Raw genomic sequence first — 144,179 nt, 5'->3', positions numbered from 1 at the left:
AGTGAACACACACAGAATGGCAATGACATAATGAAGTGCTGGGTAAGACCACTGATGTTTCTTCTCCCCCAGCAGCCTGCATAGAACCTTCTGAACCTATGATGCTAGCCAACAGGGAGGAAGTTCCTAGGTCAATGTGACATTGATTTCTCTATTGATTTCAGCAACCAGGTATTACCATCTAGATATGGTGAATAATCAAGAACAATGGCAATACTCTGTGATGTTTTAGAGACCTTAGGGGCCTCCCTGATCATTAACTGGTCAGGATCTATCCCATGCCGTACACTGTAATTTTCATTTAATAAACCCATGTCTTCTGAAAATGTCTATGTCCATCCATGCAGAGTAACTCTATTTGAAATTATTTTTAAATTATATTTTGTAGTTCACTTACTAAATAGTGGATTTTCATGAGTTTTTTAAAATGCATCCTTAGTTTAGTTTAGCCTGTTTAATACCCCTCTTCTCTCTGCTTCAACAGCCACCTCTACTTAGTCCTTTAACTCCATGTATTCCCCATTCAAAGAACTAAAAAAAAATAAAATAAAAACCCAATTAAAAATAGACTATGGTACTGGACAGAAAATACAAATGACTAGGAAACGCTTTGAAGTGTGCTTTTGGGAAAAGCAGATTAAAACTGCTTTAAGGTTCAATCTTACCACAGTCAAAACGGGAACATCAGGAATAAAAATGACAATGAATTCTGGCATGCATGTGACTTATGGGAACTCTTATGGACTGTTTGTGTGCATGCAAACTATTACAGCCTATTTGGAAATGCACCTAGAGGCTTTGTAAAAATACAGGAATTGATCTACTATAAAACCCAGCTATAGCATTCCTACACATATACCCACTGGACTTTATATCTCACTATAGAGACACTTAACATTCATGTTAATTGCTGTGATTTTCACAAGGTATGGAAAATGAATCCAACGTAGATGTATATCAACAAAACAATAAATGAGAGAACTGTGGTACATATATTAAATGGGACATTACTCAGCTATAAAGAAAAATTATATTTGTAAGAAAATTCATGGAGATGGAAAAGAAATAAAAAAAATGCATTCTGAGAGAGGTGACTGCGGCCCAGAATGACAAAAGCATTGTGTTCCTCCATATGCAGCGCCCAGCTTCAAATCTTTTGTTCTGTGTGTTTGGAGCACAAGTGAAAGTCAGAAACCTAGAATGTTGACATTGGTGCCAGGGGTACATGAAGGAAAAGGCTAGAGGACTACAGGATAAATAAGAGAGGTAGCATTCTATAGGTAGAAACAGGAAGAGGCATAAGCATATCACATGAATTAGGGAATAGGAGAAAGAACCACCACAAAGAAATGATGAGTTAAAAAGCAATATGGAATGCTGCCATCTCACAAGCCAATTAAAAACCCTGTGTTTTCAATAGTAGAATACAGATTTTACCTGTCATACCCCAAAATTCAGTCTCAATAGTTTAGTTGATCCCCTAAGTCCTATAAATTTTCAGTAGTATTGTAGAGTCACTTAAAATACTTCTTCAAATATTCCCCTGCCGGTTATTTTTTCCACAGAGCAATGTATAAATAGTAATACATGTGCATTGTAACTCCCGATGGTAACAAACCAGATCACCTTAAAAGATATTATACCCCGGCGCCATTACTGTAAACATGCTATTAGCATCCCATACAGAAAGTAAAATACAGTGACTCATTTCTTAGTCATGTACCTGACGTGAAGAATGGGCAATCAGAATAGTATGGGTCAACAAAAGTGAAAAAGTAGACAAAGACCAAGTAGTGACAATGCTGTAAATGTAAAGTAAATCATATAAGTGAAGTTACATAGAAAAGCCACTGGCCCTGCCACAGATGCTATCATCATGAAAGAGAGTTTGAACAAACAGCAAGATAGACTTGGTAAGGACACTGACCTTGTGGGGAAGAAGGGAATGATGTCTGGGAGAAGTGAAGATAAATTCTTCACACTGAAAGACTTATCAAGAAATCCTAAAGCTTTGAATACATGAAGTGTGAAATGCTGAAAGCTGTTCCAAACTTAAAGACTGGGACAATTTGCTCATCTATAGAACAGATGTTTACCCCATATTGCAATTTACAACGTTAGAAAAACTGAAGGTCATGGAACAATTAAATATTATCCCATTGTCTATTAAAGATTGCATGGTAATTTTACGGGCCTGTGAAAAAGGAGATCCTGCTTGTGACTGACCACAAAGCAAACAAAAAATAGAGAAAATGTCCAGGAATACATGTATTCATTTTTAACTAGTCAGATGATGGATTTCAAAACAAATCTATCATTAGTTTCACCAAATATCAGAATTGTGACTTCTTAATTTAAATGCATGTGTCCATTGAAAACAAGTAGCATGTTTCTTTGCTTTGTTGTTCAGGAATAGCCTAGCAATTCTCCATAATAGACTATGGCTCCTGCACTTGATTGTCTCCCAGTACTTGAAAGCAGGACTGAAGATCCCACACATTTCAGACACAGAACTTGAAGAAGCATCTCTTCCATGAGGACTGGCGTCCACATCAGCATTAGGTGCAGCACAAGCTGCCAAGGGAGAAAAGCAATTAGTAATTCTACTGGATATAAATAGATATAAATTATATGAACCAAAACAACAAAAGCTTGATATCACCCAGAATACAGTAGTGACAGTTTTACACGGAGATAGTTAACAGCTGTGTAACTGGAGTTAAATCTACTTAATAGGAGGGAATGTATGCTTGGTATTTTAAACCTGGTAAACCTTACCTGTAACTGCACAAGTTATAAACCATACAGTAAAGCACACTAATTGTTATTTTCCTTAATCAGTATAGTTTCTAATTGTATTCAAAATACTTACCCTTATACTCATAGACATTAAAGTATAAGAAAGACATAAAATAAGAAGCTTATATAAAACAGTAAATCAAGTAAAGCAACATTCTTTTTTGCTTGTTTGTTTGTTTTTCATGACAGAGTTTCTCTGTGGCTTTGGAGGCTGTCCTGTAACGAGCTCTTGTATACCAGGCTGCCTCAAACTCAGAGATCTGCCTGCCTCTGCCTCCCGAATGCTGGGATTAAAGGTGTGCGCAACCACCACCCGGCTAAAGCAACATTCTTAAAAGAAAAAAAAATAACAAAAGTTCCTCAAAGAAATGAATGAGTGGAATAGCTATGATCCATTAAATAAATTCAGGCTGTGACTAAAATCTTCCCAATCAAAGACATTTGCAGACCCTGATTGATTCACAAGGAACCTATGCTGAACATTCAAGGGAAGAATAATATTATTTCCTCACAAGTTCTCACAGAAAACGGGAAAGAATAAAAACATTTACCAACACATTTTGCAATGCCAGAATTGCCATAAGATTAAAATAAAGTCATGTCAAGAAAAGAAAGCCACAAAGGTCTACTCCTCAAGATGTTGAGGAAAATATCATCCACAAAGATATTAGAAAACTGAATATAGCAAGATATGAACACACAATGCATTTTGGCCAAGGGAGTTTACTCCAGTGATGGACGTATGGTTCAACACTTGAAAATCAATCTAATTCAACATATTAAAAAGAAAAAATGATACAATCATCTCAATAAGTGGAAGGTAAATTTCTAGTGAAATTTGACATCTGTTAATGAGAAAACTCTCAGCAATTAAGAAAGCAAAAATCTCGTTCAGTGTGATAAAGTTCATCTACAAGGTAATCCACAGTAAACAGTACACTGACCATGATGCTGACTTTTTTCCTCATTACGAAAGAGGTAAAGGTATCCATTGTCACCCGTATTATTCATTCTCATACTATTTGTGCTATTATAAGAAGAAGAGTCTCTGAGTGGGAAATTTGTATAGACTGATAAAATAAAACACTCTCCATGCACATGCAACAGCTGCCCAAGTAGGAAATCCTTATAAGTATTCAAACCAATCTTCAATGAGAGAAACAAATTATAAAATCCATAGGATAGAAGGTCAATAAGAAAAAAAATTAATTCTATTTTCCTACACCAAGAATGAATAATTGAAACTAACTTAAAAGTGCCTTTTTATAATAATAGTACTGAAGCCTAAAACAGTAGGTCAGAAATCTAAGGAAAATATATATATATAAGACCATTATGTTGGAAGGCACAGATAGGAGGAGACTCAGGTAAGCCTAAACATGGTTTCAAGATGCTGTGCTCATTGAGCAGATGATTCACAATTGTTAAAAGGTCAATTCTATGAAACAGATCTGTAGAGTTAAGTAATTACAATCAAAACCCCAGCAAGAGCTTTCACTGAGATGTACAAACACATTTTAAAATATATATACAATAACAAAGTGGCTGGAAAATGCAGGGTTTTTCTTCTTCTCCTCCTTTTCCTCCTTCTTTTTTGTTATTATTACTATTCTTATTATTTACATTCTTCTGTGTTCTAAAGAGGAAAAAGTACACATATAAATACACTACTTGATTACCAGACTTACAACACAAATTTGATAATTGAGAGTGTTATTCTGAGAGCACATGAGTAATTCAACAAAGTAAAGACATGAGAATTAGACCTAAACAAATTCAGTGAACTTCTTTTTGACAATGATTCAAAATGACATCAGTGGACAAAAGTCTTCTTCACAAGTAATGGTGTTATGATATGAAAACAAAAAATAGTAAACTTCACTGGGTGAAGTGTTTGTAAGACTGGCCTTTGGTTCCCAGAATCCTTGTGAAAACAAGGAGTCATGTGTAGTCACTATATGCTTGCAATTCCAGCATTGTAGAAATAGACCAAGATAGGGGCCTGGGGTTGAATTGCCAGTTACCTTAGTTTTCTAGGTCAATAAAAGACCCTCTCTCAAAAAAGATACAAGGTGCCTGTTAAATAATATCCAAGATAACCCTCCTGAGCTCGGCAAAAAAAAGCCCACACTGAGGCATACTCACATGTACACACACACATATGTACACATGCACATATGCACACACACACACTATACAGACAACAAATATGTGGGGAGAGTAGAAAGAAAAAACAGAAAATGACTTAAAACAAAAGTCTCTGTTAAAAAAGAAAACATCAGAGAAAACCTTTGTAACATTGAATTGTGGCATAGAATCTTAAATGTAATACTAAAAGAATGATTCGTGAAAGAAAAATATGACAAGATGGACTGCACCAAAACTGTGCATGCTGGTTTTTCAAAATAGGAAAAGATGAACTACAGACTAAAATAAGATATCCATTTATAAAATGCATGTTTGATAACAGACTTTTGTTCAGAATATATAAAGAATTGTCAAAATCCAATAAAAGAACACCATATTTTTTAAAACTGAATCAAAGATATTAATCAGGCATGTCAAATATGATAAGCGAATGACATACTGCTGTGAACAGCTAACAGGAGCATTGGAAAGGAGGGGGGCCTGATTGCACCTCACAATTTCAGAGGTATTTTAGTTAATCATGTTGGGGAAGCCAGAGTGGAACAGCTTCTTACACGGTAGAGAACAGGTGAGACATGTGTTTCTTCAACTTGTAACCCATTCTTATCAGTCAATCTCCATCTAAGAAAATCCCACAGCCTTCAACTAGGCACCATAAGCTGGGATTCAAGTTAAGAGATAACCGTCAGTACATCCAAGGAGGAAGGGAGCAGTAGCATCTCTTCACTGTTAGCTGATGAAGACCACCATGCCTGTTTTTAAGAAGAGGAGGGAGGTGACAATAGAACCAGGAAACCATCTAGGTGTGTATTAGTAGACTGAGAGGAGGAGGGGGCCTTACACAGATAAAATTATTTCACACCAGGTGCCTGGGTTTCCTAGCAAAGAACATCAGTGGATTAGAAATGAAGGGGGAGGAAAGGAAAAAACTAGAGTGAACAGTGGATTATTTCTATGACCTTGATGACAGCGATGACATTGCAGGTGTTTGTTTGTATATGCCAGCATTCGTCAATAGGTCCATATAAACATGTGCAGTCTTTGCATATAACTTATATCACAGTATGTCTTTTTTTAACTTCATGCCCATTTACTCCTCCTCTTACAGGTTACATAATCTTCCCAAGTAATGGCATCAGCAGGGCACCAAGTGTTCTGACATGAACTCATAGGGGGATAGTTTGTATTCAAAGGACCAAAGTGCCATAACAACTACACTGTTCTTACATAGCAATCTTTGAAGTACCTTCCAGCAAGAACTGAGAAGGCATGAAGGTGAGCATGAAGGGAGATTTAGACTCTCTCCCTCCGTCCATCCGTCCCTCCCTCCCTGCCTGTCTCCCTCTCTCCCTTTCTCCTTCTCTCTCTGTCTCTGTCTCTGTCTCTGTCTCTGTCTCTCTCTCTCACACACACACACATACACACACACTATATTTTCATCCCATGAAGCATATGCATTCCAGTATTATTTAGGTAAGGAAAAATAATGGATTTCAGACAAATTGGAGGAGAAAAATCAACAATTTGAGAGAAGTGTAATAACCACACTATTCATTTGCAAACCTTGAAAATATACCCACCAGCAAAACAAATTTTAGAAAATATATGACAGCCCATCTTGTGTAATGTTGATTTTCATCATATTTCTTTAAATACCAAGACAAAAAAAACTATTATTAAACCGTCAAACTGGCAAATCTATTGAGATCGTCCTTGTGTTTCTATCGAGTACCCACCATGAGCAACACAAAAGTCATAAAGTCAAATTCCTGCTCTTAAACAGCTCATGTCTTCAATAGAAATAGTAGTTAGCAAGTCTTGAACAACATTCGTTGTTAAAAAATGAAATTAAATGGACTTAAAAATAGCAGTGACTATACTAGAAAAACAATGGCTAGTATGTGAATCCTCAATTATGAGGGTCATACAATGAGATGACATAAGAGGTTAGGATCATCTATGTGCTGGTCTAGGCTTGGAAGGTTTCTTATTGAGTGTAGGATACAGTCTCACTGCAATAAAGAGAGTGGCCCGCATGAGTTCACAATCTACATGAAAGTTAGTTCTCCTTAACTCAAAGAGAAATTTCATCATTCCATTTGAGAAATAGAGCTTTGGGTGAGAATAGCCAAAGTTAGCTGTTTTTCCAAAACAATCTTTATAAAGGCCCAGGGGAAAAATTCTATAGAATTTTCTAGTCATACATTATTTTATTAAACTACAAAAACTGAATAGTATCCCATTCAGGAATTTTACCTCCCTGGAAGTTCCTTCCTGGGTAGAAGTGAAAGCCTACCACTACCTCTGATCTTACATTTGAAAAGTTCACAAAGAACCTAGACAATGGTGACTAGCATCATGGAATGAACCACAGCTATTGTACTAAAGGCCACATTTCACTGAGCCTTTTCCTGGGTAAACAATCTTTGGACCATTATCCAGAGTAGGCAGCTGAAAGCCATGGTCATTGTACATTCTTTCATATAAAACCTTTTTGGTTTCTAACTGTAACTGAGCTATATCTATATTTGATATAGGTTAACTTTGTATCAGTCTTTTAATTCATCCAAAACTAATGGAATATACCTTTTGGATTGGGATTGTCTGTTTGCAACAATCCTACCTTTGTAGAGACACCGAAAGGTATATCTTCTGATACAGGGTGTTACTGGTATATTTAGAGCAAGAGCCTGAGCTCCAACACCTCACCAAAGCTAAGATTCCTTTTTGAGTCAAATACAGACAAAAGGAATCATGAAAATCAGAGAAGGGATCTTGTTCAATCTGACCAGATTGTGAAATAGATAATGTGGTGACATATTGTTTATGATCTAATAAAGCTTGCCTGAAGATCAGAATGCAAAGCTAGGCACAGCCATAGAGGTCAGGAAGTGGGGGTACACACCTTTTATTCCAGAAGCCACATTAGTTAGCCATAGAGGCTGGACTGTGGTGATGTTCATTTTTGTGTGTGTGTGTGATGTTCACTTTTAATCCCAGAACTGGAAAGGTATATAAGACAGCAGCTCAGACTAATGACTGAGAGGCCAACATGGTACTGATCCAGACCCCCTGAATGTGCGTGCCAGTGAGGAAGCCTCGGGATTCTTTGGGGCCTCGAGTACTAAATCAGACTTATTCCTGGTATCTAAATGGACTTTGGGAGCCCACTCCACATGGAGGGATGCTCTCTCAGTCTGGACACATGGAGGAGGGCCTAGTTCCTGTCCCGGTTGATATGACAGACTTTGCAGATGCTCCATAAAAGGCCTCACCCTCCCTGGAGAGTGGAGTAGGGAATGGGTGGGGGCTTGGGGGGCTAGTGGGGAGAGGGGCAGGAGGGGAGGAAGAGGGATCTGGAGTTGGCATGTGAAGCAACCTTGTTTCTAATTTAAATTAAAGGAAAGAGTAAAAAAAAAAAAAGACAGGAGCTCACAGTCTCATGAAGCATTTACTCTGCGGTCACACTGAGGATGGGATTGCCCTATCCTTGGCTAGAAGTAAGAACTCTCTAGTGGTTGACTGCCATGCTTTTCTAATCTTCAACTCAAACTCCAATATCTGTCTCTGAGTTTTTATTGTTTGTGCTATAAGATAAAAGAGTCTAATGACCTCCAATCCATCTTTGGAGCACAACACGACATGAGGTTTATACTTAGATAAAGGTCACAGGGTATATATAATTAATCAAGCCTGGTCAAGTTTGACCCTGCCCATCACTGTCTCTATAGAATTTACTGAATGAAAAGTAGCCCAATAAATTGTTAAACTTTTAATAGCTGAAGTTCAATCTCATTCTCATAGCTAATTGTATCATCTTTGAAGATGACCTCTCCTGGGAGGTTTTGATTTTCATGGGATTCAAGGTGACTCAAGAAGAAAAGCAAAGGACAGTACCTTTATGCCTTTAGTCAAAGTACAGCCACAGAATGAAGGCAGAGATTCCAGGCTTCCATCTTTTAATGTCTTTGTGGGTCCAAGGGAGGAGCCTTAGCAAATGCAGTTTGTCAGTGTCTATTTCATTGCTGGAAGTCCCAGCTTCTCGCAGAAGGTAGTCGAGGTCTGGGTTGCAGAGCCAACAAATTAGACTACACTGTCCAAGGTCAGGTAAAAGCAAATTGAAGGACAGAGCTCACCAATTTGTGACAAGGATGTCAAATCCCATCAGTGATGGCAGTGGCAATGAAAGATTCAGGTGGAGGAATAATATTGCCTCCTGGGCTCCAAGGGCAGCATAGAAGATGTGTGGAGATAGGTTAATTTGCATATCAAAGCTGTGTTTTCAACTGCTCTCTTAAATCTAAATTTTAAGGACTGGCCAGCTCACTCTGTAAAGTTTTGTTTGGTTATGACATTAGTGCATCATAACATACAGAAAAAAAAATCAAACTGTGTACATCATTACCCACGAGTCTTGTCCAGCCTGTGCCATACCAACCCACTTGTATGGTCCTTCTTTCCACCCCAACAAAGAATGTTACAAAGGAGGGAGAGCCCTTCTAATGACCATAGTTGTTTCCCTGAGTGAGTTTCTCCTCTTTTATTTTCTGACCCAGTTCTTAGAGTGTTGACTACTTCTCATAGTGACTAATAACTCAATTACTTTAGGTTCTTTTTTATTTCCAGGCAATTTTAGCAGTTTTGCAACCCATTTCTTATACTCGCTGAGTGTGAAGTCCATGAGGGTAGTTTCGGCCATTTGCCTTGCTGGAGCACAGCTTGGACTTTTCCCATCCTCCTGTCATCTTCCCAGGGGCTCCTTGTACAGACTCCAATGTGCCATGCTTTGTTCTACTTCCTAGGCTTTCTTTGGAAATACAGTAGAAGGTTTCTTAACCCAGCAGTTCTTACTTTTTCTGGTTTTTTGTTTTGTTTTGTTTTGTTGTTCGAACGTCAGCAACATGTGGATGACACAAAGGTCTGCTGCCAGCTCATGTGGCACCCAGTGTACCTTGGGTCGCAGCCACATTAGCCACTGAGTGCCTACATGGTTGAACAGAATGAAACACATCTGGGGCAACAATTTCTTCGGGTGGTTCAACATACATTGGTGCTGATTTCAAGAGGAAAGTCTTTTATGGCCTTGTGGTTTTACTTTGTGACTATACTTTTGAGTCAGTGATGGTAGAACTGGCCATTTCCAGAAATGTCCTCAAGGACTCTTTCCTATTGTCTTTACGCAAAGTACTTAACTTCCTTTTAATGTGCCTAATCTCTTCAGCTGGAACATTTCCCTGGGTCCCCAATAAGAACCAAGCATTGCTTTACAGGAAAACCCAACTTTTTCATACTTTAGCATTCTTCTTGGCACTTCGCAGGCTCACTATAATCCTGGCTAAGAGCAGCTAGCAGTGGCCATACCACAATCTGAATTCTGGGTTCACTTGACATTTCTTCTCCTAATAAATTTGTTTGCTCACAATTACAAAAAGATGCCCTTTTCCTAGGTGAAACCTCATGAGCACAGTTTTTGCTTTCAATATTCAATTCAGTGTTGTGAGTTCTCACGAAATCACCCATCAATACATCATTCTAGATCTTTTTAGTACACGTCTCTAATTCCCAAATTCTTTTGCAAACTAGTTCAGAGATTTCTGAACCTCATTGTTGATAGTGAGAGGGAGAAAAAACAAAACAAAACAAAACAAAACAAAACAACTACTTTATCGCTACCAAGTTTTGCTTCTTTGATCCCATACACACACTACATTAGGGACTAAATTTAAAAAGTTGTATTGTTCATGGCTTCAGATGTTCTAGCTCATCACAGTGGGGAATATAGGACAGAGTGGTTTTTATAGCAGTAGCCTGGAAGCAGAGTGCAGCAGTAAATAGGAAGTATGAGGCAACAATATCTTCTAAAGACACACCCCTAATGTCCTATCCCTCCAACTAAGTTATAATGCCACCGTTCTGAGGTTACTTCTAGATAATCTCTTTAAATTCTGAATCTGTCAATGGCTTACTATTGGTTCACAGTCTCATGATCTAACAAATGTCTCTGAAAACATTCTCACAGACACACCCAGAGGTGTGATTTGGTTAAGTTGAGGGAATAGTTCTCTATTCAGGAGAAATTTGCACTCTTGCTGCCCATAAGCCATTAAGGTATTAAGTTGTTTTTGCAAAGCAATGTGAATATGAAAGTACGGTCACTGCTATAGAACACTGGTATCCCAGGGCTATTGAACAAATTCTCTCTCTTTTTTTTTTTTTTTGGTTTTTCGAGACAGGGTTTCTCTGTGGCTTTGGAGGCTGCCCTGGAACTCACTTTGTAGACCAGGCTGGCCTCGAACTCACAGAGATCCACCTGCCTCTGCCTCCCGAGTGCTGGGATTAAAGGCATGTGCCACCATCGCCTGGCGGAACAAATTCTTTATTCCTAAAAACATGCTTACACACATAGCCTTGCTTTCTATGCAGCTCTAGTATCTCCAAAAAGATAGTGGAAGCTTAAGATTTGTGTTTCCTCTAGCCTCTGTGGAGAGAAATTGGGTCCTGTATTCACCTGCTATCTATTTCTACCCAAGAGAAATGCTGGTCTGTCAGTATCTATAATGTTTGGGTGTCAACTTCACTCTCTTATTTTAAAATTTAGGATTGTATTTGTGCCAGTCAGTCTTTGCTCTTCTGATTACAGAAAGTCCTCCAAGACTAGTGTTAATGATTCTGAGATTTGGACAAGTTCCTTTAGCACCCTGGGATGGCATTCTTTTGCACTGGAAGTTTATATTTCTTTAAACAGATAAAAGCTCCCTTCTGATCCCCTCATATATCTTAAGTAGTCAAATGCAGTTTTACAATTTTTTGTCCTGTTTTTAGCAGTGGAAAGCCCACTTCAGCTAAAAAAAAAAAACAACTCCAGAGGAAAATAAGTTAGGGATCTATTTCTCTGTCTCTGACTACCTATCACAATTTTAACCCCAGTCAGGAAATGAACCTAAAGCCTCTCTTTCAAATCTTTAAAGGCCTTTGGTGGAGCTTAATATATTTCTGTTTTTCAGCTCATCCTAACCTTAAAATTCACGACACAAGAATGAGGGACCTGTGTTTCTCATTCATTCATGTTTACTGCCTTATTCACCGCTTTGCTGAAAAGAAAATTGTTCCTTTTAATAATCTATAACTATTAAAAGACTGCAGGCTGCACAATGAAAATTATTCAGAAAGAGTCATATCATATAGAAATAACATTGAAAATAAAATAAATATTTCATGTAAAATGATTTCATAAAAGTTAAGTAAGCTGTTAATTTGAGGGAGATGGTAGTAGGGAATAGAGACATTCACTGGACACCACATCAACAAAAGAGGAACGAATCTGTCTCTCACCACACTTTCTCTCTCCTCCCTCCTCCCACTGTGCACATCCATTCTCTAGGCTTAGCTGCTGGGGTGGGAAGCCTTTGGTGAGTTTCCTAGACTGGGACTATCCTGGCAAATACTTATTCAAGCGATTCCTCCAAGCAGATGCAGTGGACTGTGAAAACTCATTTATCTTTTCAAAGAGAGAGGATACATAACCCTACATTTCAACAAAATTTCAAACATCTACTATGTACAGGCTAGGAAAATTACAGAGGCGATTTTCTTACATTTCCTAATTAACTTCCTTGAGCTACAGGAACTGATTATGCTGGCCTCAAAACTCTCTATTTCTTATCCTTTCCTGGTTTCCCCAGTCAGGCGAAAATAAAATCTGCTCTTTCTATCATGTTCCTTTCCTACTTCTCTCCAGCATCCCTCTTAAAAGATCCCCATTTCAGCTTTTCTTTTCTTTCATTGCTATTTCTTAATTCCAGGAATTTGGACATCCTAGCCGTTATCAATCACCAAATGACTTTCAACTGCTTGACTTTCCACACAATTCTGTGTTCATCCTTAAAGATAAACCCATCTCTTATCCTCTGGAAAGGGTTTTCATTTTTCTCCTTTTATTGTTTCATCTTTTTCCAAAAGTTAATTTTCCCTCCCCCTATCACATCAGTCTCTCAGTATTTACTTTTGTGCTTACAAGGATGCATCCACCCCCCGGTGATCAAAGAAAGTCTTTTTGCTTGTTTCCAACGGATGTGCTTCCAAAGGAGTTCAATGCTGCCGTCCATTAAGATCTGTTCACACGCACAAAATGACCTCTTAAATGCTGCTTACCCTCTTGAATTGTATTATGGTTTCTCACGACAGGAAAATCCGCAATGGATCTGTGCTGCAGTGTATTTATCAGTGATTTTTGCATTTGCCTCTCCTACCAAAATGTTGTTGCTGGAGGGCAGGGCACTGGGCTGCTCTGAGCCGCATCTCTACTGTCTCCTGCTTCAGCACTTTCTTATCTGCTATTTTGCTGCTCTACTAGCCCAGGCCAGCTGTTCTTCTGGCTCTGGTCCCATCCCGTGCTGAAACACATCTGAATGCCTTTCACTTTTGCATCACAGATCATGCTCCTCAAGACTCTGAGCTCCAGAGGGCAAAGAGTGTGTGTTTTTATCGTTTCAGCCTGGCATAGACCAGTACTGATGAGTGCTTACCAGCAGTTGTGCTTAGTGGAGTTTCCCTCCATTGGTCTGATCCTTGATGAGCTGAGATAGAGTCGGGCCTTTACTACTAACCCTTTCTTCTACTTCTACACACAACACACGTCAGCAATCCAGCTAATTTTAGCAAGACCAAGCTCCTGCTAGGTTGTGGCTCATTCTGTCCATCTGAATATGCTATCCCATGCCACTTGCATGGTTTCATCAGGGGATGGCCTTTGATTTAAATTTCAATCTTCTGGGTTCTCAGGAGTGAGGAACAATTTTCTTAGAAGTCTTTCCTTTCATTGTCTCCAGCTCCAAACTAGGCCCTACAGCCTTCTTCCATTTAGCATCATTCAGAAACCCCTTTAGGGTCACTTAGATTCCATCTCGTGGACTCTTTGTACAAACCTTCCCACATCTCAAAGATGTTTCATTCTCCAACAACCATGACAGCTAGGTGGGAACCATTCCTGAATGCTCAAGGAAGTTCTGAGAAAGGCTTTTGCTTTAAACTGAAGCTTTAATCATCTAAACCATTGTTCTAGGATCATGCATCCAATTTTAGGATAGGTAACTCTTTCAATACTTCATCTAAAAAAGAGATCATGGGATATCACAGCTCCTGATACCCAAGACCAGTTATCACATGTGCAAGCAGGTGTCTCCTGCCTCTCTTCTCTCCTGCTAAGGATGGAGGATTCCAAGACTCAGACCCAAGCCTTCAGTTTTGCTTCCTAAAACACCAGTAGTTTTCAAGTATCCATTCACAATAAGATTTTGCTCTAGCCAAATCTAATGTTGATTCTCAACATATAATTGAAAGGCTTATATGTCCAATATCAGTGTATTTTGCACTATGTGTACAGTAATCACACACGTGGTTGGATAATAAACTGGTAAGAACAAGACAAACTCAAATAAGATAACATGTTACTCAAATTAATTTTTGAGGGATTACATTAAGCATAACAGTGAGCTTACTTCTGCATTTTGTTTCAGTTGCATAGTCTTGATTCATAGTCATAAGTTGTGGCAAACAAAAAGTTTGGGATTTATCTTGTTTTATTGAGACAGGCTTTCATGTGGGCCAGGATGACCTTAAATTTCTGTCTGTTTTATCTCCCAAGTTCTAGAATTATACTGTGTGTAGCTATAACATATATATATATAAGTTTAAATTATTATTCCCAAGTATTAAGATTATTTGGACAATTTGATCACAAATGACTCCCTTATGATATCACCCAAAGCTATCAAGTTGCATCAGAAATACAGAAGTTTAATTATGTTTGCATGTTCTCATTTCAATCATTAGACCAAAAAAAGGCCACATTTTAGAAAAATAACAGAGAGACTTATGACTCATATACAAAAGGATCCAATATGTATCTAGAGATAGGAAAATATTTGTATCACTACAAAGTAAATTGTATTGACAAAATAAAACTCACACATGCTCTACTAAGTTGAAATTCCACATATAATATGTTTGACAGTTTTAACATATCTAACCTACCTTTAATATTTTAATAAAATGGTTAGAATAATAGAGTTGATATTTCTCTTACACATATGGCTTTTTTATATAAATCCTATATGTGCAGATGGTGTAAATAATCAAATACCATCCTGCAACTGTATTTCTCTCATTTTTACCATCTCTATGTAGAGAACAAACATATTTCCATGTCCAGTTCACATCTCTTTTGTCTTCCAGTCCTGCTGAGATCCACCACACTTTGGCTGCTTAAAAACCTTGCATAATATGGGTAAAAATCTGCTCATCTTTTCACTGAAACATAGTGTCCAATATTCTGACTAAACTTGGCACCGCTTCTGCCTTATCTCCCCAAACAGTTATTCATTGAAATAAAAAATTTGGCGATTAATTAATTTGTGCTATATGTTTTATAAGTAATTTAAGTTTGTAAATTTATCTTTGAAACAATTTATGGAACCTTGTAGGCAGAAACTGGAGCCCATTTATCTCCCATCCCCTAGCCACGGCAGCAATGCTAAGCTCAGAGGAGACTTCCCATGTATGCTTTGAATTAAAATCAGGTAAAACAAAATTTTACTTTTGATCCATGAGCCTTCTTCCCAGTATGCATGGATTATGTTCCTGATATAAAAGACACAGTGGCCACAATAGCAATTTCTCACTGAAATCTCTTCTCAGAATGTTTTCATGGTTTTGTTCTGTTTTCCTATAAAAGGTACCTGAGAGGAGGAAAATGGGAAGCCTCCTGGTGTGCAGAGGCTGAAACATGCAACAGCGGTCATTTTAGACCCCTTTTTACTTTTTGTGATAGAGAATACCCTTTACCCCAAGATACCCATGGAAGAGACACAATAGACAAAGATCCCTAGGGGCTCAGAAAGAGTAATATACCCAAATATCTATGCCTCTCACCGAGTCCCTGTCAGCTGCCTGTGGGGACTTAGTAGTAGCAGACAAGGCTCCTTTCATGTCAAAGGCAAAAGGAACACACATCCAGATTTGCATCTTTCCAAATAAGCTGGGATGAATGCCTTGGCTCTGGGTGATTTGACAACTTTATGCCTGTAGGCAAATCATTTAGCCAAAGCAAGTTGTTGTTTCCTGTCTGTGTTTTGAAGTCAAATGCAATAAATGGTGGCAAGTTTGACCAAATGAGAGATAGTTTGACCCATAGAAGCTGAGTACGTTATCATTAAAGTGAATCTCTCAAGGCTACACCGAAAGTAAAAGCTAATCCAAGTTTTCTGTTATTGAACTCTTATTGTATACCAGACTATGGTCATTGATTCCTATTTAATCCTTCAAACACCATGCCATTGAGGTTAGTCAGTGCTTCTTTTTCCAATGAGAATGAACACTGCCGTTAAATGGCAGTATCTGATTGTGGTTTCATTTTTGCAAATTTCATAGGCTCTTTCTCTCTTTGTGCCACGGCAGGATAGCCTAGGAAAGAATGAAAATTAATCTTTTGTGTGTGTGTGCAAACTTTTCTAAATTCTCAGCTGGGGCCCTTGTAATGAAAGATGAATTAACAGGAGCTAACAGAGCATTTATCAACATATATAGTCATGCACTCATAGGAGAAAACAAAAGAAAATGGGACATCTGGAAGAAGTTTGTACTTATCACAGAGGCATAAGCATCTTCCTCTAGGCACAAGGAAGTGGCAGGACAAAGGAGAAGGACCATGAGTCTCCCAGATTCTTAAATCATAGGAAATAGATGGGAAACTCCTGGTAGCTGAGGGATCATAGAAAGCTTTTTATGCAAATTACTTTGATGCTATCCCCAGGCTCATGATAGAGAAGGTAGTGGCGACTTTATAAATTTATGTTCTGCTTTTAGAAAAACAGGAGGGAGGCAAAAATTTTTGCTTTTATTTGCTTCATTGAGTTGACTTTGAGTCAAGCAACCCTTATGCAAGAAGCTCTTTCATGAAGAAGTTACCCTAACAAGATTGATAAAATTGTTCACCCAAAGTCTGAGTAGTCAGTGCTGAAGTGCTTATATTTGCTAGTCAATCAGACAAGAGAGGAAGTGGTTTGTCAACTAGGTTGGGTTTCTTTTTGAAATGACAACTAAGAAAGACCTCAATCATCCAGTTTTGAGATAGATAGCTGGCAACACAGTGATTTTGCTAAAAGAACTTGGTCTAATTTTAAAATAATTTTGAGCATGATTTTAATTTTCTAAGTAGAAGAAATTGGTAGGAACTTTCACAAGAAGACATTCACATGGTCCAAACACAGAGCCCAACCACCACTGTACACCTCCATATTGCCTATTGTTTTATGAACTGCTTGATTTTCCATAAAAATAGCAAGTTGGTATTTTAAAGTACAGACTCTTGATCTTCACTTGTTTTATTTTATATGCATTTTCATAGATGTGTTTAACTTGATTGGTGCTAAGGGTAATTAATCCCAGAACACACACTTCATTAAATAGGGGAAATAATAAAATCCAATGACTTACTGGGAAATTTAGATAGTCAATAGCTACACTGATTGGAAAGACCTGGCTTATTGAGAACCTTATGTCCTGGTATCAGACACACATGAGAAAGCAACAGCAGACAAAAGAGAGGGAACAGAACTGTCCATTGTGTACATGAGCATTTCATGTGGTTTTATAATATTAAACAAAAAAGTCATGGGTACACAATTCAATTTCAAATGAAGCTGAAATTAGACAATCCTGTAGGATTGGCAGCCAGCTTAAATACTAAAGCCAAATATTACTTTGGGTCTTGATATGAATCCAGGAATTTCAGGAAATACAAATCATTTTTAGGTAAGTGAAATTTCTTCACAGTGATCCTGCTCTTCTTAGTAAGCTGAGAATAATATAATGCTAGATTTAGAAATTAACTTACAAGTATAAATTACAAGCAAGCACACTCCAGCATATTTACCATACACAGAGAATTGAGTGTAGGAACCACAATATTAGATGGACAGTGTGAACAGATACTGGAATACTTGGTACCAAATTTTCCCTCAGGCTTTTATCCCTACTTGTCTTCCATGACAGTCTCAAAGGTCACAGATTCTGAAGAGCATTGCTCAAGGATGGGGGAAAGTTAAGAGACACTAGACAATTTTGTTTGTGGCAAGGAAATAGCTTTTACTATATTAAACAGCTGATAATTTTCTAATAGTCTACATTAGCAAAAGTCTTACCTTGCTAACTGATTAGAAAAATGTACTGGAGTCTTCAGATACCCTGAACTTCGTGTAAGAGTTGGGTAAACATTGATTCCCTACTACCACTGGAAAAAAACATAGAAGAAATGAGAGAGATGAGAAACATATTAGGAATTTCAGACAGTGTAGTGGTTCTTGGACATGGAAATAACAAAGTTGGATTGTCTGCTTTAATGAACAATTAACAGAACATTGAGAAGTCATTATACTGAATGTTAGTTTAACAGGATCTGGAGTTACCTGGGAGACAAATCTCTGGGCACGTCTATGAGGTTGTACCTAGATTCAGTTAACTGAGACAGGAAGAGCCATCCTAAATGTGAGTGGTACCATTGCCTTGACCGGATACGAGGACTACATAGGAAGGAGACTGAATAGAAGGACAACTGAGGATAAGCATCCATCACTCTTTGATTCCTGACTGTTTTTAATGTCACCAACATTCTCAAATTCCAGCCACAATGTCTTCCTGTTAATCATTAGCCACAATGAAACCTTTCTTCCTTAAATTATTTTTGTCAGATATTTTGTCTCAAACTTTGGAAAGTTACTGATGCCTAGAAATGGTCAGATTAAGTCATGAATTTGTTACTCTGGAAACAAAACATGGTCTATCTCTGCACCTCAAGCCCCTTGCTAATAAGACACTTATCTCAAAACATTCTTCATCCATGGCTTAAAATCACCCAAGTACTTGAAAGACTGCCTACATACTGGCCTTGGTTTATCTCATAGCATTTTGTGACTAGCCCTCAGACAAGCAATTTATCATCCCAATCACACCAGTGAGTCACAGAAATCATGCATTGCTACAAGCCCTGCCTATCCATATGTCAAGAAAAAAACACAGTGCTTCAACCCGGTATGAAATAATCCCAGTAAAACTGGCTGACCTGTCAGAGGGTTTTTAGACAACTCTGAAATACACAGTGCTGGATACAGTGGGTGACCCATCAGAGACAGTGAAGATTGGTGTAAAAGCAAGCCTCTAGCTATTGATTTGCCATATTAGAGTCACTTTGAAAAGAACCAAATTTCACTTTTGCCCTTTAATTTCTCCATCTTAATCACATTCTGTCAAGAGTGAAAGCATGCATATTATGCATAAAAAGGTCAAGAGTTCCCTTGCGTGTTGCCTGACCCAACACTGAGATGTGTTGCAGGCATTGACTATATACATGCAAAAATTGCAGTCATAGGCTTCAGTGAACTGGATCAGCAAAAAAAAAATATATATGCATATATATATACATATATATATAGTTGAATGAGACATGGGTCTCTAAGCAAGTTCAAAACCCAAGTCATCAACAGAGATATATCCACTTTAATTAGTCCCTGTTTTCCTCTGGTTAAAAATAGAGTAAAATATTTGCTAATACAAAGGGATCATTTCCTGGTTCATATTTTTTTCTTTTAGTGTAAGTCATACATTTTATTTTCTTCTAAAATCAGAATTTGGCCTAGTAACAAATGTCAGTTACGTCTTGATATAACTTGTTTAGGGAGTTTTTGCTTTTTATTGTTTTCAGTCTTTATTGACTTTTGTCTTTAGCTAACACTAAGGATTAGCACACAAGTGCTGTAACAAGAGAGCCAGTTTCTTAGCATTTCTTGATTCTTATAGTCCCACTCTCTCTATGTAATAGAGACTCTTTGTGTGTGGAGGGCTTACAGTACTCACCCCCTTCTCGAGTATCCAACATTATTAAATGCTTGACATGACGGTGACTTTGAATGTGCTCTAAAATACCTCCTTGTTGCTATTTTGTGAATCTCCTATGATGACCTTTTTTTTTACTTTTCTTCTTTTGATTTCTGTCTGTAGACACACAAACAAACACATGAGATCAGGGAGATGGAGAAGCAAAGGAGAGGCAAAGAGTGTGGTTGTTATACAACAGTCATATTTCCTGAAAATTTATTATACAGATACTATAAGGTACACTGGTTGGTCTTCCCAAATCTAGGTGCCTTTATTCCTTCATGTAGTGACCACCAAGCTCCAGGTACACCTGAACAGAGGGTGTTGTGCTCAGTGTATAAGCTCACCAAGGAGAAGAAGGATTCTGTGTGATTAGCCCAGGATATGTTTTTTAATTTTTCTAGTTGATTCTAAAGTGAACATGGGAACAAAGATTAGAGAAGATATTAGATATGAATCAAATCCTGAGCATTTGATTTCTAATTGCTTCAAAAGTTATTGTTTAGCTTCCTGTATTATCACCATGAAAAGCAATCTGACTTCTCAAAAGCCTGACTTACAGCAGTGTGCCTGCCAATATTATTTACTGCAGTGGATAAGGGACAGGTTCCTGTACAGTTGCTACAGGTTATAAGTGAAAGTTTAGTTTTTATGTGTGACATGGCCATTTTATTTCATCTTTAATTGAGTATTCACTATGTGCCAGACATTGTTTTTAGTGCAGGTTATTCCAGACGTGTGCAAATTAGACACAGATCAATGGACTTTATGCTCCAAATGACAAAGACAAGTCACCAGAAAAGGTTCCTCTGGGTGGCCGACATACAATGTACATTCTCTGCTCTGATGTGTCCCCATGACTTATTACTACCACTAATAGCCTCATGAAAATGCCTAGTTCCCTGCCTTATTATGTCAGAGAAGTTGTATGAAACTGTGTAAGGACCACAGAAACAGGGTCTACATTTCCATTCTAGGTGTATTGTGTGGCATTGGGTAAATCGTACCACTTGAGCTTCAGTTTTGCCATCCATGAGATAGAAATAAAAACACTGTCCACCTGCTGCACTGTAATTATCTTTGTAAAATATAAAATTCTACAGTCTAACATGCTATTGATGGTGATAAATCTCAGCTGACTTATCAGCCATATTGTGATCCTTCCTGGGTTGCAGTAACATGGCACAAAGCCTCTGTGGCCTAAGGATTCGTCCTTTATCCCTTTTGTTGATTAAACTGTAAACAGATGCCAATTACCTATAGAGGGACTGGCCACTTGAGTATGATTCTTGCTTTGAGGGTAACATCTGGTACAGCTTTACTCTTTGGAACACACTCTTACTTTGAGCATAATTCTGAGCCACTCAGATCTACAAAAATCATTAGTCCTTCCGAGAAGCTAACCTTCTTGGAAACTACTCTTTATCAAATGTTTTTCTCCTCCCAGAGCCCACACGCTCACAGAGGAGAGTAGCATACACATTCAGTTGTTATTGAGTGAAATGAACTTCACAGAATTTTCAGAAATACCTTTTAGCTGAGGAATTAGGGCTATTGAAAACAGTCTGGAATCACCATCTCAGATAATATCACAACCTTTGAATTGTATTTTTTTAAATTGTATTGGTTCCTGGAACTCTCTTGGTAAGTCAAAAGATTTTGTCTTCATGTATGCTCTGTCATTAAATGTCAATTATGAAATCATAACTCAAGGCAGTGCATCTCAATCCACATTATGCAAAATCATCATTTAAAGAGGATGTTAAAAAATGCAGATGTCAGGAATGAGAATGAAGAACCTGCCTTCTTGAAAATCTTCCAGAGCCTCTGCTGTTGATCTGGGGAACATGTTTGTCATCAGTACTGTGTTATAGGCCAGTGTACAGAGCACATGTATCCTCACACAAAAAGCACAAATATCATGCCTCATACAAAGCAGTATAGAAGATGCACCAGGACTCCAGAGCATTAAATTTTTAGCATATGCCATAGATTTGTGGACACATGAAGAATGTCTATTTGAAATTGGCACTGTCTTACAATGTCTGTTCCTGGGAACCACATGCCACCTTCCCAAATGGTCTAATTAGTTCCACTTTGCAAAGATGTTGCAGAGAAATAAGAGTCCATCTTTTTCTTTATTATCAGCCTAGCAAAGTCCCAACGAGGAAGGGAAAAGAAAGCAAAGCATGGGCACAGAGCATTGCCACTGGCAGATTAATAATATTTCACCCATCTGTCCCAATCCTGGTCCTGGACACAGTAAGGATTTTGAAAGCTGGTTGGTTCAGGGGAAAAGAGCCTCCTGGTCTGTATCCTAAATAAAGCGACTATCTTCAGTGGAATGTAGTACCTGCCCTCTGTGCTTGACACAGGTTTTCCTGCATTACTACTGCTAAGGAAATGTGAAACCACTAACTATTGTGTGCAGCCTGGCTACCACAATGGTGCTGTTTTCAAGGGTTCCAAACAGCAGGTAATAATCCTGGGGTGATCCCATCAGGAGCAGCTGTTCTATTTCCTCTGAGGACTCAGGATTATTCCTTCATTGCTCTTAATTAATCAACAGTGCTAACTCAATCAATGAAATTAACAGCATTCAAATTACAGAGATACCATTGAGATGAAAATAATACATTTGCAACTCTCCTTCCTTGTATGCTGGGCTAATGGAGCACTGAAAAAAACAATTTGTTTTTGTTTGTTTGTTTGTTTGTTTGTTTGTTTCTTCCCTAACTGCTGAGGTGGTTAGTGTCTCCACTCTGCAGGTGGCATTCTAGGGATTCTGAAGTCTGAGTCAGCATTTGTTGCCTCTGACTCTTGCTACCCATATAATGGTGATATGATTTTCTCTGTTCTGTACTTCTACCTCCTTATGGATTTTTCTTACAGAATATATTTTCTTTTATATTATATTTCAAGAGGTGGGAATCCTGCTTTTGTGACAAAAAGAATAGACTTGGAAAAGTGGATTTTAATTTCAGTTCTTTAAGTGTCAGTGAGAGTGCCTTTAAGTTAAAATCTTGACTTACAAGGTGTTTCTTTTTTAAATAAATTTTTATTTAATTTAAATTACAAACGAGTTTGCTTCACATGTCAAACCCAGCTCCATCTCCTTCCCCTCTTCTTCGATCAGATCACCCTTCAAACCTCCACCAACCCCTCCTCCAATCCCCAATCCACTCTCCAAGGAGGGTGAGGACCTTCATGGGGAAACTCAAAAGTGGGGCAGGACCTAGGATGTCCCCCATGTGTCCTGGCAGAAACCACATCCCTCCACACAGAATGAATGAGCTATCAAAATCCATCTGGATGACAAGGCTAAATGCTGATATATTGCCTGAGGCCCCAAAGGATGCCAAGGCCTCCTCACTGGTACCCATATTCAGGGGGTCTTGATCAGTCCCTTGCTGGCCTCTCAGCTATCAGTCTGGGGTCTATGAGCTCCCCCTTACTCAGGTCAGCTGTGGGTTCCCCCCTCCCACCAAGTCATAACCCCTTTGCTCATCACTCCTCCCTCTCTGCAACTGGATTCCAGAAGTTCAGTTCAGTGTTTAACTGTGGGTGTCTGTCTGCCTTTGCTTCCTTCAGCCACTGGATGAAGGCTCTAGGGTGGCATACAAGGAAGTCCTCAAAAATGCTATCATGGAAGGGCATTTAGCTGACCTTTCCACTATTGGTTAGATTGCCAGCTGGTATCATCCTTGTAGGCCTCTGGACATCTCATTAGTACCAGATATCTCTTCAAACCTATAGTTTCCATTCCTTCTATTATGGTATCACTCATCCTTCTCTCTATTCTTCCTTCTACTCAACTATCCTGCTCCCCCATGTCTTCATCTCCCCTCTTCTTCACCCCATCTCTTTATCTCAGCTTCTATACCCAGCCCCCGTGCTCCCAATACTCTCAGAAGATTCTGTCCTTTTCCTCTTCTCTGGGTTACCATGCATATCTCTCTTAGGGTACACCATGTTTCCCAGACTTTCTGGAGATTGTAGCCTGGGCACTCCCCTGTTTCAGGCCTAAAATCCATATATGAGTGAAAACATACCATGCTTGTCTTTTTGTGACTGGGTTACCTCAATCGGGATGCTTTCTTCTAGTGCCATCCATTTGCTTGCAAATTTCAAGATTTCATTGTTTTTTTCTGCTGAATAGTACTCAATTGTGTAAATGTACCACATTTTCTCTGTTCACTTTTCAGTTGAGGCACATCTAGGTTGCTTCCGGGTTCTGGTTATTAAAAATAATGCTGTTATGAACATAGCTGAACAGATGTCCTAGTTGTATGAATGTGCATCTTTTGGGTATATGCCTAAGAGTAGAATTGGTGGATCTTGTGGTAGACTGATTCTCATTTTTCTGAGGAATCTCCATACTTATTTCCACAGTGGCATTAAAATTTGCACTCCCACCAGCAGTGGAAGAGTGTTCCCCTCTCTCTACAACCTCTCCAGCATATATTGTCAATGGTGTTTTTGATTTTAGCCTTTCTGACAGGAGTAAGATGGTATCTCAGAGTTGTTTTGATTTGCATTTCCCTGATGGCTAAGGATGTTGAGCACTTTCTCAAGTGTCTCTCAGCCTTTTTAAACTCCTTTATTGAGAATTCTCTATTTAGTTCTATGCCCCATTTTTTAATTGGATCCTTTGGTGTTTTGTAGACTTGCTTCTTGAGTTCGTTGTAAATTTTGGAGTTCAGCTCTCTGTCATATGTGGGGTTAGTGAATATATTTCCCATTCTGTGGGCTGCCTTTTTCTCTTGTTGACTGTGTCCTTTGCCTTACAGAAGCTTCTCAGTTTCACGAAGTCCCATTTATTAATTATGGATCTCAGTGTCTATGGTACTGGTGTTATGTTCAGGAAGCAGTCTCCTGTACCAATTCATTCAAGGGTACCTCCCACTTTCTCCTCTAAGAATTTCAGTGTGCCTGGATTTATGTTGAGGTCTTTGATCCATTTGGACTTAAGTTTTGTGCATGGTGATAGACATGGGTCTATCTGTAGTCTTCTACATGCCAGAATCCAGTTTTGCCAGTACCATTTGTTGAAGATGCTGTCTTTTATACAGTGTATAATTTTAGCTTCTTTATTCAAAGATCAAGGGTTCGTAGGTGTGTGCGTTAGTATCAAGATTTTCAATTTAATTCCATTTGGCTACCTGTCTATTTTTGTGCCAATACTAAGGTGTTTTCAGGACTATAGTTCTGTAATAGAGCTTGAAGTCAAGGATGGTGATGCCTCTGGAAGTTCCTTTATTGTATAGGGTTGTTTTGGCTATTCTGGGTCTTTTGTCTTCTATGTAACCTGAGTATTGTTCTTTCAAGTGCCTGTATTTTGTTGGGGATTGCATTGAATCTGTCGATTGCTTTTGGCAAGATTGCCATTTTTGCTATGTGAATCCTACCAATCCAAGAGCATGGGAGATCTTTCATTTTTCTGCTATCTTCTTTATGTTCTTTCTTTAAAGACTCAAAGTTCTTGTTATACAGGTCTTTCACTTGTTTGGTTAGTGTTATCCCCAAATATTTTATGTTGTTTGTGGCTATTGTAAAGGGTGATGTTTCTCTGATTTCTTTCTCAATCCATTATAGTCTGTATATAATAGGGCTACTTATTTTTTATTTTGAGTTAACCTTGTATCCTTCCACTTTGCTGAAGGTGTTTATCAGCTGTAGGAGTCCCCTTGTAGAGATTTTTGGGTCACTTATGTAAACTATCATATCATCTGCAAATAGTGAAAATTTGACCTCATTCTTTCCAATTTGTATCTCCTTGATCTCCTTTTCTTGTCTTATTTCTCTAGCTAGAACTTCTAGTGCAATATTGAATAGATATAAGGAGAGAGGGCAGCCTTTTCTTGTTCCTGATTTTAGAGGAATTGCATTGAGTTTCTCTGTGTTTAGTTGGATGTTAGCTGTTGGTTTAGTGTATATTGCTTTTATTATGTTCAGGTATGTTCCTGTTATCCCTGATCTCTCCAGGACCTTTATCACGAAGGGGTGTTGGATTTTGTCAAAGGCTTTTTCACCATCAAGTGAGATGATCATGTGGTTTTACTTTTGCAATTTGTTTAGATTGTGAATTACATTGATAGATTTTTGTATGTTGAACCATCTTTGTATCCCTGGTATGAAGCCTACTTGATCATGGTAGATGATTTTTCTGATGTGTTCTTGAATCCGGTTTGCTATTTTTTGTTGGGAGACTTTTGATGACTGCTTCTATTTCATTAGGTGTTATAGATCTGTTTATATTGCTTATCTGCTCTAGATTTAATTTTCCTTTAGTTTTTCGAATTTTGTGGAGTACAGGTTTGCAAACTATGATCTGAAGATTCTCTGGATTTCCTCAGTGTCCATTGTTATGTCCTCCTTTTCATTCCTGATTTTGTTGATTTGCATGTTCTCTCTCTGCCTTTTAGTTAGTTTGGACAGAGGTTTGTCTATCTTGATAATTTTCTTGACGAAACAACTCTTTGTTACATTGATTCTTTGTATTGTTTTCCTTGTTTTGGCTTTACTGATTTCAGGCCTCAATTTGATTATTTCCTGGCATCTACTCCTACTGGGTGCGTTTGTTTCTTTTTGGTCTAGAGATTTCAGTTGTACTATTAATTCCCTAGTGTGACTATTCTCCAGTTTTTTCATATGTGCACTTAGTAATATGAACTTTCCTCTTAGTACTGCCTTCAAAGTGTCCCATACATTTGGGTATGTTCAATTTCCATGAGTTTGTAGTGTTTCTGCACTTTGTGGTGTTGTTGAATTCTAACTTTAAAGCATGGTGGCCCGATAAGAAACAGGGGTTTGATGGGGGAAGTCCTGTGTATATGTCAATAAAGCACTGTTGGCCTATAGAGAAGTAAGATAGGTGGGACTATGAGTCCAGGAGGACTCTGGGAAGGAGAAACACGAGAGTCAAGATGTAACGCCATGGGGTAGGAAGCCCAGAACTATTCTCTGATAAGAGAAATACTTAGATTAACAATTATGGGGTAATTACTTAAGTCAGAGCTAGCCAGTAAGAAGCAACCAAGGCCAACAGCTTCATAATTAATATAGCCTCCTGTGTGTTTATTTGGGAGTGATGTGGCTCTGGAACCAGGCTGGCGGGAAGGCTTCTCTCAAGGAAAAGGCTTCCCTTTACAGGGGTTATTCCAATTTTTTTTTACCTGTTGAGGTTTGCTATGTTGCCAAGTATGTGGTCTATTTTTGAGAAGGTCCCATGTGGTGCTGAGAAGAAGGTATATTCTCTTGTGTTTGGGTGGAATGCTCTATAAATGTCTGTTAAACCCAATTGGGTTATAACTTCTGTTACTTCCTTTGTTTCTTTGTTGAGTTTCTGTCTGGTGATCCTGTCTAGTGTTGAGAATTGGGTGTTGAAATCTCCCACTATAACTCTGTGAGGTTTTATGTGTGATTTTAGTTTTAGTAATGTTTCTTTTACAAACGTGGACACCCTTTTACTTGGGGCATAGATATTCAGAAATAAGACTTCATCCTGATGGATTTTTCCTGTGATGAATGTGAAATGACCTTCTTCATCTCTTTTGATTGATTTTAGTTTGAAGTCTAATTTGTCTGATACTGGGATAGCTACATTAGATTGTTTTTGGATCCATTTAATTGGAAAATCTTATCCCAACCCTTTACTCTGTCTTTGAAGTTGAGGTGTGTTTCTTGTATGCAACAGGATGGATTCTATCTTCATATCCATTCTGTTGGCCTGTTTCTTTTTATAGTCAAATTAAGACCATTAATAATGAGATAAATTAAGGACCATTGAGTGTTAGTTCTTGTTTGTTTTTTATTTGTTGTTGGTCTTGTAATAGTGGATTTACTCCCCCTTTTCTTTTGTCTTTTGATAAAGTTGGATTATCTATTGCGTATGTTTTTGTGAGTGTAGTTACCATCCTTAGATTGATGTTTTCCTTCCATTACTTCTGTAGGGCTGGATTTGTTGATATGTATTGTTTAAATCTGGTTTTGTAGTGGAATATCTTGTTTTCTCCATCTATAGTGATTGAAATGTTTTCTGGGTATAGTAGTCTGGGGTGGCATTCATGGTCTCTTAGTGTTGGGAAAATCTATCAAAGACCTTCTGGCTTTCAGAGTTTCCATGGAGAAGTTAGGTGTGATTCTGATAGGTTTGCCTTTGTATGTTACTTGGCCTTTTTCCTTTGCTGCTCTTAATATTCTTTCTTTATTTTGTTTGGGTTTTTACTATTATGTGGAGAGGGGACTTCCTTTTGAGGTCCACTTTATTTGATGTTCTGTAGGCTTCTTGTACTTTCATTAGCATGTCTTTGTTTAGGGAAATTTTTCTTCTATGATTTTGTTTAATATGTTTTCTGCCCCTTTGAGGTGGTTTCCTTCACCTTCTTCTATACCTATTATTCTTAGATTTGGCCTTTTCACGGTGTCCCATATTTCCTGGATATTTTGTGTTAGGAATTTGTTGGACTTGAGAGATTTTCTTTGGTTGATGAATCTATTTCTCCTAGTGAATCTTCAGTGCCTGAGATTCTGTCTTCTAACTCCTGTATTCTGTTGGTTATTTTTGCATCTGTAGTTCCAAATCATTTACTCACCTTTTCTAGTTCCAACATTCCTTCAGACTGTGTTTTTTATTGTTTCTATTTCAGCTTTCAAACCTTGTACTGTTTGAATTGTTTCTTGTACCTTTTGGATTTTCTTTTCTTCCATTTCTTTAAAAAATTCTCATTTCTTACTTTAGGGTTTCTATCATTTTCATCAAGTTGGTTTTTAGGTCATCCTCTTCTGCTTCATCTCTGTTGTGATGTTCAGATCTTGCTGGCATATGGTCCCTATGGTGCCATATTTTTTTTTCTGTCGTTGAATTTGTTCTTGTATTGTCATCTTCCCATTCCTTTTTCAGTGAGTACAGATAGGGTCTCTTCCTTACCTGGTGAGTATGAGTTCAAGGTTCTCTTCCAGTAGGTGCAAGCAGGTCCAGATCACTGATGGTTTTCTTGGTAAGTGCAGATGGGTCTCTGACATTATCTCTGCCAGTGTAGTAGCTCTGCACTCTGCACTCTACACTCTGCCTTTTGCCCTGAATGGGGGTGGGCTTAGTCAGGCTCTCTCAGCATGCTCCTGGTATCTTCTTGGTCCTTTGGGGCAAGTCTAGCTTACTGCAGTTCCCAGTCCAGGAGCTCTCAGGGAGCATAATGTGGGTCTTTTTTTTCCTTTTTACAAACAAAATAGTTCTAAGATGCTTGTTAGTTATTTTATTAAACTGGTAGAAAAGGATGTAGCATTGATTATGTGTTTATTTTTTTTCTGATATGTGTTTCAAGTGATATTGGTCATTCCCTCTGTGGGGATGATAAATTCTCTTCTCTATGACAGGATTCATCACATGAACTCACAAACTATGTTGTATTCAATTCATTCATCCATTCATGCATACATTTGTTTCCTTGGTATTTGCAGTATACTTGACACAGAAACATATGGACAGGAGCAAATAAGAGCTCAATATATACCTGTGAAATGAGAGTAAATCATGATGTAAAATGTCCTTCCCCACAGAGAGCTGTGTGTAAGCCATATCCCATTTCTACCCTCCCAACTTCTAGTGATGTCACATCATCACTTTCTGGCTTAGATGACAATAAAAGATCAACTGTAAGGTAGGCATTGTTAGCATTTAAGGTCTGGCATAATTTTGGTGAGTTTGTAAAACATGTGTGGTTCTGGGCAATCATGGGACAACCTGACGATCCTCTTCCATGTTGTAGTCTTTTCCCATTTCTGGTGATCCTATTAATCCCATTAGAATGTGATTTGAGAATGACAATCATGAAGTAACAAAAAATAACAGAGGGAAATAATAAGTGCAGTTGGTTGCATTAGACACATGAATTCAAAGGCCACAAAGTTGAAAACGTGCTGAATTCTTTTTAGAGACATAGCAGAAGTATTGGAATGGTGTGAGGTAGCTGTAGATCTTATACAGGAAGTTGAAAATAGACAATGCATGTTCTCGAGGCTCATTACCTGTGTTAGAATACCTGTAGGAAAGACAGTCTTTGTGAGGCCTCTATTATGATATATGAGAAATGACTGAATACTAACCATTAAGAATAGAATGATTTAGAAAGGACACAGTGACTAAAATCAAATACATGATGAGCTGTCAGAGATTTGAAGTGAAATAGAAAGAATGACCAAAGACAATGGGCTTATTTTAACTCAGTACAAACAAAACCGTTTTCATTAGTTACAACAGCTTTCTAAGCTACTAAATTAACCTGTGAGATATCCAAGATAAGATCATGTATCATTTGGGGGACCAATTAAGATTCATGTATATGTGAGAAGATTATAGTTTTTGATTTGAAAAAAAATCTCTAAATCTGGCTCTTCATTAAATTAGTGCAATGATATTTTTTGTTTATGAATTCTGTTCCATCTCTATTTGTTTAGCAGCCTTGTAACACCCTGTTTTGCTCTCTTCTGTTCGCACAGGCCTCTCCTTCTCTTTGTTTTTTTTTTTTGTTTGTTTGTTGGGTTTTTGGTTTTTGGTTTGTTTGTTTGTTTGTTTGTTTGTTTTTTCGAGACAGGGTTTCTCTGTATTGTTTTGGAGCCTGTCCTGGAACTCACTCCATAGACCAGGCTCGCCTCGAACTCATGGAGATCCACCTGCCTCTGCCTCCCGAGTACTGACATTAAAGGCTTGCGCCACCAACGCCTGGCAGGCCTCTCCTACTTATTACTATGTAAATTCTATTCAATTAAACTTATAAATTTAGTTCAATGAGCATTGGCTGAGCTCCTACTGTCCTTAAGTATTGTGAGAAGTATAATAGAAAACACAAATAGGATGGAGAGATGGCTCAGTCCATATGGTGCTTGTAATACAGCTGAATTTCATCCATAGAATCCATGTTAAAAGCTCCGGGCATGTAATTCCATTGCTGGCAGGGACAGAAGGATCACTGGGAAAAACAGCCAACTTAGTGTTAATAGTGAGCTTCAAGCCAGTGAGATTCTGTCTCAAAGTAAAGTGGCCAGACTTCCCCTGAAACAGGAATGACACCCAAGATTGTCTTCCACATTCTACAGTATCCAGAAGCATACTTCTTTACCATGTGAGTGTGTGTCACATGAAAATGCTCACATATATGCATATAGAACACATTAAAAATTAGGAAACACAAAGGTGACTAGCATAGACAATTGAATTTTAGGGAATTTTTAAAAAAAACTTTCTTATAAAATTTATTTAAATTAGAAACAATCTTATTTAACATATCTATTTCAGTTCCCTCTCCCTCCTAACCTCCCCTGCCCCCCACCTGCACCCCTCAATCCCATCCACTCCCTAGGGAGGGTCAGCCCTTCCATGAGGGATCAACAAAGTCTATCAAGTCATTTGGGGCAGGGCCTAGGCCCTTCCCCATATACTTAGGCTAAGAGAGTATCCCTCCATGGTGAATGGGCTCCCGAAGTCTGTAGGAATCTAGAAAAAAAGGAGAAAACATACCCTAAACAGCTGTTCCATAAGATAAACAATAGCCACCACGTGTGATAAAGTGCATGGAGATCTCATCTGTGAAGGTCATCTCATGTGGCAAACACATGGAACACATTTGGGAAGTGCCTTAAGACAATGAAAAATAGATATCAACATTCAAAGACTGAGGAAATGGGAACCCCTGGCACAATTAGCAACCTGAGAAAGACAATGAAGTAGAAAAAAACATCATTGCCTTTGGAACCAGTACTATCCCACTTCAGGGAGCTTGCCAAGATGAGGAAAGCTGGTCTGGAATAGGCAGAGCACTTTGAATGTACAGTGAAAGAATCATTTATTTCTTGTAATTCAAGATGGGATGGCAGAACATATGAGATGTACCAGCTAATCTGCGTAGTAAGAGCTTTTTTAGGGGACAGTGAATGAGCCAGTTTTACTCAGGAAGGACTAACTGGGACAAAGTCAAATGTGGAACAAGATACTCTAATTGTCCCAGAAAAGCTCGATTTCAATGACAAAAGGGTCTGCCACAGAGCTAAGGAGGAACACAATCTAGCTTTCAGATTTTTAAGATGTGAATTTGTACTCACTGGAGAGAAATTCAGAAAATATTAAGTACAAGGAACAAAACTAAATCACCAATCATTTGAATGTATAGATAATCTGAATCTTATTTTTAATTTATACCTTTCCTTATAAATTTTCATATTACCATCCACTGATATTACCAACCTTGCGAATTGGTTGTCTCTGCCTAAGAGAGTTCAATTATTTTTCCATGTCTGACACATACTTTTACATACTACATTACTGGCTGGAAAATACCTTATATAGGCATGTGTTTTAACTCACTGAGCCAGCCCCAGATTTGGGTTCTAATTGTCCTCTGTCATCACAGCTCTTCCACAAACATCAGTGCACATTCATTTTTGAATCTCTCCCTGATTGCTTCCTCACACACATTTATAAAAGTGAAATGGGTCAGGCATTGCTGCTGAACTCTCCTCAGCATGCATTCCTTGCTTGTCTTTCAGTATTCAAACTGCATCTTTTGCTGAGTCTGTGGATACCTTGCACATAGGCAACTTTCCATCTGCGGGTCTCCACCCTGGGATGGAGGTTGACAAGTGCTAATCATTGGCCAACTCTCGGGTTTTGAATTTTCTAATAAGTACTAATAATACAGTTGAAAAGAAGCAGCCATTCAAGCTCTAAGAAGCTTTTGCTGAGACCAACTAAGAAAGAAGTCCGATGGTTTCTAGCCCAAGGCACATGGGGATTGGGGGACATTCAACTCACTTGAGAAGTTGGTTTCCAATCCCATAAAGATTAAACAATCATAACTAAAGCAATGATTTAGAAAGTTTGTACATACTTAAGGCTTTCAGCATACATTGCTAGAGCTGAATCCAAGAACTCTGGGTAGATGAATACTCCCACCTGTGATGTGTAAATTAGAGTCCTGTTTCATTTATCCTAGGTAACACTTAGTATTATATTCTTTTTAAACCTTTGCCAATTTGGTGCATGATAAATGATATATCATTTTTTAAATTTGTGCCTCCAGGCTCATTCTTCTGGATTTTGTTTCTCTTCTCTTCCAATTCCCTGGCATAACTTTTTAACTGGCTGGCAATTCTAAGACATGTTCTGTGTTAGAAACACAGTCCTGGGGATAAACCAGTTGGGTGGCTGCTCTTCTACAACAGGTCTGATTTCCATCCCAGGCAATGCATCTTATGTTTCAGTAAAAATGCACCTAGGGCTCTTTTATTGCCCTTTGTTGATGAATTATTTCCCCCTTGTGTACTTGGTGTACCTGGTTTGCTCTAGTCCAGGATGGCTGATTGTAATTTGAAAGTCCTTGAACTATATAGCAGCTGCAAGAGGAATGTGAAGGTACACACGTCAAGCAAACTGGGCGAATCACAAGTATATAGAATTACAACTTTAGGGCCATATTCATTTCTCTGCTGTCTTCTTGTCTCTCACTTCTCACTTTCCCTCCTTCATCTTCCTGACCAGCCCAAAGCATGCATTTCTTTATATCTTCTCTCAAGGAAGAAGTAAATTATTCTCTAACTGGCTTACATATTCCTTGAGTTGCCACTCAAAACCTTTTTCTTAGTGTCCATGGAAAGAAATATTTCACAATCATCTACTACTAAATTCCTCTGTAGTCAGCTTCCTTTGTTTCTGAAGAATTAGCAAGTTTTTAAAAACCTGCTTAGAAGACAATAACAAAAGGCCAACAACTTAAATAACAAATGGTAGCTAAGCATAATAAATTTTTAAAATCTTCATGATATATATCAATCATCTCATCTATTTGCCCCACATTTTTTGCTCCACCCATCTAGTCTTTCCTTAATGTCTGTTCTCCTAATTTCTGCTTTTTCCTAGAGCATCATATTGGAGGGAATATTGTTAGAGATAACTATCTCTGTTTTATCTTTAGATGATTTTCCTAAATGAATATATTTTGTCACTTATCACCTGCCTTAGGAAAACATCAACATCCAAAAAGCACAACTGGGTTTTGAGGACCTCATTTCCACCCAACATCTTTTTTTTAAATCCATTTATTAGATTAAGGAGTAGCAAAGAGTGGAATGCTGTTTTCTCTATGCTCATTTTCATAAAGAAACAGGCCAATTAGGATTCACATCCAAATGTCTCACCATTGCAAGTTAACTGTGAGCCCATCCTGGTAATGACTTTCTGCTCTCCACCTCTGATCTGCATTTTCTACCATTTTCACTGCTTTAGCAAACTCTTCTTACAAGAATATGCTCAGCACTTATTATGAGTAAGGTTTGCTTTTATGCACTAACTGGTTTAATTTTCAAGATAAACGGATGTGTAATTAGGCCCACCCAGAAGGTGAGAATACTTTGTCTTCCTGCACCATCTAGTAAGTGTTAGAAAGAGCATCAGTAGTTTTTGTCCCGTCAGGGATATTTGTCTGCCTCTTCTTACATTGCTTCAGGTTTTAATTCGTACTCCCATTACTCTTTATTCCCATATTGTTCTCTGTCATTCTGACATTTCTGCCCAAAGGTCTTTCTGCCATCTGCATATCAACTTGAATTGGGATAAACTCTTGATGTTCCAAGGTCTATGAGCTTAACAATGAAGCTGTTAACAGCACAGATTGTTTCTTCTGGCTTAAGGCTGGGAAGAATGAATGGAATCCTAAATGGTATCAATTATGAAGAAAACCAAGCTGCAACCATTAGGTTCTTGCAGTCTGTTGCTCAATGACAATAGCTAACTATGATTCAGTGTTGATAATTTACAAACATGGTGCTGAACTTTTAGGAATTTTGTCTTTTCTGTCTACTCTTTCCTGGAGGAAAGGTGTTAGCAGGTTTTCCTCAAACTTAAAGGCATACTTCCTGTCTCAGAGTTCAAAGTCATGGGATTATAAGTATATGCCACAAGACACACTTTAAAAGTGAGGAGTGTGTGTGTGTGTGTGCACATGCACGCTTATGTGCAAGTGCATGTGCGTGCATGTCTCTCTCTCTCTCTCTCTCTCTCTCTCTCTCTCTCTCTCTCTCTCTCTCTCTCTCTCTAGGCAAGTGCTCCCATTGGGCAGTGACCTGAATCCCAGTGCTGAGCTTTTGTAACATATCATTTAGTACTCACATAAACTCAAGGGGATTGCACTATTAGTATCCCCATTTTACAATCAAGAAAATGAGAATAGCAGTCTGGCTGTATATAGCCTATCTCATGCAGCTAATAACTTGCACATTCAATGGTTGAATCCCTAACAGCTCACATTCAGAGATTCCCTTCTTAACTACCACTCAGTGCTTTGTCTTTTTAATAATATGCTACTATCATAAAATAGCAGAGACCCAATGGGAAAAAGTAATTACTCAACAACCTATCCTTAAACCAATCAAATTTTAGCAGCTATATCAGCAAATACATGACCATGCACACATCCAATTTTATGTATTTATAATAAGAACATTATGAGTAGAATTAGATTTTTCTACATTTCCCCATTAACATTCCATTAGCATTCTATTTCTCTGGTCATAAATTAGAAAACCTGAATAAAATAGATGATTATTCTAGGGATATATCAATTGACAAAACTGACCTAATAGAAGCAAAAAAAATTCTAGTTGTTATAAAAAGAAAAATAAAAGACAATACAATAAGGAAAGTATTCAGCTGACTTTACCCAACCTGTAAATAATAGAAAACTCCAAAGTCATTCAACCCAGATGCAGATAAAAATATGGGCAAGTTTCAAATCTATTTCTATTAGGTTAATTCCAATAGGCACAAGGAAGATGCATGGAAGGAAACATTGTCCAAACCCATATCAATTAGAATAATTATGGCAACAGCCCAGAAAAGTTACCAGAAGAATTTATTCTATGACCATAGAAGATTGAAATAAATAAAACCAGTATGGTTAATATCATAAAATATTAGCTGCATGATATAATATGTTAAGAAAATAAAAGAATAAAGCATTTAAAACACTGCATTTGAAATAAAATTACCACTCTTTTAAATAAAATGTTAGGTAAAATTCAAGGGCACGTATGCCCGACAATCTTCTGTAAGTGAAATAAGAAAAATGCTCATATGCACTGCTCTCCCCATGTGTCAGGAATTGTGTAAGTCTTTTTAATTAGTGAATCCATTGACTTCTTATGATGCACTGTCATCTAAATACGATCTCACCTGCATTTGCAATGGAGATACAGGAAGGCTCTATAATCCTGCTTTGGGTCATATACTCTCTAACTGATATTCAAACTCCATCTTCACACTTTAGTATCTGAATACTTACTAACCTTTCACTACTGATCAATGTAAAGGAGGAACAGGGAAAATAAATGTATGATTAACTGATGCTCAGCTTGAGGCTCAGGAAGGTGTAATGCAGTGTTAAGAGAAATTTGATGGATTTTACGGGATGGATAACCCCTGTGCCTTTTATTTGTATCACATACATTTTATTAACTAGATTTTCACATTTTCTGTGAAACTGATTTTATGGGTCGCAGTTTTTGGAAACTTCAGTTTTTTTGTGGGATGTGTTTAGGGATCATTTTAATGGAATTGATCTCAAAGTTATTACTCCAGGGTGGACAGGGAGAGAAGAAATGCACCAATGGTAAAAAGCTATAGGGGACTTCAGAAGAGCATGCTGGAAACCAAGGGAAGAGCAGGAAGTATGTGAGAACCACTTGGTCCTATAAAGCCTAGGACCAACCCCCAAAACAAGGCAGATCTGTGTCCTTGGTTGTTTTAAAGTCCCAAAGTATCCCTCAGTGCTAGCCCCATTAAATTGAAATAAAGCTGATTTTTTTCACTTAATATTTCATATAGTATATAGTAGGAATATATTATATTATATCATACTACTATTACAATGCTGGGATTGAACTCAGAGCCTTGTACATATAAGGCAAGCACTCTACCAGTGAGCTATGTCCCCTGCCCACGTTTTTTCAATACTCCAAACATAGTATTCTACGTTTATGTAAAGTACTCCTCCACCTTGTTTTATCTTTCTCAAATTTCTCTTTTAACTGTGCCTCCCATCTATCTGAGGCCTTTCTCCCCCTCAGCAGCTTCTACTTTCTTCAATAATTCCAGAAACTTCTTTTCATCAAGTTTTTCATCATTACACATAGTGAATCTTTAGCACGGAGAGGGTGGGAAATGTCACTACGTAAAGGTTGGCTGTGATCTCCAAACAAAACAAAAGATCCCCAGGCCATCCTGTTCCATTCTACATAAAATTGGTAGAACAGCTTTGATTCTTCCTAACCACAATATGTGTTTCTTTCTTGTCACATATTTTATATCTAATTAAAATTCATTTATGTGTGCTCAGTTGACAGAAAACTGAATCATATGTGCCCAGGCCTTGCATTCCAACTTCCACTTTTCTTAAAAAGCCCCATGTTCTGAAAGATGGAATTATCTCAAAGAAAAGCATTAATTATGTCAAGGCTCTCATGAGATGTAGCGCTGATTGCTACCCAAACATAAAGTCTTAAAGAAATGAATCACTTTTGTCTCCACCCAACTAATCATAGCACAAGTTTCACTTCCTTTTTTCTTGGGAAAATTGACCTAGTTTCAAAGGAAAGTTCCAAATATATTTTAAGCAATAACTACATTATTGCAATAAGTGTAGAGCCTTGGGCAAAGTCCTGACACACACAACACAAATTTGCAAGTAGAGGTTCCTTTGTATTTCTTAATAGTGCAATCAGTTCTTCTAAACCGTGGTCACGTCTCATATGTTGCACAGTCCCCATGGGCAGTGAAATTAGAGGTAAACTACACAGTCATTTGCTGCTAAGAATTTACAAAGAAACAGAATATAGGACATAAGTGCATGCATAATTATTCCCAGCAACAGAAAAAAATCATGGAAAAATTCACAACCAATTAGCTGTCTGCATACATGCTAATTGCTATCTCCTAGAGGTGTGCCATCAAGAATGGCATGCTTGTCTATGTGAATGGGAAACTTGTGAATGAGTGAGAGTGTGGGTTCCTAGGTAGAAGAAATTCTTATCTCACAGGTTCAAATTCTCCAGACTCATGAATATGACACATTAATATTCATTAAGTGGAACACATTATCATTTTAGGAGATTACTATTTTCATTCCATCACATTTTCCAATTAGGAGTTCCACTTTTGCAAATAATCAGCTTTCTGTTGCCAAGGGCTGTTCAGCTGCTTTCGGGCAAGGGGGTCTGGAGCCAAGTTAAGCATCCATTTAAGAAACAGGAGAACACTCAAGTACAATTCTATTTTTTAATGGCAGGTTAATCTTGCTGCCATGAACCTGATCAAAGAGGAGCCAAACACAAAAGTGAAAAGGCAAGACTCCTTTTGAGAAGAGGAGCTCGGACAGGGAACTGGAGATTTTCACCCGTTTCCTGGTGGCCTGCAGTTATGAAGAAATAAATGCACCATGTGAAAGAGTAGAACTCTCACAGAGATAGGAGAAGAGTAAGGGAGATCTCAGAAGGCAATGTTAGAACTGACAACCATCCCTAGATGCTGATAGCAGAACAGAGAGAAACACTTAACAAATGCGTACATTTCTCCCAGACTAAAATTTAAGCTCTAACACTTTAATGTTTAGATAAGCTTTACAACCTTGTTAGTGAAAAGCAGGTGTTAGTTGAAACAAACAAATAGGAATCAAAGGCTGGTTTGCTTTTAAAAAGGTCAAATGCATTTGGGATGATCTAATTTGAAATATGATTACTACTGATTTGTCTCCAATTAAAGCAGAATTTCTAAATAGAGCAACTCAATTTTATTTAAAATATATGTAAAGAATTTATGTAAGAATACATTATAGTTCCTTTTATGATAAAAACTATTGTTTCACTCTATATATTGCATTTATGGAGAAAATATAAAGAAATATATTCTTCTCATGCACACACACACACACACAGACTCTATTCTCTCAACTGTTTTCAGCACCAAACTCAGAGTTCTAACTCAACATATGAAATATGTAATAAAGTAAAGACATCCAAAGTATAAAGGAAAATTCAATATTCCCTTGAAACAGTAAACCCAATTAAATACATTCTTCATTCTTGTAAAAGTTTCCTTGGCCATGGGTTTTAACACAGCAATAGAAAAGTAACTAATATATACAGACAGCATTGAATTCCAAGTGTATATGTGTATGTTATTAAGAAATTCAAAGTTTTCTGTGGATATTTCTAAATGGGAAACTTCTTGTCTAACAGATATGGCTCTCTATGTTCAATCCTCAGTTCAGAAAAATAAATAGATACAAAGACATTTATACGTCCAGATTCTTCCTTCTTCTCCCCCGCCTCTCCTCCTCCTCTCTCTGTCTCTCTGTACCTCTTTCTACTTCTCCTCTTTTCATATGCATACATGCATTTATGTAGATATAGAATAATATGAAACACATGAGAATATATAAAAACTAATGCAGATATTTAATAAATTTGAAATATGCAGTATACTAAACTCAAATCATTTCAATAAAATTGTATTTCTTATTTATATAGAAAAGCAATTTATTCCATTATAAGCACTTACACAGTTTGTCATGCAGAACAACAAGCCCGATGATGACACAGGTCAACCGAAATGGAGATGAAATCAAACCATGGTGGTCAAGTACTAACCCCTAAATAAGCCTCTCTTATCAAGGGTTAATTGAACTTTAAAAACAAATATGAACTAGCAATTCACTATTTCTCAACTATACAGTGGTGTGAGTGTCAGTTAAAAACATACATCTTCATAGTTTGGTGGTCTTGAGTTTAAACACAGACACACACACACACACACACACACACACACACACACACACACACACCAAAAACCATTTCACAGAAAGGAAGAAAATAATGTGGAGACAACACAAGAAATGCATTAGTGAGGAAAACCATAAGGGGAGGGAGGAATCTGGAGTCTTAACTAAAGAAACCAAGAGAGTCTGCTTTTACACAGCAAAATGCATATCCTGGAAAGTCAGGTATGAGGGCCTTAATGTAGGTATCTATGACCTGATCTCCCCTTATTCCTGAATAAAAATGACATCTTAAAAATATTTATAGTCACAGCTCAGACACCCACCTCGCTTATCTACTCTGGCCTTTTACTTGAGAATCTGAAAAACATGGGACAAAGGATAAGAAGAAAATTAATTCCACATACTATTCCCCATTTCTGAAGCAACCATAGACATGGGTTTGTTACTAGAACATTCCTGAAGAAAAATTTAGATATAAGGCTGAAGCTTTGTTGAATTAAGTCCCCTGGGTAAGAGTGAGAAAATACCCATGGTTTTGATTAATAGTATTGTTGGTGGCACCTATTGTAGACTGACACCTGAAATCAGAGTCTGTCATCATTATGTAACACAAAGAATTCAACTTTAGTTTCAGATTTTTCAGATCCCACAAGGCAACACCCTGCCAGCTTAAGCTATGGCAAGAATGAACTCACTATAAGGACTGAAAGACAGGAAGTTCAGCAGTGTGAGGATTCATCAAGTGGCTTGGCTTGTAAGTACTGTTTGAATGAGTATTCCAAATCATAAGTTTCTGATCATCAGCAACTGACCCAAACAGAGACTTGTGAGGCAGATGCTGGGAAACAACCTCTACTACTGCTGTATGCCTGGTCTCTGTATCCACCACTTTTCCTTCTTTTGGAACTGCACTGATGGCCCATAGGCAGATGGTATGATCATCTGGAGCACTAAGTAAGTGCCCTCTCAGGTTGGGATTCCAAGAAAGACCATAAACTTCCTTCTGAGTGTTAATGCTGTTGCAAATCTGGGTTGTACTCTCTAGAGGGGTCTGGGCTAGAAGGATGCTTTGTGTAGTCAAAAACAAACACATCGCTGGATGGAGTCTTTGTTGCAATGATACAAGGTTTCTGGGGTATGCACTGAGCCCTGTGTTCTTGTCCTTCGTGGATCATGATTTCTATTTCAATTTTCCTATGGACAGAGTCCACACCTCCAAATGCAATTTTCACTGTCAGTGTGATGTATCAAACTGAGCATCATCATTATGGAGTTGATCGCTAGCTGTCACTGGGTATTTTCATTATTCAGATGTGTATGTTTCCAGGACAAGCAAATGAATGCTGAAGGCGTTGGAGATTCAGAAGTCATGTGTTGTAGGAGGGGCTACATGTGTTGTAGGAAGGTTATGGGTCTCAATAAAATTTATCTATGCAAACATTTTTCTACATGGTCTTAAAAAATCATAAAATCTAATTAAGAGGATAATTCTATCTATAATAAGGTAAAATGATTTAATTTTAAGAGCAAATACAATAAGTATGCTGATATCAAAGTAAGTTTGTGAAATATATTAAAAATTGTTAAATAAGTACAATGGTATTCTTCCATGGCCCAAAATACTTTACATTGTTGAAATTGTAATGTTTTTTTAATTCCTCTATGCATTGTGCATATTTTCCACTTGGTTCCTATACAAGCTGATCTCCAAAAATTTACTTAAAACTCAAAGCCTCAAGTTAGTGAAAAAAGACTTTACTAAAGGGAAAAAGAAAGAACTCACACTTTCTAACTTCAAAACTTAACTATAAGCAATAGTTGAATGTGTTTATTCTATTGCCAGGAATTAGGCTCTATCTACATCTCTATCAACAGTTGCATGAAAAAAGACAATATAGTGTATGTCTTTTCATGCAGCAGCAGAATTTTCTTTTGCCCTGAATCACAATGAAATCACGTAATCTGAAAGAGAATTAATTTAACCAGAAACTGAGTGAAATAATGCAGACTCAGAAAGGCAACCATCATAATTAGCATAATTCTACCATATAAGGAATTTGAATGTAAAAATGAGAGATGATATATAGATAGATGATAGATAGAGATAGATAGATAGATACACAGATAGATAGATGACAGATGACATGACCGTAAAAGGGGGCTATGCAGAGATCTAAAGAGAGAGGAGTTGGAAAACAAGAAAGAGATAAACAATGAAAAAGAATCCCATGTTTCTCTCATATTTAGAAGTCTGACTGCACAAACACACATTTACATGTACTGGTGACAAACAGGCAGAGCAGTGAATGTTTTCAGGGAGGACAGTGATCAACAGGAGATAAGAAAGAAGAGCAGGAGGGAGCAGTGGGCAAGATACAGTGATGTACATACACAAAAATCTTATACAATGAAACCCATTTGTTCACATTAAGTAAAATACTTTGAGAGATAAAATAAATGTTTTAAACATTTGTAGCATAAGAAAAGACATGAACCAATGGAATATAGTATATTGAGAGTTCAAAGGAAAATCCAGATAGTATCTGGAAATTGAATTTCATTAATGACATAATAATGATTTCATAGGCAATTTAGACTGCATTTTGTAAATGTTGTGGGACCAATATGCCAGGCACACGACAAAGAAAGGCTTTGTACTCCTGCCTCACATTGTACACTAAAACTAACTCAAAGAAGACCCAAGATAAGGTCTTAGAGGGAAATGATTAAGGTTTATTTTGAAGCAAAGAAAATCTTAAGACAGGGTTGGTCTTTACAACAGATTCTATGCCACTACACAGGCACAAACACGAGAAATCAGTAAATTTTACTTTCTCAAATTAAAAATGCTTTTACTTAAAATTTTTCAAAAAATGAAAATCAGTCTACTACAGGAGGAGAGTATTCACAAATAATATAACATAAAAAATAAGGGATCAGTGCAAAGACTATATGAAAAAGCTTATAAATTCAATTTTAGAAAAGACAAACAACCTAATTAAAAATGTTCAAAGGTCTCCAGTAGGAATTTTTTCAAAAAAGGTGAAAAAACAAACCAAAAAAACAACTTTTAAAAATATTCAATATCACTGGTCATTAGGAAAATGAAAATGAAAATCACAAGGAGAAATCATTCCATTTCCCCTCCACTAGGATAGTTAAAATAATAAATAAGTTTGGGTACTGTGTGTAGAAATTTAAAATCTTGTAGTTTCTGTTGAAAATACAACATGATAAAGACATTTTCAAGTAAAAGTACCTGAAAGTACCTCAGAAAGTTAGGTCTAAATCTTTACTCATCCAAGAAATTCCACTTCAAGATAGATTTGTAAGAAATCAACTCATACTGTTTATGACATGGAGTAAAAGGAACACTCATCCATTGCTGGTGTGTGTGTAAACTCATACAGCCACTGCAGATATCACTGTGGTGATTCTTCAGGAAATTTGGAATTGATCTACCTCAAGGTCCAGCTATTCTACTTTTTGGCATACATTCAAAGGTGGCTTCATCCTATCACAAGACACTTTCTCAATCATATTTATTGCTACTTTATTCATAGTATATAGAAATTAGAAACAACCTAGATGTTCCTCAACAGAAGAATAGATAAAGAAAAGGTGGTACATTTACACAATGCTAAAAAATGACATCATGAAAGTTGCAGACAAGTGGATGGAACTGGAAAAAAAAGTCATTCTGAGTGAGATATTCAAGACCCAGGAAGATAAAACAGTATTCTTATATATGTGGATAACAACTGTTTGTTCAATGATAATGATCCTTCTGTATACTGGGAAGATGTGTTGCTCTCATTGTTAATAAAAACCTGATTGACAGCTAGGCAGGATTTTCAGGGGAGAGAGAATTCTGGGAAACAGGAGGGCAGAGTCAGAGGAGCCCTGAGTCAGAAGCACAAGAAACAACATAGGAAGTTCATAGATGAGGTAAACAAGCCTTGGGTAGCACATAGATTAATACAAATGGGGTAAGTTAAGTTGTAACCGCTGGCTGAAGACAAGTCTAAGTTATCAGCTGGGCATTTACAATTAATAGTAAGTCTTTGTGTGATTATTTATGGAGCAGCTAGCAGAACAGAGCTGATCAGTGGAATAGATAGAAAACCCTACCTACAAATGGCACTCACCATCTGGCAGTGTAGACCCACATAAAACCTGGGAAAGCTTTTAAAAAGTTCCAAACGCACAAAAACTGAATCAGGTGTAGCTTCCTATACTCACAGTCTCATGCCTGCCACAGTGCAAAGACAAGTCTTCCAGCAATATTCCTGTAGTACAGAGCCCGTTACCAACCTCCATGCACTACTGTGATGCATTAAGCTGAACAGCGCTGGTGGCTGACAAAAAAGTTTTGTCTCATATGATCAGAATACAATATAGATGCTCAGTAAAGACAGTTCCCGATTGAAAAACCTTCAGGCAGGTACAATGTGTTCAAAAATATACATAGGCTGAAGAGAGAAAAGAGAAAGGACATAGACAGTCATTTATTAAACCATAGGTTAAAAAAATAAAGTCCTTAAAAGGTTAATAAAGTAATAAAAAACATAATAAGCCAAAGAAATATGGGAATTCCACAGAGTCTGAATTCTATAAGTTATCACATCTTCTTTGAATTTTTAGATTGTTGACAAATTAGTGATAACTGCTAAAACACATTGGGTTATAAAGTCTGCTAAATTAAAACAACCTACATATTTTAAAAAATGTCTTTACTTCAAATTGGAAGTCAAAAGGTATGTTGCTTTAGGGAAAATGGTATGCTTTTGTTACCACATAAAACAAAAGGCTATGGATTTATTCTAGAATAAAGATGATCAGGTTTGATCAAAGAACACCCCAGCACCAAAAGTCATGACGATAGACATAAGTAAAAAACTTGGAAGAACTACAAGACGTGTGATGTATATTTTACCTGCTCAAACACAAGACAAACTTTGCTGAGTTGTGTACAATGCACAGTCTATGCTTATATTAGCCCAGATATATATGTTACCTTTGAAAGTTTGTGTATTTTCAGAGCAAGTGGACAAGACATCCTATAAAAATGGATGGTCCAGGTGACCCAGCATCCATAACAGCTTCAAGGCTGCTGGCTGAGATAATCCAGTTTCAAAAATACTTCAGCCAAGACTTAACAATTACTGTAGTTTTCCCAAGGTTTCCTCCCCCCAAAATATCAGCACCCCCAAACAACAGGGAGCAGTCTAACAAAAATAGTGACCACATTCACAAAAGATGGATTATGGATGTTTGTAATCATATAACAGAGTTAATTATAAATTTTTATTGGTCATAGTCAGGAAAAAACCTAGGCAAAGGAGTTAAATACAAAAAAGTCCTCTTTTTTAAAGGTAAAAGGGAGATACGATATAAGAATGATGAGATAAAAGGGTAGATTATTGGATTTACTCCAATTCAAACAACTATTAATCTCAAAATATTTTACATTGGTATGGATTTTTGTTTATTGATACAAGTTAAATATTATTATTATTATTAATCTGTATGTATATTTCTACTCTAGTTTGGGATATTGTGTTTAAGCAGTTCATTTAAAATGTAATGTATAATTAAAAATACAGGTTAGTAGTTAATCATCTATAATAATAAAACTTTTGGTCAAATTAGGTATGTTTTCAAGGTTAGACAGATATATTGTCTTCAAACACTTTTAAAGACATACAGAATATGGAATTAAATATATTTAATAATGCAAGGCTTTTCATGACAATGAGACATATCTACTCCTGACAGCACCAATCTACTTCAGAATAGAATGATGGGCATCAAAGAACCTACATATGGAGTTTTTCTTTCTTTATGGCAAAAGCTAGCCATTTGGTCAAAGAAACTGTCATTACCTCAACTGCTGACAGTATATTGTCCAAACTGGACCACTAGAACACAAAAATTAATGACTGCAAAATAGGACTACGACAATCCTTCAATATTCTCTGCTTCTCAAAATTGTCTGTCAGATAGACTAGGCCTATAGATTAAAGTTGAATGTCCCAATGTTAAGAAGAACTTTGAGTGACCATCCAGACAGCAAGATATCTCTGTTGTCAGGTAGCATATACACTTCTGAGAATTTTAATGAAGTTGAAGACTAAATAGTCAAACTTTTAGTTTTCGTTAATTTTATTAAAAGAATAAAAGGTAAATTAGGTATTAAACGTTAGACTCACAAAGACAAGATAGATAATAGAGTATTTTCTATAATTTTGCCAAATATAAATACAAATGGACTGCCTATTATAACTGTAATTCTTGCTTGATAACTGTTTTTATTATATATAGTTTTACTATGTTAAAATTAAAACTTTCATTTTAATTAGATAAAAGGGGGAATGCTATGGAATAATCTTTTTGTACATTGTGAAGAATGTGCTGATGTCTTAATAAAATGTTGATTCACTAAGAGCTCAGTCGAATTTTGGGGTCAGACAGAATGTTATAAAGAAGGAGAACCAAGATGTAAGAATTTCTAGGCAGACACAGAAGCAACATGGGCACTTCATAGGTGAGGTAAATGAGTCTTAGGTCAGCGCATAGATTAATAGAAATGGATTAATTTAAATTGTAAAAACTGGCTGGAGAAAAGCATAAGCTACCTTCTGAGCATTTATGATTGATTATTAAGTGATTATTAACTCTTTGTGTCTTTATTTGGGGAGTTGCTGGTTGGACAGAGCTGATTAGTGGTCTAGACAGAAACGTCTTCCTATGGATAACCAAGCTATAATCGATATAACCATAGATTGTAGATATATTGTAAGATTGAAGTAAATAGATTTATCTCATTAGGAAAGATAAATATAATAGAGAGATATGGATGTACAGGGACTGTAATGGCAGTATCAAGTGGAGGGGGGAAGGAAGAGGCGGTTGTAGGCTGTATTATGGAGAAAGACAGCTAAAATCAAAGAACATATGAGGGCAGGCATGGAAAAATGATGTAATAGAAGCTTCACAAACTATGCAAATAGATGGAGGTGATCTAAATAAAATCATCAAATAATGGGGAGACAGACTCTCAGATGACCATCTCGTGTCACCAAACAAAGCTTCCAGTACCAGGTTTGGGTTACAACTAATTGAGTTGTTGGCCAAAGGGTTCCCATAGGAATCCACAAACAACCAGGATGTTGAACTTCACAAATTGACAGCAAGTCCCCATTTCTGAAGACAACACTTACAGAACTCACTGAAGATGGAGATGTTGACCTTGTGCTTACATAGGGCCTTCACCCCTATGTCCCAGCATTTTGGGCACAGGAAAGTGCTCTACAAGTTATCAGAACAGAAACAGAAACACCAAGCCCACAACAAAGCCTTTATCTACAATGGTATACTATCTCCCAGATATGCTAGGGCCATATTAGCACAAAGTTTGTAAGAGTTAAGAACAAATAACTTATTTGACTTAAAGGTTACTGCCCAAGATAGAACCTATACCCAAAACTATTTGCATGGCCAAGAACCTGAGACCAAGTAGCTTAGGGTAAAACTAAATAACACGAGTCTAAAAAAAGGGAAAAAACGTTAGGATAAAATGTCTCCTGATGATATTATGCTGTACTTGTTTATCAGTACCTTATTCCAGCCATCATCAGAGAAACTTCCTCCTGCAGCAGATGGAGACAAAATATAGAGACTCACAACCAGATATTACACAGACAATGAGAGACCTTGAACCACTCAACCCCAAATGGGATGTCTCCATCAAATCATTCTCCTCAGAGCTCAGGCAACCCTGTGGAAGAGGAATCAGAAAGAGTGCAAGAGCCAGAGTCGATAGAGGACAGCAAGAGAACAAGGCCCTCTAAATCCACATGAGTAAAACCCATATGAATTCACAGAAACTGACTCAACATACACATACCTGCACGAGTCTGCACCAGGTCCTCCGTGCTTATGTTAGGGCTTCCAGTTTGATGGTTTTATGGGATTCATCAATGTGAAAATCAGTGGCTTTATGGTTCTTGGGCATTTTATTGGAATCTTTTCCTTCTGTTGGTTTGTCTTATCCAACTTTGATGTGATAGTTTACTGAATTGTCATTTATACCTTCTGAGAGAGGGAAAACCTGTTTTCTCCAATGGAGTGATACTGAATACATTTACCACTACAAGGCAGGCTTCATCTCATGTTCATTAGTAGCTGACCAACATACAATTGACTGCCCAAAAAATGTGAATATCAAAACATGTATGTGAACATTTCATTCAGTATTGCTCATAACAGCAAAGAGACAGAAGTAAATCACATGACTCTCAATTCATGAATACCTTAAAAATTTCTTAACTGATGGAATAATGGTATATTCATATTAAGAATATATTCATAGTATTTGATACCAATAAAGCATAAAATTGTGACACCTTTTTAAATGTTATGACTATATAAACCATGGTTTTATCCTTATACTCACCATTAAGTGTATTCCCCACCTCACCAAGGAAATTTCTCTTTGCAACAGACAGGGACCATTAGAGAAAAACACATCCAATCAAAATGTACACTGGTGGAGCCCACTTCCAATGAACACAACTGTAAAACAACTCCTGCACCTAATGCTCATGTATCATTGCAGAAGAGGGAGCAGAAAAAGTGTAAGAAGCAGAGGATTAGGGAGTTTGCTGTGCAGTTGTGTCCCCTTCGAATGTCAGAAACTACACTCTGTTAAGCCTCACCAACATCACTACCCAAACATGAGCTGAAAATAAACAGCTTGCCTGAGGATTCAGAAAGCAAAGTCAGCCACAAGCTATAGACACCAGGAGGTGGTGGTACTCAACTTTAATCCCACCACTTGGGAGTCAGAGGTAGACAGATTTCTGTTAGTTCAAGGCCACACTGAGCTACATGAAATATATCAAGTCCTAAAGAGAAACAGCTCACACAAAGATGATCTCAGCACTTGGGATACACAAATTTAATTCCAGGACTTAAAAGAAGTATTTGAGACAGGAGCAGGATCTCAGAGCTAGCATTCATTCTCCAGTCACAGTGAGGATAGGAAGACACTGAAGTCTCTAGCCACACTGAGGAGAGCATAGCAGTTTGACTGACTGAATCTGAGGAGCAGTGAAGTGGGAAGCAATTTGAGGATCACCCCCTTTGGTCTGAGCTGAGGTAGAGGTAAGACCTAGGGGCTGGTTGCTTTGTTTTTTTCTGATTTTCAGCTTGAGCCTTGAAGCCTAGTATCAGTCTCTGGGTAATTTATTTTCATGCTACACACAACAGCACTAGACATGCTGAAGTAGACAAGGAAAGCCCACAAGGTCTCAACACTGCATAGAAAATTATGAACAACCAAGAAATCCTGAGAATGGGAGAAACCACCTTCTCTAGGGAAGAGCATAACAACTGGTTATCCAATACCAAATGGTAATCCCTGAAGACATATACAATCAGCACCATACAGACTAAGCAGGTTATATTTAGGAATGTATGTAAGTATGTATGTATGTTTGTATTTGTTTATAACAACAATTAATAAAAAAAAAAGAGACCGGGGAGAAGTATATGGAAGGGATTGAAGGAAGGAAAAGGAAGGGGGAAAATGAAAACAAGAAAAATAAAATAAATAATTTAAATAATCTAAGTGACATTAGTCTGTCCAATAGAACACCACATTTTCAATTCCATTTGTGCAAAATGCTTAGAATACATAAATTCATAGATACAAGTTCTTCTTGCTTGCTGAAGGCTAGAAAATTTGGTATAGAATAGGCAATGGATAGAAATGACTTCTAATGAGTGTGCAGTTTCCTTTAAGAAATAAAATTGCTCTAAAGTCACATACAGTGAGTTTTGTAGCTGTCTGAGTTCATTATGTAGTAAAATGATTTAAATTTATAACGCATTAATTGCATCTCAAATATAAGGGGTGTGTGTGTGTCTTACCTCTTCTACACAAATTTTCTCTTCTTTCAGCTATGTTTCAATTTCTATGCAAGATGTGCAATTATCATTTTCTTAGGAGACTCTGTTATTATTTTACCCAAACTCAGAAAGCACCAGACTTCTCACCAAAATATTTAAAGCATAGAAGGTGTGATGCTGTTGATTTCCAAGCCCAACACTGTGAATAAACTTCTCCCTAATGAGTAAAACATCTCCCTTTGTCACTCAGACCTCCACACAAACAGTAAACCAGAGGAGGACACAATTCTAAACTAGGAGCAGGTTTTTTAGAAATGAGGACAAGTGAATAAAACACAGAAGAAAAATTACAACTATTTACACAGATTCCATCAAAGTTCCATTGACACGTAAGGGGAATTATGTTGTTGTTGCTTTGTTTTTTCGAGACAGGCTTTGTTTGTGTAGCGCTGGCTGTCCTGGAACTCACTTTGTAGACCAGGCTGCCCTTGAGCTCACAAAGGTCCACCTGCTTCTGCTTATTGTGCACCACTGCTAGCCAGCAACAAGAAGAGTTTGCCCCCTCCATTGTGGGAAGCTGATAAATGAAAGCACAGAAAATAAGACCTGGAAGTGCTTAGAGACAACACATTCCAGATGATTAATTTTTAAATGTGAGGATATCAAAAGCCAGGAAGGGGAAATATTCAGTTCAAGGTCATCAAGAGATTCAAGGCCACATATTCACACTTCTCTTCCTGAAACATATTGTACAATTAGAGATAGGAGAAATTCAAAGTTATGTTGATGAAAAAGAATAGTTCTGCCATGAGTTCACTACACACAGATTTAGCATCCACGTGAGTGCTGGTGATTAGACCCAGGTCCTCTTGAAAAATAGCCAATGCCATCTCTCCAACCCCATACAGAATTTCTCAATGAATACTCATGCAAAGGAATAAGGCAGGAAAAGATTCCTTGCCTTAGTATACTTGACCTAGAACACAGCTGCAACCTAGGAAGCTCTGAATCTGTCTTAAGTTACACAAGAAACCTAAAGAGGCAAGTCTGATCCTCATTCCAAATGTAATCTTTAAAATGGTTGTCCTTGCATGCATTAAAATGCTTTGGGGCTAGGAAGATGGTTCAATAGGTAAAGACGGTTTGTTGCACAAGGCTAATGAGTTCAGTTTGGCATTGAAACCCACCACTAAAGGAGAGAACTGATTCACCAAAGGTATTTTTGACCTCTATGTGTGCTCTGTGGCATATGTATATCTGCACACACAGACACAGACAAACACACACACACACACAGATAGAGAGAGAATATGAAACAGTAATAAATTTTATTAAATTAATAAAACTTTTTTACTTGAAACTTTAGGATATTACTTCTATCCCAGCTTTTCTTTGCAGACCTTCATAAACCTAGTGTGCTTCTTCTTTCATAGAAAACACTTTTAATATTGAGACAAAATTTACATTTTTTATACTTGTCTTTTCAATGAATAGGTCATTTACAGGTCTGTCTGTCAATATATCCTCAAGTACAGAGGCTTTTGGGAGCATCCATGCTCTCAGACACTTCATTTCACTTCATTTGCTCTTACCCTTCAACATTGGGACCTACAGTGCTTCACAGAGATCATTATCTCAAATCTTCTGCCTTCTAGATTAAACTCAGGTAAATTCAAAATCAGTCATGATGCCGATACATTATGTAGTGTTGACGTTCCAAAACATATGTGGGATAGTAACAACTACAATTCAAAGTTCTATAGACTTATAATTCAAAGTCACATTACTTACCAACTGCTTATGTCATTTTGTGCTTGAAGAAGCAATGATTAACTGAAAATATCCAGGAAGAGCATCCTGGGGTCATTCTCTAATTCCCACTTTTGTATCAGCTCACTAAGACAGAGTGTCACAAGTTTGTCACATTGATTAATTGATGTTTGAGAAACATTGACCCTATAAGTTAGAGTAAGTTACCTTGAGGAGAACATGGCAGTGACTCACAGGATACAAGTGGATTAGACATGGGAATCACCATGCCAGAAATGATAGATATTGGGGAAATAGGGAACCAAAAGAGGTCATATAGGTCTAGTGAGTCACAGAGCTCATGAGGGCAGGAACTTATGATATTCTCCACAGTATCCCGAGGACTGTTTTTTATTCAAAGGAAATAAGTCACACCCACCTTAAATTGGGTCTAAAAATTGAATGATTGCCTTCCTCTCCCATGTGATAAATGCATTCATTTTCTACATATTACTCAATTGTCCAAGGATGCATATATTATAGAGTGTAGAGTGATACACAAAACTAGATCTATCCAACCCCAAAGGTGTTATTTATTTTCCTGAATGCACAAATGATCCAATGTTAGCCATTATCACTTTGGTTTTAAAATCAACCAAGATCCTTTCTCCTGTCAGAGTGAAGAGACAACAAAGGTCCCACAGTTAAGGATGGAGATAACCCAATCACAGAATGCAGTCTACTTTATCACCTTCTGTACTGCACAGAGCAGATTACCTATCCACCTTCAGTTGTTGCAATCCCTTGCAACTACTTTAATTTCAAATATTGATTAAGAAAAGATGAATTTTGGAAAAGATTGTACTTGTCTGCAAGTGAATATGAAAAGAAATTAAATATCCTAGACAATTTAATTTCTAATTGATGTGGCATATATAAGTCACTTATTTTATATACATACAATTTGTTTCTAACTGTGTTAGAGTTTGTGTGTGTGTGCGCGTGCGCGTGCGCGTGCTCGCGCTCGCGCACGCACATATGAAAAGAAACAAAGGAGAAAGAAAGGATTAAAAGACTTTGAAAACAGCCAAAATATCTCTCCTGGAGGTTCTTCAAAGATTCCAAACTCGGAGTCCATGATCACTTTGTAATATGACTATAATTGATACATGTAGAGTACTTCAGGGATTTTGAGTTTTCAATGTATTTTCACATTATATGATCTTAAGGGAAATAGTGTAACAGAAGTTGAGAATTATGATCCTTGCTTTTAAATGTGAATCAGTCTTAGAAAAATCAACTCTCTGCCTCTTCTCTCCCTCTCCCTCACTCTCCCTCCCCCCTCCCTCCTCTGTGGTTGCATGTGTGTGTGTCTCTTTGTATGCCTGTCTCTTGCTCTCTCCTCCCTCTCATACATACTTATACATACATGTTTATGTGTGCATTTACACACACACACACACACACACACACACACCATAAATACAGAAGGGGGAGGGTGATGTAAGCAGACTCTGACTCCAGAATTGTTGTTTCACTACTATATTAGGAAAAGTTTTCTGTGGTAAAGGATCAGTCATTCCTTCAGCCCTGAATAAATATATATATGAAGGTTAGTTATTTCAAGGTTACAGCAGAGAGACCCAGTTGCTGTTCCATATTGCTGTACTCAGTAAGGAATTAATTGAAGATGGAGGATAGAGGTTTTATGTCCCGTTAGGTCCCAAGGCTGCTTCAGCCCCAAGTAAGCACACAAAGATATTAATTATTAAACTGTTGGCCAATGACTAGGGCTTCTTACTAGCTAGGTCTCTCTTAATTATGAAAGCCATTTCTATTAATCTATGTATTGCCACGAGGCTGTGTCTTCCCTGGTAATGCCCAGCATGTTACTCCTTCAGCAGCATGGTGTCTCTATTCTTGCAGATTCTCTCTGCCTTCTTCCTTCCTCTCATAGACCTGCCTATCTTCCTGCCTGGCCATTCTGGCTATTGGCTGGTGTTTTATTCATCAACCAATAAGAGAAACATATATACAGAAGGACATCAACCATCATCTCCTCTTTTTTCTGTATAAATAAAAAGTTTAAATTTAACATACTTAAATTGTATATAACAAAACAGTTATGAAGAAAGAACTATAGTTAACTTAACACTAATTAATACATGTTTTGATGGAAAGGAAAGAAAACTAAAAGCTAAATAAGACAACCAGAGCAGAAGGCTGGGGAAAGGTGCCACTTGGCCTTTTTTGAAATAGAACCTTATGTATTAGTGGGCTACCAGTCATTTAATACCAGTAGAAGAAGGAGTGTATAAGAAATGCTTTTGAAGTGCTACTTGTGTAGGATAGTAAAATACCACACACCATGTAAGGATTCTTAAGATCTTTTCATCCTGGTCTGTGCTATACACTCTAAGTGGACCATCATTTGTGATTCTGACCATTTTTCTATAGCAAAACAACAGAAAGATCTGTTCCCCATCCTGCACTTCATTTCTCAAATACAGAAGAGCACAGTAAAGATAAGAAACATCCCTGGAAATCAAGACAATGTCTAGACAGAGCTTTTCAGAGAAAAATAAATTGCTCATAAAAGAAGTGCTTGTTGTAAGAACAGTAGGCATGGGATTCTGGAACACACAGAGTTTGCATTACCACTGTGGCTTCATGCATCATCTGTCACGTTCCAAGGGAAGACATGCATTGAGGAGGTGACAGATTATAGGCCTGGTGAAAGCCCTCCAGCAGACCAGCATCATTACCTCCAGCCTGTCTCAGCTATCAGTCAGCAATTGGAAGCAGGCCCTTCAGAGCCTTTGTGACAGCTCATTCAGGGCCACTTCCCTTGCCCATTCCAAAGCCTCCGAAGTCTTCATATTCTCAACAGGGGAGTAGCCCTATTGAAATATCACAAATATGAAGATATTAAGGAATATTCAGGAAGGAAAAGGAAAATACCCCATTTACATATGCATTAACTATATACTTATCAAAAAGCTACTGAAATACAAAGCACTTACCAAAGTTTCATATAGATGTTTTCCATGAGCTTTCTGTATGTTACCATATATTCCTTTAATACTGCACCATCCTTCTCAGTCAGTATGCCTCAAGGTACTTTATTCTAGGAAGAGAGATGGTGAGCATCTTTTGCTTGCCTGTTGTGGTTGATCAATGAATCATGCCTACCTGGAGTACCAGTTGGAAGAGGATCAGGATGTGTTCTGCTCATTGCAAGCTAGGGGCTTGCTTGATTAGTACCATGTGCATTTTTCTCAGGAGAGAGGCTTCAGAGCTAGTAGTGTAAAATGAATTAAAAATTAAAGTAAAAAAGTGCATAAAAAGGGAAGAGCTAGTGCTTTGATTTAGAAAAGCAAAACTGCTAGAGGAAAACAGTGACATTGCAGATATCCAGGCAGTTAAACTCTCAGAAACATAGATATCTATTTAAAGGTATGACCACAGCGAGGTATGATTAAACGGGGTCATGAATATAAGTGAAGTGACAAAACCTGGCAGAAGGCAAGAGTTTCAATGAAAGGCAGCTATTCTTACTTTTCACCGTAGTTTAAGGTAAAATAATGGTTCCTTTTTCTGTGCTTTCACAAAAACAGCAGCAACAACAAAACCGAGTCTGATTCTCCAGTAAGTTGATTGCACTGCAACACAGTTTTATCCTTGTGCCTTTTGTCTTTGTGTATTGGGATCTTTGTGAAAACTGGAACTGTGACATTATTGTGTTTGATCCTCTAGGTGGACAGCAGGACCTAAGCAAATAGTAGGCATCAATAGAGGAGAGGAGACAAGAAAAAGGAGAGTAGGGGTGGCTTGGTGGAAAGAAGGATAAAAGATACAGTGAAAATATCGGTATAAGTATGTGGTCTCCACTTTCTAGAGCATTGAATTGAAAACACAGCTCAGATAGCCAAAGCATTCTTTCCTAAGTTCATTTTCCTTTCGCCTATTGTATATTTGTTGCAAAATAGAAGGTCAACCCACAGAGGAAAGCTGAAGCAGAGGCACATGCTTGAAGTACCCTGTACCTATATGCCATTATTGTCACATTGAACTATAAGTTACTCCTTACTTGTGACCCAGTGACCCTTACTTTCTGTACCAAGCCCAACTTCCAATCTATCATAATCTTTTCTAAGGAAAATCTGCTTGCCCCACCTTGAAATCTGTTATTTTTCATTTGCAATTCACTGTCATCACAATCACAGCGAAAAACTAATGGCCTAGGCCACCTGAATTGCCTTTGATATTTGAAGTCCAGCACGTTCTGCCATAAGGCATTGAGTTTCAAGCCTCAAAGTTTTGTATCTTTCGTATGTTTAATACTGAAAACAATATTTTTTCTCCTTATAATTTTCATTTGTGTGTCTACTATGAGCTTTTCATTATTTCCAGCCATCCTTGCTCTCATCTGCACAATAATCCATTTCATCATTAGGTCACTGGCTCCTCTTTTGCCTTCTCCTTTTTTATCACACTCGTGGGTTGCTTAAATGTCCACCCAGATGGCCGATCTAATTCCCTGATGTCTCTGTTCTTTGAGATCCTCATCTTTTGCAGTTATTTTTCTAGTTCCTACGCCAATTTCCAGCGATCTTCTTCACAATTTAGGCACTGTTCTTCCCTCTCTATTTTGTGATAATTACATTCAGATGCCCATATCAGCACGCTCTCTTTTCCATTTGCTAATTCTCTACCTCTAAATCATCCCGCTCATTTGACTGATAGCTTCTGCCTTTGTTTACATAGACAAAAAATAATCCATGAAGAAGGAGGAGGAGAATGAGGAAGAGAAAGAAGAAAAAGAGGAGGAAGGAGATGTAGAAGAAGAGGAGAGGAAGAAGAAAAAGGAGGAAGAAGGGGAGGAGGTAGAAGAGGAAGAAATAAATCTAGCTGTATTCTGGAACCCATGGATTGCATTTCTCAATCATTACTGGACTTTTTACATAAAGTATGAAACATGCCTAAATAATATTCTCTTCCATCCAATCAAAAACCCCAATGAACTTGTTTTTTTAAATCTCCAATTCTCGTGTTACTACTTTATTCTCCTCCTGTTTTTTATTTACAGTTTATTAGAAGAATTATATGAAACTTGTTTGAATTTCTAGCATTTCCTACTCTCTGAATAATAAATTACACTTTGTTTTTATCTTTTTATTTAAATTAGAAACAAGCTTGCTTCACTTGTCAATCCCAGATCTCTCTCCCTCCCCTCTCCTGGCCTGCCTCCCCAATCCCCCTAGCCCCCCACCCAATTCCAATTCCGCTCCCCAGGGAAGGTGAGGCCATCCATGGAGGATCTCCAGAGTCTTCTCATTGCATTCAGGGCAGGGCCTAGGCCCTCTGCCATGTGTCCAGGCTGAGAGAGCATCCCTCAATGTGGTATGGGCACCCAAAGTCCATTTGTATGTCAAGGATAAATACTGATCAGTGTAATTTGTTTTTTGTCCTGACATCTCTATTTATGCTACTATCACAAAGATCACTTGTGACCAATTTGTTGGTCTAGTCTAATGCCAGAAGTCATACACATGGCTATTTTCCAATAGTGATGTACATGTCCACAGATACTTCACACAGAAAGGTTCCTTATCTCTTCTCTGTAATTGAACTATATTTTATTGTATTTTTGTCTACTGTACTTAACATTCAAGTGCACCCAGAGCCCTCATCTCCTTGCAACTAGAGGTGTAAGAATAATGCTCACATGGCAGCCACATAGAGTATAAGTCCTTCCTTATTTTGGCTTTAAAAATATCTATAGATATTAAACTATGTGATTATTAAAAAATATCTGTGTGTATTGAAATGTAAATTAATTATAATTGGAAGAAGTTCTTGCAGAGTTTGTAGATAAGAGCATGCTAGAATGTATGTATCAGATACAAAGCTAAGGTGAGGCAATTTGATATGCAAGGAAGAAGAGTTTCCATTTGCTTATACAACACAAAGTCAACAAATGGAGAAAGTAGGAAGCTATCAAGGAAGAAAACAGACATCAAATATTTATGAGTACATAGCATCATAAAAGTTTTAAACTGTATTTTATTAAAATGCTACCACATGAAAGCCACAGTTTTAATTACATAGAAGGCATATTTGTTATTCATAGTTTTAATACTACTAAACAATTAAATATGATATAAATATACATAACCATAGGGCTGATTGAGTCATAAATGAAATGGCCTGTGACAGTGAAGATGGTAGGTATGCCGTCATAATGTTGTATGATAAAATCTGAGGACTTTAGAGGCAGGAAGTCTTCATGTTTAAGCTTGGTCTGGGGTGTATAATGGATTTCAAAGTCAAATAGGATTACATAATGAGACCCAAGGAAGTAAGGGATGGAAGGAAGGAAGGCAGGAAGGAAGGGAGGAAGGAAGGAGGGAAGGGCAATGTAGGTACCTCATGCTAGTAATCCCAACAAGGAATCAGGGATATTGTAAGTATTGGGGCATCCTGAGCTATGTATTGATATCCTGTCTCTAAACAAATAGAAAAAATAAATACTACCATATTATGGAAAAATATCAATCTATGTTACTAAGTCATAATGGAAAGTTCAGAGTGGCTTAAATAATACATTTCAATTAAATCAAGTATAAGCCTACACCTGCTACTTATTCTCTGAGAAAATGGCACAGATGGCAGGTTCTGGATTGCTATATTGGAGACATGGTTTTCGGGTTGCAGGAGTTGAAGGGAGACTCACTTGTTGCTATGTATTTGACACTTTTGTATTGGAGAATGTGTCCACATGTTAGTAAATCATAGCAAAAAAAAGTAGAGGAATAAAATACACAACAATCCAGAGTTTCTTTCTGAACTACAGACACAGAGTGAGACTACCAGTTCATGCCACATGGGAGAGTTCAGTAACTTGATTGAGACCAAAGTCAAAGTCAGCATCTCCTTTCCCCCTATCGGGTTATGTCTTAATTAGTGCCTGTTTAGAGACCTCTCTTGTTTTCCATGTGCTCCCTGGTAGCCCAGATCCTGTAGTTCTTGTCTAGTACTTTTACAGACTTCCCACTTGGCATAGGCATGCCTGCTTCTTAACCATTGCGTCTTTCCTACCTGAAAAAGATGAGTTTCAAGGAGTATTTGTAATTTAATAAAGACAGTCTTTCCCAACAATTACCTCCTAGGGTGCCTACCTTATTATTAATGGAACTAAAATACCACTTAGAGGTACACTTCAGCAGCTCTGCTTCCTGTCGTGGAAAGTAACACAGTATTTCCTCTCATTGATTCTCAAATTGCTTCTTTTGATATCATGATCTGCTTCTTAGTTCTAGTCTTCTGAGATTTTTATGAACAAGCTATAATTACTGTTTCTATAATGTCAATTATTTTTTATGAATTTAAAAGTGAAAAATTAATACTGAAAAATGATATAATTTAGGACATAGGGAATCCATGTATATTTAATATGGCTAAGAAAGAATTGCCTCCATATTTTAAATAATAAAATAATTAGTTAAATTATTGTATGCATACATACATACACACACATACATGTACCTGTGAAAGTAGGTCATCTGATGACAAATAATTTGACCTTTGGGGAGGAAACTACAGCAAGGCAGCTGACGTTACACATGAGCATAAAGCTGGTCTTGCAGAGGACCCTGTCACACCTAAAATGAGGCTAAAACACAAGCACACACACAGACACACACACAAACACACAGGCACACACATGAAAAATGGCTTAGGTCGTAAGAAGTAACACACTTTAACATCTTTCAGCAATATTTTTGTTAAAAGATTGACCTGAAAATAATTAGGGAGTTTCATTCTTTAAAGCTAGTTTATATTTTCTTCATAAGATATAACCATTTAGCGGATACATACATTTAAAAATCATCCTTGAGTTGGAAACTCACATTCTTCATGAAGTGAGATACCGCATCAGAAAGCTGGTAAATCCAGAACTGAGTTTACATAAAAGAAAATGCCACTGCCTTAAAGAAAACAAATGCCAGGAGATGAAATCAGCAGAGGAGCACGATGCGCACTATAAAAAGGGGGAAGGGGCCATAAAGGGGCTGTTAAGCAGGATCTCTTGGGAGCATCTAATTATCTGAGCATTTAAAATTATTTTACAAAGGAGAAAAATTGAAAGATAAATATACAACACTAAAGAAAGATATATATATTTAAGATCCCAAAATTCTACATAAGAAAGATACAGATATTTTGAAAGCAAAACTGAAACTTTCTAGGAACCAAAGGGGAGTAAGAAGGATGAAACAGCAAGTAGGGGAGGTAGAGGGGAGCTGGGGTGCATTTTTAGTATGCATTATATACTTGCCATGAAAATGGCCTTGTGAAGGACAGTTGTATGTGCAATAATTATACACAGTTAAGACAATTTTGAAAGAAATGTTTTAATGTTTAAAAATGAAAAAAAGAAGTAAGCAGATCCTCTTTGAGTTCAAGGCAAGTCTAGTTACATAGTGAATTCCAGGTCAGGTATGGTTATATAGTGATGCCCTATCTTGAAACAAAATTTTAAAAAATAAATAAAATTTCAGTGCACAGTTTGAATAGTAACTATGCTTAGCTTAGTGAAGAAATTAGGGACTGTTAGATTGATCCGAGAAGGTGATCCAACACTTAAAGCATTCTTCTGCAAACTTACTGAAAATCAAGTTTATTTCTGGTTCTAGCTTCCTCAGTTTATAAAACTGCAATATTCCTTTGTCTCTATTTTTATAACATTTAAATCAGAAATTATTAACTTATTTTTTAATCCCTCTAGGCCATTATAACTCAAAGTGATGACGGCTATGAGAATAATATTCAAAGTACAAATATATATATATATTTATCATTAAAATAATTTTAATGTAAATTAGAAACAGTGTTAATCACCATTATCTTCATTCTCCCCTCCTCCCCTGCCCACCACTGACCCCTTATTTCATTCCCATTCTGCTCCCCAGAAAGGGAGAGGCCTTCCATGGAGGATCTTCAAAGTCTGTCACGTCATTTGGAGCAGGGCCTAGGACCTCCCCCATGTGTCTAGGCTAAAAGAGTATCCCTCTATGTGGAATGGGCTCCCAAAGTCCATTTGTACACTAGCGATAAATACAGATCCACTGCCAGAGACCCAATAGAATGCCGAGGCTCCTTAACTGACACCCAAGATCAGAGGATCACATTGGTCCTATACTGGTTTTCCAGCTATCTGTCTGGGTTCCATGAACTCCCCCTTGTTCAAGTCAGCTGTTACTGTGGGTTTCTATAGCCTGGTTAAGACTGCTTTGCTCATACTCCTCCCTCCCTGCATCTGGATTCCAGGAATTCGGCTCAATGTTTAGTGTGGGTATCTGCTTCTGCTTCTGCTTCCATCAGCTACTGGCTGAAGGCTCTAGGATGACATATAAGGTAGTCATCAATCTCATTATAGGGGAAGGGCATTTAAGGTAGCCTCTTCCCTATTGCTTAGATTCTTAGTTGGAGTTATCCTTGTAGATCTCTGGACATATCTCTTGTGCCATATTTCTCTTTAGACCTACAATGGTTCCCTCTATAATGGTACCTCTTTTCATGCTGTCCTACATTTTCCCCCAGACTTATCTTCCTGTTTCCTCACTTCCTCCTCTCCCCTCCACTACCTCCCTTCTCTTTCTCTTAATTCCCTCTCTGCTCCAACCAAGCTCCCAATTAGCTCTGGAGATCTTGTCCCTTTCTCCTTTTCTGGGGAACCCTGTATGTCTCTCTTAGATTCCTCCTTGCTTCCTAGATTCTCTGGTGGTGTGGTGTGTAGGCTGGTAATCATTTGCTCTATGTCTAGTATCCATATATAAATGCATATATACCATGATTGTACTTTTGTGTAGGGTTCTCTCATTCAGGATGGTTTCTTCTAGTTCCATCCATTTGTCTGCAAATTTCAAGTTTCCATTACTTTTTCTGTTGAGTAGTACTCCATTGTGTAAATGTACCACATTGTCTTTATCCATTCTTCAGTTGAAGGGCAACTATGTTGCTTCCAGGTTCTGGCTATTACAAGGCTGATATGATCATAGTTGAAGAGATGTCCTTGTTGTATAAGTGTGCATCCTTTGAGTATATGCCTAAGAGATGAATTGTTGGTTCTTGTGGTAGACTGATCTCCATTTTCAGGAGAAACCACCTTACTGATTTCCAAAGTGGCTGTACCAGTTTGCACTCCCATCACTAATAGAGGAGTGTTCCCCTTTCTCCACATCTTCTCCAGAATAAACTGTCATTGGTGATTTGATTTTAGCCATTCTGACAAGAGTAAGATGGTATCTCAGAGTTGTTTTGATTTGTATTTCCCTGATGGTTAAGGATGTTGAGCACTTTCTTATGTGTCTGTCAGTTATTTTAGATTACTCTATTGAGAATTCTCTATTTAGTTCTATAAACCACTCTTTAATTGGGTTGGTGTTTTGGTGACTAGCTTCTTGTGTTCTTTGTGTATTTTGGAAATCAGCCTGTTGTCAGAATTTTTCCAATTAAAATAAAAAAAAGGAGAAAATAAAGTTTTCACTTGTTTGGTTAGTGTTACCCCCAAGATATTGTATGTTGTTTGTGGCTGTTGTAAAAGGTGATGTTTCTCTGATTTCTTTCTCAGCCCATTTGTAGTCTGTAGATAGTAGGGCTAGTGATTTTTTTTAATTTTATTTTCCAGTTTAAATTTAGATAAGAAACAAGGTTGCTTCACAAGTCAGTTCCAGGTCCCTCTCCCATTCCCTCCCTTCCTCCCGTGCCCTCCCCCCCCCCGTTATCCCCTTATTTCTCCAGGGAGGGTGAGGCCCTCCATGGGGGTGTGCATAGTGTGTCATTTCATATAGGGCAGGGCCTAGACCCTTCCCCAAGAGTTCAGGGTGAGAGTGCACCTTACATTGTTCTATGGGAGTCCAAAGTCCGTGTGTATACTTGGGATGGGTACTGATCTGCTGCCCAAGGCTCAGTAGATTTCCTAGGCCTCTTCACTGACACCCAGATTCAGGGGGTCTTGATCAGTCCCATGCTGGCTTCCCAGGCTAATGCCTGGGATTCAAGAGTTAACCTTTGTCTGGTCAGCTGTTTCTGGGGGTTAAACCAGCCCAGTCTTAATCCCTTTGATCATCAGTCCTCCCTCTCTGTTACTGGCTTTCTTGAGTTCAGCTCAGTACTTAACCAAGGGAGTCTGCCTCTTCTTCGATCAGCCACTAAATAAAGTTTCTGTTTCCCAGACTCTCTGGCCATAGGATTGTAGGCTGGCACTCCCCAGATCTATGTCTAAAATCCATATATGAGAGAGTACATGCCATGTTTCTCTTTTTGTGACTGGGTTACCTCACTCAGGATGGTTTCTTCTAGTGTCATCCATTTGCCTGCAAATCTCATGATTCTATTATTTTTTTCTGCTGAATAGTACTCCATTGTGTAGATGTACCACATTTTCTCTATCCACTCTTTGGGTGAGGGACATCTAGGTTGCTTCCACGTTCTGGCTATTACAAATAAAGCTGCTATGAACATAGTGGAACAGACATCTTTGTTGTATGAATGGGCATCTTTTGGATATATACCTAAGAGTGGAGTTGCTGGGTCTTGTGGTAGGTTTATTCCCATTTTTCTGAGGAATCTCCACACTGATTTCCAAAGTGGCTGAACCAGTTGGCACTCCCACCAGCAATGGAGGAGTGTCCCCCTTTCACCACATCCTCTCCAGCATAAATTGTCATTGGTGTTTTTGATTTTAGCCATTCTGACAGGGGTGAGATGGTATCTGAGAGTTGTTTTGATTTGCATTTCCCGGATGGCTAAGGATGTTGAGCACTTTCTCAAGTGCCTCTCAGCCATTTTAGACTCCTCTATTGAAAACTCTCTATTTAGTTCTGCAGCCCACTTTTTAATAGGGTCCTTTGGTGTTTTGGAGACTTGCTTCTTGAGTTCTTTGTAAATTTTGGAGATCAACCCTCTGTCAGATGTGGGATTAGTGAATATTTTTTCCCATTCTGTGGGCTGCCTTTTTGTCTTGCTGACTGTGTCCTTTGCCTTACAGAAGCTTCTCAGTTTCAGTAGGTCCCATTTATTAATTGTTGATCTTACTGCCTGTGCTACTGGTGTTATGTTCAGGAAGCTGTCTCCTGTACCAATTCGTTCAAGGGTACCACCCACTTTCTCTTCTAAGAGGTTCAGTGTGGCTGGATTTATGTTGAGGTCTTTGATCCATTTGGACTTAAGTTTTGTGCATGGCGATAGACATGGATCGATCTGCATTCTTCTACATGCCAGTCTCCAATTATGCCAGCACCATTTGTTGAAGATGCTTTCTTTATTCCGTTGTATATTTTTAGCTTCTTTGTCAAAGATCAGATGTTCGTATGTGTGTGGGTTAATACCCGGATTTTCAATTCGATTCCATTGGTCTACCTGTCTATTTTTGTGCCAATACCAAGCTGTTTTCAGGAAAAACAAAAGACCCAGGATAGCCAAAACAACCCTGTTCAACAAGGCAACGTCCGGAGGCATCACCATCCCTGACCTCAAGCTCTATTATAGGGCTAGTGATTTTTATTTTGAGTTAATCTTGTACCCTGCAACTTTGCTGATGGTGATTATCAGATGTAGGAGTTCCCTGCTAGAGTTTTTTGGGTCACTTATGTAAACTACCATATCATCTGCAAATAGTGAAAGTTTGATCTCTTCCTTTACAATTTGTAACCCTTGATCTCCTTTTCTTGTCTTATTGCTAGAACTTCAAGTACAATATTGAAGAAATATGTAAAGAGTCAATAGCCCTGTCTTATTCCTAATTTTAGAGGAATTGCATTGAGTTTCTCTCCATTTGGTTTGATGTTAACTGTTGGTTTACTGTATATTGATTTTATTATGTTCAGGTATGTTTCTGTTATCCCTGATCTCCAGGACATTTACCATGAAAGGGTGTTGGATTTTGTCAAAAGATTTTTAGCATCAAGTGTGATGACCATGTGGTTTTTCTTTTCAGTTTGTTTATGTGGTGGGTTACATTGCTAGATTTTTGTATGTTGTACTATCCCTGCATCCAAGGGATGAAGCCCACTTGATCATGGTAGACTATTTATCTAATGTGTTCTTGGAGTCGAATTGCCAGTATTTTTTTCTTTTGTTTTTTTAATTTTTATTTTTAAATTTAAATTAGAAACAAGGTTGCTTCACATATCAATCCCAGGTCCCTCTCCCTTTCCCTGCCTTTCTCCCACACCCTCCCACCAACCTGCCCAATAACCCCTCATTTCCCCAGAGAGGGTGAGGCCTTCCATGGGGGTATCCATAGTCTGTCATTTCATTCAGGGAAGGGCCTAGACCGTCCCCCAAGAGTCGAAGGTGAGAGTGCATCTCTCATTGTGGGATGGTCACCCAACGTCCATTTGTATGCCAGGGATAAATCCCATAGATTGTCTAGGCCTCCTCACTGACACTCACGTAACAGGGTCTTGATCAGTCCCATGCTGGATTCCAGCCATCAGTCTGGGATTCAGGAATGGTCAGGTCAGTTGTTTCTGCAGGCTAAACCAGCAGAGTCTTAATCCCTTTGCTCATCAGTCCTCCCTCTCTGCCACTGGGTTCTTTGAGTTAAGCTCAGTGTTTAGCTGTGGGAGTCTGCTGCTGCTTCCATCAGCTATTGGATAAAGGTTTTGTTCTCCAAACTCTCTGGCCGTGACATTGTAGGTGGGCACTCCACAGATCTTTGTCTAAAATACATACATGAGAGAATACATACCATGTTGGTCTTTTTGTGAGTGGGTTACCTCACTCAGTATGGTTTCTCCTAGTGCCATCCATTTGCCTGCAAATTTCAGGATTCCATTGTTTTTTTCTGCTGAATAGTACTCCATTGTGCAAATATACTACATTTTCTCTATGCACTCTTTGGTTGAGGGGCATCTGGGTTGCCACCAAGTTCTGGCTATTACAAATAATGTTACTATGAACATAGTGGAACAGATGCCCTTGATGTATGAATGCATTTTTGGATATATGCCTAAAAGTAAAATTGCTGGGTCTTGTGGTAGATTGATTCACATTTTTCTGAGGAATCTCCATACTGATTTCCAAAGTGGCTGTATGAGTTGGCACACCCATCAGCAGTGGATAAGTGTTCCCCTTTCTCCACAACCTCTCCAGCATAAAGTGTCCTGTTTTTTTTTTATTTTAGCCATTCTGACAACAGTAAGATGGTATCTCAGAATTGTTTTGATTTGCATTTCCCTGAAGGCTAGGGATGTTGACTACTTTCTCAAGTGCCTCTCAGCCATTTTAGACTCCTCTATTGAGAATTCTATATGTAGTTCTGTAGCCCACTTTTTAATTGGATCCTTTGGTGTTTTGGAGACTTGCTTCTTGAATTCTTTGTGAATTTTGGAGATTGGCCCTTTGTCAGATATGGGGCTAGAGAATATCTTTTCCCTTTCTGTGGGATGCCTTTTTCTCTTGTTGACTGTGTCCTTTGCCTTACAGAAGCTTCTCAGTTTCAGTAGGTCCCATGTATTATATTCACATTCTTATACATGCCAGCATCCTGTTATGCCAGCACCATTTGTTGAAGATTCTTTCTTTTTTCCATTGTATATTTTTAGCTTCTTTGTCGAAAATAAGTTGTTCACACATGTATGGGTTAATATCAGAGTGTTCAATTTGATTCCATTGGTCTACCTGTCAATTGTTTTGCCAACACCAAGCAGTTTTCAGGACTACAGCTCTATAATAGTGCTTGCAGTCAGTGATGGTGATGCCTCCATATGTTGCTTTGTTGAATAAGGTTATTTTGACTATCCTGGGTCTTTTGTTTTTCCATACAAAATTGATTATTTTTCTTTCAATGTCTGTGATGTATTCTGCTGGTATTTTAATGGGGATTGCATTGAATCTTTAGATTGCTTTTGGCAGGATTGCCATTTTTACTACGTTGATCCAACCTATCCAAGAGCATGAGAGATCTTTCCATTTTCTGATGTCTTCTTTTATTACGTTCTTTAAAGACTCAAAGTTCTTGTGATACAGGTCTTTCACTTGTTTGGTTAGTGTTACCCCAAGGTATTTTATGTTGTTTGTGGCAATTGTAAAGTGTGATGTTTCTCCAATTTCTTTCTCAGTCCCTTTATCATCTGTATATAGTAGGGCTACTGATTTTTTTGAGTTGATATTGTATCTTGCCACTTTGCTGAAAGTATTTATCAGAGGTAGGAGTTCACTGGTAGAGCTTTTTGGATCACTTATGTAAACTATCATATCATCTGCAAATAGTGAAAATTTGACTTCTTCCTTTCCAATTTATGTCCCCTTGATCTCCATTTGTCAAGTACAATATTGAAGAGGTTTAGAGAGAGTGAAAATCCTTGTCTCATTCATGATTTTAAAGGAATCATGGGTGAGTTTGCTTTTTTGTGCTCTAGAGTTTTCAGCTGTGTTGCTAATTCTCTAGTGTAACTATTCTCCAGTTTTTTCATGTGGGCACTTAGTGCTATGAACTTCCCTCGTAGCAATGCTTTCAAAGTGTCCCATATGTTTAGGTATATTGTGTCTTTATTCTCACTGAATTCTAGGAAGTCTTTAATTTCTTTTTTTTTATTCCTTCTTTGATGCAGGAATAGTGCAATTGTGCATTATTCAATTTTCGTTAGTTTGTAGACTATTGGTAAAGTGGGATTATCTAATGGCTATGTTTTTCTGGTTGTAATTAACTTCCTTGGGTTGGAGTTTTCCTTCCAGAACTTTCTGTAGGGCTGGGTTAGATATATTGCTTTAATCTAGGTTTGTCATGGAATATCTTGTTTTCTCCATCTATAGTGATTGAAAGGTTTACTGGTTATAGTAGTCTGGGCTGGCATCCATGGTCTCTTAGTGTTATTAAAATATCGATCAAGGACCTTCTGGCTTTCAGAGTTCCATGATTTTGTTGAATATATTTTCTGCACCTTTGTGGTTGTTTTCTTCACCTTCTTCTATACCTATTATTCTTAGGTTTGGTAATTTCATGGTGTCCCATATTTCCTGGATGTTTTGTGTTTGGGATTTGTTGGACTTAAGATTTTCTTTGGTTGATGAATCAGTTCGTCGTAGTGTATCTTCAACATCTGAGATTTTCTCTTCCATCTCTTGGATTCTGTTTTTTGTGCTTGAATCTGTAGTACCTGACCATTTACCCAGGTTTCTATTTTCAGCCTTCCTTTAGATTGTGTGTTTTTTTAATTGTCTCTATTTCAGTTTTCAACTGTTGCACTGTTTGAATTGTTTCTATTTTTGTTTTGTCTTTTCATCTATTTGTTGCTTTTTTTGAATTTTTTGGTTTGTTTTTTCTTCCATTTCTTGCATTTTTTGGTTTTTTTTTCTTCCATTTATTTGAGGGATTTTCCTATATCCTCTTTGAGGGCCTCTATCATTTTCATGAAGTTATTTTTAAGGTCATTCTCTTCTGCTTCATTTGCATTGGAATGTTGGAGTCTTGTTGGTGTGGAGTCTCTGGAATCTGGTGGTGTCATATTTGTTTTTTTTTTTGTTTTGTTTTGTTGCTGAGTGTGTTTTTGCATTGTCTCTTTCCCTTCCCTTTTTCTAGTGGGTGCAAAAAGAGCCTCTTAGTGGCCTGGTGGTCAGGGGCCAGAGTACCCTTTAGGTAGGTACAAGCAAGTCCAATACTCTGGTAGTTCTCCTCTTCCTGGTCCTAGTCCTGGTTCCCTGGTAGAGAAAAAGAACAGGGATTTGGGGTTCATAGGCTCCCACCTGGAGGGGAGACTCGGTGGCAGTCTCTAGGAACTAGAGCACAGGCCCAGAAACAGACCCCGAATTGCCTGGTCCAGTGGGTAGAGAAGAAAACCAGGAAACAGGGGTGCCTAGGCTAGTGCTAGGAGGGAAGTCTCTGTGGCAGTCCCCAGGCATTTGAAGGCAGGCCCAGATACAGGGCCTGGTTTACCTGGTCCCTTGTTCTCATTGGTGGAAGAGAAGACCAGGGTCTGGGGCGCATAGGCTCCTGCCGGGAGGGAGTCTCTGTAGCTGTCTCCTGAATTGCCAGTATTTTATTGAGTATTTTTGCATTAATGTTCATGGGGGATATTTGCCTGCCATTTGCTTTCTTAGTTGTGTTTTTGTGTGGATACCAAGGTAATTGTAGGATTCTAAGACGAGGTTGGTAATGAACCTTCTGTTTCTATTGTGTGGAACAATGTGAGGAGTATTAGTATTAGCTGTTATTTGAATTTCTGGTAGAATTCTGCACTGAAACCATCTTGGCCTTGGTTTTTTTGTTTTGTTTTGCTTTGTTTTGTTTTTGGGCTCAGAGACTTTTGAGGACTGCATCTATTTCATTTGGTGTTATAGGCCCGTTTAAATTGCTCATCTATTAATTTTGGCAGTAATGCCTATCCAGTTAATTGCCCATTTCCTTTAAATTTTCAAATTTTGTGGAGTACAGGTTTTCAAAATATGACCTGATATTTCTCTGGATTTCCTCAGTGTCTGTTGTTGTGTCCCCCTTTCATTCCTGATTTCATTGAATTGCATTTTCTCTTGCTTGCCTTTTGTTTATTTGGATAAAGTTTTTTTTTATATTGTTGAATGTTTCCAACAACCAACTCATTGTTATATTTATTCTTTGTATTATTTTCCTAGTTGCTACTTTATTGATTTCAACCCTCAACTTGATTATTTCCTGGTGTCTACTCCTCCAGCATGAGTTTGATTCTTTTTGTTCTAGAGCTTTCAGTTATGCTGTTAGTTCTCTAGTGTGACTATTCTCCAGTTTCTTCATGGGGGCACTTAGTGCTATGAACTTTCCTTTTAGTACTATTTCAAAGTGTCACATAAGTTTGGGCATTTTGTCTCTTCATTCTCAGTGATGTTTTTAACTTCTTTCTTTATTTCTTCCTTGACCCAGCAATGGTGCAATTGCTCATTGTTCAATTTCCATGTGTTTGTAGGTTTTCTTTGATTTGTGTTGTTGTTGAATACTTACTTTATGCAAGGTCATCTGACAAGATGCAGGGGGCTATGATGGGGAAATTCCTTCTGTGTATATATAGTCTTATTGCAATATAGCAATGTTGGCCAATGGGGAAGCAGATAGGTGGGACTAGGATTCTGGGAAATATAATCAAGAGTGGAGAGTTGTCATATGATCCCGAGAAGAGGGGATGCATAAGGCTCCATCCTCAGTAAGATAAGACCTTATAAAAATATGTATTAGTAATTACGGTTAATACTTAAGTCAAAGTTAGCCACTAAGAAATCATAGTAAATGGCCAATAGCTTCATAATTAATATAGTGTCTGGTGTGTTATTTAGGGACAGAGACAGTAGCAGGATCCAGGCAGTTGGCAGAAAAGAATACATATTACAGGGTTATTCCAATTTTTTTGTATTTGTTGAATTTTGCTATGTTGCTGATTATGTGGTTAATTTTAGAGAAGGTTCATGTGGTGCTTAGAAGAAGGTATATTCTTTTGTTTTTTGATAGAATGCTCTATAGATGTCTGTTAAAACCAATTGAGTCATAACATGTTAGTTTTTTTATTTCTTTGTTAAGTTTCTGTCTGGTGGTTCAGTCTAGTGTTGAAAGTTGGGTGTTGAAGTTTCCAACTATAAGTGTGTGAGGTTTTATGTGTGATTTGAGTTTTAGTAATGTTTCTTTTACAAAAGTGTGTGCCTTTGTATTTGGGGCATAGATGTTCAGAATTGAGACTTCATCCTGATGGATTTTTCCTGGCATGAATATGAAATTAGTTTCCTCATCTCTTTTGACTGATTTTAGTTTAAAGTCTAATTTGTTAGATATTAGAATAGTTATACCAGCTTGTTTCTTGGGTCCATATGATTAGAAAATCTTTTCCCATCCCTTTACTCTGAGGTAATGTCTGTCTTTGAAGTTTAGGTGTGTTTCTTGTATGCAGCAGAAGGATGGATTCTGTCTTCATATCCATTCAGTTAGCCTGTGCCTTTTTATAGGCAAGTTAAGTGCATTGATATTGAGGAAATTAAGGACGATTTGATTGTTAATTTTTGTTTGCTTTGGATTTGTTGGTTTTGGTGGTATTTGTGGATTCCCTGTTTTTTCTTTTGGCTTTTGGTAAAGTGGGATTATCTATTGCCTGTCTTTTTGTGAGTGTACTTAACTTCCTTATTGGAGCTTTCTTTCCAGTACTTTCCGTAGGAATGTATTAGTGGATGTACATTGTTTAAATCTGGTTTTGTCACTTGTTTAATACTTAAATAAATGTTTATAATTTACATTTACTATTTAGGAAGCATACCAGGTACCTTAGATTTTGCTTTTAGAAGGAATATTCATATAATTCTAGCAAATGTTTTTGAAAATCTTAGTTCATATTCACAGAACATCCTAAACTGATCATCAACTCACTGTTTATGAATAGCATAGAAGTGCAATGTCAAGTTGACTGTAGAACATGTTAAGACTGGAATTAAAAGAACAGAGGGGAATTTCTACATGGTGGTGGAGAATGAACTATTAATATACAGAATACTTGACAAAGTCAGCTTGAAATTTCAATGTATGTCTGTCAATGATCCATATAAAATAGTTTTTAAATTTTGTATAGTCTTAGGTCATTTTTCAAATTTCAGTTCATATTTCTGCAAACTAGTAAAGCACCAATCACTCTCATTTACAAACTATTTATTTATTTCATAGAACATATGAGAACACATATATGGGCATTTGTGATGGTCAGAGGATACCTGCAAAAAGTGAGTTCTCTGCCTCACTATATAGTAATTAGCATTAAATTAGGATAGTCTGGCTTTATGGCAGGTGCTTTACCTACTGTGCCAAGTACTGATCATCCAGTAAAACACTCCCTGAACATTTTCAGGGCTCATTTTGGAAAACTTTAACTTTGGGTTTCTTTCTCAAAGCCCAGCCACTGACTCTCCATATCTCACTCAGTCTTAGATCCATTTTCTTGCATCTGTTCTAAACGGCACAAATGCCACTTCCTGAACTGTACTGTAGTGTGAACAGTAAAAAGAGTTAAGACAAAGTTGCTTGTTGACTGTGTCCTTTCCTTACAGAAGCTTCTCAGTTTCAGGAGATCCCATTTATTAATTGTCTATCTCAGTATCTATGCTACAGGTGTTATGTTCAGGAAGCAGTTTCTGCTACCAATTCGTTCAAGGGTACCTCCCACTTTCTCTTCTAACAGGTTCAGTATGGCTGGATTTATGTTGAGAACTTTGATCCAATTGGACTTACGTTTTGTGCATGGTGATAGATATGGATCTATCTGCAGTCTTCTACATGCCAATATCCAGTTATACCAGCACCATTTGTTGAAGATGTTTTCTTTTTTTTCCATTGTATAACTGTAGCTTCTTTGTCAAAAATCAGGTGTTCGTAGTGTGTGGGTTTTTAATCAGGTTATTTAATTCGATTCCATTGGTCTACCTGTCTACTTTTGTGCCAATACCAAGCTGTTTTCATGACTATGGCTCTATAATAGAGCTTGAAGTCAAGGATGGTGATGCCTTTGGATGTTCCTTTGCTTTACAGGGTTGTTTTGGCTATCCTGGACTATTTGTTTTCCCATATAAATTTGAGTATTGTTCTTTCAAGGTCAGTGAAGAATTGAGTTGGGATTTTAATGGGAATTACATTGAATCTTTAGATTGTTTTTGGCAAGATTGCCATTTTTACTATATTGATCCTACCTATGTAAGCACATGAGAGAGCTTTCCATTTTCTCATATTTTCTTTAATTTCTTTCTTTAAAGACTCAAAGTTCTTACTATAGAGGTTTTTCACTTATAGGCTACAGAATGGGAAAAGATCTTTGCCACCCCACATCTGACAGAGGGATGATTTCAAAAATATACAAACCTAGCCAACAAAAAACCAAACAATCCAATTAAAAAGTGGGGTGCTCAATTAAATAGAGAATTCTCAATAGAGGAATCTAAAATGGCTGAAAGACACTTAAGAAAGCACTCAACATCTTTAGCCATCAGGGAAATGCATCTCAAAACATTCTGAAATACCATCTTACATAGGTTAGAATGGCTAAAATAAAAACCCCAATGACAGTCTATGCTGGAGAGGATGAGAAGAAAGTGGAGACCTCATCCATTGCTGGTGGGTGTGCAATCTTTTATGACCACTTTGGAAATCAGGAAAATGGGAATCAGTCTACCTTGAGATCTAGCAATTCCACTCTTGAGCATATACCCAAATACCGCACATTCATACTACAAGGACACATGTTCAATTATGTTCATAACAGCGTTGTTTGTAATTGCCAGAACCTGGAAGCAACCTAGATGCCCCTCAACTGAAGAACAGATTGAGAAAATATGGTACATTTAAAAAGTGGAGCATTACCCAGTGGGGGAAAAAAAACAGTGACATCTTGAAATTTGTAGGCAAATGGATGAAACTGGAGCAAGGTAACCCAATCACAGAAAGACAAGCAGGGTATGTAGTCACTCATATATGGAAATTAGACATAGAGCACAGGACTTCCAGCAAAGGACAATCCACACCACCAGAGAACTAGAAAACAAGAAGAACCCAAAGTGAAGAACTCATGGTCCCCCAAAGGAGGTCAGGGGACAAGAATTCCTGAACAATTTGGGCCCATGGGGGGAGAGAGGAGGAAGGTGGGAAGGGGAATGGGGGAGAAGGTGTGGGGGGAGGAAACAGAAGTACTGAGACAGGGGCAGAATAGAGGGGTACAAGAAAGGAGATGCCTTGATAAAGGGAGCCTGTATAGGTTTGGAGAGAAGTTTGGCACTGGGGACATGTTCTGGGTTCCAAAGGGATGACCCCAACTGAGAATCTAGTCAATGTTGGAGAGGCTGCCTTTGATGATCTTCTGCTATAGGTGTGAAACATGAGATTGATGACTACCTTGGTTGCCATTCCTAGAGCCTTCATCTAGTAGCTGATTGAAGCATAAACAGGCATCCACAGCTGAACACCAAGTCATACTCCTGGAATCCAGTTGCAGAGAGGGAGGAGGGATGAGCAAAGGAGCCAAAACTATGCTGGAGAAACCTGCAGCAACAGTTGACCTGACCTAGTGAGAGAACAGAGACCCTAGTTCTAAAGCTGGGGAACCAGCATTGGACTGAACCAAGCCCTCTGAATGTGGGTGCCAGCTAGGAGGCCTAGGAAGTCTATGGGTCCTCTAACAGTGGAGCCAGTGTTTATCCCTAGAGCACAAATGGACTTTGGGAGCCCATTTCCTGTGGAGGGATACTATTCCAGCCCAGATACAAGAAAGAGGGCCTATGCCCTCCCCCACATGATGTGACAGACTTTGATGGTCTCCCATGAAGAGTCTTACTTACTATCCTTGGGCAGTTGTTAGGGGTTGGTTGGGGGATCAGTGGGGAGCTTGGTAGAATGGGAGGGCAATAGAGTGGGGGCATTGATATGTAAATAAGAAAGCTTCTCAAATAAAAAAAAGACAAGGCTCCTCAGGTGACAATTGGAGGCCATCTCTACATGCTATAAACTTTTCATGTTTAAGGGCAAAATGTCAAAAAGATATTTAGAAAATTACCAGGCTACTTTAGCAAGAACAATTTAGAGGTTTTGCTTGTTTTATTTTCGGTTTTGTTTTATTTTTTTGTTTTTGTTCTGAGTGTGTGTGCTTCAGTTGGATGGATGAGAGAAGTACTCAATGTACAACCACAAAGCAAGACTTTGATGTTGGTCATCCTGTTCATTTCTCTCTTTGACCAAACAGCAAGCACGTTGGCCTCCAGCAAGTCACTAAGTCTTGGATCCTCTCCTCAAAGAGGGTGATAGTACTTACCTTTCAGTGTTGTTTGTGGCCTTTGGATATGATACTGAATTTCTGAAGAAGTACTGGTTTTGGTAAAGATAGGTACGTTAAAAATAATCTTTTTAAAAATATGCAGGATTTTATGTGTATCCTTAAATACTTTATGATACCAATTGCTTTTCCTTCTGACCTTACAGGCTCTCCCAGGGTCAAAAGTCCAGAGAGCTTATGTAAGTTCTTCAAGTCTGCTGTAAAGTTATCAGCCATGCTGTGGTCTCCTTCACAGGCTGAAGTTGTGGGAACAACAGACCTTGGCTGGAGGCCCACTTCTCCATCAGCCTGGGAGCAGGCAGCTGCAAGACAGTACGGTGCCTGGAGCAATAAGTTCCTAAAAAGGGCTCACCCACAGCAATACCCTTATCTTGACCTTTTCCAAAGACTAACTACCTCTTCCTGACCAACCCACCCACCGCCATCTCTGGTGTCAGGGTATATATAACCAGTCAGGGTAGGAATAAAGTAGAGCCTTCTTTAGGAGATTTCTGAAAAGCCTTCTTGAAGTTTTCTTTGCACCACCGATGGGTCTCTGTGTCATCAATCCAGACACACTCCGCACATTCTCAGACACAGGCTGCACAGTGGGCACAGCAGAAGTGATGAAGACTTATCTCCAAGTTCTGATTATTGATAACAGGAGTTGGTTTCTGACTGCCTGACATAGAAAAGCCCCTTACCCATATACCTCTGTGTAGCTGCAACATATTTCATGAAAGCCCCTAAAGGAGAGTCAACGGAAACACTCATTTAGGAAGAGAAAAATTAGATGTGACATCCTAACACTCTGCCATCCTCTGCTGTTTAGACACAGGTAACAAGTGCATGTACACTTCAGGGAGGAGATTATATAGGATGTATACCCCTTAAGGTATCACACATGTTATATCTAATGCATATTTCCTTTTCATACTGTTTCTTTCCCTTGCCACTTCCTACTACCACTCTCACATGATCCATTTAATAATCCCATGTATAATATACCTGTATCTAGTTAAATACCCAAAGGTAGATAGGGTAATACATGATACATACATACATGAACAAATAAATATATATTTAAGAACATGTTCATATAATACATAGAATGAAAATGAGGTCATATTAAGTGTGACTGTGCATTCTGATTTTTCTACACAGCAGGGCATCAGGGAAATTGTTCTAAGTCAACTTATATAGTATGGAATTGCATCATTTTGTGTATTATTGACAATAGCCAACAATTCCTGTACTAATCAGAATCCATTTGGCCACAAGGTTTATTTTTTTAAACAAACAATGCAATAATTATCACTGGCAGTGTATTCTTACCTACTGAAGCATTTGTTTTCCTGGGATAGGTTCTCTCAGTGGGAAGTCTGGGTTAAGAGATGTTTTTAACTTAATAGATATTGCCAGATTGCTTTCCAAAACAGGCTATAATAATGCACATTTCCACCAGCAATATATTAAAATACTCCTTGCTTTGTAGCCTGCCAACAAAAGGTGTTATTGCTCTGCTTGATGCATGCCAGTCTGATGGGTGTAAAGGGATATCTCACTTCTCTAATTTGCATTCACCAGTGAGGTTGAGCAGCTTAGTGTTTGGTGGCTGTTGAGAAATGCCTTTGCACATCACTCCTTTGTAGACATTGCTAATCTTTCTATTGGGATATTTGAAAGGGTTCTTTATATGAAATGGATGGAACTCACAATATTTATATTAAACTTTCCTACAGATTCTGTTGTTAAAATGTCTGGGTTTATCCAGTAACGAGACACAGACAGTGACTCAACGATCCCACATGGAGTTTTATTGGTGGACAGGGAAGGAAAGGGGGGTGAGAGGTAACCAACCCATGCAGAGCTGAGAGAGAGAGAGAGAGAAAAGATATGAGAGAGAGAGAGAGAGAGAGAGAGGATGAGATAAAGAGAATAAGAGAGAAAGTAAAAGAGAGAGAGATGAGAGTAAGAGAGAAGAGAGATGGAGAGGAAGACGAGAGTAAAAGAGTAAGAGAGAGCTTAAGTGGGCAGGGGTCAGTCCTTCAAAGGGGCTCTTTGCACCTTCATGGTTCTCACAGAACTCTGGGCTGGCCAGAGTGCTGCCTGATTGCATCTTGCCAGGTAACAGGGCAGGCCAGCGTAATACCTGAACCTTTCATTCCCACCTTTATTTATGATTAAAAAGAGATGGGGGTGTTAGATGTGGCAGGCTAGGGATTAAGGACATTGATATCTTAAGACTGCTTCCTGCTGACTGGGGACATTTGACCATCTTTGGGGGAACCTGAGAAAGCTGAAGTGTTGCCACATCTGGAATAGCTGATTGTTCCGTTGTAGTCCTGGCTGTCTGAAACTCTGGCATCTCTGTGGATCTAGCAAGATGTTAGCAGAGTAGAGGACAAACTTAGGTTAAAAATTTTTTTCTTAGTTATTGATATTTGAGGGGAAGTTTGTACGATGAGGGAGAGGTTCTTGAGGGGTCCCAAGATAAGGGAAGGGAGTCCCAGGACCTGAGAAAGGTTGAATAATATCTGGAGTGAATCTGACCTGTTTGGATGGGTCCAATTTGGCTTTCTGGAACTTACAAGAATTCTTTGAGTTTTTGAAAACTCAAGTATAAGACATATTAGCAGCATATTTGTGTTAGAAATGATGTGACTGAAAACATTAACATTTTTAAAACTGAGATATTTTTAGTACAATGAAAAGAACCTTAATTATGAGCTTGTAGTGGTATAGTTGTTTAGCACTCTGTTAGAGTTAGATTAGTAGCTTATCAGACTTTATTGATTAATGTTAAGACAATGAAAAGTAGTATAATGAAAGAGAAGCCGGAACACACTTTATTTTTTTAATGTCTCAACTCACTTTATTACATTACCATCTTATATAGATAAACCTTAGAATACCAGTTCCTAAAACCTGTTTTATGACAGAGCTTTGCCTTGTCTGTTACTTTAAAGTGGCAAAGCTTCCAGCCATCAAAAGCATCAGAGTTCTTGAGATTTCACCTGAGATTGGAGAATGAGAGACTTGTTACCTGATTGCATGGACAGCCACCCCCAAGGTCCTCCTTGTTGTTGAAGTCAGAGGCTACAAAAACACCTGATAGTGAGACCTGTGGATTGGGGACTTTTTAGGAAGACTTTCCTACCACTGTCCAGAGCAACGTGTAGAAAATCGATTCCATTGTCCTCTTGTTAAAGGCCTGAAGAGTCCTTTGAAGCAGTTGAGGTGAAGGGCAGGATTGCTTAGTGGTCAGCGTTGCCACATTGTGGGTGGAGTTTCTTCACTGTCTATCAGTCTTCTTGGAGGAGATGGGGTGGTGCCAGCAGCTGGCCTATCTCTCTGTTATAAAAGCTTTTAAATAAAACATTTAAATGTCATGCTCTCTAGATCACTGAGCATTTGAGGACTCTTTGTCTCTTTAGTATATCTTAGTAGACAAAATTTATCTTTAGTGACTTGTCTTAAGTACATTGATGACTACAGAAAAATTTCTTTTGTAATAGCTTTACCTTTGTATACAGCTTGCAGGAATGACTGGGTAGTATAAATACTTTGTTAATTTGAAGTAGACCTTTATAACTTTAAATGTTTATCATCACTTAAAAGATATAACGATTTAGAAATATTTGATAATTTAGTATAGTTGAATTAAAGTTACCTTATTTTTTACACATACATATAAATACATTAAACAGGATTGGGTAAAAGTGTTTGACCCACACTTGTAGCAAACAGATTTAAAGGTACAGTCAGTGATGAGAAGGAAGATTTGTTGTAGATAGGACAGGGAACCCTGGAAAGGCACAGTATTCCATAAACAAGCCATGTACAACAGGGCCAGTGAAAGATGAACTTAGAGACAAAAATAAAAGTGCAAAAGAGACAAAAAGTAAATGAATTGTATCTTGTCAGCTGGCTTGGCAGGCAGAAGCTGGCTGGACTGAGTGGGTGTGCCTACAGCTAGGTCACGCAGTAAACATGGCGGCCTCAGTAAACAAGTTTCCAAAGCTAGGCTGCATGTTAGGCTGCTTGGTTAAGATCACCAAGATGGTACATTTCTCAGAGTATCCTGAACAGACACTAACCCAAGCCAGGCCATTGTAAGCTGCTGGCATCTGTATGGAGAAGAAATACGGTAGAACCAAAGCTGGATGAAAAAGGAATTTGCTATTCCAAGCTGAATGAACAGGAGAGACAAAATAGGGCACTCCTGGGTGGAAGGCAGCTGCTGCCCTGAGATTGGTTTAGTGGCCGGAAGCCTCTGTGACCGGCGGGAGTTTTGTAGGTAGCTTTTAAAGCTAGAAGAATGAGAATTAGAGGAAGAAAGAATGTTGAAGAGAATGATTAGTAGAGAGGTAGAGAAAAGTTTAAACATAGGGCAACTCCGTCCATTGACCAGACCGCTGACAGTGACTAGTGAGGTCCCACAAAATATACTGAAATAAGTGAGTCTGGATGACTTAAGGCATTAAGAGGCATCCCAGAGGAGAGGATGCGTCAATTTCCTTTGTCGGTTCGTTACCCATGAGTCCGGTCTAAAGGAAAATAAAATGGCAAGATCAACTATCCAGAACTTGTCAGCCCAAGTCTAACCAGGGCAGAAAAGACTACCCAAAAAAGGACCCACTCAGAGTCCGAATGGCGAAAAGCCACCGAAAGCTCAGTAAGGAGCCGAAAAAATTACCAATAGGTCTTGCCCGTGGAAAACAAACCGAAAATGATTGTCAGATGATATGGGTCAACTGTGACCTTGAAGGTCCTGGTTGGGTGAGTCCCCCTGTTCCCAAGAACACCGTAAGGGTGCTGGATGCTCAACGGTCGGCCCGTAGGGTTCAGAGAAATGTTTACACTGACTAGAGGGAGTCCTTACCAAATCACAGCCTCTGTTGGATGCAAAATCGAGCATTCTGGTCGATGGAAAGTGGGCCTTTGGTCCGAAGTTGCAGGGTACCTTCGTGGTCATCTGCCAAGTCTGCAGGCAGCCAGAGCCACAGGGAGAGCCTGTCCAGGTCAGGGAACCAATGTTGTTAAAATGTCTAGGTTTACCCAGTAATGAGACACAGACAGTGACTCAATGATACCACGTGGAGTTTTATTGGTGGACAGGAAAGGAAAGGGGGGTGAGAGGTAATCAACCCATGCAGAGCTGAGAGAGAAAGAGATAAGATACAGGAGAGCGAGAGAGAGAAAGAGAGAGAGAGAGAGAGAGAGAGAGAGAGATGATGATGATGAGAGTAAGACAAGAGTAAAAAAGAGCGTAAGAGGGTAGGAGGGCAGGGGTCAGTCCTTTAAAGGGGTCTTTTGCATCTGCGTGTAGACTGGTTCTCGCAGAACTCTGGGCTGGCAAGAGTGCTGCCTGAGTGCATCTTGCCAGGTAACAGGGAAGGCCAGCATAATGCCTGAACCTTTCAGATTCACTATTGATTTAATTGCTTTATGTATAGAATCTTTTACATATAAAGTTTTAGATAATAATTATTACATTCATTTGTGTGTGTGTGTTCACAAGCACATGCATGCGTGTGTGGGACAATGTGGGGAAAGATGCATCGTGACACTCATGTGCAAGTCAGAGGACAACTAGTGAGAACCAGTTCTCTCCTTCCACCATGAAGATCTTGAGTAACAAATCCAGGTGATAAAGTTTACCTTTACATGCTGCGTCATCACACTGTCCCACAAAAGTTTTGAAATTTTTTGCACAAATGCACATGATTTTGCTTTATGATGACCTTAAATAATAAGTGGAATATCATAAATAGTTTTCTGCGCTTTGATATTATTTTTATGTGAGCCAATTCCCTTTCTGTACCTTTGTATGCCTTTCTTGAAAAATTTTTTCCATCCATATAAGCACTTAGGCTAATTTTACCAGTTTTGTAAATAAAGATTTATGGATTATAATGGGTATGTGAATTCTATAAACTACAATACTGAATTGCCAGATAAGGCATACCCATTAGTGCAATAGTGACATGACATAATGTTTTTGTTTGTTTTGTTTTGTTTGTTTTTCAAGACAGGGTTTCTCTGTATTGTTTTGGAGGCTGTCCTGGAACTCACAGAGATCACCCTGTCTCTGCCCCTGAGTGCTGGAATTAAAGGCGTGTGCCACCAATGCCCAGCAGTGTCCAGTATTGTTAAGCTAGTTCAGACCTATGAATTAAGAGATCTTAGTCCCTAGGGAGGGACCTAATATTGTTGCTTAGCTAAAGTGATATCACATTGTTAATGTCTGTGTTTATTCTTACAGACAAAGGCTACTTACCCTCCTTGCAGTTCATGAAAATAAATGTAGATACTCACATCTGAGAATAAAGGATGATTGAGAGCTCTTGTGCCCCTTAAAAAGAAGGGAGCATTGTGCAGGCAGGGACCAAAAATGTAAGGCCTAGAATACAGGAAGCAAAGATCCAAAACACTGAAGACAAAGTGGGATATGACTAGCACAGTTTCAATCTCACGGAAGCTGCACCTATTTATATTGGTCACATGGAGGTTGGAAATTTCTCACAATCTTCTACATATGGGGAAAGGCCTTGTGTGCCCTTATCACTTATTGCTGACCATTGGTGACTAATAGATTATAGGAACAGGGAAGTTGTAGTATACAGTTGTGTGCCTACTAGTGATATACTTATAGTTCCAAATGATCCCAGGGTAGTTCCAAACTCAGGGTCACAGAGGTGGCCCTTTAAACTCTGAAGCAACACAACAGCAACAAAGCCATGACTGTTGGAAAGAGATTATAAAGGGGGAAAGGTGCTCACAGAGTGGGAAAGAATTATAAAAGTAGCCTGATTATATTATATTCATTCATGGAAATTTTAAAGAACAAAGTTTATTAACAAAACAAAATTTTAAAGCAAGACACAGAAACTTCCAATATACGGCTTTCAAGACAACTGACATTCGCATCAAACTTATGAAATACTTTATTTACTTCTCTTTGTTCATATTTAATTACAACCTTAAGGAGTTTAGTAGGAAACATATTTATTTCTACAGTGAGTGCTATATTGCTTTATTGTTATGTTTATTCCTAATAATATTGTTGATTTTATTGCATGGCTTTCTCTATTAAGAATAGAATTTTGATTCTGCTCTAATTTCTGAGTGTGTAGTGTTGTATCAGGAAAGGTTTATTAAAGTTCCTATCATGTATCAAACAATATTACCAAGTTTTCTTTATCAACTGTAAGAATTTTTTTCATATATTTTTTATTTCACTATTTATGCATGTCACTTTCAGTTCCCTCTCCCTCTGATCCTCCCCCACCTCCCAATCCTCCCAACCCCTCACCCCCACTCCGTCACCCCTCTGTTCCCCAGGAAGGGTAAGGGCTATAAAGAGAAGCCTTCTCACCAGCCTGGTTTCAGAGCCGCATCAGTCCCAAATAAACACACAGGAGGCTATATTAATTATGAAGCTGTTGGCCTTGATTGTTTCTTACTGGCTAGCTCTGACTTAAGTATTTATCCCATAATTGTTAATCTAAGTATTTCTCTTACTGGAGAAGTTTCCGGGCTTCCTACCCCATGGCAGTTACATCTCGACTTCCTGTGTTCCTCCTTCCCAGAGTCCTCCTGGACTCCTAGTCCCACCTATATTGCTTCCCTTTTGACTAACAGTGCTCTATTGACATATACACAGGACTTCCCCAACAAAGGGCCTCTATGAGGGATTTGCAGGGTCCATCACATCATCCCGGGAAGGGCCCAGGTTCTTCCCCATGTGTCCAGGCTGAGAGAGCATCACTCCACGTGCATGGGTTCCCAGAGTTCTTCTGTATGCCAGGAATAAATAACTGCTCCACTCTCCAAGGAGAATTTTTTTAAATTATGGGCTCTTTGGTTCTCTGGTTACAAATAACTATATGCAAAATAAAATCATTTACCACTGTTTCTCTTATTTTTATAGCTTTTCAATTGTATTTCTTTTTTAAATTAATTTTATTTAAATTAAAAACAATCTTATTTTACATGCCAATCTCAGTTCCTTCTCCCTCCCATGTTCCCATTGCCCCCACCCCACTCCTCATGAAGGGTGAGGCCTCCCATGGGGATCATCAAGTCTGTCACATCATTTGGGGTTTTATGCTGGTTTCTCAGCTGTCAGACTGGGTTCTGTAAGCTCCCACTTGCTCAGGTCAGCTGTTTCTGTGGGTTTCCCCAGCATGGTATTGACTCCTTTCCTCACTTATTTCTTATTAAATTTCTGTAACTTTCAGGAAAACATTGGCTGATAATGATATCCTTACATTTCATTTAAATTAAAATCATTTTAGTGATTTGTTATCGAAAATCAAACTTGTTAATGACTGATAAAATTTAGTTACTATTTTATCTTTATGTTGCTAATGATTTTCACCATCTGATTTCTTGGAAGAAATTCTGCTGTGAGGAATATGCCCATTTTCTTCATGGAATTTAATAATTCATTTATTTAGGGTTTCATAATTCTCACAAAATTGTCTTGGTGTTTCTTTGTCTGACATTCATTTATCTTAAAAATGAGCTTTTTTGAAATACAATTTACATATTCACCCAAGTTAATACACATTCAAAAAAATTTAGCAAGTGTGCAGTTATACAACTCTCAACAAGGTGAAGTCCAGAGACATTTCCGTTTTTCCAATGTAGCAAATTCTTACCTGGCTCTTAACCAGGAGCAACTGCAGCTCCTTTCTCTTGTCTATATATTTGATTTCTATTAACATGGAATGTTAATAAACCAAACATTATATGTTCTCTGTGTTTTACTTCACTTGTGTAAGTTTTTGAGATAATAACTCCATAGCAGGCATAATTATTTAATTTTATTTTTCTGGGGGATAATTTGCTTTAAAAATACTATTTGGAGTCAAAAATTAAAGTTAAGAAAAAAATTTTGAAAAGATTTAGAAAAGTATTTAACTTTTGGGTTTGTGTTACATTGTTTAATGTTGTAGTATTTTTTAAAAAGACAATATTTAGATTTGAGCTGATTGATAACATTACCACATAATATATAAATTACTTTCCTATTGTTTCTATAGCAATTGATCCATTTAAGTTTATATTTCCTTTTTAGATCAATTTCTACCATGTATGCCTTCTAAACGATAATCCATCTCTTTTCTAGGATTTCTGGTATTGGGCTTGTATTCTCTTGTTTCAAATAAAGTGCTTATTTCGTTTTCCAAAAACTGAAAATATGAAGCTCCTTTTTATAGTGCACTGAAATTTTTATGTTCTGTTCAAAATTTTCCATTTTCTTCTATTGAAGGCTGTGCTGTTCACATCAGCACTCCTCTACATTGCATCCTCTAAAATATGCAATGTTTTACCTGAAATAGTATCACATCACTTGATACCACGATTTCTTCCCTCTGGTCCCTCCTAGCTAGTCTACCTGTACTCTACTCTACCTGTATATCTTCTCTACTCTGCGGGGTTTTTTGTTCTAATGTGTGTGTGTGTGTGTGTGTGTGTGTGTGTGTGTGTGTGTGTGTGTTTATATTCACACAATATGTATATAGAATTCAGGAAAAGATTTGGGTATCCTCATCTATATCCTGCTGATATATTCCCTTGAAACAGAGTCTTTCACTGACTCTGAAGCACACTATGTCAGTTAGGACTGGCTTGTAAGCACATTCTGTGGGTCCATGTGTCTCTGCTTTCCCTGCTGGGGTTGCAGGAATATGGAGTCATTCTCAGCTTTTATATGGCTATTGGGGATTTGAAGTAAGGTTTACTTGCTCTGATTGCAAGAGTTTTATCTACCGAGTCAACTTCCTAGTGTTCTCTCACTCTCTGTCTGTCTCTGTCTCTGTCTCTCTCTCAAACAAAGCATACAGTACACTTTCACCATCTGTGGTCACAGTACTCTGAAGCACTTGTTTATTTGGGTAGTGAATATATGAAAGTTAATACTTTTGATACACTATCTTTCCAACTCTGCCCACTTGGTACTGAGCTGATGACAGCAAGTTGTCTACTCTCAACTCCTAACAAATCAGCACTTGTAGGTTCTGCATGTGCAGGAGATCATGGGAAATTTTGCATTTGTTTTCTTTAAGTTCTTTCTAGCTTATGATTTTTTTGTTGTTGTTGATTGATGTTTTGCTGATGTTGTTTTTCTAAAACCACAAGATGAATATCATCAACTACTTTAGTTTTCATTCTTTATAAACTCATCAAAATGTAAATTATGCATTGTGTCAAATTTTATGAGTTTTGTTAATCTTTGTATTGATTTGTGGTAATTTGTATTAAGAAGTTTGATTCACTGTTGATTTAAGGAAAATTTATTAGTCCACTTCCTGTATGAGATTGTACTGGTAATCTTTTAAGTATTGTGTTTAATTTGTAGAATGTAAACTATCAAGTATTATTTATAATCAAGTTCATAATAATTCATGTGAATGTTATCTGAGCTTATAAAACATATACTTAGTCATGGATAAATCTACATTCTATTATTTTAACTGCTTGAGTTACTTCACATCCTTACTCATTGATGCCTGGTAGATCTACCTAGCCTCAGAATAAATGTGATGAAATCAGCTTTACTGGATGGTTATTAAATTCTCTTTGATTTTCTGATATGTTTTATATTTATCTGTTACATGCATACTGGTCTAGTATAGGATTGTTTTCTGTATTTGTTTGTGGATTTTGATTTTAAATTTCATGTTGGTTAAATTAGTATTGTCATTTCTCTTAGTTTTTCTTTCAACTAATTCATCTAGTGCTTCTTTAATTTCTTAGATTATAAAACAACTTAAATGCAACTTTAAAAATTAAACAGCATGGAAGGAGTTTAGTGCCAAATCCATAAGGATTTTAGTGCTTTCCCTTTTTCTTCTTTTCAAATGAAGAATGTTGACAATCATTCCGTTTTCTGACTTTTTAATTTGGAAATGCTATTATACTTTTCATTCTTCAAGTGATGTCTTTCCCGTCTGAAGCCTTACAGCCAGTATTCCATCGTATAAGTACCGTGTGCTAACCGATTGCGCCACTGGAGCACTCGACAGCCAGTATTCTAACATGATTATTATTATTTTTTTAAATGTAACACGTTTTTTTAAATATTTATTTATTATGTATACAAATCTTCTGCCTGCGGGCCAGCAGAGGGCATCAGATCTCATTCAAGGTGGTTGTGAGCCACCATGTGGTTGCCGGGAATTGAACTCAGGACCTTTGGAAGAGCAGTCAGTGCTCTTAACCGCTGAGCCATCTCTCCAGCCCTAACATGATTATTTTTATCATTTTTTATTTTAAAAACAATCTTTACTTATTTTACGTACCAATGCCAGTTCCCACTTCCTCCTGCTACACACTTCTGCTATCCACTCCTCAGTAAGACTTCTCATGGGGAGTCAATGAGCTCTTGAACCTTACTTTGAAGCAGGAACAACGCCCTCCTCGCTATATCTAGGCTGAGCAAGGTATCCCTCCAAAGAGAAAGAGCTCAAAAAGCCAGTTCAAGCACTGGTGATAATTCCTATCCCACTGCCAGTAGCCCCATAGACTGTCCAAGTCACATTACTGTCACCCACATTCAGAGAGTCTAATTTTGTGCTATGCAGGTTTCCCAGCTGTCAGACCTGATTCAGTGAGCTTCCACTAGCTCAGGTCAGCTGTTTCTGTGGGTGTACCCAAACAACTTCTTGACATCCTTACTCATGTTATAAGTTCTCCTTCTCTTCAACTGGACTCTGGGAACTCAGTGCAGTGCTTAGCTGTGGATCTCTGCATTTGCGTCCATCAGTTGCTAGATGAAGATTCATTGATATTACAAGTAGTCATCAAACTGATGCTTAGGGTTTTAACTGGGATCATCCTTGTGGAATATTGGGGATTTCCCTAGTTTCATGCTTCTTAATAGCCCCATAGTGACTCCCTCAATCAAGATATCTCTTTCCTTGCTCTCCCTCTCTGTCCTTCCCCCATCTCAACCATCCCTTAATATGCTTGTTTTGTAATACGCTTCTATGAGTTCATCCTAAATTCCATTAACAACATACTTCTCACAATTTTAGATGATTTCTTGCTTATTTTTTCCTTATCACATTCAAACCACCCCCAAGTTAACATTAGAACACTCCTGTTTTTCTTTCTACCAGCTATAGTTCCACAGAGCTCACTAACTGTGATCAGATGTGTGCTGCTCTAACTTTCCTTTCACATACCCTGTCTACCTTAATAAGTCACATTAGTGCTGTATTTGGCACCACCAGATGATCTTTCATTATCCACTTAGGATCTTCCCATCATCCATAAGCAGAATCATCGTTAATTGCTCTCTATTTTTTCCTTTCTTCCTCTATTTCTCCTCCTGGAAATCTCTGTCTGCTGAATTTGGCATTTGGCATTGATCATATAGTACTTTGTTTGGATGGAATGCAGCCATCAGAATGACAAGAAAACACATTACTGTTGCTTAAATCACCAGCTTTTGGTATTCTGTTACAGCACTTTCTCTTTCTTTATACCTGAAAGTTTGTAAGATTGTCCTTGCACAACTGAGGTTCCAGAATATTATAAGAATGGCTCAAAATGTGTGATTTTTCTTGTCTATTCTGACAAGTGTTAGTGTTCTTTTCATTTACAGATATACTCAATAGCCCTATACTTCAGCAAATACTTTTTTAATTACTTCTTTGATTTTTGAGGTTATGATTACATCATTTATCACTTCTATTTTCTTCCTCCAAACCTTCCTATATACTGTTCTTTAATGTTTTTAAATTCTATAGCCTCTTTTCTTCACTGTGTGTGTGTATGTGATCATAAATACATGAGTACAACCTTCATAATTCTGTATAATGTTATTTGTATGTTCTTGTTTTCAGGGTTGATCAAATGATGTGCTCTTCCCTAGGGAGTACTATTTTTCTTGCTCATCATCAGGTAAATATTCTTAATGGTTACCTTCACCCCTCTTCAATGTGTTTTTCCTTCTTACCTCCAGAAACTATAAGTTGCATTTTTGAGCAACAGAGATTTCTTCTCCAATCTTTAAAATCCATTGTCTCAAGTTTTCTGTCTTAGTCTCGGAAGTGTTCCTTCTCACAAGTATCCTAGCATAATTTGATCACCTTCTCCTGCAATTGTTTTTCCTTATACACTGTGATCGCCACAATTTTTCTGAATAGTATACTAGTATCTTGCCACTTACTCTACTGAAGAAATTATTGCTTTTCTACCTCCATTAGTGTTTATCTGCATTTGACTGATAACATACTACTCTGACTTTCTTAAAGAATGTGTTACATAACCGGTGTGACTGAGAACTTTGTTAAGGAAAACAATGATTGCCTTGGCTTATCCTATAATCTAATGTGAAGACAAACAACACATAAACCTATAAAGCCCTCAAAATTCATTTTAATATATCTTATGAAGGCAAATAAATGACAGACTTTATAAAGAATGGTCGAGAAGATGGGTATTCAGGAAATATTTTTGAATGAATAATCGATACCAAGAACTATGATATTTGTCTATTCATAAAGTTATTTATTCACATATTTGGTTTAGTGTTACTCAATCACCTTCTTGCCCATGATAAAGAAAATTGCAGAGAGACAAGGAGTGATTTATCTTAGGCAATTAGCTTAGTGAAAAAGATGGTTCAAATCTGTCTTAGCTTGCCTCCTTCATTAATATCCCATAATATCTTATAAATGAAGGGGGCATATGTATGATAGAGTTTAATCCAACTTGTATTAGAATTTGTTAGTATCCTTTTGGTTTCAAGATATAAACATGAAATAGATTCAAGTTTATTCTTTTATCAGCTACTTAATATGTAATATTTCAGTAATGATGCCAATAATGTTATAATATTTAAATGGTGTACAATTGGAAGGCTGGTGAATATAGCAGCTTACACAATATTATGATTCTGGGAGAGGATAGAAAAATACGGTGTATTTAATATCAACGTGTGGGAGACATGTTTCTGAATACCATAACCCCATAAATAAAAGGTGAGCAATACATACAACTGTGAAGGTCAACGGGTTTAAAGTAAGGACGACCTTCCCATCAGCAGTCCACCATGGCTACTCCATTGGGAAGAATGATCTTTGCAAACATTGTGGTGCCCTGATAGGTGGTGAGGGTTTACTAACCTGGGTTTGAGATTGGAAAAGGCATTGCAGTGTTTATAAAAGCTTACCACACATAAACTAACCTCACCATTTATTTCTTTTTATCTCAGTTTAAGATGTCATATAATTCACTCTTCGGGGGATGAATCCTTTGGGCCTCTTGTGGTTAGATTTATCATTGTTTTTGTCATACATCTCTAGGACTCTAGGGGTCATGGGTATGAGCATTTCTGTCTTTACTTGGGATAAAAAAAATTACTGCATGCTCACTCCAGGTTAACAGAGTTAAAATAAATATTTTTTCAAATATTGGACAACTTTTGTGTTTCCAGTAAAAATGTGCATATTCACAGTAGACAAGGTAAAAATTACAAAAGGCAAAATAAAACCACTTGTGAACCTACTGGGGCACAAAGTAGAGTCAGTGGGTTCAAGTGGGGAAAGCAGTGAGGGGAAGGAAGAAGGCGAGGGTATGGGAAGTGGATTTGATCAACAACACTATGTACACGTATGAATGCTCCAAAAAATCTCAATACCATTCTGTAGACAGAACCAGCTTTATGCAAAATCAGGATCGTGGCAAAAGGATTACATTGCAACCTGTTATCCAAACTCCATAAAATATCTTACCTATGATATTGACATTTATTCTAAACATAATAAGTAGTTTTATGAAAATGGACTTTTCCAATTATAGCTCTTTAGACATGATATTTGACTCTAAGCTTTTACCATTTAGGTCATATTAAAAATAATGTTTTTTAAAATTGGTTTTCTAAGAATTTTTCCACTATAATTACCAAATGTACACAGGGTAGAAATCTTTTGAAACTGCAACAAACCTCTATATAACCCTGTTATGCTAATGATGCTTTGCTTGAGTGGTATAGAGATTAGCTGGTATTTGTAATCTTCCCAACACTGAAAACTGCCCTCAATGTTTTTAAATAAATAAGGATTTGTTTGATGTTAACTTTTCTTGTCTGATTTAATACAGTTTTGATTTTTCAAATTTTGTCATTGGTTCTATTACTCAAATACTTTTGGTAGCATGTTTATTTTCAGTAAAACTGTACTAGACTTTTAATCATCTAAAAAGTAGTTGTAGGCACAATTTTAAGTTGTGTCAAATATTATCCCACACATATATATATATATATATATAGTTTCTTGGATTTTTCAGACTGCATCAAATTATTATTTACTCACTATAATTTGTTGACAAACAGATTATCATTAATTCAAGGCAAGAACACTAAGACACAGAGGTTCTCAATGTCTTGGCCAAGGACAAATGTCACCTGGTGGGTGACAGAACTGATTTTTAAAATTTGACAATCTGACTCTTGAACTGTTTTTTTTAAAGATTTTTTTCCTAGAAAAATCTGATTCAGCCTAAAAAGTGATTTCCATTTTCCTACACTCCTCCTTCTAACTGTTATTATATTTAATGCTCATTGTATGTGTCCATGCCAGCATCTGTGTACACAAGTGAATGTATCTGCATAAGTGTGTGAAAGTTATAGCACTGAAATGGAAGTCAGGGGACAATTTTTAGGGTTCTGTTCTCTCTGAATATCATCTGGATTCTAAGGACTGAACTCAGGTCATCAGACTTCATAGGAAGTACCTTTAGTTCTGGAGCTCCTGAATAATTTCCAGTTTCTGAAATCAGTGCTCCAAAAGCAAGAAATTTTTGCTATCACTCTAAAATGATGGATTTTTAAAACATGAATTATTTTATTCATGTATTGATGACCCAGTTATCACTTTTGGATAACAGAAATCCATAGAGATTTTACTCCTGTATAAATCCTAACAGACTCTGGAAATTTTTGTGTTTCCATACTATCTATGATCAAGGCTCTCTACATTTCCTAGCTCAGAATATAATCCTACATATCTTTAAGAATTCTTGGTTGAAACTACTTTACCAAATCATCATCACCCCTAAAACCAACTAAACTGTGTCCTTATACCCACACACGCCTTCATTTCTCATCAATGGCTCTTTCCAACAAGCAGAGACTGCTATAGAAAACGGCAAGCAATCAAAATTGTATTAGAGATGCAATATCCATTCAGATTGTAAGAGCCAGAATTTCAGGGAATTATCTGTGAGATTATGTCTCCTGTCACTGTCATCAACATAACCAAATTCTCACCAACTTAACTGCCTGACCATGAACTGAGCAAGTCTCACAACAATAGATAAATAGATATGCCAGAGTGGATGGGGTAAAAAAACCCACAAAAACTCAACTCTGCACAGAACTATAGGCAACTGGGAAATAATGAGAATGAGAGAGGTAGTCTTCTCCAGGTAGAGCATACCAGCTGGTTGTTAGATATCAAATGGTCAGACCTGAAGACATACATACACATGGCATGGTACAGACTGAGCATGCTATACTTATGAATAGTAACTATGAAATAGTAATTATTGAAAAGTGAAGCCATGAATTTAAAGGAGATAGGAGCCTTGGAGCAGGAGGAGAAATGTAATTATACTATAATCTCAAAGAAAAATCCTGGTTGGGGCTGGAGACATGGCTCTGTAGTTCAGAACACTTGTTGCTCATTCAAAGGACCCTAGTTAGGTTCCTAACACCCACATGGTACCTCGTAACCATTAGTAAATTCATATTCAAGGGATTTGATGCATTTGGTGCACATGTACATATTCAGACAAAACATTAATCTAATGCAATAAATAAGCCTGTTTTGCTTTAAAAACATGATAATCATTGGCTAATTATGACATTAATTTTTGGCTATTACTCTCCCATCCCTACTGGACAAAGAAATTTACTGTAAGTTTCACAGTGGCATTTCTACTAAATGTAGGAGTATGCTCCACATATTTCATTAGTATCTTCTTACTGGCTAAGGTCTTGTGCATTAGCACACTTATTTATTCTGTAGATACACATGCCTAACTGATTAGCGATAAATTACAATATATTTGCTTTATGTTTTAGCTCTTTTTATCTTTAGCATGCAATTCATTAAGGGAATGCAATAAAATTACTTTGTTTTAAAGTTATTTAGTTTTTTTCTTCCTGTTTAAATTTCCCAGCTACTCAATTTAAGGGCTTATCTGCTTGTTTTACTTTAAGTGATTAGAAAGTTATTTTTTGTAGTTTATTTTCTCTATCTTTGACAGCATCATACAAATACATGTAATTATGATTATATTTACTTGCCATTATCTTCTCTTAATCTCTTCACTCTCCCTCTAAAACCTTTTCTTTCCCAAATTAGTTGCCTTCCCAAACTTACGGGTTTCTTTTTCTTTTTTGATTCACTGAGTTCAGCTAGAGTTATACGCGTAAGCATGGGTAGGGGGCTTATTTCCTCCCTAGTTTGCCATAACATTTAAGAAAATACTCGCCTACCCTTGGTAACCATTGTCTAACAACAGCTCTTCAAGAAGGGGTGAGGCTCTGTGGGTACCTTCCCCAGTTGTGATGGAATACTAAAAAACCCAATTTACCTCGGGCCTCGTGGCATTCCATATAGCTGTAGCATGTTTCTGATTACAAATACTATGTCTAGATGATGGCAATGCTTCATAGCCCTCTTTCCTTCTTCCAGTTCCTATATACATCCTATCCTTTTTTACAATATATTTTTTGGTTACTGGAGAGGGTGATGTAAGGGTCTTGTTTATGGCTGTGTTCTCAACTGCCATTTGTTTTCATCATATTCACTAGATATAAGTATCTGGGTTACTGTCACCCAATGTGAAAAGAAGCCTCTCTGCCTAAGATTGAGAGCAACACTAGCCTGTGTGAACAAAAAGAAACATTTAGAAGGAAGGCAGTGTGCCAACATTTGCATTCAGCAAAAACAACTGTAAAAAGTTCCTCACTGCCCAGGGCACTGGACCTCCCCAATAGTAGCATTTTGGTCTGGCTTATAATACCAAATGTGTATTCCCTCACACAGAACAGGCCTTTACAACCCAAAGAGTGGGTTTCTGACAAGCATTCATGCCACTATTGTACCAGTGGCAGCATACAAAGTGCACAGTTCAGTAAGACTGCTGGTGAGTTTTCTATCGCAGCAGCCTATATAGTACCTTTTGGCAAGGTACAATTTGCTTTATCTATGTTTTGTAGACAAAGTATACGGTGTCTCCAGGAATATGCAATTCTGGTAGGCAACCACAAAAAATGTCAATAGTATGTCTTGTTTGGGAGGTCTCTTCAAACTCTCTGGCCAACAATTCATTGGGTGGTGGCCTAATCCTGGCATAGTGATTTTTGTTTTAAAAATTCATTAGTTCTGGTCCTACTGTTAATTACCTAGGAGGGATACCTCCAACCCAAGCTCTTTTAATTTTTCATTGTATTTTTAGTTAGCACATAAATTAGTAGGATTTAGGGCTGGGGGATGGCTGGCTCACTTGGGAAAGTGCTTACTGTGCAAGCATGAGGACCTGAGTTCAGTTCCCAGGGCTTACATAAAAAGCTGGTCTCAGTAGCATGAGCCAGTCTTGGAAGGGTAGAGATGGGAGGACCCCTAGGGCTTTTAAAAGAAAACAAATGTGGTAGGTTTCTAAATTGCTTTTTCATATATCTTTTGTATTTGTAAGCCACCTCTACATCTTACCTTCATCCTTCTACTACCGTGACCTTTTCAAACCTTTTCATATCTATCCCCACCACTTTACTATCCTTTGTATTGTACTACATCTCTCTCTTACTGCCTGCTCCTACCCTCTGACTTCTTGCTGTCTGGGCTTTATTAACTCTCATTCTAACTTAATCACTGAAACTTAAAATTCAAAGCTTGATCTACACATCAGGGGGAAGGGGACAAACAACATTTGTCCTGTGTGAATTACCCCACTCAGTAGCTTTCAGTTCCAACTATTTTCCTGGAATTTTAATAATTTCAATTTTTACAGCTCAACAAAATCCCATTGTGTGTTTGTATTACATTTTCCTTATCCAATCACCAGTTGATGAACATCTTAGTTGATTCCATTTCCTGGTTATGGTGACTAGAGTAATTCACATCTCCCTGATGGATCATGATGTTGAACTCTTTTTTTGAAGTGTTGTTTAGTTACTGATTTTTTGATAACTCTGTATTTCACTTTTTTTTTATTCTACAAATTAATCATCTGTCAGATATATGGTTGGCAAACTTTCTGCCAATTCTGTAGGTTGCCTCTTCATTTGATTGACAGTTTCCTTTGCTGCAATTCCTCTTAAAAATTTTAATATAATTTTATTTCAAGAACACATCTATGTATACCTTATTAATATTGTGGAGACTTGTGAACTCTAGACTGACAGCAGTAGAGACTCCAAGGGACCGAACTAGGCTCTCTATATGTGGGAAACAGTTGTGAAGCTTGGACTATGAGAGGAGTTTCTGGCAGTAGGACCATGATGCAAACTTGACACATGAGTTAACTTGTTGGAGCCATTTTCCTATGGTGAGATGCCATGCTCAATATTAACACATGGGAATGGTTCTTGGTCCTGACCCAACCTATTGTGTCAGACTTTATTGACTCCTCAGGTCAAGGGGGATGGGAGGAATGATGGGAGACAGAACTGTAACTAATGTTAAATAAAATTTAAAAGAATTTTTAAAAAGATACATCTAATGAACTGATATATTAGAAAAATATAATTTCTAGCTATCTTTTCTTGCTCCTATCTAAAAATCCCAAAATAAAATTTTTCTAATTTTTTACATTGAGGCAATAACTATATATCTATAGATAATGGTTTAGAATACATATTTTACACTCATACAATTTAATTATTAGCAAGGTATAAAACTTTCTATTTTCATTTCATTGTTTAATTTAATAATACCTATCTCCCCCATGTGCCAACATTATAAAAATGGATTTTTAATTATATAGCCTTAGAGCTCTTCATTGTATACATATGTTTTACCAAATTAGTTACCTATTGATAGATGCATGACTATAAAGAACTGATTATGAATGAGTGAAGAGCATATCTGTGAATATGTCTCTTTGTAGTTTGAGAATATATAATTTGACAAAATAATAGAAATTAGCATTCCTAATCAAAGAGTGTGTATACAAAAGATTTTCGCTGGGTATTCCCAAGTTGGGTCTAATACACTATTTTTTCATTTGTAATGTCCAATTTTATGAGCCTTCGACATAGCAACCAATAGCTATTTGTCAACTTTTTGATCCTGGACAATCTGAAAGGAGTGAAATGGTGCATCATGTTGCTGTTTTAATTTCATTTTCTTATTATGACTAAGACTGAATTTCTTTTCATATGTTAAAGAATATTTCCTTTTTCTTTCTATAATTCTCTATGTTTTTCTGTATTCCTCATTTGTCTTTGGAGTTGATCATCTTCCTTAATTTTATTTTTAAATTTATTTCTGATAATTTTACAAATGTCTACAGCTATTTTTATGGGCAGATTAATGACACTTTTAGCATGATTTATAAGCAAACGGAAAGCTGTTTTTGTGCTTGCAAAAAAATCTGTGCATGTATACATTTTAAAACAGATATGTCTTATTTTATAGTCTATACTTTGTGTTACATAAATTTTATAGATGTTTTTATTGATTCTATCACACATTATGCTATAATCCATTATATCTATGTGTGTAAAGTTCCCCCATACAGAATGTGAATTTTTCATCACTGTTATTTGAGTTATCTCAGTTGTATCTATGAAATAATTGGTCCATAGAATGTTTCAATATATGTGAAGTTTTACTTTCACATTAAGACGTCTTCTTTTTTTTTTCTTTTTTTTTTTTTGGTTTTTCAAGACAGGGTTTCTCAGTATTGTTTTGGAGGTTGTCCTGGAACTCACTTTATAGACCAGGCTGGCCTCGAATTCACAGAGATCCTCCTGCCTCTGCCTCTAGAGTGCTGGGTTTAAAGGCGTAGGGCCACCAATGCACGGCTCTCACATTAAAACTTCTAATCTTGAAATTCGCAGGTAAATACATAGCACTGGAAGAAACAGAGGCAAATTCATACAACAAGGGCATCTGCTCCACTATGTTCATAGCAGCATTATTTGTAATAGCCAGAACCTGGAAGCAACCTAGATGCCCCTCAACTGAAGAGTGGATAGAGAAAATGTGGTACATTTACACAATGGAGTATTACTCAGCAGAAAAAAACAATGGAATCTTGAAATTCGCAGGTAAATGGATAGCACTGGAAGAAACCATCCTGAGTGAGGTAACCCAGTCACAAAAAGACAAACATGGTATGTACTCACTCATATATGGATTTTAGACATGGATCAGGATAGTGCTAGTCTGCACTTCCACTGACAGAGAGTCTGGGAAACAGGAAAGAACCTAAAATATATGCATGGTACCCAAGAGAAGATAAATGAGGCAAGATCCTCTGAACAGATGGGGAACACGGTGAGGGGTGGGGGGGAGTGGGAGCTAGGAAGAAGAGAGGGGGAGAAGAGGAAGAGAGAGTAAGTCATGGGGGAACAGGAAGGTTGAGGGGGAGGGGTAGAATAGGGGAAAGAGGGAATCATAGGTTAGAAGACAGATCAGGCACCAGAGTAACCTCTAGTGATCTAAAGGGATGACACCAATTGGCAAGCTAAGCAACAGTGGAGAGACCACCTCGAATGCCCATTCCTGATAATAAACTTGATGTCTATAGGCATCCTGGAGCCTTCAGCCAGTGATTGATGGAAGCAGAGGCAAACATCCACAGTTAAACACTGAACTTAATCCAAGGAAACCAGTGACAGAGAGACAGAAGCGATGAGCAAATTGGCAATGAATGGGCTGGCAAAACCAGCAGAGACAGCTAATCTGAACAGGACAGAGCTCTTGGACCCCAGACCGACAGCTGGGAGGCCAGCATGGGACTGATCTGGCCCCCCCTGAATGTGAGAGTCAATGAGAAGGCCTGGGCAACCTATGGGGCCCTGAGCAGTGGATCAGTGTTTATCCCTCGAATACAAACAGACATCGTGTGTCCATAACACAAAGAGGGATGCTCTCTCAGCCTGGACTCTTAGGGGAGTGCCTGGATCCTATCCTGAGTGAAATGACAGACTCTAAATATCCCCTATGTGGAAGGAATTGGCAATAGGGTGGGAGGATGGGGGGGGATGGTGGGTGGATGCGGGAGGAGGGGAGGGAGAGGGAACTGGGATTGACATGTAAAACAAGCTATTTAAAATTAAAATAAAATAACTTCTAATTCATTTAAAACATTTTAAAAATAGACTATGATGAACAAACCAACAATTTTCATTTGGCCATTTATATATTCTGTTGCCATTCAACCAGATCAACATTTTTCACATGGTGTAAAATACCCAGAATTGTAGCTTAAATTTTGTTGCATGGATGTGTTCTATTGTTTATATATTTTTCATAATGTATTTGCTTATAGCGTTCTAGTCAGAGAGGCATTGCTACATATTCTTTGCTTTTGCAAATGTACTTTATAAATTTCTTTTCAAGCTCTAGTAAAAAAATCACAATATTTTAAAGCTTTTCTATAATTTTAGTATATTAAATTAATAGTAATATTTTAGTGATATTAAACATGTGTTGTCATAATACAGACTATGTTATTTTTTTAATTTGCCTTACTGTACTTTTGTGTTTTTGAGAGTGTTTTATAAATTTGCTCATTTAATATTTTACACATTTTTCTTAGCATTTATTTTTTAGTGTTAGAGTAAGTTCTCCTCTTTTTACTATTTCCCAGACAACCTTGTGAAAATGTCTAAAGATTCATGCTTTTGTGCACATATAAGCACAAATATTTCAATTTTATTTCTTTTTATAATAGGCAGGCATTGATTTTTTAAATTTCCAGTTAATCATATTATCATCAAGTAAGAATTTATTTCTTCCTTTTCAGCTTTCAAGCTTTAATTGCATTCTTATCTAATTTCATTTCTAATATTTCAAACACAGTGATGGAAAGGTCTGGGCAGAGTGTGTGCCTTAAGTTTTCCCCCACTTCAAGGGAAAATTCTTTATGTGTCAGTTAAAAATAATTTAATGTTTGGGAGATTTGTAACTACAATCCATCCTACTAAGCACGTAGAATTAAAATATTTTGGTTAAGTATTTAAAAATAAACATAATTATGTAAATATAAATAGTTTCAGACAGGGTGTAAGTAGGTATTTCAAGCTAACCAGGACCTTATAACAGTCCAGGCTCACTAAAAGACCTTCCCTGGTCTGTTAAGTGCTTACATTAAAGGTGTGTGCCACTATGACCAGTTTTTAGTAGTATATTTTAACAGTTTTCAAGTGAGTGTATTTTATCAGCTTATCAAATTCCCAAATCACAATTTAATCATTCACACACAAATAAACACACATGCACATGCATGCACATGTACACACACACACACACATAGGAAAAGGGATATTTGTATATAATTATAGTTTTCCTGTTATGAAATGTGTTAGTTGTTCCCTTCAATGGAGTCTTATGAGGTTTTAAAATATAAAATAGGATTATTAGTTTTTCTCAGCTTGTATACATCAAAGCCATCATCTAAGACCAGATTAGTATAGATTATCTACAAATGTAAGATGAACAGAAAGAAGTGATGGCTATCTATGTACATCTTCTCTTTGCATATTTATAAATATTTATGTCATGATTTATTTTAATGAGTTGTTTTTGTTAACCTTTTGTAGTTTTGCATTTTTGCATTTATGTAATTGCATATATATACATGCATATATACATATATATACACTGTTGCCTTTTAAAACACATCATTATGGAAATGCAATATACACATAATAAAATTTAACTATATACAGTTTACTGTATTTGGAGAATTGTGCAATCACATTAAAAGTTTTAAACAGTTTTCCTCCAGACAGAAAACTCACACCAGTTAGCAGCTACTCTCATAGCCTCCAATTCCTGGAAACACCTAATCTTCATTTTGTTTCTATAAATTTGTGTAGTGTGGGTATGTGCTATACATGTAGTAATACAATATGCAATCATTGTGATTCCTTCTGTCACTTAGCAAAGGGTTTCCAAGACTCATTCACATGATTCCATGCACCAGAACTTCATTCTTTTTATTGCTGAATCACATTATATTGTACAGGTACAGTACATAGATATGTCCATCCATCAAGCAACAGAAATGTGGTCTGTTTACAGTTTTGGCTATTAGATGCTAATAATGATGTTAGGAATATTCACGTGTAAAGTTTGGTTCATATTTTCACTACTTAGGGATTGTTATCTCTATATACCTATATTTTTTTCTCTATATATAATATATGTGCATATATGAGAAGAATTGCTAGGTTACAGGATTTCTCAATAATGGACCTTCTAAGGAGATGTGAAATGATTTTCAAAGGGTCACCATCATTTTCAGTACCACTTGCAACAGGTAAGGGTTCTAACTTTTCTTTATTCTTCTATCTTATTGGGAATGCAATGGTATCACAATGTGGTTTTAGATTTCAACTCCATATCAGTTAATTATGTTGTAGATATATTCATTTGACCTCTGACCATTTGTGTACATTCTTTGGAGAAAATGTGAGTTTTTTTCCTTCCTTATTCTAGTGCTGTAAGAGTCTTTCATGCATTCTAGATCCCAGTCCTTCACTATACAGATCATTTGACAATATTTCTTCCTGTTTATTTTTGTTTTCATTTTCTTGAGAGAATCATTTGCAACTCACAGTTTTTAAAAATTTATATGAAGCTTAATTCTCTATTCCTTGTGTACCTTGACCTTTGGTGACTTAAGACTTGCTTAATCCAATGTCACAGAGATTTATATCTTTGTTGTGAGTTAGGCATGGTAACTCAGGCTGGCAATCCTAACATCTGAGAGTCTTAAAGTCTCCATTTCAAATCATACTTGCATTAAGAAAATAAAATTCAAAAGAAATATAAAGATATACCTACTCCTACTGGTTTTATAGATTTGGTTTTTACATTTAAATCTGTAATCTATGTTCTACTGAATATTTTGTAAGGGTGAGGAAAACACACGACTTGGTTTTTCTCCTTTCTTTTGCTGCAGATTGAACTCAACCAGAGCCTTGCACAGGCCACTTAACCATTCCGACACCGACTACTGCATTCCCAGCTCACAGCTCCTTCTTCCGATTACTGTTGCAGGAAATTTCCAGTAATTTCAGCTTCTTTAGCAACAACATTCCTCATTCATTCCTCACTGACCTGTTCTTGGCTATAGAAAAAAAAGAAAAAATAACCTGACTATTTTAAGCACTTAATTTTGTTGTCTCAATCTATGTTTATTTTAATACACATATTTATTAAAGCAGTATAAAATTTAAAATTTGCTCTTCTTTTTCAAAAGTATTTTCTCTGTTCTTACTCCTTTATATATTCAAAACTGTAGCTTTGAGTTCATAATATTAAGTGAATGCACATTCCTAATTATCTTGTTTGATTTATTAGTATTGTTCTTTGAATCATCTGAATCTATTGAGAAACCACCATGAACTTTTGATCTTCCCTACTGCTTTTTAAAACACTATCTTAATTTTTACTTCCTCATTTGCATCATCAAGATCTCGGATCAATGCTAAACAATGGTTGTGAAAGCATGGATCTTTGTATCACTTCTGACTTCAATGAGAATTATTTTAAAGGCATGCTGTTAATTATGATGATGACTATTAATTTTACATGAGGATGTTGATCAAACTCTTCCTGATTCATAAGGTTCTTTTGATCAGAAGTGCATATAGGATTTGCTTAAATATCTTGCTCTTCATTTCCTTAACTATGAAACTAGGGAATGGAGGCAAGATAGAATTAGTGCCCAGTTGAATAAATGAAGACTTTGTGGCTAAAGACAATTCATTTAATTTTCTTCCTTACATTTTCTAAGTTACTCTTGGATACAGGATCTGTTAATCGATGTATTGATGCCCAAATTCCTTATTGATGGAACCTTATAGATAATTATATTTACTCAGTATTGTTTTCTGTATTAGAGCAAATATATGTAAAAGTCATTGTAAAGTAAGCAACGAAGGAATAACAAATATTGTGTATTTTGAATCCTACAATGTATTTCTCCCTCAAAAATCCAGTAGAGTACCCCATGTTTATTGTCAGTCTTTACTTAATTACATAAGAAGCTGTACTGATAAGCAATTATGTCCTAACTCAAAGGAACTTGAAGTTTAAATTTCAGCCTGTGTGTGCATTTATACATTTGTACTTTTCCACATGTGTGTATAGGTACATGAGTGGTGTTTTTGCAAGATACAAGTAAATGAATCTAGAGGAGAGCTGGAACCTTCCTCCTTCATACCTAGTTTTCAGAGGATCAGAAGGTACTGTCCAAAATGTTGGTGCAGAAAAGGCATTAATGATCCTACCCACCTGTAACCCCTAACCAACTGCAGGAACTATCTCTTGGGAAAAATGTGTCCATTGTTGCAATAATGGTACAACTGTTATGGGGATAAAGAAACAGCTCTCTGTTTGGATTTGTGGCCTACTTCACAAAAGTTAATTCATTCATGGTACTATAATCCTGACAAAAAATTCATGGATTCAGAGATTTTAGATACTAAAAGGAACTCACTTACAGCTGCTTAACTAAATTGAATTGATATCAAACTGCCTTCTAGATATTTATGTTCATACCTTAGCCTTAATTCTACTGTCCATCTAACTCAGAAAAACTTCTCCTTGCAATAGATTGAAGTGAATGCCAAAACTCAGAGCTGCTCAAGGTGCTGAGAATAAATGAAAGTTGAGTGCTCAGTCCTATAATGCAATTTTTATCACTCTGGACAAGGCTTAGGGAACAACAAATATATAGAGAAGTCATGCATGATGCTATTTTCCTGGTGCAGCAAGCAATTGCAGTCATGATGTGATAACTTCTAAGCTTAGTCCTCCTGAGATTCTGAGATGTTTTGCACAAAATGGCAAGTCTGTCTTCAATCCAATTTCAGAGACTTCTGTCTCATCACGTGGTTGCCCCTCTCACTCATCAGTCTGCCTCCGTGTTCTTACCATGACGCCGTGTGACTGACCTAAGGGAACCCTTACCAGAGCCAAGCAGGTGCCAGAGGCATGTTCTGGAACTTTCAAAGGTATGAGCTACATAAATTTCTCTCTTAATATAATACCCAGCTTCAAGTGTGTTTGTTATAGCGATACAAACAACTAACCCATCTTTCCATTTTACTTCCAAAAATTTGCATTTACCAAATAGATCTTCCATGCAATAATGAATATGACTCAGTAATAACACTGAGGTAAGTTTTATGTGCTATTCTCACAAAAAACCAACAAAATGTATTGACTATTCCACATAAATTCTGAGATATTAAAGTTGGTAGGTGTCCTGTAGGGATTTCCTCTGGAATGAAACATTTCCTCTTTGAAGCAAAGATGGGTGAGTACTCATCAAGAAGTAAACAGAACATACAAGGCTCAGGAAAGCAAGCAAGAATCAAAAGTCCCAGGAAACTCCTAAAATTTACAAAATCCACACAGACCCTCCCCAGTGTTATAAAACCAATAGCAATGCTAAAAAGAGGAAAAATGTCTGAGCAGTTGATTTGTTTGCAAGTCATGTCATTAGCCCAGGGACATAGCTTCTGTGAGGTGTCCCCCATGCCGGGCTGGGCTTTTGATAACACTGATGCATCTGAGTCATCTATGCTCTTGAAAGTAACCCCTCACCCACATGTTCGTAAATAACCTCATTAACTCACTGGCTCATGAAGCCACACCTAAGTGAGATCATTTCAGCAGTCTGCTTTTGTAGCCCTATCTGTGGTGAATAGACATTATTTCTCCATGTCTTTCTAGGGAAAGTAATAACAAAAAGAATATTAGTGACAACTACTTCAAACTCAGGTAAAAAATCATCCTTATCCAGTCTGTGATGTCACTGTGACTTGCTTATATGACTATTTATGTGGCCTTTCATACAGTCAACACTTAAGGCAACTAATAACCATACGCTGTAAATGCAATGACCTATGTGCATATGCCATGTCTCTCTCTCTCACTAAACTGGAATATCCTTGGCAAAAACTCTGTAAGAAATTCAAATTAGTATCTGTTATATATGCATGCTATGGCATAGGTATGAGAATGTGAACAAATAGATCTGTGCCTGATGGAATGAAAACCCAAATGAACCAATAAATTAATTAACAATTTGGTAAACCACTTTCCTATATGTATTGATTACTTTTGCATCTCTATAATCAAAATGCCTGTGAGAAACAAAGGGAAAAGGGGCTTGTGTTGGCTCAGAGTTTGTGAGAGGCTCAGTCAATCCCAGCGAGGAATAGGTTCACAGGAGGTGAGAACGTACAGCAGAGACTCCTCATGATACTGCAGACCAGGAGGTAGAGAGCCAGGCTGTAACCTTCAAAGGCTCATCTCCACTGATGTAATGCTACCAGTGAAGCCCCCATTTTTAACGGTTTCAAAACAAAGCTAGCCCCATCAGCTGAGCAGGAAACAATCAGAGCATGAGTGCAGGGGACTAGTGGGTGCATTTCACATTCAAAGTTTATATTCAAATATAGCTCTGCTTTTACTGGTGTATATCCATTCCGCATTGAACATGAAGGTAACAACTCACATGTGATTGCACATGTGAGTAGGTACTCAAAGAACCACATTGCCCAACAACATGCATCTCTAATACCATATCCTCCAATATATATGCATTCTAACCACTTCATTGTGAGTTGGTTTTTCTAGTTTCCTATATTATGCTATGCTGGACAATCTATACAAAGACTAAAACATTATGTATTGTATATTCACATGTGTATATTTTGTTTATTCAAGTTAAGTAGCTTTTATTCCTAGAATTTACAGCTTACTGGTCCATCTTGAGTCTCTAATTCACAGACAGATAGAGTGGGAGGCTCTTCAGGTGCCATAGGAGAACTGATTATTGCAGTCCTGCTGCTCATTTTTGTTTTCCCCAGACACCGAAGTGCCCTCAGATCCCACCACAGTTTATCCTAAAGCGTGTTCATCAGTGCGTTTACAGAGGTTCTAATTAATTCTTTGTAATTGCATGGCATTTTCTCTCCCCCCGTTTCTCACCACTGTCCCTGCCATGGAAACAAGATGTTCCACCTCTGGAGACTGCCCTGGTAAAAGCCTATTAATAAATAATTAAGTTTGGAGGTTCCCGCAGTGGTGAATCATGACTGGAGATCACGTGGGAGCCATCTCCATGGCAACTTACCAACAGGAATTGAACTGCTATTTCTCTTCTTTGCATAGCATGAGCAAGGCAAAACACAAATTAAAGAGATTCTCTTTTAGTGGTATTTTCCCTATTTTCTTCTCTTTTGAAATCATGTGCCATTGCCTTTAAAATTAAATAAGACACACTATGGGGGTGTGATGGATGTCATCAGCAGCTGTGAAAACCCCTCAGCACGTGTTGTCTCTGTTCTCAGTTCATCTCCTCTGGAGGGGTTTCTATCCTCACCCAAGCCCTATCATACTTGCCTAGAATGTGGTGGCTTGAATAAGAAATATACATCATAGGCTCAAGATTTGAGCACTTTGTCTCCGGTTGTTAGCATTGTTTGGAAAAGTTATGAACCTTCTAGTATTTAGAGCATGACTGAAATAGGTATGTCATCTGGAGTGGGCTTAGGCAGTTTACAGCTTCACCCAGTTTCCAGTTTGCTCTGTTGGCTACTTCAGTGTTCAAATATAATCTCTGTTCTTTAAGCTCTGGTTCCTCTGCTGTGCTTTCCCTGCATTTTCTACCTGGGCTCATAATCTCAAATAAACTCTTGCGTCTATATGTTGCCTTAGGTAATGGCATTTTATCATAGCAACAAATGGTAAACAATCAAGTACTTCTGCCTGCTATGCCTCTGGCTACCACCTAACAGTTCTTCACCAACTTTTCTGACTCTCTTGTATTAATGGCGGTACTTTAAGGAAAAATATTTGGAACAAGAAACACATGGATTTGAGAGTGAACCAGACTTGTCCAATGAGAGAGATCAGGAAAAGTGGAAAGTCAGAGGGCAAGCAGGAGGGAAGAGGATGTCTGCTACCTCTGCTCTGCTGTTTTTGTATCTAGGTGGCTTTTGGAGGTAATGTTTCTCTCCATAACTGTATTTTACATTGTCACCCATCTGTGCTGTAGGCTTAGATGACTTTCCCCTACTCATTTGCTTTCTGAGGCTTGACCATTCCTGTGTAGAGAGTGTCTTCACTGAAATCTCTTAATTTTAACCAAACTCTGGTCTATTAGGCATGTAACTCATAGTATTCCCACATTGACCTTGTTTACAGAACAATGGCTATATAGTTTATGCTCTCTCTAATGGCTTGCTAAAGTGAAGTTTGAAACTCCAGTTTTAGGATTATCTGTAAGGTAAGTTGAGTTCAGTCAGGATATGAACAAAATTTGCAGCCACAACTCCCATTCTTGGCCTTTTCCATCTTGTAATATCATCCAACACAACAATATTTTTAACAAGAAGACATTTTAGTTATAATGGTTTATCACTTACTTGACAACTATTGCAAAATTTTTCCATGCTGTTCTAACAACTAGCATCATATTCATAGACAGTAGCTGGTGGTGTTCTAAACACATGATAAAGCAAATCTTCAGTAAAAAATATCCAGGTATGAATTTGAAAATGCATCTGAACCAGAAATACTGCAAGACATATGGCAAGTCCTAAATACATCACTGATTCTTCAGCAGGGACAGTTGTCACAGTAGAGGTATTTAGCTCCACCCTAGAAAGAGCAGAGCAGGCTCCTCACAGCTGGATGCTCTTCAGGCTCCTGTTTCTTGTTCCTTCTGAGATACATATGGCTTTATAGACACAGTTAATTTTGTGTCCTAGGATCTAGTCATTGCTCTCACATTATTTGTGTCATATCAGTGTGTGTAAATCCTACAGGAGAGGACAACACAACAAATGATTACCTTCCAGAAGATCCAAGCATTGTAGGTTTTTTCTTTCTACCTCCAATAATATTTCATTCCCTGCTTTGGGAAGCAACCTCTTGTCTCTCCCTGTCATCTCAACATTTTACTTTATCACTGGGTCTTAGAAATTCATCACGTGTGTGTTCTCTGCTGGACAGGACCTCATTACAAGTGATCCTTCCTTTATTCACATGTCTACACTTCTGTCTAATTCCTCCTCCCATTTTGGTGTTGTCTGTGATTTCTGAGATCTTCTTATTGGCTTCCTATCCTTGTTAGCCATTGTGTGCTCTAAAACAGCTTGACTGATGGATTTCACTTAAAGTAATGGGACTTCACCCCAGATAAGTGCTTAGAAGCAAGCAGATGAAATTTTGCTTCCCTGAAATGCAATAGATGTAAATCAGATTAATTGTCTCTGTGACCCTGGGAACCTCCTGAATCATATTTGTTGCCTAAGTCATAGGAAGTTTCAGGTTAACTTTTGGCAGGTAAAGTGGTTGGGACCAGTCATTTGTCACCAATAACTACATTAAAAACAGAGAGGGTTGAAAATTTTGACAAGTAGGTTGTTCTTTGACTTCCAGTAAAGAAAATTCCAGTTACTTGGTGCCTTTATCCAATTTATCTCCTCTTCTATACAAAAGCTTCCATATGTGATCACAGGAGACAGAGGAGCTCTTTATTTTCTCCTGCTCCTCCAGGAAAGAAACAAAGTCATGAAACTGCAAAGTAAAATTTGCCATTTCAAACAAGAAATTTCATGGACAGCCACCAGCCTTAACTTCTTTTAAAGCTTATCAAACTTACTTTCATAACAGGTGGAATCACATTAGAGGATTTTGTTATTAAAAGTGTAAAAGCAGGTATTAATATAAATAATTATAACTATTATTAATAGAAGCTTCATTGATAATAGCCCCTAACCAGAAATGTTCACGTGTATATCAACAGGTACCTATATGGAATATAAAATCAATTCAGTAATAAAAGTATCAACTATGTGATAGGGATGGGGAATGTTCTGTGTGTATGTTTGTCTTATTGGTTGATGAATAAAGCACTGTTGGTCAATAGGGAAGCAAAACAGGTGGGACTAGGAGTCGAGGAAGATTCTGGGAAATGTAGTAAAGAGAAGTCGCCATGCTATCCACGCAGGAAGTGGCATAGCAGGGCAAAATCAGTATATAAGCAGGGACAAGCAGGAAATCGTTCTCTTCTTCTCTTCTCTGAGGAGACACAGAATAGATGCTATGTAGACCCCAATGGAGTAAGAGATTCAGACACTTTCTCTGGTAAGATAAGGAAAATACACGGATTATTAGAAAATGGGTGAATAATTAAGACTGAGCTGGAAAATAAGAAACCTTAGTCAAAAGGCAAACAGCTTTATACTGATAAAGCATACATGTGTTTAACTGGGGCAGAGAAGATCAGCAGACCCTAACTCCAATTAGAACCCATAGAACTATGTATGTGAACAAGTGAATGAATCAAAAAGTAACTATGCTAAGTGAAAGGAGCCAAGTATGTAAGGTGCTGTTGGTATAACTTAACATGGATAAAATTCTATAATGTGTAGGTAGTTTGTAAGAGTCAGAGAGCAGATTGACCTTTGCCTGGAACTGAGCTGGCTTGGAGTCAAACCATGCATGTAGAGAGTGACAGGAGGGAAAAGGTAGGGTCTGTTTTAGTGGAATGTGTTTTCTTAGCTGTGCTATTATTTGTGCAGTTGGCTTCAGAGTTGTGTACACGTGCCAAATTTAACCATGCTATGTGTTTCAGATACATGCAGTTTACTGAAGATTAATTATATCTTAATTAAGAACAGTTTCAAAGAGAGATTTATAGTGAGAATACTTATATTCAGAAAACTTTCAAAGTGTGTAATGCTGGCAATCTACCAAACTTCCTTATTTATGCCTATGTTTACTTGATTGTGAAAGGGAAATAAAATGAATTTAAGGTAGTAGAGGTTATATGAACCTGAATTTTTTGATCACATGAAGCACTTGAAACAATATCTAATGTGTATCAAGTACTCCTTAATGTCAGTTACTTTCACATGTATTATGTGTCTGAAATTTACAACTCTGTTAACCTCTAAATAATCCAGTAGTGTATTTAATTTTCATCATATACACCCAGAATTGACTTCTGTCATCGACTAAATGAAAAATATGCAATTGCTTTTGTACATTGCCATGTTTTCTCTCCAGCAGCCACAACCCAGCCCAAGGTTGAGATTAGTCCTTCTCATGTTGTCTCTGCAGAGGTGACAAGATCAAGCAGAAGGAGCATGGAGCAAAGAAGGATCCAACTGAGGCCAGTTCATGTGCTCTGCTCTCCCTTTTTATATTCCCATGCCTGAATAGTCAGTGACTGCATTTCACAGTGTGTGCATTTTCTGTAAAATCTATAATTTCTCTCATTTGGCTGGCTCTTTATTTCCGTATGAAGCTGGTAGTTCATAGAGGTTAAATATTGCCTTTCAATCATAGTTGATTTAAGTGATTGCAGTCACAGTGTATGGTAGTCCTCTGCTTTAGAGTTCTTACCATGCATGGCTTTTGTTTCAGGACCTGGTACCCCTAAGTTGGCCAGGCTTCACTCCTTATCTCCATTGTGTGACTCTGACACCATTTCTAAATCTTGACTGGTCCAGTTTTTGACGAAGATCCTGGAGGCGTTCTTCAGCCACATCAATCTCAGTGACTTAATCAATGAACTTTGTAGGGACAATAGCTTAAAAATTATGAACCTGCAAAGTATGGCTCTTGTGTCTCCTTGGTACAGTATACTTTGAGCTCCAAAGTCTCTGATATGTATCACTTCTACAGAAGACTGACCATGAATATGTTCCTCCCCAGAATGTCCAAGCTACTAAAATGTGGTGGTAATTACACCTCATCACACTAAGGGATGAAGATAATGGGATTCTTTAGTGCTGATATTTGATACACCAAACCAAGAAAAAGTTGCCGAGTATGAAATGAAGTTATTGGATTTAGATTTTGAGCATCTTGGAATCCCAGAACAAGAGTACAGCTGTCTACTAAAGATGCCTTCTGGTGACTCTGCACATGTATACTGAGTCCTTAATCTTATTGGAGATGCTCTTATAATAAACTGGGCAAAAGTTGGGTGAAGTTTTCTGCAAGTGGAGAACTTGGAAATAGGAACATTAAAATTTCCTTAGCAAGTAATGTTGATAAAGAGGAGAAAGCAGTTACCATAGAGATGAAGGAGCAAGTTCCTCTGGCTTTTTCACAAAAGCTACTCCATTTACTCTACAGTAAAACCCAGTATGTCTGCAGAGGTACCCCTTGCTGTAGAGTATAAAATTACTGACATATGTCGTTTAAAGTACCATTTGGCATCCAAGATCAAAGATGAAAAAGAGTCTTAGGTGTTGAGAGAATTTGACAACAAAAACACCTTGAAGATTGCTTTTGAGATATCAGCATAGTCTGTAGTCTTTTCTGCTAGCAGATTTGTACCTTAGTACATATGTAGATATCTTCTGTAAATAGCATTTTTCCTCTCTCTGTCTCTAAAATTTGTTGTAAAAATCCAAAATCAAAACTGGTCTTGTTAACATAAACATTTCAGCCCTAGAAATATGGGTGAGTTTTTAAATTTAATTTATTTATTTTAGCTTTTTACTGATTCTTTGTGGATTTCACTTCATGCATCCCAATCCCTTTATCTTCCTGTCCCTGTGTATCACCTCCTACCTCACCCCAATACAATAAATTAAAATTTAAAGAAAAAAGTCTCATAATTGGAGCTGTAGTGTGGCACAGTAAGTCACACGGTAAACACTTTTGTTAATACATCAGTACTTTCAAGTGTTCACTGCAGTGAGTCATGGGTTTGGTTTGAGGCCTCTGGCTTCTGCTATACTATTGATACTGGGTCCTCACTTGAACTCCTCTTGGATATCCTATTATTGCCCTGTCAGGTAGATCCTACAGCTTTAGGTCTGCAGGTCCATCCCCTTTATGAGTTCCAACAATTCACAGATGGGGTGAATGTTGCGGTGGGCCAACTCATAGCCCTGGTTCTGGGTATGAGTTGTAGCTGTCCTCATCCTCACCACTAGAGTCAGCTTTCCAGCATGCCCTAGCTAACTCACCCAATGTAGCATGCAGCAAGGGGCTGGGCAATTTCTCCTGCTCGTATGCCCTCAGGACTGGCCTGCCTACATCTACACCAACTGGTAAGTTTTCAGAACAAAAGGGTCTTGATGTTAAATACAGTTATAAATATTTTTCCATTTGAATAAAGTTATCTGAATTTTGAGGGGGTAAATAAATAAACCTTGTTTATATTTAAAACCTTGACTAATGCTCGGCCCACAGGGCCACCTGCCTCACAGAACTAATGTGATAATAAAGAGAGGCATTAAAGATACAGAATGCTGATCACGGCAAACACCATCCAATAAGACATTTTAGGGGTTTTGACAATATTAACCTGGGCACCACTGGCTTTGGAACTGAGACACTCAACCTCTCAGTCCAGCATGGTCAACAAACAGTGGAGTCCCTTTGAAGATATTGCATGAGGTCTACAGCACCCAGTTTCTTGATTTAGAGAATAAATTATTTGTCTCCTGGTGGATTGGTTGTAAGTAATGATGTTTCTAAGGAGTCAAACTCTCTTCTTATGGCCTCTTGAGCAACCCCAATCTCAATAATTTCAGTAGATGCTTAAGAAACATGTTGGAAAGGAAAACAAGAAGAGGGAGTAGGGACAGGACCACTGAGATAAACGGTCTCAGAGGGCATTAGGACTATATAATAGCTAATGTTCTTTCAAGGCCATGTGTTCTCTTTTCTAAGCTGAATCACTGTAATTACCAAATGCACTCTTCACAAGTCTTATTCTCCAGAGATGTATTCTTTCCCACTGCTTTGTTCTAACCTTCCTGAACTCGCTTAAGCATGCTTTATTTAATATGAAACTGGCTTTTAGAAGAGTATGATTGTGATGATCCACCAACTCAAGTACAGTGTCAGAGATTCTGCAAGATCCTGCAGCAGTGTCTTGAGAGGGTAACCCAATTGATAGGATTCCTGTGAATGCAGACACCTAACACTCACTACAGGTTACTTGTAGCCTTCATCGGCCCATCTACCTTTATGAATGAGACTATTAACACACTTTTCCAAACATGTAGGGCTCATTTCAAAGTTCTTCATCCTAGGAACTAGTATAAAGAAAGATGGCCCCATCATTTCCTAGATTTATTCACAAGAATTTTAATATGTGAAAAATTACATAATTTCAGAATCATTCCAACACTGCTGTTTGCAGACTGAAGCTATTGGACAAACAAAACTGCCACCTCAATTTGTGAGTGCATTTTTGTTGAGATACATTTATGCTCATTTCTGTACCATGATGTCATTCACAAATACTTGCAACAACCGTCTTATGGCTTGCTAAAACTATCATATTTACTAAGTGACTCTGTCCAGCCAAAGCTCAGTAACCCCAGTCCTGGGTGATAAGCAAATTGTTCTGGTGGTCAACATTAATGCAAATGTGAAAATATTCAAGAGTTTATGAAAGAACAGTTAAGTATATTCATGATGCTCCTGGTGAAGCTGGGACATCTTTGCTTTCTTCAAATCAAAACAAGGTAGAAAGCCCCAGGTACATAGTTACAACTCCTTGGAACAGCAAATGCAACTGATCATTTGTAATTTCGTAGTATAGCTCTGTATGAGTGAAGTGCCTTCATGGTCATTAAATTCTGACCCAAATGCTGTCAAGAAAACCAAATCAAGGTATTATCAATATTATCTACTTTTTCTGAGGAGGTGAGTGACAGATCATTGCCTTCCAATGGCTCTTAATGAGAACGTTTTTACACAATCCAGTTTTAACTTCTTGATTAAATGTTTAATATTTCATACACCAATTATTATTGTGCCCATTAAACAGATGAATGTGAAGACTTAAGTAAACTATAAGGATTGCTGAAGCCCAAACTGATACAATACTGATAGCTTTTTCTCTGTATGGTGCTGAATGGTTCTAATAGCAGATACTTGGAAGAGTGGTGCAGGGATGTAATTTCAAGAACAATTTAGCAATGGCCTGTGAGTATGTGTGCCAGTGAAATAGTACTTGCCTGGATTATACAGGATTCTTGGGTTTAATTCTTTGTCCTAAAAAATTTAATAATGTGTTCTAAGTCAATAAGCAAAGAACTTAATTCATAATACATTCTGTTTTCAGATCAAAAGAGCTAATGTATATTTCCTTTCTCATCATGTGTGTGCAGAATTTTAGGAAGACTTAGAATGCAAAAGACATTGGAAATAAGAGTGACATGTTGCTAAATGCTAAATAATTATTTGACTCATGTCTGGGAGCCTAAGAACAGGCACAAAGATAAAAATAAATAAAAATAGACATTTGGTGATTCTCAGACATTTGGTATTTCATATGATTGAGGTCCTCTCCTACCTGCTCCCATCCTCCTCTTTGGACTGAGGGAGATAGACTGTTATATTTATTGGGACAGGATTCAGCATTCTCACCAATATCTGCCTTTGGTGAGAATGCTGATATATATGTATAAATAAATAAATATATATATATATATATATAGAGAGAGAGAGAGAGAGAGACAGACACAGAGACAGAGATAGAGACAGAGACAGAGAGATTAACCCTATGGAAAGATAGTCTTACGTATGACGAAAACTCCTGCTTGGCTATAGATGAAGCAAACCAAAGCAGCTGCACTCTAACTCAAACAGATAAGAGGAATGAGTGATGGAGCAGGATGAAAAGTGATGGGTTAAATGTCCAATGACATGTAGAGAATGAAGTTTATAGTCAAGACACAGTGCTGTGTGAGTGAGGTCCATAGAAACTGAGATCCAGATAGCTTAATCTCAGTGGAGTTACATTCTGTTATTGACACCTTATCAGTGTCACAGCTTCTGGCCTTGGGGAAAGCATAAGGAGTATTGCTCTATGCTCCCTTTGGGAAAAGAAAACACATGTGGCCTTTCCATCTCTATCTAACTAAGTGTGCCCTAGTTCTGATTTTGAGATCCCTGACTGTTTCTCATGGCTTACTTCCCCAAGAGCGCACTTTTTACATTTTTTCCGAACTATTTTTCTTCTTTCCATTTCTTCACTGTGCTTCTAAACCCTCCAGGTTCACTTTGCTAGGCAGTTCAGCATCCTTGTCAAATTTAATTAATACACTGTGTGTTTCCCTTCCACATCATCGAGAAACATGCTGAGTAAGATAGGGCTCATGTTACTGTCCTTCCAAAGGGCTGTCTCTTCTGCTCCCTTCGCTCTGTATGTAGCCAGTCGACTCTCAACCACTGCAATTTCTCACCTCCAAGTCGATTTAGGAGCCCTGATGGACTATCTATTGTGAGGTGCTCAATGTAATGCATTAATAAGTCAAGACTGGGGACATTCACTGTATTATATCTATCCTCTCATTTGCTAATTAAACCCAATAATGAAGCTGAAACTGTTCTGGCAAGATGCCTTAATTATTAATGCTACAATTGGTCTTTATAATTTTTCATTCTTCTTAATTAGATGTACAGACACACACAGAAATGCAGAGAGAGGGAGGGAGAAAGAGAGAGAGAGAGAGAGAGAGAGAGAGAGAGAGTTGCTATAACCTCAATATTTTTAAGTTGCTGTTAGTGAAATTAAAGTTTAACTGCGCGGTTGCTGATTATGACCATATTGTAAAAGAATTATTCAGAATTTGAGTACTTACTAAAGCCTAATGATAGTCAAAGCAGAGACTAGATAGTATTGAGAGCTTGGGTCTCTGTTGGGTTTTATAGGACTATATTAAGAGAGAATTCCTATTGAATATTACTCCAATTGCCAAGGTCAGCCCTAAATCCCTTGTGAAAATCAATGGCTTAAATGAAAGCATAGAAAAAGGCAAGAATCAAAGAGAGATTTACAGAGGTGAAATGGGTTTTAGGAGGAGGCTGGACAAAGATTTAGAGTCAGTACCTGAGTTCTGGCTCACTTTATTATTGTAAGATTTTGACTTATCTGGCGATTGCTAATGATATTTAAAGAGAGATAATGATGCCTTGTCATTTTCAAACTACCCAGTGAGCAACTATGTACTGAACATTCTCATCAATCAAAATAAATGATAAAAGTGGAGATGTATTCCATAGAAAGAACACTTCAGATTTTGAATTTTGATCTTTTCTAGTGTGGCCAATATACAGTACAATATGTTCTCAGTGTCCAGTACAGCAATAAGGTAGTGCTCCCAATTAGTCATATGACCACCAAGGCAAACAACTGATAATCTTCAAGAACTGTGCTGCTGAGCTGGGATGTTCTAAGGCAAGGCACAATTTTTTGTCATTTTTTACTTGGTGTTTTCAATTCACAGTGGGTTTTTGACTGATGTTGTGCTATGACATGTAAAGGCATATAGGAGAATCTAGAACCAAGGGGATTCTTGAAATAATCACCATCTCCTTGGAGGTTACATAGTATTCCCACCTGCTTTCATGGTGGCAAGTCTCCATGGAGAGCATTCTGGAAAGTGAAGCATAACCAAGGAACTGAAAAGAGTCCAAACTGAGGCTGTACATGTGCAAGGAGGGTGTCAGCTTGATTCTTGAATAAGAAAACAAATGTCAAGGGAACAAGATTTATGTACCATGTGAAGAGACTTAGAAAGTAATGCAGGAACAACTAAAAAACAATGAGCACCTTTGAACAAGGAAATAAACTCTACTTTACCACTGGGATGGCTCTGGAGGTAGGATACACTCTGGGAAAACTGTTTCAGGACAGGTGTCAGAAAGCCAAGAAGAAACTATTTATAAACGAGTGGGGAGGTAGGTCAGTGTAGAACCCACTTGCTATGAAAGCTTGAGGACCAGGTTTAGGTCCCCAGAACCTACACACGTTCTGGGAAGATGTAACTGCTTGTAATCTCAGACCTCAGAAGTGTGTCTGGGATCACCAGAGCAGGCTAGACTAGTTAAATCAGCTAGCTCTCCATTCAAGTGGAAGGCCCCTGAACAACTCAGGAAGGCACTTGCATCAGCTTCTGGTCTCCCTGTGTGTGCGTGTGCACGCACACAGTGTGTATGCTCATGCACGAATGAATGCACGCACACATATGTTCTCTCTCTCTGTCTCTCTGTCTCTGTCTCTGTCTCTGTCTCTCTCTCTCTCTCTCACACACACACACACACACACATGCTCTCACACGTACATGCACAGAAATATTTGCAGGTACAACAATACATACACTTGGCCCACAAAACCAAATTAGCTCTTGTAGTTTGTCCTTGTGTAATTTTTATTGCTGTGATAAAACACCAACCACAAAAAACTTTTAAGGGAGCAAAACATTTATTATACTTAAAGATCCCAATCACAGTCATCACTGAGGGAACCCAAGGCAAGAAATTCAAGCAGTAGACAGGAACTGATACAGAGACCAGCAGCAATGCTGTTTAGTGACTTGTGCCTCATGGCTTAGCCAATTTGCATCTTTATCAATTGTTGGGAAGACATCTCTCACAATGGGTTCACTTCCATCCCAACCATTAATCAAAAACTACCCTCACTCCCCACAGTCCAATTTAGTGGAGGCATCTTTCTCAAGAGTGGTGCCCTTTCCTCTTCCCAGATGACTATAGCTTGTGTTGAAATGACAAAAAAACTAACTAGCACACAGTTCAAGAGTAAGTCAAATTGGTCTAAACTGGCTGATAGTGAGAAAAGATCACAGTCATTCTTGAAGCTGTCAAAATAGTTTCAAGAAATAAATGGCTTCAAAAAATAAATAAAGAGAGGATGAAGGAAGCAGACAGGGGAGGTTCTCCTCCCAACTGTTCCTTCTGGGCAATAGTGAGTGATGCTGCCACTCTCTGCAAGAAGAATGTCTGAGAAAATGGATCTGGGGAAGTTCTTATTAAATTGGATCTCAAATAAAAATTAACCAGAGTTTTTATGTTTCCTCATTCCTATCACTTACGCAAGTATCTTCAAATATTGTTCTCTAAGATAATCACCAAGGTTATAATGAGGTAATAGGGAAATTGTTTCTGTTTGTAAGAATGCCATGGTTGTAGTATCTCTTCACAGTAATAGAAACCCTAACTAAGACATGCACTAAGACAATTGTAAAAACAAACTTTTCTTATGAGGTCTGAGGCCCGCCCAATTCTAGGGATAGAGAGGTTGAAATTTAGAAGGCAGCTTGATACTTAGCAGAATAATAGTACTAGGTTCATCCTGGAGTCTGGGAGCTCCACAACCATGAATTTGTGACCAGATTTACAGTGCTAGGCATGTGTTTCCTCCTGTAGAATTGCCCTTACATCTATCAATAAAACAGTTTATTATCCTCATAACATCTATGCCACTATAGCACCCGTGGGTATATCTTGCAAGGCTAGTCATTATTATAGCTCACAGGCTTCATAGCTGGTGAAATTGTTGATGACTTTAAATTGGAATCAGGAGCAAAGATCTCTCAAGACTACACATACTGAAAACTGTCTTCTGCCCCTATTCTAGAACCACTCTGAGTTGTTGATTTGTAGAACCTCTCCTCACATGCAAGTTGTAGAATTAACTGAATGCCTTATTTTAGAGTTAATCTTTCAAGCAATAGGAAGTGGCTTCAGACACAAGGCAGTACCTTGAGAGTGCATGGGGCATCAAAGCCTACCTTCAGAGTGAGAGACACTTCCTCAAGGCCAACCTACTCCAAAAAAAGCCATACCTCCTAATAGTGTCAATCACTTTGGGGACTATTTTTTCAAGCCATCACAATGTAGAAACACACAACTCATCAAAACATAGAAAAGAAATGTCCATGAATTTTTCATGCACAAATGGGTCACCCTCACCTCATATCTCAGATACCATTGTAGAAGAGGTGACAGAAAGACTGTAAAAGCTAGAGGTCTGTGCCTAAACAAAGCAATATCTTCTGGAAATATTAGAACTTCTGTATCCATGGACTCACAGAAGCTCTGGTTGCCTACTCAAGACCTGTATAAGATCAGGGCAGTCAACATTCTACAATTGAGGAGGATGGAACCCATGAGGCCCACTCCCAATGAAGGGTCTATTGGCAGTTAATGACTGACTTCTGATAAAGGAAAAATCAATTTTCTTTTCATGTGTGTCCCTAGTAAGTTAACCATGCTCCAGTAGAAGGCCCTTTTCCCCTGAGTATATGGACAACATGAATTGGACTAAGTGGGTTCCTAATGAAAAGTGACAGAAATTCCAAGGAGGAGGAGTAGAGAGGTGAGGGGTAGATCTGTGAGGAGTCACAGGAATGAATGGAGGTGAACATCAAAACACATGGTATGAAATTGTCAATTAATTAATTATTATATTTAGAAATTTTATTGCATTATTTGCTTGTATGTTTATTCGTGTGTGTGTGTGTATGTGTGTGTGTGTGTGTATGTGTGTGTGTGTGTGTGTGTGTGTGTGCACTCATGGCATAGTGTAGTCAGAGGACAACTTGCTAAAATTGGTTTTCTTTCACTTTAGTCTTTTGGGTTGAGCTCTGGTCACTAGCCCTTGTGACATATATTTTGGCTCACTATTGCTCCTGGTTTTTAAACATTTAAACTTACTACATGGACTGAAAGTATTAGCTTAGTCCTAAGAGGGGTTCTTAGTATTGACACAGTCTTGTGATCAATCTCCAGGACATACACACGCGTGCACACACACACACACACACACACACACACACACACACACACACCATTATAGACAAAATCAGTTAGTTTGCCACAATATATGCTGTAGAGATAAGAAATGGAAAATGATCTGACACCTGCCTTCATAGTTATATATTTTCAAATGAAGACTGTTGCCCTTGCTCCAGTAACTATCATCAAAAAACAGAGAAGGCATACAACAACATGCTTCTTCCTCCTAAGTTTTGATATAGTCCCTGACTCTCATTAACCTTGTAGTTCCAACACAATCACCCACACAGTATTTGAAAAAAATCAGGTATTTATTTTTGCATCATCACTTCAGGAAGCAAGACTGAGAGCAGACTTTATTCAGGATTTTGATGAGTGTGCACTGTGGACTTCAAGCAGCAATAATGTGTAGAGAGATTGACTGAACTTCAGAGGCAGAAACTTGGTCATGCAAACTAGGCTGGTTCTGATTGACTGACTCATAAAGATGGTCCATAAAGTGAAGATAATGCCAAAAGGCTATTTTCAGAAATATAGCTCCACCATTGATTGCCTAGGTTTCAAAAGTTTGATTGCTTGAGCACACTATCATTAATCAATGAAGCATGTTTACCACCAGTTCCTAAGGTTCCTGTTGTCTTTGTCATGGGATCAATTTTCCCTAAGAGGGTAGAAACATTCACTCTAAGAGTTAATTAGAACACAATGCTCCTAAATTCATGGTCAGGAAGCACATGAAGGGATTTGGACTCTTTATTGGCATTTCATGGATTGGGCAAGAAGTAAGATGGTGTTGGCAGAGGTGAATCATGCACAAGGGATCATTTCTAATCAGAATGTCATGTAAGATCATTATTAGGCTACACAGCTGTTCACTCTAAATAAGGACATATTGATAAATATAAGGTCAAACTTAAAAAAATACACAATCGCATTGTCTGACTATTTTTTGAGCCTTGTCCACTTGTATTCTCTAACTGTTTTGATAGTGTGATACATTTTGGCTGTAAAACTAGATTACCAAATGAGCAAACCTTCTAGCATTCCTGGTTATCATGCCAAGGGCACACACATAGCTGTGTGGTTCCTGCTCTGACTAAGCAACCTAAGTAGAATGAGAGACTCTCATTTTGTGCTGCTGTCACCACTAAACTAAACTTTTGTTCAAGCCCTCCCTGTCCTCTATCCCTCACTATCCAAAATAAGAAGAAAGGCACAATTTCTGTGGGAGACCTATTTCTAGATATGTGGGCAATAAAGACAATAGGCCTGACATGTGTTTGATTTGAGTCATGTTGGAGAGCCCTTAAACAGCTGATTTGGACTTCCACTTCAGCCCCAGCCCAAAATGTTATCCATTTGCATAGAACTGGGAAAATGTATGTTTTTTACTTTTAACTTTTCAATTGGCTGCTTCTATGCTAATGCAAAGAGACAAACTTTATTATTTCTCAATTATTCCCATTGGATTATGGTTTCTGAAACTACCTCAGCAACCCCAGCAATGAGAATGTTCTTATAGTCAATTTGATTCTATCTGCCAGGTGGCCAGACTGGCACTGAACATCTTGGTAACCACGAAGCTTGCCTAGGTTGCTAGGATGATACCAATAAGAATGGCTCTTTTGTTGGGTGAAATATTAACTATTCAGAAGCACCCATTTTGATGGTACATTGTGGTCTTGGTCATCATGCCTCTCTCAATTTCTCATTTTGCATAACTATGGCATAAACTCAGGTCTGAAACAATATGTCATAAAGGAGTTTATTCAAGTAACTTGCTTTAGTTTCCTGAGTCTATGAAAGCAAACCAGGCAACTCACAAACCTTATAAATGTGTTTCTCATCATCTGGAGACTAGGAAGTCCAAGAGTAAGGCACCTAAAGAGTCTACAGATTCAGAGACTGGTGTGGGTTTACTCTGCACTCTGTCTTCTGGGTCCTCCTATATAAAAGAGGGCTAAGTTCTTTCAGTACCCACCCTCTCTCACTCTCAAATTTTCTCTCATCTCACTATGAAGCCTCGGATGCTCCAAAACTCCTGATTCATCTTCCTGATTCAGTTTCTGAGATTCTTGGATTACAGGCATGAGCCACCATGCCCAGACCATAAAGTTCTTTCACAAGAGGACTAATACCTTTAATCAGGACAGAGCTCTTAAGAGTGACTTTCCAAGACATAAAAGAAAAGGATGGTGAAAATCCCAAATGGCTTCTCAACATATAAGTCCATTCCAAGGTGAGCTTCTTCTTTGGGTCTCATGATCCAAGTTCATTTAACTATTTAATCTCCTATTCATCCATTCACAATTCATTCATCTTGTTTCTTTTTCACTGACTTCTTATTTTCTTAAAGCTGTACTGAGAACTCCCGTAATTTACACATATATACTCACACTTACACACACACACGCACACACACATGCATGCACATGCACACACACACACACACACACACACATCTTCCCTTTTGAAACCTCCTAGACACACTTCCACTCACTTGTTTTCTCCAGCAAACACAATATACAGCCCAGTTCCAAACACTTAACAGAGAGCAGCTCACATGCCTTCATGTTAGTATCCCCCATCTATCCACCTCAACCTTCCTATGGCTTCTCTTCTTGTCTTTATGACTCCTATGGCTTCTCTCTGCCTCTTATGCTGGCACTAAATATTCATGAGCTCAAACTCTCAGGCTTTGAAGTCCCAATCTAAACCCTGTATTGTTCTTATTATGACTTTTGTCAGTTTTGAATCTCAAACCTTTGGCTCTAATACAACCTCTCTCTTAAGAAATAGGGCCACATGTTGAGCTGTGGAAGTGACATTTTTGAGGTCTATCCAGAAATCAAGATGATTTTTAAAATATTTCAAGTCAAACTTTGATTCTAACTAAACTTCAAGGTCAGTTTCTCCCACTCTATTCCCTGCTATATTGTGTGAAGCAGTTTCTCAACTGTGGTTTCAAGATTCTCCTAGTCGTCATTAATTCAGAAATATTGTAGATACACGATGTCCTCCTCTGATTTTGATCCAATGTCATATTGACCTCTAAATCCAGAAACTATTCCTAAGAAGCAGGTCACTTTTCTTGAGAGTTGTCACCATGTTTCAGAATTGACTATCCTAGTGGATTGCTATCTTAAAGTTGTAAATGGAGACTGTAACCCTAAGGTCTTTCCTCTCAATCCCAGTACAGTAGGTTAAACCTTGTCACTATCCCACTTTAACATTCTTTGGTATCTTCTTATATTTTCCTCCTACCCCAAGAGTATATAAGCTATTTTTAGCAGTGTGACATTTCTCTCCAAAGATATTCTCACATAGATCTCCACTGTGTGAAGCTAATCACTCTTTACACTTTGAATGTGGTGGACGAGTGGGGGCCATGTCCCACCTGACGTCCGGTGAACACAGTCACATTCATAATCTCAGCACTTTGAAGGACTGATTGCAAACAACGGATGACATGGGCTTCAAGTGACATGAACAGATATATGAAATTAGTGACATGAGTTTCCCATGGGAAAACTAAGGTTTCTCCACCACTGCCACCTTAACCACTAGTACTAGGCTTCTGTTTATGGAATGCACTGGATTTGAGAAAGTGCCTATTAAGTCCACATTGAGGAAGGGGGACCTAGTCTTCAGTTGTTGCCAAGCTTTCAGAGAAGATAAATCTGAACTTCCTGAATGTAGGGAAAGATTCTTTTTGAGAGGGAAAGAATTGATGTGGTGAAAGAAGTTAAATAAAAGATATTCCAGATACAAGTATAGAAGAGAAAGAGAAGATAAACTTCAATAATTGTTTTACTAAATCTCTGAGATGTCATTCAATATATTTAAATCATATTTAATCTCCTTCCCCCAAATATCATATCTGTTCTCTCCACCATTACCTCCATGCTCACCTGAGTTTTCTTTTACTTTTTTCCTTCACTGAGTCTCCAGTTAGTGTTGTCCAAATACTCTCTGTATTGAGGCTCGCTCGGGAATATACCTACCAGAGAAAATTACTTTTAAAAATGAAATCATGGTGGCAGAGTGTCTGGAAGACAGCTCAGGATCGAGGATATCAATGATGCTGTTCTTAAGGATTTAGAGGATTTTGTGTGTCAGGCTTCTTAAGCAGCATTGCATGTTGAAAACTTCCCTTGACCCAGTTGCTGAACAAGAAGGACTTTACTGTAGGTAAATTATCTTTTGGGAAGTGCAAAGGACTCAATTTCATATCCAAACCAGAGAAGTAGCTGGGAGGACATTAGTCCTGGAGTGTCCTCTTGCAAAGGATGAATTTGGTTCCCAGCACCCATGGCTGACTACCACCTATAATACCAACTCCAGGGAAACTCAATTCTTCTACCTTCTGTGGGCACCTTAACACAGGACCATAGACCCACAAGCAGACACACACACACACACACACACAATTAAAGTTAAATTATATTAAAACTAGTCTTAAAAGAATTGTAAGTCTTATTATAGTTGCAAAAAATAAAGTGAACGATAAGTCACTGAGTAGATGAATTTCTAAGGCTTAGGAGGCTCTAGGTGAAAAACATTGATTATATTATGATTTAATTATTAACATGTGTGTTAATGACAAAACTAAACTTCCTTCCTTGGAGGGGTCAATATAAACAAAGTACTAGATAGAGCATTCAGGGGGTTCCTTAAATTGCACAAGACAGCAAATTACTTCATGAGTATCACAGCAAAATATTCATCATGAAGCTACATGTATTGAAATGATTACACTGAATTAGAGTTAGAATCATAAAAGTACTGAAAACTTATAAGCTGGAACTCTCCCAGTCACATGGATTTTACATGTCACATCTGTAAGCATCCTTTCCAAACTGGACATTAACTCTATTTTCTTATGAGGGTGTATATAATTGACAATAGTTCCAAGTTCCAAGTCCCCATGACATTTTGGTTCTAGTAGTCACTATGGTTGGGTTGTTTTCTATGTCATTTGAGTCAAATTTGATGAAGGGGACATGTAAATGAATTGATTGGCGTGGGGTCTACTCCTAGGCTATTATACTCAGTCTCAGAAAATGGAATCAATTACAATGGGACAAATTTGGATGGTGACATTTTTTGGTAGGAAGAACAAACAAGAATGTAATAATCTGTGTGTGATCTATGTATGATTAATTGCCTATGTTGAATCTGTGGTTTGTGAATATGCACTAATGCATTTCCAGAAGATGGCAGTTTGGGTTCTCTTAGTGTGGTAATGTAAGAGGAAACTGGAGAGACTGACTTCAGTTTTATGTTAATGGTCTGTTTCACTTATAGCAGTAACTTTGGGGGAACTCATGGATTTTATAATAGAATCTCAAATCTATGACAGTTTTCCCACTGAGAATTTGTGTCACAGACATCATTCTCTGCAGTGCAAAGCATGTCATCTTTTCCATAATGCATGCATGCCTAAAAGGTTGTATGTGAATCAAATTTTTATATTGGGAGACAGTTCTAATCTCAGTTTCTTCACTTATACAATGGACGAGGGAATCAAATTCTATGTCAAACTTGCCAGGGAAGAATTATTTTACTTAAAGAGCCATGTTGTGAATTTTTTCTGCAGTGGCACTACTGGTCCACTAATTAATCTATTTTGAAAATTCAGATTTTCATTCATCAGACTGCACTGAATCCACCTTTGAAAGTCAAACAGTGGTTTTAGAGACAGTCTAAATGCCAGAAACATAAAAACACTTATAAGCTTAAAGCAAAACCTGGAACTCTAAGTTCCACTTAGCAATTTAAGTAAATTGCATCAATTCAGGGATGATCATCAGTGATCCAAAGTGACTAAGTTATCTTTTTCACCAAGTTCTTTGCCTTTTAATAGTCTCTGCCTCTGTAAGTAACAAGCAAGAATCGGATAACTCATTTCAAACCTCTGCTTGAAAGCCCTGTACTTCACCTTTGAAGGAATGGATCTCACAAAGTTAAGTAAACAAATTGCAGATGGAAGACTGCATTCATTCAGAAAACATGCTGATTAGTCAGCAAAATGCCATTTAATACCAAAAAGAAGCCTAGTGCTGAGCTGCTATAACAAATCCTTAATGAAATCCAATATCCCCACCTGTAGGATGTCTAGAAATAACTAGCAATTGTGCCCCAAAATGCAATTACCAGAAGAGAGGAATAAAAGATTCAGTCTCTTTTGTAAGGAATGGAATCATGTAAAGAGTATTTCACCATAATCCAGGCACACTTGAAATACAGTTTATCCTGCTTTGATGCCCAGTAATGGTCTAATTCTCTCCATTTTGTGTGTACTGAGGACAAAAGAACCTTATCAATTGAATTGGGATACACACCACACCCCTTTCTCCTAGGAAACCCCCACATTGTTGTGCCAGGACTAAGACAGAGTGATTGCAAATAAATATGATTAATATTTGTTTGTGCTGAACAGTGAGTTTTGCAGTATTCTTCTTCCTCATTACATATTAAAAAGTTATTATAATAATAAGAATAACCTTTGTGAAAGAGGAATAATAATTGAGCAATAGCAAAGTCTAAACTGGTAGAGAGTGGGAATGCAGTTCTCAGTACAAAGTATAAACACTTCTTTGAGTATCTTTGCATGTGTGCATAGATGGAAATACTGTCCCTAGCATATTGCTGAAGAATAGGAAACTGGGCCTCCATCAAAGGCAGATATCCAATCCCTAAATCACTTCTTACAAATAACCTTCAGCAAATTGACTTCTCTGATGAACATTGACATGGTTAAATGACTCTCTCCCCTACTGGTTCTCTAATAAGCAGTGTATTAAAAGACATGGAGACTATTCTTGATGTCAACTGGGGACTTTCCATAGTGATAAAAGGACAGCATGATCTTTGGGAGAACAAATTTGTTATACTGCCTCCAACTCCTGTATAGTCATTTAAGGTCACCACAAGCCAATGGATATGCATCCAGAGACCTTCTGCCTTCTTCTGCACACAAGGTAGAAGAAATAACAAATTAGGCAAAAATATCCTGGGGAGATTCCAGGAAAAATGGTGTCTCCAATGGACAGGAGTTGTTTGGAAGATAAGACAACAAAAAGGGCTCCATAATATAAAACTCATTCTTGCACAAGATAGTTTGTGGACATGGGGTGAGATGCAGACAAGAGAGGCATAGGTAGCCTCATTTCTCTTTCCCCAGTTCTATGACCTAGCAAAGATCCTGCCACATTTCAGACCTTGAGCAATTCTTGTAATACAATGTTTGAGATATGACTGGAAAGCTATATCCTCTTGAACCAAAAGAAAAGAAATTCTGAGGAATGGATGATATTACAGGACAAGGAAAAATAAGCCCATCCAACTACCTACTGGTGAATTCCATGGAGGAATATATTAAAAATTTACCACTTTTATAAATACAGGCATACTCTCAACCTACAGAAACATGATATCTGGTAAACAAGTACATATTATCTTAATACTACATGTATATATATACATATGTATGTGTTTTCATGTATGTATGGATTCAATAATTCTGTTGCAGCTAGATACAGAATTCTATCCCTTTAATCAACAGCGGAGCTCTAAAGAGTACTCAAAAATCTGTATTTCTCCACTCTGCCTGGCAGATTTCATAAGGTCAAGGTTTTGTGTTGCCCTGGAAACAGCAGATAGGATCACTACTACCTGAAGCTGCCTGGGGGGAGGGCTGCAGGCTCTGCAGCACTGTAAGTGGTTGTGATGTTATTCCAGTTGCTGGGGAAACATACAATCCTGCATCAAGGCATATAGATAACCATGAAGTCAGTTTTCCAGCCATCCTGCCTCTAACAGTCTATACTAACAAATGCTTTCATTGCTAGATTACATAAATTCTATGAACAACTGGGATCTTAAAGAGTGGTTAGTGGCAGGTTTCCTTTTCAAAAACAACAACAAAAAACTCTCTTAAACAATTCATCTTTGCATCCTGAAATACAGAGCTTATATACTTAAAATATATATTATTGTTTCATTTTAAATGGAATCATCACCCATACCAAAAAATGCCTGAGTAACTCTTCTAGTTCTTGCTCAGAGAGTCCTACCTCCTAATCAAGCCTATTAGGCTTGTTCTCTATTGTATGTGGAAAAGGGGAAAAAGAAGGAAGTGTCTTGCCAGGTGGTGGTGGCGCACGCCTTGAATCCCAGCACTCAGAGGCAGGTGGATCTCTGTGAGTTCAAGGCCGGGCTGGAACAACAGCCTCCAAAACAATACAGAGAAACCCTATCTCGTAAAACCAAAACAAACAAACAAAAAGAATGAAATGTCTTAAGATACTATTTTATCTTGAAAAGCAGATTCATGAAAACAGAACTCCTGATCTCCGTTTGAGTCATCCCTGACTAGCTCTCTTTTAAAATGCATCCTCTGTCTTTCTTATAACCAAGGGTTTTAAAATTCAAATGTTCATGAACAGCAGCTTTATTAAAATTAGGACTTGGGGAAATGGCTCGGAAAGGGAGAAGAGAATATTACCCAACCATTTAAAAGATGCTAATTAATGAAGTTCTAAAGCCCAGAGAGGGCATTTGATACAGTGAGGCTTTCTCTACCAAAAAGGAATGGAACTCATCTAAAAACAAAAAGAGAACCCAGAATAAAATCAAATTGAAGAAGATTAACCCAAATCTTTCCCCAGGTGCTGGACTGGACCTCAGGAGTTTTGGTATAATACCAGAACTTGTTTTTGTCTGCTTGTGACATTAACCTTTTCTGGTCCCAACCCCATGCTGTCCTTTACACTACTAAGGGACTGCCTGGAATGTGCAAAATTATGGACCTTCCTCACTGGGTGAAAATCAGCTGTGTGTCCTCCTGCACAATCCCATCATTTCCCCTGGTTAGAAAAGGTACCCAGACAGATGACTGCAGTCTGCCTCCTTTCCAGAAACTCTGTCCACGTTAAATATGAGGGGTCTGTTCTCTTCCCATTCTTCCCAAACTTTCTTGTCCTGTGCATATACTGCAGCATAGGATTTGGAGCTGGTGACAGTGTAGCTCTCTCTGCATTTTAAACATCAGTACACCTTTCAAGGAGCCTATGGTTAATCTTGTATCAACCTAGCCAGTGTTTCCCCATGATCAACAGAATATGATGTACTTGATTTTATCATTATTATGACTGCACATTGATGGAGCTTTCTCTTATATTCTATACAAATCTTAATCTCTCTCTCTCTCTCTCTCTCTCTCTCTCTGTGTGTGCATGTGTGTGTATCTCAATATTGTTGTGAGCCAAAAATTTTAAATCTCTACAGAGTGAAGAAAAATAGATTTCTTGGCCCAGAAATGAATAACTACCTCCAGCTTTGTAACAGAAAGTCATTTTCTGGAAGCTGATAATGATTTCCAAATAATGAGATAGCAATCAGATGATCCATTTGTAGTCTAATGGAAGTGTTCTGGGAGAAGAAGTCTTAGGCTTTGAATGACATGGTCCAATGCGGAAGCCAAGAAAAGATACCTTAGTTTGGAGGTCAGTGTCAGGACTATAAAAAAAGGGTATCAAGAGCAGCTGTGGTAAGTTTGCTATCCTGTAAATACCCAAAAAGTCTCCCTCTCAGCCTGTGCCTGCTCAGATCTTTGATCTTGCCATAGTATGAGTATAATCGTCCCTCATGCCCTTGTATGTGTCATTCTATGTTCTATGAAATTCTTTACTTTTTCTCTCACTCATTTGTCCTTTGATGATAAAATAACAGTATTGAAAAAGCTAACTTTGTGTCAGGCACCTTGCTAAGTGCTTTATATATCTCATTCACATCATTCATGTTCATCCCAATCTTGTGAAATACATTTCCTGTTTCCTGCTTTTAGATGAGGAGTCTTAATCTTGGAGGAGTCAAATTATTGGCTCAATGGCATGTAGGTTAGGAACAACAGACTTAGCCATTCAAAGCTAATGTTCTTGCTCACCACAGCAGCAAAGGTTGCCTCTGTTATCAAAAAGCCCTCCCTCACCAGAAAGCATGGGTCTCTTCCACTAGGCTATCTGGAGAAGCCATAGAAGCTTCCTACAGAACATGTATTGTGAAATATTGCAATTAGTTAAAATACTTGGTGTCGGCATCTCCATCTGAGTGTCTTATGTATGGAAGCAATGATGAAAGTGAGGTTTTTATGTACTTGGACCTGAAATTTCTTGATACACAGAAATTCCTTATAAGGAGGTATAACCGAGTAAATGAATGGCAAAGCAAAGCAGCAAAGCCCTTGGGTTCTTTGCCTTGCCTTTCAGCTGTTGGATGGTGGTATGGTTCTTTCCTTTCATGGACTGGGAAAAGAAAGTTTGCTAGAATAGGAGTCAGGGAGAGTCCATGGGAGCTGTCCTCAAGACCCAACTTAACACCACACTACCCCATCATCTTAACACCACACTATTCCATCGTCTTAACAACCCACTACTCCATCATCTTAACACTGCACTACTCCATCAAGACCAAAGGGGTGAGCAAGTTGGGCTAACACCTGTACTCCTAAGGATGGACTATATCTGAGAAACAATAAGCCTTTAAAAGTTCCATCTATCTTCTCTTGCGAAAACAAGTGAATATTCAACAATTTACAGACTGCTAAGGATTGTACAGGACAGCTTCCGTGCTGATTAAAGGGGCATTAGCATAGTTATCTCCTTCGAGTCAACTGATATTTCTCTGCCTCATTCTTTCATGAGCTACAGCGCCACAGAATCAAACATAAAAGAGGATAACATGGTATGTGAGTTGATGTGAAGATGCTTGAAAACAATGCTAAGTAGAACCAGGAACCCCAAGAGTGTTAAGTGATACTCACTCACTTCTTGCACCTAGAAACTAACAGGAAGCACTATGCATGCTCAAGTGATGCATCTGAAAGTCCTCCATGTTGCAGACTAAAAGGATGACTAGACAAATAGCACAAAGACAATGGAGTCATTATATGGCAAAGTACTTAGAGTGAAGGAAAAGATTACATATTCCTTACTGTGAACACTAGGCTCTTTGGCCATTGGTGAAACTATGAGCCTGTTCTAAAGCCTTAGAACAAAGCCAGAATCTCTGCAGTTGCCTCCTGAAAAGGTTAGACAAAGTTGCAATTAAGTTCCAAAATCCAGAAGGCAATTAAAAGTAATGAAGTCTAAACCTCATATTTCATGAGACTCAGAGAGGCCAATGCTATATTTTCTCTGAAAGGATCTAATCAGTTTATAAAAGCAAACTAATTTAGACAAATTCAGCATTAGAGAGCATCTCCAGAATTGAATAATGAAAGAGAAAACCTAGAGAAGATGACTTTAACTTCAGCATCTGTTCATATAATATACTTATATGACTGGGGAATAGTATGTTTGCATTTGAGTGTTCAGAGTTCTTCTCTAGGATGTGAGCATTGTTATCATATTTGTGCATTGCTGATGAAAGTTCTCTTGGTTATGCTGCTTTTCTCAGCCCCAAATAAACATGAAAGAGTTATATTAATTATTAAACTGTTGACCAATGACTAGGGCTTTTTACTGGCTAGCTCTGTCTTAATTATTAATTAATTTCTAATAATCTATGTATTTCCATGTGGTCTTAGCTTACAGGAGAATGTCCAAACCTTCTACTCATTTGTCAGCTACATGGTGACTGTTCTTGGCAGGCTCTCTCTGCCTACCTTTCCCAGAATTCAACTTGTCCTAGTCCAGCCTAACTTCCTGCTTTATTGGCCAGACAGTGTTTCATTCATTCATCAACCAATAAGAGAAACATATACAGAAGGACATCTTCTATCAGTACATATTAAAGATAAAGATAAAAAGATAAAAGAGCAACAGAGAGAAAATTGATCTTCTGAGGTCAATGTTTCTTAAGTCACTAGAGAAGTGTGAATTTCAGAAAACTGGTAAAATGCATTTGCTATAGTAAGTGATTAATTTAATTATACAGATTCCATTATGTGTGTACATAATAAGCACAATATCATATAACAACACTATAATTATCTTATTGGGCTATGTCAATGTTAATTGAAATGCTACTGTCACCTTTAGTGTTTTGAGCTCTCATAGTCCACACTGAAAAAAGTGGTTCAAGAGAAATAATGATAGAAAGCCCACAGTGATATGTGTGAAAAAGTCACCTGGATGGCATTAGCATTCTACAGTAAGATCCTACAGGGAAAGATGAATGGGTGAATGCATTGATGCATAAGAAGATAGATCAAGGACAGATAGATGAATAAAGAGATGATTGACAGATACAAGACAGATAGATAGAAGCAACATGGATAGATAGTAGATAGATAGACAGATAGATAACTGATAAGTAGGTAGGTAGAGTATCTATTTCTTTCCTTCTAGTTCTGCTTGCTTAAGTTCCTTTAATAGAAGAGCTTCTTTGTTTAATTTACTCAGTATGTATATGCCTGCTTTGAACAAAATGTGTGAATGTGTATGTGCCTGTGTGTGGGTACAAATATGCAAGTATCACAGCACATGCATGGAAGTCAGAAAACAACTTTTGAGTAACAGTCTTCATTTTTCCACCTTGTTTGTAACAGAGTTTCCTCTCCACCAAAGTAACTGGTCTTTGAGTTTCAGACATTCTCCTTTCTCTGTTTCTCACTTCCCAAAGGCACCAAATGATGGTAAACACTTGTGGATACTGTCCAGCTCTTATGTAGATCCTGGGGATCCAAAGCTTGCTCATCTGAATGGCATAGCATGCACTTTTATCCACTGAGCCATATCCAAAGCCCAAATTCACACTTCAGTAAAATATCACCTTTATGTAGCTTTTCTTTTACTGTCATCATGAACTCAGAAAGCAGGTTTTATTGCCTACCAATCAAGTCATAGACATCAGGGTGAGAGATGGGTGTTTCTGAAAGGAGGTGGTTCTTCAAGGTAGTGTCTTAAACATTATGCCTGATAGACTGTGGACACCTCCATGGAGGGCCTCACGCTCCCTGGGGAAAGGAGGGGGTGTTGGGATGTTGGTGGGAGGGCATGGGAGGAGGGGAGGGAAGGGAAAGGGAGAGGGACCTGGGATTGACATGTGAAGCAACCTTGTTTCTAATTTAAATTTAAATTTAAAAAGAAAAAAATATGCCTGGTAAGAACCATATGAGAATGAGTTTTTGATTATGCAGGCTTAAATGGATTGTACAAAGTTACTGAATCTGCTTACTAAGATGAGATTTGTGTTCAGTTCTGTTAGATCCCAAAGTCTAAAATCTTCTACTAAAATTTTTCTTTGTCTTGATAGTCCTAATATTGGGAAGAAATGTAGACTTTATAAATTTAGTGACAATTTCTTAACTGTCCCTACTACTGAACATGAGCTCTAGGTTTCAAGGAAAAAGAGAAATGAAAGAAATAGAGAATATTATTAAATTTCCTGTCAGTAAAGCCTCATTTCCATTTATAATTAGCAAAATTCTTAATCATGTTGATGTTCAACCTTAAAATACCTCCATTTTCATCTTGTGAGGTAGGTATTTTATAACACATCCAGTTATTGTAGGCTTAATATAGCTAGAGTAGGTTTAGGTGTGTGTATACATAGATACATGTATATGCACAGGCTTTCTAATTAAGTGTGATGCTAGAGAGATGGTTCAATTGATGAAATGTTTACCATTCAAGAATGGGCATCAGAACTCAGGTTTCAGTAACTATGTAACTGTATGGGGCTCACCTATAGACCAAAACTTGGAAGATGGGTATAAGAGGTCCTCCTCTAGAACCCTTTGTTAGCCGGGCCAGCTAAATCAGAGACTATACTTCAATGATAATAAAGAATGATCAATAAAGAGCCTCATGCATCCACACACCCACACAAATACACCACCTCACATGCAAATATGCATATACACATGCCCGCTTGTTCTTTGCATAATTGCATCTGTCAGTTTTACAATAGATTGACATAAATTAGAGTTATTTTATGAGGGAACCTCACTTGAGGAAGTGTCTCCACCTGAATAGCCTGTGGTGCATTTTCTTTATTGATTTATCTTGGAGAGCCTAGCTCACTGTGGGTGGTGCTATCCCTCAGCTGGTGGTCCTAGTTGCTATAAGAAAGCAGACTAATAAAGAGGAACAGGCCAGTAAGCAACATTCCTCCATGACCTGCCTCAGTTCTTTCCTCCAAGCTTATGCCTGAGTCTCTGCCCTGACTTTCCTCAGTGATAGGCTGTGCTGTGGACCTCGAAGCTAAAAAAATTCCTATCCTTCCTAAGTTGCTTTTGGTTATAGTGTTTTATCACAGTAATAGAAACCCTAAGACAATGCACTAATGCAGCTTGTCCCCTAAGTTACTAGGAAGGAAGAACTCTAAGTTTCAGTTGTTACACTGTGGGGACATGGTGGCTTTCTGATATCTGTCTGTTCCTATGTCCTCTCCAAGTTCATCCTATCTTCCCCCATCTGCTCATCACAACTTACATAAGTGACAAGAGGAAGAAGCAGTACACTGTGATAATGAAGATAAACAGCTGCATTGCACATTTGTCCATGCATCCAGTTTGCTTGTATCTGGACTCACTCAGAGCTATGTGCTTGGACTGACAAGGTGATGGGCTGTGTCCCTAAGTCCCGACCAAGCCAAAGCCAGCCACTTGGTTTGTCTGGATCTTTATTGCTTCCCTGATTATCAGCCTTAGTTTTGCGCAGAGCATCTCTTGCCTTGTTCCATTTTCATGTTTAAATGCCTTTTTTAATTTTCTCATCCTGGAAGTTAAAACTGCAAATTCACAGCATGCACTATACAATATTCATGATCTAACAGGAGGGTGAGCACAGGATGGAGTTAGAATCACCGCTTGGATACTAAGTAACTGTGAGCTTGACTTGGGTATTAACTGCTTAGAACCTCAGCCCCTCATATCTAAATGTAAAATTGGAAGGAATTAATTATAAGAAGTTTTACAATATTAATAGGTAGCTCAGGAGTTACCCCGTTTCTCCGTTTCTTATCTAGACACAACTTGATCTCTGTTCCACAGAATATTTTATTAATTCCTGTTTTATTTTCTGCTCAGGGGCTTTCCACACTAAAAATGCTTCCTTCCTTTACCTTTATTGCTTCAGTGGTAATTACTTTAAGCACCTCCCTCCCAGCACAAAATACTCTGGCTATCTGTAGCCACAATGCTGCAGTCAGAACAGTTGGAATGGCAATGCCAAACTGCACCCAAACCTCTCTTTGTTCACACTGGTCCAATCAGATGGAGAGTTTCCTGTTGCTAAATTAAACTAAGGATGCTCATCTAAGAGTTAATGCTCTTTATTGTATTTGTTTAAAACCTTTAGTTTTTAATTTGTCTCTCCATGACCCCCTTTCTGAACTATTCTTCCCCCAAAATCATCTTCCTCCTGCCTTCCTTACACATATATTCCATTATTCCTGGTGTCCTCCTCTTTTCTCCCTTTTGACTTCTTTCCTTCTTTCAAAAATCCCCTTTCTACTTTAATGTTATAAACACACAAACATATATGTACATGAATATGTGTATTATATGTTTCCATACCAATATGTATACATATGTGTGTGTAAACTTAAATTGGTTCCACATTTGAGTAAAAGCATGCAATACTCATCTTTCTGAGTCTGTGTTCTCCATTTAACATAGGAATCTCTGGTTCCATCCATTATTCTGCATATATTATAAGTTTGTTTTTCTTTGTGACTGAAGAAAAAAACACTGACTTGTGTACCACATTTTTTCGCCCGTTCATCTATTATGAACATCTCATTTATTCTACATCTTGGTAAGTACTGGAGCCAGAAACACAAATGTGCAACCTACCTGTGAGCTAATCTTTTCCAGAATTTCTTCTAACAAATATCTACAGCCCTCTATCTCCCTGCAATATGTGCTAGTCATACAACCAACAGGCTGTTAAATTCCTCTCTTTGAATGAAAGATACCTAGAATCAACACACTTACCACATACACCCCAACTTCATTTCTCCTCTTGAGATGTTTTCAAGTCTACCAACAATATTTTAATCAATATGATGACTCAGGCCCCTTAGAATCTAATAAAATAAAACCTCATTATTTCAGCAGACCTTTAAAGAAAGCATTGCAGACATGGCCATCGTACTTCTCTGAAGTCCCAGAAGCAAACCTTTGTGGTACTGTGTGTAGACAGGATATGCTCAGCCAACAAAAAGACCATGAGTTGGAGGCCAAATGGGGTTACACACTCGCAGGGTCTGGTGGCACATGCTTGTAGTTCCAGCTGGCCACATACCATTTTCACATACATGCACACCCACTTCCACACATGTGAATATCTCCCTTCATACACACACCTACACACATGCATACACCCTCCTCCATACACGCTCAAACCTCCACACATCTCTCAACCCACCTATACACACACACACACACACCTCAGAAGTAAAGGAAGAGATAAAGGACTAAATTTAAGATGAGTCAAACAATTGGATTATTTGAAAACATTATATGGGAGAAAAGTTCCATCACTTATTCTCAAATTCACCACTTTTCCCCCTCAGATTCAAGCATTTCTCCTTTGGGTAAATCCCTGCCATCGGGTCTATGTGGGAAGCACTTCTTGACAGAAAGCTGATTCTGGCACAAGTTAACAAGCAGACATATTACAATTAAAATAAACACTTGAGGAATTTCCTCTCCTGGGGAGCTTGAAGATTAAAGGTTTTAAGATGCTGCTTCTTAAAATAGGAGATGAAGTAACTTTATCTTTTGATGTATAACTATCAATCATCAAACATGCACTGACTACTTGCAGCACAGGGGGCACCATTTCCAGTAGGCGGAGGGCTAAGTGAGGGATAATTCCTAATCTAAACATGCTTCCCGGCTTTTTATGCCAATGAAAGATGCCCTGAGAGAGAATGTACAAAGCAATAAATTGTACATTTCTCTATCAGCTGGGCTCCATTAGAGCAAATAAAAACCACTCTAGTTATTTTAATGTTCAGAACATAATGTAGACTTGGGTAGACAGGTATTGGATGAACACAAATACAAAAGTGCTCCACGAGATCACACAGATATACTAACATGAGAAAGCAGATGCTACCAGGTAGGAGATACAAAGGAAGGAGGGAACATTAGAACCTAGAAGCCTGGAAGTAGAGCCCAGAGCTACAAGAAAGGATGGTGGTCCAGTTGGTTGAGGGTGTGTGTGTGTGTGTGTGTGTGTGTGTGTGTGTGTGTGTGTGTTTACATGTGGAGAGAGAGAGAGAGAGCACACTCTGTTTTTCAATATATATGAAAATTTTCTCCCAAATACAAATGGCTGAAATTATACCTTCCCACCAAAATTTAAGGTTTAAAATTTAATATTTTGAAGCTCATTGGCATGTCCTTCTTGCCTGTTTTAGAGATGGACCCATTCCCCAGCACTGGCATTCAATAACTCTGACTGGAGAAGAAAGTACCTCAGAAGTATCATCAAGCATGCAATTTTGGATGAATGCTCTCTACCTAGAATCCAAAGCACCAGTATGTACCAAATCACAGAGCTTTTTCCCAGTGTGCAATGGTCTAGACTGTGTGTCTAACCATTTTCCCTGTTAGCACTTGCTTTGTCTGTTATAGAACTACCCTGTACAAGAGTCTGTGTCAACCTTTCTAAATTATTATAGTCTTCCATACCTCTAATTTCATGTAAGTATACCAATGTTCAGTCCTGATAACGGCTAGTGAGGTTTAAGGCAGACTTCATCAATAAAGGTCTTCATCTCACATCGACTGAGAGAAAGCAGCCACAAAACTCAGCACCGCTTGTACTTCTCACTCAATCTAATTTGAGGGTTCCTACTATTCTTTCCTCATGTTATATAATTCATTAGAATTATCATAAATCTTGTGTTTATGCTTGGCGTGAAGGATAGTTCAGTAAGAGTCAAATAGAAGTTCCCTTCCCTCTCCAGCCCCTACTGTCTTCCTAGCAGCAGAGGGCTGCAAGAAGAGCCAAACATTCTAACCCTCTCAACAACCCCATCCATAGGACTCCAGCTGTGGTCAGCTCATTAGCATATGCAAAGTGCCCTATTCAGAATGAGGAACCAAAACCCAAATCCAAATATGTGTTTTATTTATTATGCTGTAATTAAAATAGAGACAGAAGAGCCTGTATCTTGAAGATATATGTTAAGGAGACTCTACATTTCAGGACTGGAACATGTAGCACATTGGAAGTTTTCAAACAAATGGTCATTGTTCCTATTTTTCCCTCATATGGGTGTAAGACGGCTTCATTTCCTTACATTACTGAGTCACACTGGGTATAGGAAATATACCAATGCCTTGCTTCATATCTTGACACATGGAATACTGTGTGACAAAATGGACCATCATTTCCCTCACCAAGTCACCAGTGATTTTTTTTTAATCATGAAATGAAAATTAAAAGCAGTTGTGGGTCTTTACAGACTCTACTGCATACAACCTACTGTGCTAGTGTCTAGAGACTGACATTAATTATTCAGGATTTGTATACAAAAGTTTAAAGATCCTGGAACTGACATTCTAGAAAAGTAAATTTATCTGTCACTCATTTCCCAAATGACCCAGTGTTGTGTACTAAATGGGTAGAAAATGGACATTCATAGAAATGCATAGATGGATATTTGTGCTCTGATGTAAATTACTCTATAATATGTAAAGCAATGACTTACAGCTGCACCTGGCCCTGGATGACTCCATTTTGTGTGCAGATAAAAAGGCAGGATAATTATGAATCCTAATTATGCATTTACACACTGTCACCTGTCCAGCACCAACCATGAAGGATAAACTGAAAAATTATGGTCTTGACAGTAGAAAGGTACTGTCTGTAAACTCAAGGAAGATGAGAATGTTAAAAGAATGTTTTAAAAAAATACGTCTGATATCTTTGTTGATACAGACTGATAAGGTCTGAACCACCTTCATCTGATCCCCATAAATTGAAAAACAGTTAACATTGGATGGCAATGGACCCACAAACGTGTAATGTTTAGTGTCTAATAACCTGACTGCCTAATATATATATCAGGGGATCAACAGGTAGTGAACTACCAGACATCTTTGCAGTTCAGGCTAACATAGAACTCCTTTACCTTTTTAAGAGGCATTTTTCACGTTATTCATTCATTCATTCATTCATTCATTGTGTGTGTTTGCACAAGCACATGCATGCATGAATGTGCATACACACATGCCTATTTGAAAAGCAAAGGATTATTTTGGAGAGTGTTTACTCCTTCTATGGTGTAGGTCTCTTTAATTGAACTAAAGCTTAGTAGCATGCGCCTTTACTTACTAAGCCATCTTGCTGAAACCAGGTCTACCATTCTTTTTTTTTTTCTTTTTTTTTTTTTATTACTCAGATCTTCTACCTGCATCTTGTCTCACTGTATTACAGAACTTTGCTCACCGGCCTCACTCACTGAGTCCCCTGTGATCTTTGTTTTTTTTTTTAACATTTTTTATTTTAATTTTAAATAGCTTGTTTTACATGTCAATCCCAGTTCCCTCTCCCTCCCCTCTTCCCGTACTCCCCTTCACCCCCTCCCTCCCACCCTATTGCCAAATCCTTCCACATAGGGGATATCTAGAGTCTGCCATTTTACTCTTGGTAGGGTCAAGGCACTCCCCTAAGAGTCCAGGCTGAGAGAGCATCTCTCTTTGTGCTATAGGCACACGAAGACTGTTTGTATATCAGGGATAGACACTGATCCACAGCTCAGGGCCCCATAGGTTGCCCAGGCCTTCTCACTGACACTCACATTTGGGGGTCCAGATCAGTCCCATGCTGGCCTCCCCACTGTCGGTCTGGGGTCCAAGAGCACTCCCCTGTTCAGATCAGCTGTCTCTGCTGGTTTTGCCAGCCCATTCTTTGCCAATTTGCTCATCACTCCTCTCTCTCTGTCACTGGGTTCCTTGGGTTCAGTTCAGTGATTAGTTGTGTGTTTGCCTCTGCTTCCATCAGTCACAGGATGAAGGCTCCCGGATGGTTATAGACATCAAGTTCATTATCAGGAATGGGCATTCGAGGTGGTCCCTCCACTATTGCTTAGCTTGCCAATTGATGTTATACCTTTAGATCACCCGAGGTCACTCTGGTGCCTGATCTGTCTTCGATCCTATGATTCCCTCTTCCCTCTATTCTACCCCCACCCCCTCAACTTCCTGTTCCCCCATGACCAACTCCCTTTCTCTTTACCCCCTCTATTCTTCCCAGGACCCACTCCCCCCGACCCCTCGCCGTGTTCCCCATCCATTCAGAGGATCTTGTCTCCATCCTCTTCCCTTGGGTACTATGCATATATGCATATCTTTTAGGTTCTTTCCTGTTTCCCAGACTCTCTATCTGTGGAAGTGCAGACTGGCACTATCCTGATCCATATCTAAAATCCATATATGAGTGAGTACATACCATGTTTGTCTTTTTGCGACTGGGTTACCTCACTCAGGATGGTTTCTTCCAGTGCTATCCATTTACCTGCGAATTTCAAGATTCCATTGTTTTTTTCTGCTGAGTAATACTCCATTGTGTAAATGTACCACATTTTCTCTATCCACTCTTCAGTTGAGGGGCATCTAGGTTGCTTCCAGGTTCTGGCTATTACAAACAATGCTGCTATGAACATAGTGGAGCAGATGCCCTTGTTGTATGAACCTGCCTCATTTGGATAAATGCCTAAGAGTGGAATTGCTGGGTCTAGTGGTAGATTAATTCCCATTTTCCTGAGGAATCTCCATACTGATTTCCAAAGAGGCTGTATGAGTCGGCATTCCCACCAGCAGTGGAGGAGTGTTCCTCTCTCTCCACATCCTCTCCAGCATAAATTGTCTTCGGTGTTTTTGATTCTAGCCATTCTGACAGGAGTAATGTGGCTCACTCAAAGGGCTGTCTGTTTGTCTTTCCAGCTATCCATGTACCTGTCTGGAATCGGTATTTTACCTTGCCTCCACTGTCTTCCCTCTTATTTATCTTGGAAATCTGTGCTTAATGCTGAATCCTTGCAGGCCAGCCCTGTGCCTCCAGCAGTTCTCTAACTGATTCCTTTGTATATTATTTAGCCTCCTGCAGTGAGTCTTCTGGAATCTGTATCCAGATTTCTGCATCTCTGAATCACATGATCCCTGGGACAGATTCTTTAATGCCTTTTCAGCCAAGCCTCTAGATCTTACTTACCTTTATGCAGCTGAAATGGAATCCTCAGAGACAAAAGTCTTTCAGTTCCTGTCTCTTCCTCTTTTAATTCTTTTCCGATCAGCCACATCCTCCTGTCCCCACCTCCCTAGTGCTGGGATTAAAGGCATGTGATCCCAGGTACCAAGATCACCTTTGTGTGAGCTGTTTAAGAACTGATCAATTGTGTATAGTCAGTGTGGCCTTGAACCAACAGCGATCCATCTACCTGAATCCTGGGATTAAAGATGTATACCTCCATCACCTAGCTTCTATAGTTAACTAGTGTGGCTGCTTTGCTATTTTGATCTCCAGTGGCTTTAGTAAATTATAAACAATGTATCACCACAATGACACATGGATTATAATTCTTGTGATGTGTAATGTGTGACCTAATAGTTAATATTCGTAATTGAGATTGGAATAAAATACCAGTGCTTGCCCACAGCCAGCTGCCAAGGGAAAGTGGGAGTACTTGGCAAACTGCAGTCAAAACAACCACAAAACAAGCAAAGCCTGTGAATTTACTGTTTTTCAATAAGTTCTGACATTGTGGAAGGAGGAATATGTTTCTATATATCTCGCGTAGGATATTGACAAAGGAATCTGGTCTCACTGACCAGCTGCACTTCTGAACTCATAAACTTTGTAGGCTCTATTTTAGAGCCAGAAGGTAGAGGACAAGCCTTCCCTGGAAATTTCATTCCTCCCGCAGTGGGGGTCTGCTATGGTTTGGCTGCTGAGTGGCACACACTCTGAGAGCAGCCATTTGAAATGGCCCTTAACTCCAGTTTGGCAAAAGGGGGAATGAAGAATGACTGTCTTTAGGGAGAATCAGTTAGAGCACCTTAGCTCTGCTCCCCTGACACTCCAGCACTCCCTCTTTCCAAGTCTCTTGAGTCCTCTGTACTTCTCCCTCTACTATTACCTCTCTTTGACCTTCTGTGTTTTCTTCCCACCCTGTCTTTCATTTCTAGCCCACCTTTCTTTATCTCCAGCCTCTGTCCATCTTCATTTCTCTCCCCTCCCACTGAACACTGAATGAAAAATAGCAAACTCTTCATGTTTGGCCCTTTCTTTTTCTAGAGTCCATTAATTCTCATAGGACATCCTTTCTTCTGTTATGCTAATATAATTGATTGGGCTCCAGACTTCTATTCCATCAATCATGTTCCAGCTGGGCCTTTGTAATATGATGCTTCAGCCAGCTTGATTAGACTGGGGTGTTTCCCAAGACTCCACAGTCTCACAGAAGGCAGCCATCATAGGAGAGTATAATTCTACAGATGGTTAATCTCATTTTTTATGTGTTGATTTTTCCTAGTTTCCCTCATGGAGGGTAATTTATTTCTAAGATCCAGGAGCACTTCATTGTAACCTCTCATTTACCAACTATACTAATAATACTCATCATTTATTGGATGCTTATTATGTATCAATCACTGTGTTAAGTGCTTTGTGTAAGTTCATTGATTTAATTTTCGCAGTAACCCTCTGAGAAGCAAGACTTTATTGGGGTTTTATTATGTTTTTTAATTGGTTACCTTACTTTGCAGAGTAGAAAATAAAAAGCTCAGAGACTCACACAATTCCCAAAGGCCCTGGCATATTCAAGCTGGAACAATCTCTCGTTATACCATCCACCTTCTGCATGTGCTCAGCTGAACATATTTGGTTTAAAAGCTAAGTCCTCTTCCTAACACAATCCTCATTCCAAGATGTTTCTCTTCTCCTGACCTGCCCCATGAGGGGCAAGTACCACCATACCTCCAGATACAGACTCAACAGGGATCTGTGCAGAAGCAGAGGCATTTTTGTGATGCATTCGTTCTAGTCACACTTCAGTTGCTATGAGAAAATATTCAGACAAAAAGCATCTTGATGAAGAACAAGGGTTTGCTTAGCTCACCATTCTTGGTTATAATCTCTTATTATGGGGAATTCAAGATGGGACTTTAAAACATCACATGAATAGTTGAGAGCAGAGAGAAAATACATGCATGGGTCCTTTCTTGCTTGCTTTCTTCTTCCAAGATAGCTTTTCCCTCCCTTATACTGTTTGGTTGCATCCCTCACCACCAGCTAGGGAATAGTGCTGTCATCAGTGGATAGGTCTTTATATCAATTAGCAACCAAGACACAGATATCCCTACCAGCCTACCTGATCTAAAATAACCCAATGAAGACTCTCTTCCCAGGTGACTCTAGGTTATGTTGAGTTGATAGTAAAGACTAACTAACACAACAACCTAGATTAAATGACAAAAAAGGGACATAGACAATGCATTTAAATGGCATACAGGGAATTCTGAAATGGTGTAAATATGAATTGCTTCTAGCCCTCTTAGCATAGATGATGAATAACCTGATGAATTTCAAAGAGAAACTATGGGGAAGAGTTATAAGGGCTTGGGAATTAATTGTACTGAGCCAAGTCTCTGCGACAGAAATACACTTCACCTTTGTAAAAGTTATGATAACCAAGTTTTCATAGAGGAATACATGGGAGATTCTTTGATGAAGAGAGCTGTGAGATCTACAGGTGTATGGAGTGCTAGTATAAGAAACCTGATGTGTAATGTCTATTCAGAAGTCCATATATGACCATGTGGATTTTCACATATTAAAATGTATTGTTTTGACAAATAGAAACCTAAGAACTTCAGGCATGGTTTATAGTTTCTCTGCTGTCTCATAGATATCATTCATATTAGAATAAGAGGAAGACAATTGTCTTTGTAAAAGTTATCTGAGCTGTAAGATTTGTGGGCTTATTTCTTTAAGAATATATTATTTGAAAATAGTAAATAATAATAGATAATTCAATTCACTAATTTTCATACAAAAATCAATCAATTAATGGGTACTATTTTAACTCATTGTCATTCTCATGCACACACCATTTTTAGTTATTTTCCTGTCAGCCATGATATATTAGTAGTAAACACTTATACGATCATCATTAAATTGCCCCACAAGCTACTGAAGGTGAAGGACATATGTAAAATTTTTGTACAAACATACTGCATTACATTTCTGCCATACAACTGTAGTATGCAATGAATTAAACAAACCTCTATTCCAAAGGTTACTCCAGAGAAAGAAAGAGACTTATTATGAGCAACTAGCTAATGTAGTCATGAAGGTAAGGAAGTCTTGAAAATGTCAGTTATGTAATTCAGGCCAGGGAACCAATGAGGCAGTCCCAGAAGAAGGTGAGTGGATATGAAGAGATGTTCCCACCTAGCATGTAGGCAGCAAAGACAGGAATTCCTCCTTTTGTTCTACTTAAGATCTTAGTTAAACAGGAGAATCACACCACACAGGGGAAAGCTACCTACCTTACTAATTCCAATGATGCAAATATTAATCTCCTGTAGGATTATTATTCAGTAACATTTAGAAACAATATTTAATCCGGGAATCTTGAGGCCCACTTTGGTTGACATAATAAATTAACCATTTTTTATTAGTTATTACAGCACTTTTTGAACATGCCTTTTATGCTGATCCGTAGGTCTTCTGAGACTGTTTTAGGAAAGTTATTATAATCATCCTCATTTTAAAGGTGAATAAACTGAGACTCAGAGGTTAGAACCACGGTAAGCATGTGTTTCAAAATCCTTACACCATACTTTCTATGGTGTAAGTGTTGGAGTTCTCAGGTATGAGCAGATATATTACTGCTGAATTCCAATGCTACCAACACCCGAGGACATGAAATAAGGATCAAGGCATATATGGGAAAATGAATCTAGGAAAAATATCTGACTCCCTGGGGAAGTTGGCACTGCATTTTCTCACCTGATAATTCCCTTGGCTGGTGCCTCTAGCAAAGTGCCTTTAGGAGGTGAGTTCAGCTGCTCGCCAGCCATGCCCCATACATCTAGGTGAATATTTGATCAAATATTACTTGAGATGAAATAGACTCAGATGTTTCTTTTTCTCCTCCCTGATTCCTGGGAATGGCTCCATTCATAAAGATAGCGTGCCTCATCTCTTCCTGCCTCAGTGTTTCTAACAGAGATGCCAATATCCCTGCACAGAAGCTCACAGGTCTCCAGGGTATTGACCATCCTACCTGTAATGGGCTCTTTATATTAAGGGGGCTGAATAGCTGGGGTGGGATGTATGAGAGGAAATGAAACAAAGCCCAAAGTGAAATGGTTACTTAAAACAGTTAGTCCCAGGTGTGTTCCACAGAAGGATGATGTAAGGTGCTCTGGGGGAAAGATGTTTATTGACACATCATAAATTAAGATTTTTGTAAATACTGCCCACTACACCCTTATGTTAGTGATTCATACTCTATATCAGAATGCTAAAGGCCCTGAAAAGTTCTGCAGCAGGAGCTTTCAAAAACAATTTTTAATGTTTCCACATAGAACAATTCCTTCCTTAACTTTGATTGTCTTAAGATATATTAATAGCTCAGAGACCTAGCACTTCCTGAGCACACTGATTTAAAGCACCAGTGTAATAGCCCATTTTTAGACTGTCAGGTAATATCTAGAATTGCACCATGGGGAAGAAGAGAAAGTTAACACACAAGTACCTTGTAGTCATAAAATAATTAGTAGAAGCTGGCTCTGTTGCTTTTGAAACACTTCTTGAATTGCCTGTAGCTACAAGAATTGATGGTCTGATAACCAGGAAGATTGAGACTTTCCTAAGCAGAGTTCTGGCTACCATCTATCTTCTTGTAAGATGTTTTTCCCTCTTGACTATGCCTTTCTTTCACTAGCCTTCTTCAAGCTGTTACTAGGAATCTTTTGATATTCCTGTAACCAGTCTCCTATCCTCCAAGTCATACTGCTCTAGTCAAGATGGAATACAAGTCACAGGACAATTTCTTTTCTTCAAACAATATTTTGAGTAAAGTAGTTAATGAGTTTTCTTATGGTTTGATCACTTTTGAGATATAGATCTGGGTAACTGCTACATCTCTTCATGGTTCCCATGTGTCTTCTGCTGGTCCAGGCAACATCAATGCTAAAAACATTGCTTGTTCCATGAAGATTAATGGTGACCCTCAAAATTTTAAGATGAAGCTCTAGTCCCGGTACTTCATATGTGCTCTTTATAAAAGTAATCAATCAAGGGGTGAGGAGGGGTGTCAGACAGTAAACTATTGCTGAATAAACTAAAGGACCTGAGTCCAGAATCCCAGAGTCCATGTAAAACTATACTTGGTAACTAACATCTATAATCCCAGCACTCCCTTAGCAAGATGGGAGATAGAGAAAAGGTCATGGTGTGTGCAGGGACAAATAGAGCCTCCCCTCCCCCAAGATGAAAGAAGGAAGGAGGGAGGGAGGGGGGAGGGAAGAAGGAAAGAAAGAAGTTAGGAAGGAAGGAGAAAGGAAAAGAAAGTTGAAAGGTCATACTACTTGCTTTGGCATAAATATGCCCCCTACATGTTCACTCATACAGAGTACATACATAAGCATTTATACAAATGAGTGAAAGCAATCATGCTAAAACTAAGGTCTTAGGTGTCCCCTCATAAAAAGGAGAAATTTCAATTAGATAAGCAAGCATATGGAGAGTCACATGAATAGGAAGATGGCTGTCTTGAAACAAATGAGAGGAATCATAGTTCTCAGAAGAAATCATCAGTACCAATACCATGATTTTGGACTTAAACCTTTCTGTTGTAAGCCATTTAGTTTGTAGTAGTTTGTAACAGTAACTGTAAAAAAGAAAAAAAAAACAACATAGGGCAGGAGAGATGGCTCAGAGGTTAAGAGCACTGGCTCAGGATCCAGAGATCCTGAGTTCAATTCCCAGCAACCACATGGTGGCTCACAACCATCTATAAAGAGATCTGGTGCCCTCTTCTGGCATGCAGGCATACATGCAGGTAGAACACTGTATGCATGAGTAAATAAAATAATAAATAAATAAAATATTTTTTTTGGCCAACTACTGCTGGGCATGAAGGCTGCCTGAGAGTGTAGATGATATACACATTGACACTCCATAGAAGAAAAGAAAACATACGTCCACATTTTGCTTGGAAAA

General features: G+C 38.0%; 2 pseudogenes; one reads left to right on the top strand and one right to left on the bottom strand.

The window, feature by feature from the left end:
• Positions 1–40,191: 40,191 nt before the first annotated feature.
• On the bottom strand, positions 40,192–74,398 carry LOC101844935 (annotated as a pseudogene).
• Positions 74,399–78,814: 4,416 nt separating this feature from the next.
• Positions 78,815–108,656, top strand: LOC101822590 (annotated as a pseudogene).
• The last annotated feature ends 35,523 nt before the right edge of the window (positions 108,657–144,179 follow it).

The sequence above is a fragment of the Mesocricetus auratus genome, unplaced genomic scaffold, assembly GCF_017639785.1.
Source record: "Mesocricetus auratus isolate SY011 unplaced genomic scaffold, BCM_Maur_2.0 Super-Scaffold_4256, whole genome shotgun sequence".
Classification (NCBI taxonomy): Eukaryota; Metazoa; Chordata; class Mammalia; order Rodentia; family Cricetidae; genus Mesocricetus; species Mesocricetus auratus.
The sequence above is the reverse complement of the archived record's forward strand: the minus strand, read 5'-3'. Positions and strand labels throughout refer to the sequence as shown.